The 124,175-nt window shown below is 37.0% G+C and overlaps 1 protein-coding gene and 1 pseudogene across 1 annotated transcript; both read left to right on the top strand.

The window, feature by feature from the left end:
* Positions 1 to 35,318: 35,318 nt before the first annotated feature.
* On the top strand, positions 35,319 to 85,607 carry LOC149074677 (xibalbin-1-like). The gene is made up of 4 exons (XM_089247141.1): positions 35,319 to 35,396; positions 55,398 to 55,504; positions 71,983 to 72,037; positions 82,243 to 85,607. The coding sequence occupies exons 2-4, from the start codon at positions 55,423 to 55,425 to the stop codon at positions 82,385 to 82,387; spliced, it is 282 nt and encodes a 93-aa protein (XP_089103267.1). The 5' UTR covers positions 35,319 to 35,396; positions 55,398 to 55,422; the 3' UTR covers positions 82,388 to 85,607.
* On the top strand, positions 78,378 to 78,496 carry LOC149074678 (5S ribosomal RNA; annotated as a pseudogene).
* Positions 85,608 to 124,175: the final 38,568 nt, after the last annotated feature.

Below are 124,175 nucleotides of genomic sequence, written 5' to 3'. Positions count from 1 at the left end.
TTTGGGAACCGTTGACGTATAGCAATTCGCATAAACGTAAAGTTATTTGAAATATTCAGGGGTGGGGTGGGGCAAACCTAATATCTCTATAGATGTTTAAAAAATGTGTTATGGGGATGGTGAAAAATATTGAGGGAGGGGAGCTTCTAACCCATGGACAATATAAAGGTTTTCGCCTATGGTAATTTGTAGTATTAGTACTATGAGTCCCATTGGCTCTATAAAACACTTGATAATATTTTGTCCCGTCTTAATCTTAGGAAAAAAATACTTTGTGTAATGCAATATTTTTCGATGAATCGACTAAGAAATTTCTATCGGAGGCAAAGGGCGCTAAACTAGTGTTTCGGAAGGTACCAAACACTGATAGTACAGTCAACTTAATCACATGTTATTACATGTACAAGAACATCAGTATTTTAGTAACGTGAGGGTGGGGGGAGACTACAGGTTCCTGTCTCTTGGCTACTGGATTTTTACTTATGCATATTTTAATATCGATACATGCTGAGAGAATGCACTTGACGTTAATGACGAAAGGAATAGTAAAAATGATTTATGAGCTAATTTTCGTTAGAGCTATACTTACAGTTGTATATAAATAAAACTTCTACGATATTTTCCCATTTAATAGCCTCAAAACCCTTTATGTTAGTTCTTTTAGGGCTCTATGAAGGCCATGGCCCTCGTTGTTATACAACGGGGGTGCGCAAACAGTCCGCGGGCCAGATAGGCGTCGATATGGTTTTCCGCTCTCACGCAAGAAACTGGTGTAGCTACCGTGTTGTGTGTATTGATAACTTTCTTCAGGATTGATAACCTTGGCGGGACACATTTGGCCTGCGGGCCTGAGGTTGAGCACACCCTGTCATATGGCAATCATTATGGATCGGAAAAGGATACAAATACGGGACAGAGAAGTAAAATTTAAGCGCAACTATATGCAGTGCCACTTTTTGTGTTTTGTTTGTTTATGATTTATTTACTGGCATGGGAGGGGTGGAATGGGGGCTAAAAAAAGTTATACTGAAATGAGAGGGGACGACAAAATTTGTATAGCCCACAGGCGGCAAAAACATAAATACGGCACTGGTGAAGGGCTAATATCACGGAAAGGACAGAGCCCGGGCCTTGTCTGGTCCGACAGTGGCAGATTGACTTTAGAAATATTTCCAGACATTTTTTAGAAATAAATATGTGACATCCATATTCGTTGTGGATATCTTTTCTCAGCTACCTCGTTGGGCATTTTGCCTGTTGTGGCCTTGTATTTGTATTTGGAGAAAGCGGAGATGGCCGAAAATTTTGGTGAATGATATAGGGAAGAATGAGGATAAGGAGAGATTGTGGCTCAGATAATATTCGATCAGAATAGGATGGAATACTAAACACGGGCGTTTAGTGTAAGGTTGCACTCATATAGTGAAACGAAGAGGTACGAATTACGACTAGGAAGAAAAAATGCATAGCGGTGGAGGAAGAGATGTCAGCACATAGTAAAAGAGGAGGATATGGCCGAGGGGTTCTGAAAGGGTGTGATGATGATGATTCCTCCTCAGAAGAGGGAAAGAAAAAGAAAGAAAAACGAACCAAAAATCAGCAAATAGCGAAAATCAACAAATCGAGGGGAAAACAAACATGTATGTTCAACTCCCGCACCTCGTTGAGTGGCCTCTTTCACTTTTTCACCTCGCTTCTCGCGTATGTGTGGTGTAGAACAAAACAATTATTTTCGTTGCTAGTCTCTATTACACTCCCGTTTCTCTTGGTCGCCGCACTATGTGCACGGCCTAAGACCGTGGCTCTTCAGACAGATGATGTGGAAACTGGAACTCTCTATATGGGGGTGGCAAAAGAATAAAGTAAGAGAGCACCTGAACCCGTTTCATTGCTACAATTTCCTCAAGTATGGACACCTGGCTGGACCAACTTTCGAAATAAAGTGACGTTCAGAAAATATGGTGGAGAGGGACATAAAGGAAATGACTGCCAAAGGAAATAGTGCTGTTCAAATTGCAGAAGAGTGGGACGGAGTCTCCGTCCCACTCTTCCGTCACGGAGAGAAACAGAGAACGGTGGGATGAACGGAAGATGTCCCATTTTTGAGAACGAATTGAAGAGAGCTCGTTCGCCAGCCGAAATAAATTCATGTTGGTACACATTTAAATAAAACATCATAACAGTAAAACAACTGTACTGAAGAAGAAAAAATATTGCACGTCTAAAGAAAATAAAAAAATAAAAGTTTATTATGACGACGTAAATAAAATAGCATTCAAAAAATTTTGAGGTTAAAAAATTTGTTGTATGGAAAACATTTTTTTTCGTTCTAGACCAGTGATTCCCAAACGATGTATCGTGACACTTTGGGTTTTTTGAAAGCCGCAAGACAATTTTGGTAATAAAAATATGTTCAAAGTATTAATTAAAACAGCGACACTTATGGTGTTTGGAGGCACAGAAGAGTGCCTCGAGAAACATTTCAAATTCTAATCTCATTCCAAAGGATTCCATCAATTTAAAAAGTTTAGGATTACTATAGTGAGAAACGGTTTTCAAGGGAAATCAGTACATGTACTTTAAAAAAAAATACCTAAAACACATTTTGCATACACATCATACATCAAAATTAATCAACATCAAATCTTTCTAGGTTACTGTTGGGCCACTAGGATACTTATAGGTCTACTAGGAAAGCATTTGAGTGATGAAAAGTTAAAATATATAACGACTCCTGGAGTACACATGCTACTTAGCGGCACGAAAGCACGCTACTTTCGAGGAAAGGCAACCAATAAGCTTATTCGGTAACATTCGAACAAGATGCTACGAATAAGCTTATTGGTTGCATTTGCTCGAAAGTAGCGTGCTTTCGTGTCACTAAGTAGCATGTGTGTATCTCGGGCCTAAATATTAGAGCAGTAATTTCGAGCAGCACTCGTATACACACCTTCGAGAGAAACATAATTTTCCATTTATTTTACTTGAAAAAACGGCGGTGTTTGACCCTAAAATGTGTAAGAACTTCACGAAATCATCGCACGCAACGTGGCATGTTATTTATGAAAATAGAGGTAATTTGTCGTCTTCATCGTCCGTCATTTCCAAATTTTTGAATAGTATTGTGCGTGTAACAAATGAATGAACACGTTTAGAAAACTTAAATGCTGTAGTTTTATTCTAAATTTATTTCGACATTGCATATATATCTCGTCCGTTTGATCATCCTCTCAATTCATTTTCTGGTTTCGCATGCGATGAGCATCTTTAGGTTTACTTTTCAAGAATATAAAACAATGTAGCAAAGAAAAATAAAATGTAAAAAATATTTCTTTAAAAATGCAACCGACTGAGTTAATTGGGTTCCCTCTTTGACATTTTAAGATAATAGCTTGCGTTATTTTTAACTGTGCAATTAAAATGTAACTTCAGCGTTCTTTCTATTCCATGTTGAATTGAACACAATCATTAGTGGTTCCAAATGCTTACAAAAGATCGAGAGATATCAGTATTTTTATCTTAAAATTAGATACTTTTTCCACGTTAGTAAGTTTGAAATAGTTGCGTCGGTACAATTCAGTAATTCAAAAGCTCAAGAAAAGGTCGTTTCTAGACGCAACATTGACGATGTTGATTCGTAGAATATTTTTGCTTGACATTCAGTACGACGAGTAACTTTGATCTTTTAATTTGTGGGGGGAAAACATTGAAAGCACGTCATATCATCTTTTTTCCTATGAGCAGAACAAAATTCTGAATTCTTATGTGAAACATTGTATGGATATTCTATTTTTCTTAAATGTATCATTTTTCTTTCATTTTCATGTCCAAAAGTGACCGTTATTTATTGTATATTGGATTGATTTTCTGTTTATTAATATCTTTTTCTTCTTTTCCCCCTTGAAAGTATTAGTTGTTTATCATAATATAAAGAGAATGAGAAGGGGGCAACACATTTATACAGGGTGCATAGGTAACAGGGCTTATGGCATTTTACTAGCGAATCGTTGATCCTAGAGGCGTGCTTTCAATTAGAAAAGTATCAAAATCACGTGTGTAGTACTCAGATATGTCATTCATGTTGCAAAGGATTATAAAGATTAACTTTTTATACGGACACCTTATGCTCAAAAACCTAAGTAAAAAGTTATTTCCCTGTCTCTCCTGATGCCAACAAAAAAATTTCCACGTTTCTAAGTGCAATATTTTTTGAGATATTCAAACAACTTTAAATGCAGATAAAACGGTTTATCCACATTAAAGTTGAAGCACCTTTTTTAGTAGGAAATGGGGATCACATGCATAAAATTAATTCGAAGGAAATTAATGTTGATCAAAATGATTTATTCATTAAGAGCACTCTAGCAACTCCCAATGTCATGTCTTTGAATGAATTCTCAAGAAAACTATATACAAATACAAAAGTTTCAACGAGGCAAAATGCCCAACGAGTTGGCGGAAAAAAGATGCCCGTAAAAAAATACATTCGAGCGAATGCAACCATTGGGGTTCTTTTTTCAAGTTTTGCAAAAGATCTTTAAGCAAACTTTTATAGTGTAATCCGGCCGTAGATTAAAATCTGTGTTCAATGAAAAAGTTAAAAACATATAATATTCAAGTGACTGAAACAGACATATTTTGAAAAAGATTTTATTTCGTGCATCAAGTTTTGTGGGGGCCTGAATATTGCTTATGATACTGACGTAATGCAAACATAATTTGAGTACAAATTATCTGAATAATTAATAAAAAAATAAATTAATAACAAAAATCATGTTTTTGAAAATTGACTACTGGTATTTTAGAATTAATGTCTGTTTTGGCACCAACCAAAATTTTCAGCCACGAGCCGCTACATAATAAAATATTGATTTGAAATCTGAATCCGTGATTTCAAAGAACGTTGTGAGTGTTCAAATAGATGTACAAACAGATTTCGAACCAAACAAAAGTTGAGTTTTTTACTTTTTATCAAGTTAATGGCTTGGGCTGATAAAGCTTGCGAAACGTCAAATGCTGTATCTGCACTTAAGGCCAGGATTACACTATAAAAGTTTTAGAAAAGTACATTTACAAAACTTAAAAAATTCAACTAATAAAAGCGCAAAGGTTACATTCGAGCGAATGCAACCAACAGGATTACTGGCTGTTTTGTAAAACATCTTTTATCAAATTTTTATAGTGTAATCCCACAGGGCCGCCCTTATCAGACACCAGCCGGTGCGAAAATAGCGATTTTGTGTCTTTGGGGGGGGGGGGGGGGAGGAATCGGCATCCAAAGATTCACGCATTACCACAGAATATACAGGAATGCTGAAAAATATGTATTTACTAGGGCTGGGAATTGATTAAAAAATTTTTAACTGGATAATCCAAAAATTTTAATCGATTAATCGATCGATTAACAAAATTTTAACCAAATATTTTTTGTGATCATAATAATATTACGATGGTATAAAAATATATTTTATTGATATCACTCACATATTCTGTACATGTAAACAAATATAGGAATAGTTTAAGAAGTCAAGGCTGTGTGCCCGCTTATAAAACAATTTAATATGTGAACATATAATTGCCAAAACCTGTAATCTCTTCACTTGGATCTTGTCGTTTTTTTAAAAGAAATCTGTTATTTTTCACCAATTTCGAAACTACTTTCGATTATACTGTTGCATGCTTGCCTAGAAACTTCTCTCGAATGGTACTTGTGAGGAGATGAGCTGATGCTTCCAAGAATACGGAAGTCTGTTCATAGTGGAAACAATAAATTTTGGTTTTGTCTTCTAAAATTCCCATCAAACTCAATTTGAAACTGAAATCATCAAGTTCCGTTGAATATAATTTCATGAAAATATTGATTCAATATTTTGAATATGCTCACTTATCCAAGATGTTCTGTATAAAACATGATTATGACATCTCTAATCATTTTCTTCAAAAAAATCAATTTAGTTCACAAACTTTTAATAAAAATTTTAATCGAATTGATCGAATCGATTAACTCAACTAAAAATTTTAACTGAGATTAACAATTGATCGATTAACCGACCCAATTAATCGGACCAGTCCTAATATTTACCAATGAAAATTAAGAAATACTGAGAAAAATATCCCAGAATTGATAAAGATTCAGAATTAATGAGAGAAAATCCCAGAAGATTGAACAAAATTCAGAATTGGTGAGAGAAAAATCCCATAATTGATCAAAACTCAGAATTAACAAGAGAGAAAAAATCCCAAAATTCAACAAAATTAAAAGTAAATGAGAGAAAAAAACCACACAAGTGAATAAAATTCAGAATTAATTAGAGAAAAATTCCCAGAATTAATGAAACCTCAAAATTGTATATTTTTGATATATGTATAATTTTTTCACTTCTATTAGGATAAGTGCGGGGCCCAGTGCGACAGCACCTGCCACACACACCTAAGGGCTAATCCCGGCTCTAATCCCGGACCAAGAAAGATCAAAGGTGTCATCTTTCATTTAATATAACTTTTGAACGCTCTTCGAAAAATTAACTTATTGGTTAATGTAAACGTAACGTAATAGGAACCGATAAGTTTGGCATTGATGTACGTAGTTAGAAAAAAGTGAGTACTGTAAATTAATGAGTGAAATATAGCCTATCCTAGCAGATGGAACGGTGTTTAAATATTAGTTGAGAGACAAACTTTGTTTATTATAAGAGATGAACTACCACTTCAGCTTTAAAGTTATGTATCTGATAACTGTTTCCCAGTAAGATTAGGGTAAATAAAGCTAAACTACTCGAATTTTTTAGAAAAGGGAACAGAATTAAATTTTTAAGAATAATTCACCAATTTTTGTAGTTAAATGTTTCAATTTAATCTTCTAAATTTAATTTTTTCGCGCTGTTTTGAAATTTTCGAAGAACGACATATTTGGCTCTCGCTTTAGAAGCGAAACGTGGCATTTACATTGGAAGTTCGGACTTGAGTTTTTCTTTCCGATAAGTCAAGTCGTTTGAGCAATAACGTGTCAGTCTATGTGACAGCCGCCGTCTTTAATAGAGACGAGTTCCGTTTTCCAGTTGAAAGTTATACACGGTTGGAAAGATTTTTGAAGCCTACAAACATTTAGCTGTTATGAAGTTTCTCGCGAAAAGCAATAAACGCATTCCGGGCAGTGGCGCTTCCTGTCTGTCGATGGTGGTGATTTCTCAAACTGCCAAATTGATGACTTTGGCCGCGAAACTTTCATTAGGAATGCACGTATTTTTCCCGTGATTCCTCCGGCACATTTCTCAAAATAAAGTACTAAAATTGTTTAAACTTCCGTCTGTTAAACAGATTTCCATTTCCCTGCTCCAACGAATGTGAGTCGAAATATACGACAAAAAAAAAATAAAATAAAATAACTGGCTAATGATACCGTGTTTCCCCGAAAATAAGACCTACCTCGAAAATAAGCCCTAGCATGATTTTTCAGGATGCTCCTAATTAATATAAGCCCTACCTCCGAAAATAAGCCCTAGCTAAAATCATCCATGAGACGCATTTAGTATGTCGTTGCAACACGTGACGGCTATATTGAACTATATAAAATGATAATGGTTTTATTATAGGATGGACCATGAACTTTTAGTACACCGCCAATCGACTGCTTTTACAAGGGGACACCAGTATCGATTGGTGAGGGACAATGCAAGGCTTTGGTGTCGCAGGGAATTTTTCTCTAATAGGGTTGTTAATATATGGAATAGCTTACCCCCGAAGGTAGTAAATTGTAACACAATTGACACGTTTAAAAAGAAATACGATAAACATGTTGAGGTAAATCGAGAAGCTATCCATTCTTAGAATTAGACAACCATAAGTATTCTTTATGGACATTGTTTATAATTTGTGTTAATTGCATTTTTAATTGGGTTGCTGTTTTTTTTTTTTTGAAATATATGACATCCATATTTTTATGGGCATCTTTTTCTCAGCCACCTCGTTGGGCATTTTGCCTGTTGTGGCGTTGTATTTGTATTTGTATTATTATTTATTATCTTATAAAAATATAAAAAATATATAAATAATGATATCTCATTGAAAAATTTTTACTTGAAATAAGTTATAAACAAAAATGAAATTTGAAAAAAAACACCACCACCCAACCAGGCCTCCTTGGACAAGAGGTGCACGCGTACGACCGGTATTACACTATAAAAGTTTTATTAAAGATCTCTTATAAAACTTGAAAAATGCAACGAATAAGCACATCGGTTACATTCGCTTGAATGCAACCAATTGGCTTATTGGTCGTTTATCTCCAGTTTTATCATAGAGTTTTTCCAAAACTTTTATAGTGGAATCCCGGCATGATGTCCCAAACATGAGTTTGCGACTTTGACTTTTATCTAAGAAAACGAAGAAAATTACTTCTCACAGCGTTTCTGATGATAAATAAAAAACATCATATGGCCGGTATTAACATTGTAAGAGTTTTGGAAAAGTTCTTTAAAAAAAGCAACCAATAAGCGTATTAATTACATTCGAGCAAATGTAACCGAATAGGCTTATTGGTTGTTTTCAAGTTTTATAAAAGAACTTTTCTAAAACTTTTATAGTGTAATCCCGGCCTATAACATATTCCGTCTACCGAATGAATGCCGTAGTCATAGGCGGGGATTACACTATGAAATACAAATACAAATACAAGGCCACAACAGGCAAAATGCCCAACGAGGTGGCTGAGAAAAAGATGCCCATAACAAGTATGGATGCCATATATTACTAAAATACAGCAACCCAATTAAAAATGCTATCACAAAAATTATAAACAATATATATATACATGATAAAATATTATACAATGCCTATAATGTATTTATGGTTGTCTTATTCTAAGTATGGATAGCTTCTCGATTTACCCCCAACATGTTTATCGTACTTCTTTTTAAACATATCAATTGTGTTCGAATTTACTACCCCCGGGGGTAAACTATTCCATTTATTAACAACCCTGTTAGAGAAAAATTCCCTGCGACACCATAACCTTGCATTGTCCCTTATCAATCGATACTGGTGTCCCCTTGTAAAAGCAGCCGATTGGCGGTGTACTAATAATTCATGGTCCATCCTATCCATCCCATTGAAAATTTTGAACACTTCGATCATATCTCCTGGACACCTGCGTTCATCCAATGTAAACATATTCAAAAAATGGTCTCTCTTCATAACTCAAGCCCCGTGTGCCAATGAGAACACGCGTAGCTCTTCTCTGCACCTCTCAATCAAGTCTATGTCCCTCTGTAGGTATGGTCTTTAAAACCAAAAGTTTTATGAAAACTCTTTGATAAAAGTTGAAAAATGCAACCAATTCGGTACCAAGAGAAGTAATCGGAGAAAGAAAAGTAATAATAAATGAGTACCGGTAAAGGCTCCTATGAGACTTCTAGACAGTGTCTCTGTTTAGGAGACCTTGGCAAGGTGTGGCCACAAAGAGATTCTAAAAAGACATCTATATCTTTTTCAAGAAACTAATGAGGAACCGTATGTCGGAAATTCAATTTGATTTTTTTCCAACCGACTTTCAAGAAGGGCCGAAAAAACCTCAATATTAATTCGATCAAAATGAAAATCTGGTGATCCTAGGGAAATTTTCGATTTTAATATTTTTTGTATTCGTTTTCTATAAGAGTTGTAAGAATTTTAATCATCTTAAAGAAAGTAATTTTGAAGGCAAGTCATTTCCTCGACGTTAATCTTGAATAAGAATGAAACAAAACCTATCGAATTTTGCTGCTTATAATCCTGCAAACTTCGGTAGTTTGAGGGAAAAAAAAAGCACCAAATAGCGGTATATAGCCCACATGAGAAAATTTCATTTATTAATATAAAATCGCTCTCAAGGAGGAGGTGGGAAGGGGGTGTTGTTTAACACGGTTTTGTAGAGAAAATGAGTGGATGCCGGTACAAAGATTCACAATCTATAAATATTTAAAAAATACATGTTTTTGTTAATACATTTTTAACGTAATAATAACTAATGAAACCTCTCTCGGAAAAAAAAATAAAGCCGTAGATAAGACGCAGCGGTTTATCCGCACTAAAGCCACTTCGAAGTTAAGACTCTTCTCATGCAACTTCGACTCACAATAAGAAATTCATTTCTGACGTTTTGTTTTTATTTCAACGTAATTTTTTTAAACGTACAATCTACGGACTATACGCAGCAGAATAGGTAGGTTAATTGGAACTTCCATGGAAATATGGAAATAAAGTAGTGTACCTTACATATTCAAAACAAGGAAGGGGGGGGGGCAGCGGCAAATCCATTTTGTATAAGAGAAATTTCGTATATGTATCTTCGTGTATTTCAAATGAGGTCTTTTGAAGCTGATGAAATATAGAATTAAATGTATGTTATGGTGTGTGTGTGTGTTGAATCAGTAAAGCATATCGGGGTAATACATAATCACATCACCAATCGTCTCGGTAAGTTTGATAAGTTTCGCAACATTACCGGCGCGATTATGCATAATTCCTTTTAGACCCTGTATGCACAAATGTGCGGGTTGCTTCTTTCCACTTTAGATTATTTTTTTTTTTTAACTTCAGGGATGTTCAGCCCAAACTTCAAAAATTGTGTGTTATCGTTGAAATTAAAGCCGAAATTACTGAGGTTAAAAAAAAAATCTACGAAGAGAAAAACAACCCCTTTTCCCAATGCCGTCTTAACGCATGGGCCTACCCGGGAGCTTCAAGAATAAAGGGGCCTCACGAAAATGAGATGTAGTTGAAATTTTCTAGAATTTACTAGGTAGGGCCTCAGATAAACTACTTGGCCCGGGAGGCCCATGATGCTCTTATGACGGCCCTGCCCCTTCCCCAGGGCCGTAGCGTGATTTCTCGGGGCAGTCTTTTCTTGGAGTGTCCTTGAAATGGTTATGCTCAGAAAAGGGAGAAGTTACAAGCGCCTCCGCCCCCCCCCCCATTCGGCTCGTTTCAGTTGCTCAAAATAGTTACGGACCTGCCCAAGTTGCAGGGCCCGGTGCTTTAGCTAGTGTTTGTCTGCCCTTTCCGTTTCTTAGCACTGGGTCCGAAAGGGATAATTTCAAATGAAGTTCATGAGTCTTATAAATATGAAATAAATAATACGGAAATATCACTTTAATCACTTTTATTATCAGTTTAGCCTGTACGTGATGCATGCACTACACCAATTTTACCATAAAACTCAATTAAAATATGTATGAAGAAGATAGATCCTTTGTGATGAATATTCTGCATTAAATGTGTGACGTTTTGCTTTTTTAAGATTTTTAAATCTCTTAATTAAATCAAACAAGTTGGTTTTTATGCCAAAAACCACGGCCCTGGGAAGGGGCAGGGCCGTCATAAGAGCATCATGGGCCTCCCGGGCCAAGTAGTTTATCTGAGGCCCTACCTAGTAAATTCTAGAAAATTTCAACTACATCTCATTTTCGTGAGGCCCCTTTATTCTTGAAGCTCCCGGGTAGGCCCATGCGTTAAGACGGCATTGGGAAAAGGGGTTGTTTTTCTCTTCGTAGATTTTTTTTTTTAACCTCAGTAATTTCGGCTTTAATTTCAACGATAACAAGTGAAATAGCACTAATCCCATTCTAGAAGAAGTTTTTCTGACTTCTTCGTCCCTTAATATCCAACCAAGTAGTGTGCGGGGGGATGAGGATGGGGACGATCCATAGACTAAAGATATAATAGACCGCGCACGCTATTCATAAAACTTGTCGAACGTGAAGAAAAGATGAACAATATTGTCGGGGAAGAACAGGTTCTGCGCTATTACATTTGGCTCGTTTTCGCAGAACATAGTGATTTCGTGTTAATGCTAGGATGTTGTTGTAACGAAATTTGACTCGATCGAGTTGATGAAAACTTTCCTTCATTTGTTCAATGAATTTCATTCATTCTTTTGTAAAATATTTAGGGAATGAGGGATTCGAAAAAAAAAATCAATTCTATATAATATAAACAAATATTGAAAAACGAAATTTTTTTATTTTCCAAAAGGGATAATTCCTAATAATTTAAAACTTTTGAGTTTTTAAATCTTATAACCTACCTCTTATATATACAGCCTATTTCATTTATATTTTTAAATATTCTCTTCTCATTCACTTTGTCACTTTTAATTTCGAAAATTTATTTTAACTAGGGGTTATTAAAACATAAAAATTATCTTCCAAGAACATTAAAGTTACTTTAATCATACATTTATTTTGAGTATGTAATTATAATGCATCATATTATGTTATGTAATGTAACACATTCACACTCATACCATAGTCAGTCATTAAATATTTAAACAATAAGTAAAAGTCATTCTTGAAAAACCTTTTATAACCTTATCACACAAAAATGTAAACACTTACATTCAGGAATAAAATGAATTTTTCAAGAAAATTGCGATACCTCATCGTCAGTACTTTTCTAAATAATAAGAAATGAAATTTCGTGTAGAGTATATATGTAATCATTTAGAGTACGTAAATGTATGTTACATGCCACATATGTGTAACCTCTTCGCTCCAGAAGTATACACATGTGAATCTTCATTTTTTTTTAGGCATTAAGTAGTTTTTAGAATGATTCTTTCATTCAGTTAACATCTGAGGTACACATAGTGACTTCAGATCTTAACTCATACGGTCCTAATAAAGATATTAAGTGAATATTAATTAATCAATTAATTAATTGATTTTTCTTGTTTGAGGGCAATTTCACACATACAACAAACACAAATTAATCAATAAAAAAATTTCTTTTCTGTAATAGTTTTATCTCAGGCGTGAAGAGAGGTAAAAATACTATTTTTAAAGGTAGTTATACATTTTTATGCAAAACTGCCATTGTCTAGAGGGTGAGTTTTCATTACATTCTATTTAAATAAAATATTTGCCATAAATTCCTCATTCTGAAAAGCATATTTTCTTCAAGTTGAGCGAAACTCGAATAAACTCACTAGCTCGCCAAATCTTGCGGAGACGTATATTTCAGTTAAAAGTTTATAAAACTCATTACTTCAATCATTTATTGCCAAAAATTCTATTAAAACATTTAATAATGGCTCATGACATTTGAATTTTACCAAAACTTGGAACTTTAATTGAGTTAAATCCAAAATGGAATCGTTAAAAACTGAGACTACGTCAGAAATCCATTGAATCGTCAATTTAATATTCCAATTTTTAATTTATAAGAAGGGGAATAAGCAAAAAAGTATTCCCTTGTGAAAGGATACTGGTTCCCCTTTCCTAAACCGTTCAGAACATCCGAAAGCTGCGCAAGTGTTGGCCATTCTAATCAAAAATAACACAGCGCGTGTAGATCGTTATACGAATAGCCATAAGGAAAGCATTGGAAGCGAGATTCCCTGACCAGCCTTTTGACCGGAGTCACGTGACTCCGGATCTTTGCTTCACATTGTAACCCCTCGCGCGCGCTCTATATTATTCTTACTCTGTGGGACGATCACCACATCAAGAGTCTGATAATATGGTAGAATGAATCTACCTCTAGTCATTACTGTCCCGTATTTTACGGGACAGTAATGACTAGCAAAAATTTACTGACACATCACTCTGGATTTTCGCCTGGGGGAAGGGGGACGCTGACTACTGTTTTTGCACAGGGAGCCACTAAGCCTAAGACCGGCCCTGCGTCCAGGGCATACAGAGGATTGACAACAGACCAATGATATAGATAATATTCAGTCCTCATTACATTCGTAAAGAGGAAAAAGAAAGTGCATAATTAAATATACATGTATGCGTGTGTGTGTGTGTATGAAACACTAGCTGTTACACGCGGTTTCGCTCGCGTGGATTTAGTAGTCTGAAAAATGCTCAGCGATGATTTTCCCCATATAACACTTGAGCCCCTCATGACCCTTCTTGGTGTTGAATTTTCAAAAATCTCGTTTTAGTGAGTCCCAATATTATAAAATATAATACTGACCAAATTTCATATTTATAGCTTCAGCGGTTTCAGTTCAGCAATGATTGTCCCATAGAATCTTTGAACCCCTCCACCCTTTATGACCCCTTTAGAGGTTGAATTTTGCAAAAATCCCTTCTTAGTGAGTCTCTACATTGCCGCTGTGGTGGTCGAGTGGTTATAGTGACGGACTCGCGATGCGAGGATCCGGGTTCGAACCCCACAGTGGTGGTCGGCTGAAGTTGGTTTTCTGTGGTTCCCAACTTCAAGGCGCAAATGCGAGCCGATCTCCCCGTTAAAAAGTCTCGCCACAGAGAGCAACAGTCCTACAACGATAAATCATTCAATCATAACACTTCACTCATAGTTAGAAAAACAACTGGTGGCAGATGGCAGCACTACACATAACAAACATTACACAGAAACAAACTTTACGTCAGGTTGCACTACACGTACACGCACATTCCCGCATGTACCGATTCGTTGGGGGGTTCCGTGGGGGGGGGGGTGCATTTGGGGTGTAGCAGTAGTAGGTAGGGTCTCCAAAAAATGGCTCGGGGTTCCATGATGCAGCCACCTCGTTGGGCAATTTGCCTGTTGTGGCGTTGTATTTGTATTTGTAAAATAAAATTACTGACTAAATTTCATATTTATAGCTTCAGTGATTTCGGCTCAGCCTATGATTGCCCCATATAACCTTTGAACTCCCCTCATGACCACTTTAGGGGTCGAATTTCGAAAAATTTCTCATCAGGTATTTTTTACACCATGTGGAATCATGCAATAAAACTGTTAATCAAATTCCATATTTATAGCTTCAAAGCCTTAGAGGTTGAAAACAACCCCCTTCTTAGTGAGATATTAAATCTAGAAAGAACTGATAAAATTTCATATTTATAGTGTTAATGGTTTTGGCTAGGCATGATAACCTTTGAACTCCCTTATGACCCCTTTCGACCTCTTAGGGGTCGAATTTTGAAAAAAAAAAACCCCTTGTTAGTGAGTCTTTACATCATTAAGTGAAACTACTGCTAAAATTTCATATTTATAGCTTCAGCGGTTTCGGCTCAGCGATGATGGATCAGTCAATCAGTCAGGACATGTTATTTTATATATACTGTACTAGCTGTTACCCGCGGCTTCGCTCGCGTGGATTTGGTAATCTGAAAATTGCTTGGCGATGATTCCTTCCAATAAAATTTGAATCCCTCATGACCCCTTGGGTATTGCAATTCCAGAAATCCCGTCTTGGCGAGTCTCTATATCATAAACTGAAGAGCCAAAAAAAACTGTTACACCTGCCTAATATCGTGTAGGGCCCCCGCGAGCACGCAGAAGTGCCGCAACACGACGTGACATGGACTCGACTAATGTCTGAAGTAGTGCTGGAGGTAATTGACACCATGAACCCTGCAGGGCTGTCCATAAATCCGTAGGAGTAAGAGGGGGTGGAGATCTCTTCTGAACAGCACGTTGCAAGGCATCCCAGATATGTTCAATAATATAGATGGCTTCTTTCTCAGCCAGAGATATCAAGGAAACAGTTATTTTCCGGACATTATGCTGAGGTGAGCTCGGAAAGAAAAGTCATCACGTCTCCGCCGGGACTCGAACCCAGGCCTCTTGCATACCGGGCAAGCATGCTACCATCTACACCACTGGAGACACATGAATCTGCCTTCCTAATTTCACGCACTGTGTCGTGAGGCGCTGAAGTAGAGGCATTAGTAGCCTCTCTTAACTTCAGGAAATGGCCCCCGGGTGGGACGGTTTAGAGAGATATAGATGGCTTCTTTCTCAGCCAGAGATATCAAGGAAACAGTTATTTTCCGGACATTATGCTGAGGTGAGCTCGGAAAGAAAAGTCATCACGTCTCCGCCGGGACTCGAACCCAGGCCTCTTGCATACCGGGCAAGCATGCTACCATCTACACCACTATTAGGAAGGCAGATTCATGTGTCTCCAGTGGTGTAGATGGTAGCATGCTTGCCCGGTATGCAAGAGGCCTGGGTTCGAGTCCCGGCGGAGACGTGATGACTTTTCTTTCCGAGCTCACCTCAGCATAATGTCCGGAAAATAACTGTTTCCTTGATGTTCAATAATGTTCATGTCTGGGGATTTTGGTGGGTGCAGGTGATCATACAGGATGCTTACGTACCTGCCAGAGTCACATCTAGACGTATCAGGGGTCCCATATCACGCCAACTGCACACGCCCCATACCATCACAGAGCCTCCACCAGCTTGAACAGTCCCCTGTTGACATGTAGGGTCCATGGATTCATGAGCTTGTCTCCATACACGTCCATCAGCTCGAAGCAATTGGAACCGAGACTCGTCAGACCAGGCAACGTGTTTCCAGTCCTCAACAGTCCAATGTCGGTGTTGTCGGGCCCAGGCGAGGCGTAAAACTTTGTGTCGTGCAGTCATCAAGGGTACACGAGTGGGCCTTCGGCCCCGAAAGCCCATATCGATGATGTTTCGTTGAATGGTTCGCACGCTGACACTTGTTGATGGCCCAGCATTGAAATTTGCGGAAGGGTTGCACGTCCGTCACGTTTAATGATTCTCGTCAGTCGTCGTTGGTCCCGTTCTTGCATGATCTTTTTCCGGTCGCAGCGATGTCGTAGATTTAATTTTCTACCGGATTCTCGATATTCACGGTACACTCGTGAAATGGTCGTACGTGAAAATCCAAATTTCATCGCTACCTCGGAGATGCTATGTTCCATCTCTCGTGCGCCGACTATAACACCACGTTCAAACTCACTTAAATCTCAATAATCTGCCATTGTAGCAGCAGTAACCGATCTAACAACTATGCCAGACAGTTGTTGTGTTATATAGCGCCGTTGCCGACCGCAGCGCCGTACTCTGATTGGTTCCATATCTCTTTATTTGCGTACGCATGCCTTTACCAGTTTTTTTGGCTCTTCAGTTTAAAATATAATACTGACCGAATTTCATATTTATAGCTCCGGCGATTTTGACTCAGCGATGATTGTCCCATATAACCTTTGAGCCCCCTCAAGGTCACTTCAGGGGCCGCATTTCGAAAAACCCCTCGCAGTGAGTTTTTACGTCATGAAATGAAACTACTGACAAAATTTCATAAATATAGAGAGCTCGAGCGGTTTCGCCTCGGCATGATTTCTCTGTATAACCTTTGAACCGCATGACCCCTGAATTTTGGAAAACCCCTGCTTAGTGAGTCTTTACGTCATGGAATAAAACTGACCAAATTTCATAAATATCGCTCCAGTGGTTTCGGCTTGGCGTGATTTCTCTATGCAACCTTTGAACCCCCATGACTTCCTCAGCGGTCGAATTTCGAAAAACCCTTTCTTAGTGGGTCTTTACTTTGTGAAATGAAACTACTGACCAAATTTCATATTCATAACTTCAGTGTTTTCGGCTCGGTGATGATGAATCAGTCAGTGAATCAGGACATGTCATTATATATATATATACAAATACAAATACAACGACACAACAGGCAAAATGCCCAACGAGGTGGCTGATAAAAAGATGCCCATAAAAATATGGATGTCATATGTTTCAAAAATACAGCAACCCAATTAAAAATGCAATTAACACAAATTATAAACAATATATACACATGATAAAATATTATACAATGCCCATAAAGAATACTTATGGTTGTCTTATTCTAAGAATGGATAGCTTCTCGATTTACCCCAACATGTTTATCGTATTTCTTTTTAAACGTGTCAATTGTGTTACAATTTACTACCTCCGGGGGTAAGCTATTCCATTTATTAACAACCCTATTAGAGAAAAATTCCCTGCGACACCATAACCTTGCATTGTCCCTCACCAATCGATACTGGTGTCCCCTTGTAAAAGCAGTTGATTGGCGGTGTACTAAAAGTTCATGGTCCATCCTATCCATCCCATTGAAAATTTTGAACACTTTGATCATATCTCCTCGACTCCTGCGTTCATCCAATGTAAACATATTCAAAAAATGAAGTCTCTCTTCATAACTCAAGGCCTGTGTGCCAATAAGGACACGCGTAGCTCTTCTCTGCACCCCTTCAATCAAGTCTATGTCCCTCTGTAGGTATGGTCTCCAAAATCTTACAGCATACTCCAGTCCAGGACGAACTAAGCCTCGAAAAAGCGGAAGAATGACTTTAGGAGAACGCGAAGAGACCTTTTTGAAAATAAGACCAAGCATTCTATTCGCTTTTTTGACAACCGCTGAACAATGTTCAGAAAACTTAAGTCGCTCGTCAATGAGAATTCCCAAATCGGTGACTCTAGTTGCATCCGGGATAGTGACACCATTCAACTCGTAAGAGAACCGTGGGTTGTTCGAACCAAAATGAGCGACCATGCACTTATCTACGCTAAACGTCATGCCCCATTCATTTGCCCATGCTGCAATCTTGTTTAAGTTGGTCTGGAGCAACTCCCTATCGCTTTCATTACCGATTACCCCCATTAGCTTCACATCATCTGCGAATTTGCTAGTAATTCCATCGATACCCTGATCGAGTTTGTCGATAAAAAGTGAAAAAAGTATGGGGCCAAGGACACTTCCCTGAGGAACTCCACTTGTGACGTCTGTCCAACCAGAGAATTCCCCGTTCACCATAACTCGTTGCGACCTATCTCTTAACCACGATTCTATCCAATTCAGCAAGTTGCCCCCTATTCCAATCTCGTGTAAACGCTTCAAGAGTTTGCCATGTTGGACCCGATCGAATGCCTTCTGGAAATCAAGGTAAACAACGTCGACATTTTTGCTCTTACCCAAAGCCTTAGTCACGTAATCATAGAAGCAAAGGAGGTTAGTTACACATGACTTCCCCTTCCTGAACCCATGCTGATTATCCGACAATACATTATTCTCGTCTATCCACTTCACAAACTGCCTTTTGATGATAATTTCCAAAATTTTCGAGAGGGAGCTCGTCAAACTCACTGGACGATAATTAGACACCACCTCTCTACTACCCTTCTTAAATATCGGAACAATGTTAGCCAGTTTCCAATCTCTCGGGACGATACCCTCAGCAACACTACTCCTGAATATCTGTGCGACTGGCCCCAACAATTCATTAGCACCTTCCCTGAGAACCCTGGGATAGATATCATCAGGTCCTGGTGCTTTGCTTGCACATACATTTCTTAGAAGATTTAGGACCTCCACGTCTTCTACTTGAATATCGTTGAGGGTTTTATTACCCCATGCAACACCCGTATATCGAATATCTTTATCTCCATTAAAAACCGACGCGAAAAAGTCATTGAAAGCACTACACATGCCTACATTGCTCTCTACCTTAGAGCCTCCTATCGAGAGGGGGCCAACTGTCCCCTTGCATCCATTATTGACGTATCGAAAAAATGATTTTGGGTCAGAGCCAATGTTATCTGCCAACCTAGATTCAACTTCCTTTTTACTATCCCTTATCGCTTTCTTCAACAGTCTTCTTTTATCAGTAAACAATGATAGGTCACCACGTCCACTTTTATACTCTCTGAATGCTCTTTTCTTTTCAAGATAAAGGTTCCGCACGCTATCCGTGAACCATAGAGGGTGTGATGTACAAACACGCTTTTTTCGAACAAAGGGTATGACGTCGTGCAAAACAGAGGACAGCTTCGTACTAAATTCTTCCCATTGACTTACCACCACTACTGATTCCAACCGGTCTTTGAAAACTTCCGCTAACCTTCTTCTCAAAACATCAAATTTAGTTCTCCGAAAACAAGGAACCAGTCTTTTGTTATCAACCTTACCCGAGGAAAAGTTACAGTGAAATCTGACGATACGATGATCACTGGAAGAAAACTCTTCCCCCACCGAAACATGTTCAACTAGATCCTCAGAACTAGTAAGAACTAAATCCAAAATAGCAGTACCCCTAGTGGCTTCTGATACATGCTGATACAAAAAATTTTCGAGCACCAACTTAAGAAAGTCTCTTTCATACTGATTTCCAGATGAAAGGTTCTCCCAATCAATACCCGGGTAATTGAAACCCCCTAGTATGAGAACCCTCTTTCGCTTACACATGTAGGAAATTTCATCATGCATTTTGGCAATGTAGTTTTGATCCCTATTCAGTGGATTGTAACAAACCCCAACAATAAGCTTATGACGTCTTTTGCTCTCAAGTTCAACCCATATGGTTTCAATATCACTTCTCTGCACGTTACACTCTCTAGCCTTCGAACATGATTTCACGTATATCAACACTCCACCCCCTTTCCTATCAGATCTATTTCTCAAAAAAGTATCGTATCCTGAGATGTGTAAGAAAGATTCATCCCCATCGTTAGCCCAAGATTCTGTAATGGCTATAAGATCCAAGCCCTCCACAACTATCATAGTTTCTAAAAAATCTTTCTTATTACCCAAGCTCCTGGCATTTATTAACACACATTTTAATTTGCCCGGTGATTTAGTGTCAATCGAGAAGCCATCCAAGTCAGAGGTGGGTAATTTTCCGTCAGTACTGTTGTGATTATCATTAACTAACCCGCATTCCCGACTACGTGGTCTGGGAGTAAAAAACCTGACCTAAGACTATCGTAAACCTCCCAGACCCCTCTCTTATTTAGATGGATCCCATCCGAACGAAGCCACCTATCGGTAAATGCGGGAAGCTCCAAGAACGTGACCCCAAGTGAGGAGCAAATGTCCTTCAGGCCTATATTGAATTGGTGGATCCTACTCCTATATCCCCTACTACCCCTTGGCAGCACTGGAATCACTGCCACATCTGAACCCCCCTCCCTAGCGGATAATAGTAAATCCCGGTATTCTGACAGAGACTCACTAATATTCGCTCCTACCTGATTTGTTCCCACCCACAGAATCACCCGCAAGGGCAACTTTCGGCGATATATATAGATTGAGATATATATATATATTCAATTGCGCGTAGGGATAAATTGAAATTTTAAGTAAAACATTCGAACACAGCAATTTTTGTTTAATTAAAATTCATATTCCTTTCATTTCAATAAAAACGACGCAAGTTTGTTTTAACAAAACAAAACTTCAAAAGAATGAGAAAATTTTAGTTTTTACCGGAGTGAGATACCGTTATCTAAAACAACGCCTTTGTTTATTTACACTTTCTGATGCTGCATATATAAAAATGTAGAGTGATAAAAATTTAATGAATTAACGGAATTCCAAGGATTAAAATAAACCGTTTCCTGTTTGTTTATTTGTGCAACGGTGCATTGTTTTTCTAACTGTAGGAGATTCTTTCCTTTAGGTTATACAGCGAATATTTTCGAACACAGCTTCATTGTAACCAACTAATCTCTCCATTCCCAGCAGCTATATTTGAGCTAATAAGTTTACAAAATCATATTCTTGTCATTTTTGTATATGATACGGAAAAATTTCTTAGTCTAGAAACTTCGTTATATGGCAGATTAACGAAAAATACGTGAAAAAAGTCGAAATAAAAGAATTTCAAAATATACAAGCACATTCCCTACTGCTTTGGGAATATGACCGTCCAATTCGCAATTTTGACTAAAAGTGAAATTAGCCGAAGCTATAGGGCGCATTAGTGTGATGTCACGACCGATAGCTTTGATTCCAAACTAACAGGAGCTACGTGATGATTAAAAAGGAAAACGAAATAGGGCTTAGATGAGTCTCTGTTTAAATTATTCTTCTAAAAAAATAGATCAAATAAGACTTGCGAGCTCTTATGAAAACTTCAAACTCTTATGAACATGCTATGTTAAAAATATAATAACAGTTCGTCTCTTATTAGCTATAAAAGCTTTTTATTTCTCGCATGCTATCTGTTTACTCGCATTTATATCAGTAGCCATGCGTTTGATTCCTGAATTGAATCCATGAATCACTTGAATCCACCAATCATTGATTTCAGGATTGAATCGAACAAACTATTTTCAGGTCTTTTTTCCCCTATAAAAAATTATGGTGAGTTTTGTGCCTGATTATAAACACTACAATGACAGAGATGTGATTGCAGTTTATACAAATCTCCAAATGATGCAACCGCGAAGAAGCAGTAATTAAAAGTATCGGGTTAAAAGTTAAGTTTTAGTTTACTTCTTTCATTCATGATACACATGTTTTAAAGACCATTAAAGTATAAATTTATTTGTTGATGCACATTGTGTATTATAGAACCTTACATTGGTACAGATGTTGCGCATAATTTATGTGCATCAACCCAGACTGCAGGACAGTGGATTTTTCTTCATACTTGTGTAACATTTGGGATTTTGAAGAGATTTTGGTAGGACTTTGGCCGAACTACTGATAGAAATCAGTATTGTTGAGAATAATTTTGGAATTGACAATTAGTAATTTCAGAATTGTTTAAACTAATAATTTATGAAAAAAATAAGAGTTTATGAAAGAAAATTTTGTAAGTGATGAAAATTTAAAATTAATGGGAAAAATAATTTCAGAATTACCGAGACAAAATTCAGATTTAATAAAAGAAGTAATTGATCAAAAAAAAGAGATAATTAATTAATAAAAGGAAGCTATTTGAAAATAAATAAAAATTCAAATTTAATGAAAGAAATATATTCAGAAGTGTTCAATAATTTAGAGAACCCGGTTTTATAACCGAGAATACCATGGTTTGACTTGGTGGCCCACAGGCTTCGTGGAAAGTTCAGTTTGGCCTGTAATGTCTGAAAGGTTGAAGATCCCTGATTAAGGGAGCGATTATAGTGCACGCGTGTTTCCGATTCTGGAAACACACGTGCACTATAATCGCACCCTTAGGCCAAACGCACGTGAACGGATACCATGCGAGAAATAAGAAGCTTTCATAGAGAGAGAGAGATAATTAGAGACGAACTATTAGTATATTTTTAACATTGCATATTCACAAGAGTTTGGAGTTTTCATTTCAAGAGCTCACAAGTCGTATTTGATCATATTTTTTTAGACAAATAATTTAAACGGAGACTCACCTACGTCCTATGGCGTTTCCCTTTATAATCTCGCGCAGGTCATGTTTGTTTCGAATCAGTGCTGCCGGTCGTGATGTCACCACTAATGCGCTCTATAAGTTCCGCGAATATGAATATAGGTTGAAACACACTACACTGACGTGAAGTGAAATCATGTCACGTCAGTGTAGTGTGCTTCGACTTTTAAGGTACGTCCACAGTACACCGCTTCCCGCTGTATCGCGGCGAGTGAGCGGGGGAAAAAGTAGTGAAACTTATATATTGCGGAGGTCATACTGCAACTGCTTTCCTGCTTTAATCGGCTCAAACCACTATTATCTTCTGACTGCGGACGTTGTTCTAATTACCATTGTTTTTATAAAAACCAAGCGAAGAGGGTAAAAGACATTTTATATAATCTCAAAAGTATTTATGAAAAGTCTCATTTGGAACAAAAGGTTGAAGAACTATGCCAACCGCAACGTTGTTGGCAATGCATGGAAAAAGTTTGCTGTTGAAGATGTTCTTCGGGAAGAATTTTATGTTGATGAAAATTAGGCTTTCTATAAAATTCAAGGCCCTACCAGGCAAGTTTACATGCTTACACTTGAAAATTTCAATCAGATCTCATTTTTGTGAGGCCCTCGGGCCACGTCCAGGTAGACCCACGCGTTAAGACGGCACAGGCGGTGAGCTTTGAGTTGAGTTAACAAAGTATGATATTCACTTACTTCAAGGCGAGTCCTGTTCCTTTCATGGACGTTCTTTCATGAATTTTATTAGAAATATTATCTGGTGTCAGCAAAACACGATAGATCCTCACGTGATAGCTCCATGATGCCAGCTGATCATGGAGACAGACGCTCCCGCGGCGGTGTTCTATAACCACCACCACCACCAGCTACAATCGCACGGGTTCACCTCATTCTTTGCAACTTCCGCGGTTTAAGCGATTGAGCGGAAAACAACATAAATAAGGGAAAAAGCGTTGCTTGTTAGTTTTTGCTGTTCTTTCCCAGTTTTTCCTCCTTTTTTTAAATTCAAATATCTCAGCGAATGGACTTCAACTTAGTAACGTGGAATTTTCTTTGTTGCCCTCTAGAAAGACAAGGCACATATGGTAAGTGAAATTCTAGGCACACGGAAACAACGTAAAAAGTTTTTATATTTTTTTATTTGAATTCAACATGAATGAGGTATCTGAGTTCTCCACGTTATTTGGATACTTTTTCTGATTGGAAGTATGGCTCTAAGATCAACGGTTCGCCAGTAAAATGCGGCCAAGGGGGAATTAAGTAATCACTCTGTTATATACATGTATGTGCATGCATATAAATGCCTTAAGTATGTTTTAATTTATTATAAGAATGTAAAATAGTTTTTGCAAAAAAAAAGTCCCAGGGGCACCAAATTGCTGCTCGTGAGACATTAATGTTACTTCCTGGGGTATGATGTAATTTTTTTTTTCTTTTGAGAAAATAAATGCTCTCTCCGAAGAACCCCCGAATGGGGAATCATATTCGACTTGCCAGGGTAAGTATCTCATAGTTATCAATCGGTTACTGCTATCAAAAACCACGAGTTCCGATGCCATCCAAAAAGTTATACTCGTATTACTTCGATAAAGATTCATATTGACTGATTGTCAAATATTTTTTTACGGCTTCAGTTGTTGAAACGATCGGCTACCGTTAACTTCAACGTTAAGTTTATTTCAATTATTAATCATGCTATAATAAGTTTTTGCACGTCTACGCAGGGCCACCCTTACCATCCACGAGGCGGGGCCCGGTGTGGAAATTATTGCGGGGCCAGTTGCGTTTTAACACACACACACACATTAACAAAAAACATCAGCTCTATATATATATATATACTAGCTATAATACCCGGCGCTGCCCGGGTTTTCTTTAATGAGGCTTTTTTGATCACGTGATATCTCCCTCTTTCTTTGAGGGACATGCAAACCGTGTCTAAGTTAACCAATATGGCGGCTTCATGAAATAAACAAATCTAGATTTAAAGAAACGTAGAAATGAATATATTTTTTCCCCTTTTTTAAGGGGGGGGGGCTAGGTGATTCAATCCCCTCCCCCTGAACTTCAAGTTGTCTATCTGCCTATTTCAGCTTTCAAAAATGCTTAATTAAAGCTGTGGAATTTTTTCGATGTACTTTATAGGCCCATATTTAATTAAAAATTATCCTAACCCACATGAATTTATGCAGTTGAATATCAAAAGACAATACGGAGACATTAATTTTCGTGCTTGAGAAGATATAAATAAAAAGTTGAAATCAATGTTATTGCATGGATCTCCAACTCAAAGTAGGTCCGGCTAATTTTTAAAATTATTGATGTGACAGAAAACCCCACCAAATTTCCGCATTTCTACAGTTAAAATCGGCAATTTTAACACTGATTTCTATGAGGATCACCCTTTTCCTGACCCTCAAAGCGGTGCTGATGATGTGATTATGACTTCTATTCAAAAAGCCCCATTACTGAGAGTATTGAAAATGTGGCAAACCATTATAAGGCATAAACTATTATACGTACACATATACTGGCAGCATTAGAAAAGTGACAAACCATTGTAAAGGCATATACACGTATGAAACGCATTGCTAGAGAACCACGGTAACCAAAGTAAACGTTCGGAAAATGATTGTTGAGGCTCAAAAACCATTGTTGCCCGACAGTTTTTTGCGCATTTGAGACATTTGCCCTACTCTGACGAAATTTTAAAGTAGCCTATCGTGCAAGTCGGGTCCCATTTGGTATATATGCAAAATTTGGTGACGATCGATTTAAAATTGTAGATTTGTATAGCGGACATACACAGACATACAGAAAATCAATTAAATATATATATAGATATATAAATAATTAATTAAATTTCATATATATATATATATATAATTTTCATATATATATATAAAATTTTCATATATATATATAAAATTTTCATATATATATATAAAATTTTCATATATATATATATATGAAAATTCAGTATTGATGCAATAAATGATTCCAGAATGATTCCAGGTGATTATAAAACTAATTTATTGCCTTTATTTTCAATACAAAAAAAGAGTTTTCAAAATTTTGAATCGGGTTCCGCCTCATTCTTGCACAATTTTTAGAAATCTTAATCTACTTCCTTTACGCCATAATGATCTTTTTCGTATTATTCTGTTCTTAAACCGTAATAAAGGCTTACGCAGTTTAAAAGATAATGTTTCCGAGCGAAGACCCCATATGATTTACCGTATTCCTACTTTTAGGAAAGGAATATTTCGTAAACATTTTTATTATTTAGCTCCAAAATTATATAATTCACTAGCACTAGAAATACAAAATATACCCACACACGCGGCATTTAAAAAATCATTATCCAAATTATTAATTTCAATAGACGATGTAGACTCTTATTTTGACCTTTAGGAGGAGCAATAAAATTTCTTTAATTTAGCTTTGCCACTTTAATTATATGTATTTTTTCAATTAAAAAAAATTGTTCTTGTTTGTGTTTGTCTATGTATGTGCGAGTTTCATTTTTTTCATATATTTTTTATCTATAATGTTTTGTTTTATTTTAAATTTCTCGCCATGCATTAAGAACTTTGTCCTTTTTGTGTTGCGTATGTTTTTTCGTTCTTGATTTTTTTTTATCTTTACTTATTTTTTTTATTTGGCAGTGATAATTCTGTCTCTTTTATGTTGTATATCTGTCTCTCTTTTTTTAATGTTTCTGTTCATGTCGTATGTTTCATATATTTTATTCATTAATTAATTCATTGCGGTGGTTCTGGACGAATACAGGCAGTCTATATAGAAATGAAAAAAGTGATTACCTTGAAATAAAAAAAGGAATACCTCAGGGAACAGTACTCTTGGCCCCACACTTTTTCTGATATATATAAATGAATTATGCCTTCTAAATTTGCATGGTAGAATAGTGTCTTTCGCGGATGACACCGTATTATATTTTGAAGGTAAAAATATTTCTCATTTGATAACTGAAGTTGAAGATGACCTTAGACAGACATGGCTAACAAAAAATAAATTACTTCCAAACGTAGAAAAAACAAAATTCATCTGTCTAAAAATTAGAGATATTAAACCAGAAACTCCAATATCACTAAGATTGCACGTTTGTAAATACCCCTCCCAAATCTGTTCTTGCGGTCACATAGAAAGAGTAAGAGAATATAGTTATAGTAGTTATACAAGACGATCTAAAATGGAATAGTCATTCTAACAATGTCTGTAATACGGTAAGAGAACAAATTGCAGCTTTATATAGATTAAGAAACACTGTAAGTCCGGAACTCCTTAAAACAATTTTCTATGCTTGGATCCAATCAAGAGTAACTTATGCTATTACAGTGTGGGAAGGTGCCTATCACGATAATATTAAGAACTTAAATAACATCTATAATCGCATAAAACGTAAGGTAATGTCATTTATTAATACAGATCTACTGAAATTAGAAATTTTAATACTTGATCTAAGGCAAATTTATGTGAATAAAATGATAATTTTTATGACTAAAAACCATAATTTATTTCTTAAAACTAATAACGATAGAACCTCAAATAGATACAACTTCTTGTATTTAACTCCAAAAACAAATAAATACCTTGTTCAAAAAAGTATAAATTACCTAGGACCAACTATTTGTTACAAATTCGGAAAAAAATTATCAGACCTTAGAATAAATAAACATCTCAAGAAAGAAATTTTCACATTTTCAAACTCTATAACGAATTTTGAAAGGTTTATTGAAAATATAAATAGGTAACCAAGGAAAAATTTGAAATATCTATAATTAAAAAAAATAAAAATAATAATAAATGAATAAAATGAAATAAATATAAATCGAACTTTCCGTTTATTATATATAGTATTTATTAAGCTCTAGGACGGACCAAATGGGTCCCTAAGAGCTGCATAGTGTATGTTTTGTCTTTTGTTCTGTTGGCTTTATTTTATTTTGTATATTTGTATTCATGTATTTATGTGTGCTGTTTTGAATTGAATAATAAAATAAATAAAAAAAATTATCATGTAAATTTTCATTCATCCGTACAGGCATCACAGCCTCTGGATGATAAATATGGTTTGTTTTCTTTTCAAACTAATCTAAATCTCTGTATGTTGTAAATGAATAAATTTGATTTGAAGAATTAATGAAAGCATTTAATAAGTTGCCCCCCCCCCCCCGTTCGATTCGGGGCTATGGGCCTTTGTCCTACAACGCGAAACAAGAATAATAATTGATCCTGAGCGACAGAGTCCCTTCCGCGAGAGAAACAAGTTTCCGTAATAATGTATGGTATAAAAATTTGTATATTTTCTTAGTTTAAAGCCTTGGCACCTTGTTTTACTTACTAAAAAAATTTAATCGATGTATATATACTTTTCACTTCTATTACTGTGAGTGCGGTGCCCCTCGAAAAGCGGGGCCCAGTGCGACCGCAACCTGTTGCACACCCACTAAGGGCGGCTCTGCATCTACGCTCATTCACGCGTGTAAGAATGGTCGAGGGCATCTTCGTCGAAAATGACATCTCGATCGATCATTTCTTCGATGAAATAGATTCGTCGTTCCAATGATTATTCGCATTAATATTCTCGTTTATCGTCGAGGTTACCACGAGATATGTCATCGATGTTGTTTGATCGATAGAACAATCTATCTTATACAGTGATACCTTGGCTATCGAAGATGATTCGTTTATACAAATACAAATACAAATACAACGCCACAACAGGCAAAATGCCCAACGAGGTGGCTGATAAAAAAGATGCCCATAAAAATATGGTTGTCATATGTTTCAAAAATACAGCAACCCAATTAAAAATGCAATTAACACAAATTACAAACAATATATACACATGATAAAATATTATACAATGCCCATAAAGAATACTTATGGTTGTCTTATTCTAAGAATGGATAGCTTCTCGATTTACCCCAACATGTTTATCGTATTTCTTTTTAAACGTGTCAATTGTGTTACAATTTACTACCTCCGGGGGTAAGCTATTCCATTTATTAACAACCCTATTGGAGAAAAATTCCCTGCGACACCATAACCTTGCATTGTCCCTCACCAATCGATACTGGTGTCCCCTTGTAAAAGCAGTCGATTGGCGGTGTACTAAAAGTTCATGGTCCATCCTATCCATCCCATTGAAAATTTTGAACACTTCGATCATATCTCCTCGACACCTGCGTTCATCCAATGTAAACATATTCAAAAAATGAAGTCTTTCTTCATAACTCAAGCCCTGTGTGCCAATAAGGACACGCGTAGCTCTTCTCTGCACCCCTTCAACCAAGTCTATGTCCCTCTGTAGGTATGGTCTCCAAAACCTTACAGCATACTCCAGTCCAGGACGAACTAAGCCTCGAAAAAGCGGAAGAATGACTTTAGGAGAACGCGAAGAGACCTTTTTGAAAATGAGACCAAGCATTCTATTCGATTTTTTGACAACCGCTGAACAATGTTCAGAAAACTTAAGTCGCTCGTCAATGAGAATTCCCAAATCGGTGACTCTAGTTGCATCCGGGATAGTGACACCATTCAACTCGTAAGAGAACCGTGGGTTGTTCGAACCAAAATGAGCGACCATGCACTTATCTACGCTAAACGTCATGCTCCATTCATTTGCCCATGCTGCAATCTTGTTTAAGTTGGTCTGGAGCAACTCCCTATCGCTTTGATTCCCGATTACCCCCATTAGCTTCACATCATCTGCGAATTTGCTAGTAATTCCATCGATACCCTGATCGAGTTTGTCGATAAAAAGTGAAAAAAGTATGGGGCCAAGGACACTTCCCTGAGGAACTCCACTTGTGACGTCTGTCCAACCAGAGAATTCCCCGTTCACCATAACTCGTTGCGACCTATCTCTTAACCACGATTCTATCCAATTCAGCAAGTTGCCCCCTATTCCAATCTCGTGTAAACGCTTCAAGAGTTTGCCATGTTGGACCCGATCGAATGCCTTCTGGAAATCAAGGTAAACAACGTCGACATTTTTGCTCTTACCCAAAGCCTTAGTCACGTAATCATAGAAGCAAAGGAGGTTAGTTACACATGACTTCCCCTTCCTGAACCCATGCTGATTATCCGACAATACATTATTCTCGTCTATCCACTTCACAAACTGCCTTTTGATGATAATTTCCAAAATTTTCGAGAGGGAGCTCGTCAAACTCACTGGACGATAATTAGACACCACTTCTCTACTACCCTTCTTAAATATCGGAACAACGTTAGCCAGTTTCCAATCTCTCGGGACGATACCCTCAGCAACACTACTCCTGTATATCTGTGCGACTGGCCCCAACAATTCATTAGCACCTTCCCTGAGAACCCTGGGATAGATATCATCTGGTCCTGGTGCTTTGCTTGCACATACATTTCTTAGAAGATTTAGGACCTCCACGTCTTCCACTTGAATATCGTTGAGCGTTTTATTACCCCATGCAACACCCGTATATCGAATATCATTATCTCCATTAAAAACCGACGCGAAAAAGTCATTGAAAGCACTACACATGCCTACATTGCTCTCTACTTTTGAGCCTCCTATCGAGAGGGGGCCAACTGTCCCCTTACATCCATTATTGACGTATCGAAAAAATGATTTTGGGTCAGAGCCAATGTTATCTGCCAACCTAGATTCAACTTGCTTTTTACTATCCCTTATCGCTTTCTTCAACAGTCTTCTTTTATCAGTAAACAATGATAGGTCACCTCGTCCACTTTAAGAAACACGTTAGCCGAAACGTGTTTTCCCATCACGTTTCGGCTAACGTGATTTTTAGAAAAAAGATTTCCCATCACGTTTTTCAGGTTTCTATGGAAAATTGTTTGATTCGTTTCAGGGGTTCTTCCCATTAAAGATAAGTTTTTTTAAACACCAAGGGGAAAGCTAAAAACAAAAAGCTGACCGAAGACTAAAATAAACTTGAAAATTGGATAAAGAAGAATCTACAAGATCATGAGAGGTACAACTAAAGATTTTATTTTATACCAATTTACACAACCTACACCAGCTGTAATCCACTAAAGCTGGTGTTGACATTGATGTTCGTAGGGTGTTTCCCGTCCGTTTGATTTCGTTAGCTCATTTCTGTGTCTGCGACATGCAGAAAAAGATAAGCTCCTAGAATGTGTACAGACTATTCAATTTGATGCTAAGTCTTGCACTGAAAGAAAGCGTGCTGTGATATAACATAGGCTCCTTTTTTTCAATTCATTTTCTAGTAGCTGAATTTTTCATTTTACATGAAATAGTTGAAAGAATGAATATATATTATGAATATTATTATTCATGAAGAGTTTAGAAATATATAGAAGTGGAGGTACATTTGGAAGATTTCGAATTGGACATGAGTTATTCGGGCTAGAATAACAGTAATTCTGAGAGAGACGGTTGACGCTCAAATTCAATTCACGACACGGCTGTTTTACGTTATTGCTTGCATCCATTTAAAAAATAAATGTTTGCAAGCCGAGGCGTTCGTTAGCCGAGGTATCACTGTACGTAAAAGACAGACTAAGATGTAATTTTTTTTTCAATTCGATTTGGGTTTCGTTCCATTTTGTTTTTCCGCCGTTTTCGAGAAGTGGCAAAATAGAATCATTGAAACGAGAGGAAGCATGAAATACAGTGATACCTGAATTTTACCACCTTCTGATTCTTAATGACCAATCATCCATACGTAAGAATCACGTTAAGAATCGAGCTCCGAATGCAACCACGGTGTGATTTTTAAAAGTTATTCTTAAGGTCACGTGACGATGGACACGCCGAAAAATTCCCCTTTTTGGGAATTTCATACGAAACAAGTGAGCTCAACCTTTACGACAGTGCGGGCCACTTCATTGGTTTGAAAATGTGCCGCAGGTCACTTGAGTGATCTGTAGATATGCCGTGGGTAACTCAAGTTACCTGTAAATGTACCGCGGGGCCACTTAAGTGATCTGGAAATGTACTGAACCAGAACCTCCTACAGATAGAAGGCCTCCGCACTCAGCTTGTGACGTCAGTAAGCAGTCCATTTTCCCTCAGAATATTCAGGTAAAAAAAAATTCTCTGCTCGTGCCAGTATCATTGTTGTGAGGAAAAGAAATGATCGGGTTCAGAATTGGCGATTTCTATGCCCCACATTCAATCAATATGTGGTATTTGTGAGCCAATCAGGAAGATTCTACGCCAAAATAAGAAGAAACGAAATGGGATGCTGTGTTTCAAAATGTGGCAAACTTGCTAGGTAGTCTGAATGACGTTTATGGCAAACAGTGCAGAGGCCTTCTATCTCTAGGAGGTGATGACTGAACACCCCATTTAGCCATGTGGAACTGCAACGCGAGTCGCTTAAGTGCAGGCGCGGATCTAGGGTGATGCGTTGGGAGAGGCGATTGCGATTTATTGTTTGTAGAATCGTCCCGTATTTTACGGGATTACTGGACATGAGCAACCGGACACGTCTCCACGTTAATGTTCCTAAGGGAATTACGGGAGAAATAAATTTTTCCTTCGTTTTTTGGCTCTAGGGAGGGGCAATCCCCCCCCCCCCCGAATCCTCACATGCTTAAATGATCTGGAAATGTGTCGCTGTCGCTTTAGTGATCTACAAATTTGCCATTTAGTTTATTTTTATAAAATTAGGCTTGAAGTCACGGGCCACATCAGATAATTCCAAGGGCCACAGTTTGAGCATATATGATATAAGCTTATTCTACGATACAATTCAAGAAATGCAAGTATGCGGGGAAAAAATGATAAAAATACGACAAAATTTTTTTATATCAAACGCATTAATGTAAAAAAAAACAATGTGGAAGCATATATCCAAAATTATTTGAAGGTAGAGGATCTCCCAAGATCATGAATTATGAAATTAACAATTCATGCAAAAAAATCAAAATCAGCATTCATAGTAAAAGCAAATGTTGACAATGACTCTATGTACAAATATCTCGATATCAAAAAAGTGGTACACATGCAATCGATACGCAGCAAATGCAAAATTATTAGTTGAAATATTTTGTATTTTTGCGTTGAATATGATATGACAATTATTTTTTCTTACTTTTTCTACCTCGGCTAACGAACATTTTCATTGATATGGATGCACTCGGTAACATGAAACAATGATGCCGTGAGCTGAATTTCAGTGACAATAATCATCAGAATTACTGTGGCACATCACATCCCACACTGGACCGATACTACAAGCGATGCAACCTGCAACTCGAGGAATATATATTTAGGAAAGAGAGGGCAGTTCTCTCTTTCTCTCTGGAGTCCGCAAGGACAGTTGAATTATGAAAATTAGAGCAAAATTGGTGGCACAAAGTTGTGATTATTGACAACAAGTGATACTACGGGTTTAAAAAAAAATAAATAAATAAAAAAATTAAAAAAAAACACACACACACACACACACACACACACATTTAGAAACACCCAATGCACCGATTTGTAGTGGATAACATATAAATATACACTTGCCAGATCTCTTTCAGAAAACCCTAAATGGTCTCTAACTAAAGGAGACTCAATTTTTGATACACACCAAAAACTTGCAAATCACCAATAATTTTCTAATAAACACGCGGGATATAACTGGGAAGGTCCATTCTTACACAATATTACCTCTACATACTTATACTTTCCTACCAGCATTTTTCCGAACTTCAACTTTCGCAACCATTCACCGCTAGAACGCGTTGACGTTTGGAAATCGTGTGTGGCACAATGTTGAAACCTTGGCACAAAGTTGTACCATATTGTGGTACCGTCTCACCATCCTCGGTTATCGGCCAAAGTGGTATTCCGGGACCCTATCAATGAGAAAATTGTTGCCCTGTATCTCCTGAGGCCAACAGAAAAATCTCATGTTTCTAAGAGCAATATTCGATAAGATATTTGAATTCAAAAATCTGAGAAAAGTTATGAAAGAACAGCAAAGACTATCGGACAACACTCCTTTCCCTCATTTATGATGTTCTTTCCAAATTTTTCTCCGATTTTTGAATTCAAATATCTCAGCGAATATTGCACTTAGAAATTTGGATTTTTTTTTTTAGTGAGAGTAGTGTGTAGAGGCTTTAGGAATTTGGCCCAGCCAAAAAATTCGTAAGCCGAGGCGTTCGTTAGCAGAGGTTTACCTAAAAGTTACAGCGATACCTCGGCTTACGAATTTTTCGGCTAACGAAGAGTTGTTCGTGATTTTTCTGCCTTGTCTAACGAATACGGATTCGACTAATGAACATTTTTTAGGCATGGATGCACGCGCTAACAGAAAACAGTCAGCTGTTTTCGTGAGCTGAATTTTAGCGTCAATCGTCACATCAGAATTACTGTCACTCGAGCCCGAATAACTCGTGTCCGACCCAGAATCTTCTTCCAGATGTACCTCCACTTCTTTTTCGGTAAGTTTTTGAACCATTTCATGTAAAATGAAAAATTCAGCCAATATAGAAAAAACATTGAAAAAAAATAGCCTATGTTCTCAGAGCCCGCTTTCTTTCAGTGCAAGACTCTTTTAGAATCAAACTGAACAGTCTGAATATTCTAGAATCTTATCGTTTCCATCTGCGTATATCATACACAGAAATGAGCTGACCGAATCACAAATGGATGGGGACACCTATGAACTTGGGTTGTGTCAACACCAGCTTTAGTCTACTAGTTTTGTAAAAAAACTAGTAGACTAAAACTAAACATCAATATATCTCACCTTCCTGTAAATTTCCATTTATCCAATTTTGAAGCTGTTCATTTTGGCCTTAAATTAGTTGTCTTTTTGCAGCGTGCCTTGGTGTTTTAAAAACTTACCTTTAAATTTTGGGGGGGGGGGATGAAAATCAAACTATTGTCCATAGAAATCTATGGGGAATCGCATTTCGAGTAATGAATGTGATTCCGAAGCGATTAATTTTCGTTAGCCGAGGTCTGTACTCCTTGGGAGAACAAATCTGTACCTCAGAACCATACTGTCGAGTGATTTTACAGTATGAAGAGAAAACAATAATACTATATTGTTTTCTCTTCCTACTGTAGAATTACTCAAATGGACATACGATAGATAGTATGGTTCCGAGGTACAGTTACTATGGCCCTAAACTATAGAATGGGAACTACAAGAATATAGTAATATCTCAAAATTGACGAAAATGGGCATGCGATAGTATCGTTCTGAGGTACAGAAATAACAATAATAAGAGGAGCTACATAAATATAAAAAAGGAGAAACGTGGGAGCACAAACCTTAGCGTGGGCCACATCATCATCATCAACAACAAAAGCCGGATTGATAAAAAAGCAACAGATCAATAAATTGTATGTAACGATGCACATGCGCCGAGCCAGCCAGCCACTGTATTTGAAGACTGCTCCAATCTCACGCTTGTCGCTTATTTGGTCGCCCTTTAGCAACAACCTCATCATTCTCGCTGCGTTTTGCTCCCGAATCTCACCATCTGGTAAGTCTTTTCTGCTGTATATTCTCAAACATATCTCCGTCCTAAACTTTCATTTTTTTTCCCATTCAGACTTCATTTCGGAGCGAATCGCCTTTCTTCGAGTGGTTACTCTATAAACGTGCAGCGTACGATATTTTGCGACTTGTTGCTTGATGATGGACATCGTTAGCTAAAAGCATTTTCGTTTTGTTTTTCACCATGAAACACGTGGTTTTTGTTTAATAACAATTAGCACTCGGTATTTAAAACTAAAATTATATATATTACTTAAGGGAACTTGATACCTTTAACACTATGCTCTAATAGAAATATCATTGAAAATGGCATTTAACCATTGGTTTACGGTAAAACCCCTCTTAACGGATACCTCCCTCAGATGCGGTCACCCCCCCCCCCTTTTTACGGCCAAATAATAATTTCTCCCTGTATAATAAAAGAATACATTTCAAACCCCTGATTAACGGTCAACCCTCTTTTACGGACGAATTTATTTGTTCCGCCAGTGTCCACAAAAGAGAGGTTTTACGGTATTTCAATTTCTTTACATATGTTCTTGATTGTATGTGCTATCTTATGACGGTAAAAAGTTTTACATATCTTAGCTACTTAATATTTTGTAAATTTTCAAAAAAAAGCATTAAAATCAACTTCGCGCTCAGGATAAAATACAACGAAACCCCTCTTAACAGACTACCCTCAGATGCGTCATCTCTCTTATACGGCCAAATTATAATTTACCCCATATAATGAAAGCATGCATTTCAAACCCCCGATTAACAGTCATTCCTCTTTTACGGATGAATTTTTATTGTCCCACCGGTGTCCGCAAAAGGGGTTTAACTGCACCATGACATCAATGCAATTGATTGATAAAAATCAATTCAAAATAATGGAAACTGTGTTCAGTTCATGAAACGAAGCTAAATTTTGAGACATCGTTGACTCGATCTTGATTAAAATTGAATTTTAAATCTAAAAATTTTAGAAATTTCAAATTTAAGTTTAAATATTCAATTTTAAATAAGATTGAGTCAACGAAACTTTTTCTTCATTTCATGAACTGAACAGTTTCTTTTATTTTGAATCAATTTTTATTCAATTAAATTGATGTCATGGTATTTTATCCTAATCTGTTTTTAATACTTTTGTTTAATAAAAAAATTAACTATTAGAGAATATTTAAAATTTTATACTGACATAGGATAGCGCATACAATCAAGAACATGTGTAAAAAATTTGAAATAAATCAATGGTTATAAATACTATTTTTATTAGAGCAAAGTGTTTCATCGTGTTAAAGGTATCCCTAAAACGAAAAGAAACGGTAACGACAGTTTTTAAAAACAAAGTTGTGTTTAAAAATTAGAAATTTCATTACTTTTTCCCGTGTTTCACCCTTAGGGATTTTCATTTCGGGGAATATGTTCAGGGCCGCCCTTACCAGACGCGGTGCGAAAATTATTTCGGGGCTCCTTAACCCCAATTTTGTATCTTTTGTGGATGGAAGGGAATCGGCCTCCAAAGATTCATGCATTACCACAGAATATACAGGAATGCTGAAAATTATCTATTTACCAATGAAAATTCAGAATTAGCGTGAGAAAAAAAATTCTATTATTGAGGAAAATTCAGAATTAATGGGAGAAAAATCCCAGATTGGATGAAATTCAGAATTTTTTAAAGAAAAATCCCAGAATGGAACAAAATTCAGAATGAATGACAGAAAAAATTTCCGGAATCGATGAAGCCTCACAATTAATGAGAGGAAAAATCACAGAATATTGAAAATATGTTTGATATACAGTATATCAATATTAGCTGGGCTGGAAGAGATTTCGGCAACGGGATAAGTCCAATGGCAAAGTTCTGGCGTTCATTCATTCAGCATATCAATATTTTTTCACTTGTATTACGATAAGTGCGGGGCCTTCAAGCCTCTGGGCCCGGTGAGACTGCACCTGTCGCACACCACTAAGGGCAGCTCTGGATATGTTACAGTAAATGTGATAAATCCTGTTATCACACATAACAATCGGTTGTTATGGATAATCACTGAGCATTTTAGTAAGTTTAATAAATTTCCCTAAATTTTTCACTTTTTCCTGCGATTATGTACAGTACCCAAGCGTCGGTGGTAAATTTAATAAGTACTAAAAAATTATCACTTTCACCGGTGATTATGCATAATACCCAAACGTCGCGTCGTTGGTAAACGTTATAAATCGTACAATATCCCAGAATATTGTTATACATCATAATTCATTCATGTCTTGTATCATCATATCGCGGTACGATCGTAAAATACGTTATCATCATATCGGGGTCCGGCTATGTTCATCCCACATACATGTACTAGACCTGCGTTTCTCAACCTATGTTCCGCGACGACGGCATTGGTGGTCCTCATGCAGACTCAATAATTTAATTATCACTGAATGACAAATTATTCAACCGTTTTAATGGATATCAGTAATATCCATATGGGTTCAAATAAAAATTTTCCTTTCATACTTCGGTTCATCATATCTCATCGAGGAAAATGCGGTAAATTGCTATGGGATATCACAAAATTCTACCAAAAAAAAACGCAATTTATTGCCTTAAAATGCAATTTTCTAATTAATTCGGAAATTGCTGATGAGGAAGGGGAAATAAAGGGCTATTGCAAATCGCAGTAAAGAAAAATATACAAAAATGACCACATTTCATTGACAAAAACACAGTGAACTGGGATCTGAAATAGGGTAAAATACGGGACATTACCAATTGTCACCAAAAATGTTGCCGTTGGTACAATCACCAATTTTTGTTAAAATTGCTGAAAAACTGGGAAAAAAACGTCGAACCTGACGTATATGTAGGATAATATTTTTTTTACCATACACTTATTATTATATGATTTATATACTGTTTATATGAAAACGCTGTGTGTATTGACGATTTAAGTAAATATTGAAAATTCAAATAAGCATCGTTGGCAAAACGGGACAAATGTATAAATAAAATCGGAATCCCGTAATACGTGACACAAGTGATCCGTAAAATTGTTTCAGACATTTTACTGGTACTTGGGTTCAGAAATAGAGAGAGAGGTTGAGAAACACTGTACTAGACCCATTTTTGTTCCTTATTTATCAAATTCATCAATTACACTCTAGGATATTATGCATAATCACAAATAAAGGCGATAAATTTCAAGTTTTTATCAAATTTACCAGTGGCACTTGCTTATTAAGCATAATCACCTGTAAAAATTATGATGTTTTCAGTATTTATCAAACTTACCAACGACGCTTGGGCATATATGCATATTCACCGGTAAAAGTGTAAATTTAGCAAACTTACCAGGACGTTTGGAAAGTATGCATAATAACCGATTTATCACATTTACAGTAACAGATATACCGTTCATGGGCCGCAAAAATTGTTATTTTGAATTTAGGAATCCCATTAGATCAAAATATTGATCCCTAACATCCATTTACCGTGTGTAACGGTCCTCGAGTAACTATTTAAACGTTTACCAGTTAGACCAGCGTTTCTCAACTTGTGGTCCGCGACGATGATATGAGTGGTCAGCAGGCAATCTCGATAATTCAATTCCCTCTGAATGAAAAATTATTCAACCATTGTAATATTGATATTAGTAATACCCATATGGGTTCAATTAAAAATATTCCTTCATATTGAGGTTCACTATACATCATCGAGGAAAATGCAGTAAATTGCGATCGAAATACGGGATATCACTAAATTTTTCAAAAAAATGCAATTTATTACCTTAATGCAATTTTATAATTACTTTTACAATCTCTGAAGGGTAAAGATGTAAATGACTGCTACACAAATCACAGAAAAACATAATGTATTAAACAGGGCCGCCTTTACCTGACACGTGGTCCGTTGCCGCGAAAATAATACGTGGCGATTTGCGTCTCAACAATTTCGAGGCGCCAAAAATTTTTAGGACCCCCTTTTCGTGGGGCCCCTTAAGAATGGGGCAGACAGGGCTCCAGTTATGGGGCCCGGTGAGTTTCTCATTATTTTATTTTTCAAGCTATAAATTCACTATAAAAAGGCCCGTGAAAAGTCTGGTCTGGGGGTAAACTAAAAGTCCCAGCCTAGGGGCCTACTGCAGAATGTGGGACCATGCTTTCTTTGCCCCGATTTTATAAAATTTTGTGGGGTGTAAGAGGTATGCCCTCCCATAAGGGCGTGGCTGACGGCTCCAGCACTGCGACAGTTAACAGCATTTTTTGTTTTTCATGCTATAAATTCGCTATAAAAGGGCCCGTGAATAGTCTGGCTTGGAGGCTTGCCAAAGATCCCAGCCTAGAGGCCCTGCTGCAGAATGTGTGGGGCCATGGGAAGAGGAATCAGCATCTAGCATTTCAAAATATACAGGAATGCTGAGAAATATCCCCCCCCCCCAATACAATTTAAACATCCACATTCGCAACTAAATGTAAATTACCATAAAAATTGATGAAAATTCAGCACTGAAGGTAATTTTGAATGAATGAAAGAACCATTTCCAGAAACTAATGAAAATTTTGAAATTGATGAATTAAAAATAATTGTGAGAAATAATTCTATCACCAATGAGAAAATTCAGAATTAATGAAAGATGTAGTTCCAGAATTGGATAAAAATTCAGAATAAACAGAAGAAATAATTTCATAATTAATGAAAATTCCGAATAAACAGAAGAAATAATTTCATAATTAATGAAAATTCCGAATAAACAGAAGAAATTATTCTAGAATTGATGAAAAATTTAGAATTAATGAAAGAAATAATTCCAGAATCGATGAAAATCTGAAATTAATAGAAGAAATAATTCTAAAATCAAGGAAAATTCAAAATTAATGAAAGAAATAATTCCAAATGAAAATTCAGAATAATGTGTTAAAAATAATTCCATAATTGATGAAAGGAATAGTTCCAGAATTGATGAAAATTCAGAATAATGTGTTAAAAATAATTCCATAATTGATGAAAATTCAGAATAATGTGTTAAAAATAATTCCATAATTGATGAAAATTCAGAATAATGTGTTAAAAATAATTCCATAATTGATGAAAGGAATAATTCCAGAATTGATGAAAATTCAGAATAATGTGTTAAAAATAATTCCATAATTGATGAAAGGAATAATTCCAGAATTGATGAAAATTAAGAATTAATGAAGTTATTAATTTCAGAAAGTATTGAATGCCTCCAATAATTTACCGTGAGCACCTGTCGCACACCCCTTAAGGGCGGCTCTGGTATTTAACCGAAAAAGATATTCAAATGATGAGATGACCATATGGATTGAGAAAAATACGGTAAACTAGGATCTTTTTAAATAGAGCAAATTACGGTACATAAACGATAGTCATAGAAAATGTTGCCGACTAATTTTTATTAAAATTGCTGGAAAAATGCGAAAAGAACGTTAAACCTGACAAATATGTGAAAGAAATATCTGTATTTTTACATAATTATCATAATATATTTTATATACGGTACTGTCATATGAAAATGCTGTGTATTCACGAATTTAGTCAATGTTGCAAATTCAAATAAAAGCATCGTTGAAAAAACGAGACAAATGTTAAAAAAATATAATTGAACAATCGAAATTACAGGTATGTCCCGTAATACGTGACACAACTGGTCCGTAAAATTGTTTCAGACATTTTACTGGTCCTTGGGTTTAGAGAAATTGAGAAACGCTGTATTAGATTATTCTTCACTGCAAAAATTTGACACAAACCTCAATATTGTAAGGCACTGGTTTTCAACCTTGCACCATATGGCCGTACTGCGATACTGGGATGTTCTAAGAAGGGCACGGGTGAAAATCTGATGAAAGGAGGAGCCACGACCATGGGCAGCTCAGGCTTAGCTGCCGCCCGGGTGCAAAGTCTCGTATGCTTTCCCATTAAAGATGATCCTGGCAGGTGGCTGGAAGGGCTTAGCCTAGGTGACCTTGGTTATACAAATACACAAACAGCAAAATGCCCAATGAGATGGCTGAGAAATAGATGCCCATAAGAAATATGGATGGTCATATATTTAAAAAATGCAGCAACCCAATTGTAAAAGCAATTATAAACACTAAACACAGTATATATACATGATGAAATATTATACAATGCCGATAATGATACTTATGGTTGTCTTATTTTAAGTATTATTCTCGATTCACCCCATGTTTATCATATTCCCTTTTAAACGTGTCAGTTGTGTTAAAATTAACTACCCCGGGGTAAGCTATTCCATTTATTAACATCCCTATTAGAGAAAAATTTCCTGCGACACCATAACCTAGAATTACCCTTTACCAATCGATATTGGTGTCCCCTTCTAAAAGCAGTTGATTGACGGCGTATTAATAATTCATGGTCCATCCTATCCAACCCGTTGAAAATTATTGAACACTTCGATCATCTCTCTTCGACATTTGCGTTCATCCAATGTAAACATTCAAAAAATGTCTCAAAAAAGTCTCTCTTCATAACTCAAGCACCATGTGCCCATAAGGACACTCGTAGCTCTTCTTCAACCAAGTCTATGTCCCTCTGTAGGTATGGTCTGCAAAACCTCACAGCATACTCCAGTCCAGGACGAACTAAGCCTCGGAAAAGCGGAAGAATGACTTTAGGAGAACGCGAAGAGACTTTTTTGAAAATGAAACCGAGCATTCTATTCGATTTTGTGACCACCGCGGAACAATATTCAGAAAACCTAAGCCGCTCGTCAATGAGAATTCCCAAATCGGTGACCCTAGTTGCATCCGGGATAGTGACACCATTCAACTCGTAAGAGAACCGTGGGTTGCTCGAACCAAAATGAGCGACCATGCACTTATCAACGCTAAACGTCATGCACTTATCAACGCTAAACGTCATGCTCCATTCATTTGCCCATGCCGCAATCCTGTTTAAGTTGGTCTGGAGCAACTCCCTATCGCTTTGATTCCCGATTACCCCCATTAGCTTCACATCATCTGCAAATTTGTTGTAATCCCATCGATACCCTGATCGAGTTTATCGATAAAAAGTGAAAAAAAGTATGGGGCCAAGGACACTTCCTTGAGGAACTCCACTTGTAACGCCTGTCCAACCAGAGAATTCCCCGTTCACCATAACTCGTTGCGACCTATCTCTTAACCACGATTCCATCCAATTCAGAAATTTACCCCCAACCCCGTGTAAACGCTTCAAGAGTTCACCAAGTTGAACCCCATCGAATGCGTTCTGGAAATCAAGGTAAACATCATCTACATTTTTGCTCTTACCCAAAGCCTTGGTCACGTGATCATAGAAACAAAGGAGGTTAGTAACACATGACATCCCCTTCCTGAACCCATGCTGATTATCCGACAATACATTATTCTCGTCTATCCACTTCACCAATTGCCTTTCGATAATAATTTCAAAAATTTTCGAGAGGGAGCTCGTCAAACTCACTGGACGATAATTGGACACAGCTTCTCTACTACCCTTCTTAAATATCGGAACAACATTAGCAAGTTTCCAATCCCTTGGGTCGGTACCCTCAGCAGCACTACTCCTGTACATCTGTGCGACTGGCCCCAACAATTAATTAGCACATTCCCCGAGGACCCTGGGATGGATATCATCTGATCCTGGTGCTTTGCTTGCACATGCATTTTTTTAGAAGATTTAGGACTTGGATTTAGAAGATTTATGAGGATTTTATTACCCATGCAACACCCGTACATTGAATATCATTTTCTTTATTAAACCCGACACATAAAAGTCATTGAAAGTACTGCACAAGCCTACATTACTTTCTACCCAAGACACTCCTATCGAGAGGAGAGCCAACTGTCTCCTTACATCCATTATTGCCGTATCTAAAAAATGATTTTTTGTCAGAGCCCTATTCGCTATCCCTTATCGCTTTCTTCAACGCCCTTTTTTTATTAGTGAACAATGACAGGTCACCTCGTCCACTCTTATACTCTCTGAAAGCTCTTTTCTTTTCAAGATACAGGTTACGCGTGCTATCAGTGAACCATAGGAGACACGATGTACAAACACGCTTTTTTCGAACAAAGGATATGACGTTGTGAAAAACAGACGACAGCTTCGTACTATATTCTTCTCATTGACTTACCACCTCGACTGATTTCAACCGGTCTTCAAAAGCTTCCGTTAACGTTCCTCTCGAAACATCAAAGTTAGTTCTCCGAAAACAAGGAACCAGTCTTTTGTAATCAACCCTACCCGAAGAAATCTTACAACATTATGATCACTGGAAGCAAACTCGTCCCCACCGAAACATGTTCAACAAGATCCTCGGAACTAGTGAGAACTAAATCCAAAATAGTAGTACCCCTAGTGGCTTCTGATACATGCTGATACAAAAAATTATCGAGCACCAACTTAAGAAAGTCTCTTTCATATTGATCTCTAGCTAAAAGGTTCTCCCAATCGATACCAGGGTAATTGAAATCCCCTAATATGACAACCCTCTTATGCTTATACATGTAAAAAATTTCATCATGAAGTTTTGTGATGTAGTTTGGATTATGTATTCGGTGTTATTATATATATATATAATTACACCGAAATATATATATATATTTCGCCACCCTTCTCCAATTCTACAAATTTGCTTGGCCAATCATTCCTCGAGTTCTCAAGTTTGCCGCCTTCTGAACTTGCAGCCCTGGGCTATAGTCCGCTAAGCCACCCCCCCCCCCCGTGAATATGCTACTGGCTCATTTATGGTTTTGACGCCTGCAGGCTACACGAATCTTGCCGCCCTTCTCACATTCTAGTCTAATTTTCTTGACTACTCTTTCCTCGAATTCGCCACCCTGTGCAATAACCCGCTTGTCCTGCCTCCACTCCTGCAAGTACACTCGTGTTTTCAAGTTACACTTTTGGTCACTCCCATGCTCACGCTCTTCAAGTCACTCATATAATCATTTACATGCTTGCCTACTGTTTTGGTCACTCGCATGCTTGCACATTGATTGCTCACTGACATGCTGGGCTACTCTTTTGACCATTTACACGTTTACACGTGCTCTTATGATCATTCACAAGCTTGCACACGCTCTAGATAACTGTTTTGGTGATTCACATGCTCTAAGTCTTTCTTTTCACATGCTCGCACACGCTCTAGATCACTATTTTGGTCATTCATATGCTTCTACGCTCTCTAGGTCCCTCTTTTAGTCATTAACATGCTTGCACGCCCTCCCGGTAACTCTTTTGCTCATTCACGTGTTTGCAACTCTCTAGGTCATATTTGGTCACTCACCGACCTAGCTTATAGTTGTATGGGCAGAGCCGGATTTATTGAGGGTAACACAAATTTTGTCGCCCTTCTCCTGTTCTACAAATTTTCTCCGCCAATCATTCCTTAAATTTGCCGCCCTGGGCTATAGCCCGCTAAGCTCTCCTGTAAATATGCCACTGTCCATATTCTCTTTACTTTTTCAGAACTGCTCGCTGCGCCTCGCGAAATTTCAAATAACTGATTACATAGCGTGGAGAACATAAATACTAAACAGCGGTGACGTGACTGGTTGCGAATTGGCGGTGTATAGACAGATCCGCACGGTGCATTTCCGCACATGGAGAATTTGGTGACATTTAAGCACACCCAAGCTCTTACTTAAACGTGGACCTTCCGCCCAGCATGGCGTGAGAGAGATGCAGGGAGACCGCGCAACGTAAGTACTCCTGAAATGGAAGAAACTGTGGTGCAACGGTTTGCCTATTTCCCGTCGACACGAGCGGTTGCAGCTGAACTCGATGTTCAGCACACGGCGGTCTGGAATGTTTTCGTAGTGAAAAGATGTACCCCTTCCACATCTAGAAGGTACAACTCCTAACCGAAGACGACTATTCCCGTCGAGAACAGTTCGTGCGCTGGATGCTTGACGTCATTACACTTTCTAATCCTCAATTACTTGCCACTGTTTTATTTACTGATGAGGTCAGCGTTACGCGATAAGGCATTGTCAACACACATAATGCACACATGTGGGCGATGGATAATCCCCATGCCAGTGTACCGTGGAAATTTCAACAGAGGTTTAGTGTCGACGTGTGGGCAGGAATTCTTGGTGATTTTCTCTTGGGGCCGTACTTGCTGTTCGAACGCCTGAATGGAGCTACGTACCTTGTTTTTCTGCAACACGTCCTCCCGGAATTGCTGTAAAGTGTGTCGGCCGCAGTGCTGCGAGGCATGTTGTTCATGCACGATGGTGTCCCTGTATATTTTTCCCGCGACGTGCGTAATCACCTCGATGTTATATACCCAAGGAGGTGGGTTGGACTCGCGGGAGCCGTTGCTTGGCCTCCACGTTCGCCGAATCTCAATCCGTGTGACTTTCCTATGGGATCACCTTAAATCACTCGTTTATGCGATGCCTGTCGATAAAAGCATATCTGGTATGTTCGAGCGCGTCCGGGAATCGTTTTTACGTCGTTATAGACTGTTCAATGGCGTCAGCAGCCACCACTTCCAACAACTCTTGTAATAATTAATCAAATACATCTTTTTGTTGTTATTATTGTACTTTTTGTAGTTCCAGCGTCATGTCGGAACGTGCATGCGTTTATCGCAATTTTCACCCTCTCAACGTGGTTTGCGACACCATGTTCCATTGCAAATTTTGTTCCTCTTGACGTCTACTAACAACCCTCTGAGTTTGTCGGTCCATTAACAGAACACACTATATATGATTTCTTATTCATACATTTTGAGCATAATTATCAAAGAAATCGATCAGTTATTTTTAATTTTATCAAAGTGTGTGCCTAAACTTTTGTGATGGACTGTATACATATAGAAGAAACATAAAAAAACAAGAAACATTCGATAACGATATCAAAACAAAGCGGAAGATCCATTGTTAAACTCTAGCGATATTTTTATGTCTTGATGATTTATGGCTTCTTTTCGGGAGGTTATTTCGTTTTTTTGTTTGTTTGTCGTAAAAGAGCGATGTTTACTTAGGCTTCGTCCTATGCATCTAGGGTTTCGCTATTAATGATGTCTCATATCCTCTTTATTAGGTGCTTTTGGAAGCGAGATAACTTATGATATGTAACACGATTGTTGTTTCCCGAAAACTGTAGATCTTTTTGTGTTGCCTTGTATTATTAAGATATCCCCCACGACTTCCTTTCTTGTCTCACTTTTCTCTAAAATGGTATTCGAGTGAACTTCAATAACATTTTTTGATAGAAAATGGCTGAAAATGGTAAAAACAATAATAAATTTTGGACTATCTATGTCATTTTCTGTGAAAAATTCATTTTTAAATTGAATTTTAAGCCAAAATTCATGTTATGTTAGAAACACGATTGCAAAAACTTCTATGATTGAAATGTTTTGCCGTTTTCACAGTACATTTAGCTAATGATGATGCAGGTTATGAACAAAAATTTAAAAGATTGTATAGCATGCTCACATAAATTACACCAAAGTTTTTTGATATGCGTGTGAATTTTTTGAAATTTCTATACAATACAATACAAATACAACGCCACAACAGGCAAATCGCCCAACGAGGTGGCTGACTTAAGAACATCATGGATCCCCGAGCCATTTTTTGGAGGCCCTACCTACTACTACTACACCCCACCCCCCGGAACCCCCCAACGAATCGGTACATGCGGGAATGTGCGTGTACGCGTAGTGAAACCTGACGTGAAATTTTTGTTGTTTCTCTGTAATGCTTGTTATGTGTAGTGCTGCCATCTGCCACTAGTTTTTCTAACTATGAGTGAAGTGTTATGATTGAATGATTTATCGTTGTAGGCCTGTTGCTCTCTGTGGCGAGACTTTTTAATAGGGAGAACGGCTCGCATTTGCGCCTTGAAGTTGGGAACCACAGAAAACCAACTTCAGCCGACCACCACTGTGGGGTTCGAACCCGGATCCTCGCATCGCGAGTCCGTCACTATAACCACTCGACCACCACAGCGGCCATTCTACATATCATTTCATTCTACATATCGTGTATAAAACATTGTAATTAGACAAATATATGCGTGATAGACCTTAAATTTTGGTTCATAGCCTCAACATGACAAAATATCGTATTAAAATTTCGTAATGATACAATTCATAGATTTTCAGAAATCATTTCTCAAACTCAAGTAAAAATTGAAAAATAGCATTCTTCAGAAAACACGTTCAAAGTTTTTATTCACAGATCACTTGTATGTAAAAATGCAATATTAAATTGGACGTAACTTTTGTCCTAAGGATCATATAAATAAATCCAAGCCTGTTTTAGAATGGCAAGATATAGGGCATTCATAAAAAATATTAAAAAGGCGTGATAATCTCACGTGATAGAAGTAAAACTCTTACGTTGTTAAATCTAACAACTAACTACTAAATTAATTGGTTTGTACTAGCTGAAATAAGATGTAAAAAATATATTTTGATTCGTGATATCGCGTTAATACAAGGGTTGGCAAGTTTTTGACACACATGGCAGTTTTTGACGCGGTTTAAACTCTCACGTCTAAAACCTCAAATATTGCTTTTCAATATAAAAAATTTCCATTGGAAACATACACGTTAATTGTGCATGTAATGTTTGAAGTGACCATGTTATACAAAGAATAAATACTTAATATGATTGTAAAATAATTTTCAACTCTTTATAGAATTATTTTGGACAATATATATGTTTTTTTTATTATAAAATATGCAATTTGAATGGAGCATGGTCAAAAAGCCGAAGGAAAAACTAAGGAACTATTTGATATTATTCAATTCAAAAGATTCTTCTTGACATTCAAATTTCTTCAACTGCTTATACAGGATGGTAACTATCGACCGCCCGATAATTGCATGTTATTCCTTGTGAAAAACTAATATCGGAAAACTGTTTCTATTTTTTTGGTTTGATCCGTAATTAATGAGTTATAACGCTTTAAAAATTGATGACGTCACTGAAAAATCCTGCCAAATTTACCAAACGTATAACCTGGTGTTTTTGGAACTGATAACAATGGTGCAACCCTAAGAAAAATTGAGGAAAGCAAATCAGTTTTTTTCCTCTCTTGTGTGTGTTTGTGTGTTGAACTTTTCAAATTTTTAAGTGGTTGTTATCGATTTTCTCAGATTGAAGTTTTTTCGCGTTCATCTTTTAAGATTAAGAAAAAAAACTACTGCCCAAAAAATTCTGAAATTTCGATGAAATGTTCACTTGCCACGTGCAAAACGAACCTCAGATTTAGAAATTAACTATACCAAGTAATTTTTTTTAAAAATGTTGAATTCAGATTTTTGAAATTTATACCTTTTTTTCGAAATTTAAAAATTCGTAAAAGCTTAACGAATGATCAGAGTTCGATGTTCATTTCATTAACACATGTATAAATATTCCTACAAAATTTCAAAAGTTTTGGTGGAGTAGTTTTTTTAATGTAAACGGATGAGCTCAAAAACTGAAAATGGAGAATATATAATATATATATAAACTGCAGAGCCAAAAAACTAGTAAAGGCATGCGTATGCAAATAAAGAGATATGGAACCAATCAGAGTACGGCGCTGCGGGCGGCAACGGCTATATAACACAACAAGTGTCTGGAATAGTTGTTAGATCGGTTACTGCTGCTACAATGGCAGGTTATCGAGATTTAAATGTGGTGTTATAGTCGGCGCGCGAGAGATGGGACATAGCATCTCCGAGGTAGCGATGAAACTTGGATTTTCACGTACGACCATTTCACGAGTGTACCGTGAATATCGGGAATCCGGTAAAAAAACTAAATCTACGACATCGCTGCGGCCGGAAAAAGATCATGCAAGAAAGGGACCAACGACGACTGACGAGAATCATTAAACGTGACAGACGTGCAACCCTTCCGCAAATTGCTGCAGATTTCAATGCTGGGCCATCAACAAGTGCGAACCATTCCACGAAACATCATCGATATGGGCTTTCGGAGCCGAAGGCCCACTCGTGTACCCTTGATGACTGCACGACACAAAGCTTTACGCCTCGCCTGGGCCCGACAACACCGACATTGGACTGTTGAGGACTGGAAACACTTTGCCTGGTCTGACGAGTCTCGGTTCCAATTGCTTCGAGTTGATGGACGTGTACGGAGACAACCTCATGAATCCATGGACTCTACATGTCAACAGGGGATTGTTCAAGAAGGTGGAGGCTCTATGATGGTATGGGGCGTGTGCAGTTGGCGTGATATGGGACCCCTGATCCATCTAGATACGACTCTGACAGGTGACAGGTACGTAAGCATCCTGTCTGATCACCTGCACCCATTCATGTCCATTGTGCATTCCGACGGACTTGGACAATTTCAGCAGGACAATGCGAAACCCCACACGTCCAGAATTGCTACAAAGTGGCTCCAGGAGCACTCTTCTAACTTTAGACACTTCCCCTGGCCACCAAAATCCCCAGATATGAACATTATTGAACATATGTGGGATGCCTTGCAACGTGCTGTTCAGAAGAGATCTCCACCCCCTGTTACTCCTACAGATTTATGGACAGCCCTGCAGGATTCACGGTGTCAATTACCTCCAGCACTACTTCAGACATTAGTCGAGCCCATGCCACGTCGTGTTGCGGCACTTCTGCGTGCTCGCGGGGGCCCTACACGATATTTGGCAGGTGGACCAGTTTTTTTGGCTCTTAAGTGTATATATATATATATATAGATTATATACACTGCTGGCCACCCAAATCGCAACACCAAGAAAGATAAGAGATATCGCAACAATATTTATTTTGTAGATAACATGTTGACCAAGCATCAAATGATTAAATTTATAGACTTCTGTGAAGTGTGGTTCCTGCCAAAATCAGTAGCCAGAGTAGCCGCCATTGTTGGAGATCACCGCTGCCACACGCCTCGGCATTGATTCAAAGAGACTTTGAATGTGTTCTTGGGGTACAGCAGACCAAGCAGCTTCCACGCGTTGCCAAAGTTGATCTGGTGTGGCAGCTGGGGATGTAATCTGGGTCAATCGTTGAGCAACCATGGACCACATGTTTTCTATCGGCGAAAGATCCGGAGAGCGAGCTGGCCAGGGAAGCAATTCAATCTGGCGATTGACGAAGAACCTTTGGACAATGCGTGCCACGTGTGGTCGCGCATTATCCTGTGAAAATATGGCTGTGGGCAAGCCCTGAAGGTAAGGAAGGACAACTGGCTCCAACACCTCGGAGATGTAGCGCTGGCTTTTTAAGGCTGCCGGCACACTACGGTTCGGCTGGCGCGGTTGATCTTATCAGCAACCGTGGAATTCCGCGTGAAACACACACTGCTGTTAGCAACCGGGGTTTTTTATTTTTTAATGTCACGTGACATCTCGGGATTGGCCAAATTATTTTCGCCAAGCTGAAGTTGGCTCCCGTTAGCATGCAAATTCGTGATCATAAGCTACATTGCAGTAAAACCCCCTCTTAACGGATACTTCCTCTTTTACGGACAAATAATAATTTAGTTGTATAATATATAAAAGTATGAATTTCAAACCTCTTTTTAACGGTCACCCATTTTACATGGATTTAATTTTTTTGTCCTGTCCGTGTTCACAAGAAGGAGGGGTTTTACTGTATATACTAATAAAAATATTCATGTAATGAAATTTAATTTTCTGTAACAATATTTGCCGTTTGAAATTAATTCAAATTTGAAGAAAGACAACCTACAAGTTGACCCATTTTTGATGCTTTTACGATTCGTGACCAAATCGCACAAATTTTTTTATATATCATGGCTGGAATCATCATAATTTATTTAAATAACATATTTTTGAAGTTTAAAAAAATTGGCCATGAATTTAGCACGTTTTTCTTCGTAATTAAAGTGAATTTCCAATTAATTAAATTTCTAATTAATGGAAATTAAGCATAATAATTGTAATTTTGGGAAACCCCATATGACCAAAAAAAAAAAAAAAAAAATCAAGGAAAAAATTATTTTCACCTATTTAAAAAAATATATATTTCTTTTGATGATCAGGAAAAAAAAATTCAGATAGGAATCGAAATAAAATTTCTGAAAATTTAATGTTTTAAAAACTGTAAAAAATCAAATTTTAAAAAACATTATGATACAACATTATGAATGGTCGTCTTAAGAGTATTATGGGCCCCCCCCCGGGCCAAGTGGTTTTTAGGAGGCCCTACATGGTAAATCCTTTAAAATTTCAATCGGATCTCATTTTTGGGAGGCCCCTCTTCTCTTGAGGCACCCGGCCCGTGCTCGGGTGGGCCCATGCGTTAAGACGGCACTGACAGATGCCCCCGAACTCCGAGCCAGACAGGAGCGCAAATGTTAACCCTTCATCTCTCCTTCAATATTAAAAGGGGGGCGCCAAAATGCGTGCTTGCCCCGGCTGACCACGCATGTCGTTGTGGCCCTGTTCATCAGTATGTATGTTGCAAGGTTTAAGGTACATACAGGGCCGCAGCTGGATACTTTTTTAACTGGAGCTAGCAAGCTTTTGGCGTCCCCGTATAAGGAAAGGTTAGAAGGAGTGGTGTTAAAGGGGCAATTCGGCGCCCCCTTTAGTTCAGCACTCGATACAGTGGACCCACTCTCCCCAGTTGCGACTTTGTGTGTGTATGTAAATTAAAAACTGCTTGAAAAGAACGGTAGGTGTGAAAATTGTTTTAGTGCACTCTTCGATATTACCCGCATACAACGTTTTGTCTAAATCAGCGGTTCTCAATCTTTTTTGACCCACGGAGCCCTTTCCAGTATATAATTTCTATGGCGGAGCACCGTAGGCCTGTTTTTTATTTATTCATCAAAGTTACTGATTTATTTTTATTCAAAAATATTAATAATTATTTTTTTCAAATTTACTGGTTCTTTTTTTATTTTCCTCGAGGGCCGCGGAGCCCTTGGGAGTTCACACGGAGCACCGGTTGAGAACCGCTGGACTAGATGGGGTTTTTTTCATTGCAAAAACAACAGATAGACAGCCACATTCATATACGATACAAAAATAAATACCAAAAGGACAGAATAATGAAAGCAAAACACACACAATGCAGCTCTTAGGGACATATTTCATCCCCGGTTCATACTTAGGCTTTTAATAAATGTTTCAAAAGTTTGATATGGAGAATTTGCAAATATAAAAATATATTCCTTCAGATGTCTGATTATTTTTACTTCTAATTTTTTATGAATTTATTATAAATGGTTGGGCCCCGTGGTAATTTGTACTCTTTTGGAAGAGGTAACTAATTGGTTTTTTGCTAAAACATTATAATCGGGATCCAATGCATTTCATTCAAGTGTTCTAAAATATACATCTCGGTTTTAGCGTAATCACGTTAGTTTATGAATGTCATTATAACCGAGTTTCAATGTATGCTCATGTAGGAAAGCAAAAAAATTTCACTAGTTAGAAAAATTTAATTTTTTCTTCATTGGTTTTTTTTATTGTTATCAGTGCAAAAGCGCCAAACAAAGAATTAGTTTCCGTCGCATGGAACTTCACCATACAGTTCCTCGAATTTGTCTTCTCCTCTCATTTTTTTATGGCAGCCTGAGAAGGAGAGCAATTCCTTTGTCCAGTACATCCAAATCACATCCCCCCTCCTTGTCAAACCACTTAATAGACAATGGAAGGGAGCAACCGCAGGTCCAGCCGAACCGTCATCAGGGAGCTCAAACCTTTGCAATACATGATGGTAGCTTTCCGGTTACCCCAACCGTCTCAAAAAATGTGGATTTTCTCGGTTGAAAAAACCGCGCTCAGCGGTTGCAGTTGTATCTGTGCGTTGACAGAATAAAACTATAGATGATGCCTTCCCCCCCAACCTCAACCGCGTGCAACCGCGCCGTAGTCAGGTCCCAGCCTAAAGTACCGGCAATGCGTACTAGAGGAATGCGAGAGTGATATCCAATACCACCCCATACCATAATACCCGGTGCAGGACCAGTGTGGCGGTGCATAACGCAGCTGTTCAGCATCCTCTCTCCACGGTGTCTCCAGACTCGAATCCGACCATCGTGGTGTTGCAGACAGAAGCGTGACTCGTCAGTAAAGACAATTTCATTCCATTGTGCCGTCCACATCCTTCTTTCATCGCACCATTGGCGACGGAGACGTCTGTGGTTCTGCGTCAAGGGTAGACGAAGCAATGGACGTCTTGCGGACAGACCACTCTGCTGTAAACGGCGTCGAATGGTACGCGCAGACACTGGATGATGCGGTACAGACTGAATGTGCTGTGCTATGGTTCGTGATGTGGCTGAGCGATCCGTCACTGCCATACGCACAATACGCCTGTCATCACGTGAAGTGGTGCACTGAGGTGGATGCGATCGAACACGTCGGTCCGTCGTACCCTCCTGCATCCAACGATCACAAATCCGCATTACAGTTGTTTGGTTTCGTCCAACAGGACTACCGATTTCCCTGAAAGATAATCCACAATCTCGGTAGGCCACTATCCTTCCTCTGTCGAACTCGGATACTTGATCAAAAGATGATCGCTGTTTTCTACGAGGCATAATTGATCGTTTTTTTGAAAAAACCACAAGAAAAACACAATTGCCGTACTTCAAATCGTCGAAATCTCCAAGCCTTAAATAGCGCTTTGAAGTGGCGCCACAGGCGCGCGTGATGTGCGTCTGCGCTGAAATTCTAATCATTTGCATATCTCACCTCCGCTAATGCATGTTGTAAATTTCATATTATTTGCATGCTTCCTTCAGGGTGTTGCATTTACGGTGGCCAGCAGTGTACCTCCCAACGCATATTGGGATCAAAGACGTAAGCGGGAAGGGACATAGGGGGCTAGTATCCCCCCCCCAGACGACCAAACGTTTATTTTTTTGATGCAAAAAAATATATTTACAAAAAAATTAAACTTTTGGAAGAAAATAACTTTATATGTTATTATAATCAATTTCTGTAAATTTAAATGTTATTTGATGGCTAAGAATTCAAAATTTCTTTTAAAGATATTCATTGTGGCCTATCCTCTAAGCCATACATGCTAAACCCATGATCCGCGGACCAGTTGTGGCCCTCGGGATTATCTGATGTGGCTCGCCACCTTTAACCTAATTTTCTAATAATGACTAAGCAGCAAATTTACAGATCGCTCAAGTGACCCGCGGCACAATTCCAAAATAGCTGAGCGGTCCGTGAAACATTCAGTGATCCCTTGAATGACATGTGACACACACAGGGATGACGTCACTCTCCGCTATCATACGAAAGTTTTAACAACTGGATTTTGCGAAGATATATTTTGGAAAGAGAGAAAATTCAACTGCTCCTGTGGGGAATCGAACCCACGTCCTTTCACTTTCCGGGTGAACGCCCTAGACCACTAGACTTCAGAGGCACAGAATCTCTCAATCTTTCCTTGGAGCCCGTGTACACTGAAAGGGACCGTACATGGACGGTCGGAATTTTCTCTCTTTCCAAAATATATCTTCGCAACATCCAGTTGTTAAAACCTTCACATGTGACACAGTTTTAGAGCACTTAAGCGGCCCCCAGTGCAGTTCTACATCACTCAAGGTACTCGCGGCACATTCGCGGATTACTTGATTGATCCACGGCATAATTATGGATTCAACACTTGAACAATGCACGGCATAGTTCAGAGCACCGAAGTGGCCCACGGCACATTTCCAGATCACCTGAAGGAACCGTGGAACATTTAGAGATTCCCTAAAGTGGCTTTGTAGAGGACTTATAAATAGGGAGAATGTTAGTTCAGGTGGCCACAAAGTAGCGAAAGGTTTTTCTCGTTTTTGGCATTCCCAGTAAAGATGCCATTTAGAATGTTTCATAATTTTTATAAAGGGTGGTTGATGAAGTAAGCATCATTCAACCTCCGCATCGATGCTGACGTAATACTTGAATGACCCCTAATAAAAAATATGTATAAAAAAATAAAAACCAAAATATATGGAATGCTGTACTTCTCAGAAGGCATTAATAAGTACACACATATACAGTATATATTTCATTTCATTACAGGAAAGAAGTTGAAAGAGAGAAAGCAATGAGCCCGAAAATCTGGTTGTTCGTAATTGGATCACTTTTGCTGTTGCATACAGTGTGCGGCGTTCCATACATAGTAGATGGTAAGCAACAAATTGTTACAATATGCTTCACAAATTATTTCTGAAACATTTTGCTCCGTCAACTAAAAATTTTTAAGCGTTAGTGATTCCGTATCGACGTTACAAAACAAATTTAAAAGTTAAATTTAAATATGGGATCCTTATACTTAAACCATGGCCACACTCGTGTCAAGGCTGGCCCAATAGTTATTCGCAAATATTTTCTTCCAATATTTGCCTTTCCCTGATTGAAAAGCAGCATATCATTGCTGCTTTTCGTCGATATGTCCGCTTGGTTACAGTTTCTGCAAGCAAAAAATAAAAGTAAAATTTACCAAAAACAAATTTTACATTGTACCATTGGTGTGTTGCAATTCCTTTATTACAAGTAGGATATTTTTGCTTCCAGTCAACAGTACGTGTCATATCCAATGTTTCCTCTAAACTGCACGCGTGCGTCGTCACGCCCGGTAAAAGTGATTCCGAGCTAAGATCCCAAAATTTGCTATTGGTGAATTTGTCAGATCGTCTTGCTGCTTATGAAAAATCAAGTTCGCGCAGGTAAAAACCTATCTGAAATAAAAGAGCAACGATTGTTTTGTGAAATGGTCTCTGGCAATGCTTGCTCCACCAAGTCAGCAGCCCCAAAGTTTACGGCAGATGTAGACGAATTGTAATTAACCTGTAGCACAGCTAACTAGCCCGGAATCTTCCAACCTGGAACGATGGTTTTCCTCTTGATGATCTTCGGTCAACATTAACCTTCCGATCGTTCTTCTGTATTGCGATGTCTTCTATTCCAAGTTTCTTTCGCAATTTTTATGACACGTCTTCGATGATCTCATCAACCTTTACCTCGTTGAGTTCAGTGCAGGCATTGCGAGCGCATTCGCTATATAGTTGATCTTTGATGCTAGTATCTCCATTTTTTAATTTTTTCACCCATATTTTAACACTGCTAGTACTCAAGTGACATACCATCGGTACACGATAGCTTCAGTTCTGCTAAAAAAATCAAAAAAAAAAGGTCCAAAATTAAAGAAACGACGCAGCTTCCATCGACTAGTAAAACTTTTATTCAAAGCAATTATGTCTTTTTTATAGGAAGAGGTAAAACTCAATACATAAAAATACAAATACAACGCCACAACAGGCAAAATGCCCAACGAGGTGGCTGAGAAAAAGATGCCCATAAAAGCCCATGCAGATACAGTGGTATTTTGGGCATTATCTTCCCCCTCCTCCCACGTAATCAACCATATTTCCCAAACCTGAACGTAGTGAGTCTGCGGAAAACCCAGATTATGGGGTCGAATGCGATTAAATAACTGAAAAAAAAAACGGCATATAAAAGTAGAACAGATGACCTGCCATCATTTGCTGGAAAGAGAAGCGCATTGAAGAAGGTGATTAAGGAAAGTAAAAAGGAAGTTGAATCTCTCACTCTCTAGGTTGGCAGAGCAGATAACATTGAAGCTGACCCAAAGTCATTTGCAAGTATATCAACAATGGGTGTAAAGGGACAGTTGCGCCCCCTCTCGATAGAAGGATCTAGAGTAAAGAGCAAAGTAGGCATGTGAGGCGATCTCAGTTACCTTTTCTCATCGGTTTTTAATAGGGATGGCGATATCCAAAGTACGGGTTGTCATGGGGTGATAAAGCTCTAAACGATATTCAGGTGGGAGATGTGGAAGTCCTAAAACTTCCGGAGGTAAGCTATTCCATTTATTCACAACCGTATTAGAGAAAAACTCTCTGCACCAACACACCCTAGAATTGTCCTTCACCAATCGATACTGGTGTCCCCTTGTCGAAGCAGTTGATTCTACTACGATGAACTAATAACTTGCCATTTTGTCCATCTCGTTGAAAATTTTAAATACTTCAATCATATCCCTCAAGACATGTGTTCTTCCAATGTGTAAACATTTTCGAAACATCAATTCTCTCTTCGTGGTGCCTTCAAGAGCACGCGTGGCTCTTCTTTGCGCCCCCTTGACCAAGTCAATGTCCCTCTGTAAGTATGGTCTTCAAAACAGAACGAAATACTCCAATCCAGAGTGAACTATGCCCCGAAAAAGTGGAAGGATCACTTCGGGAGAACGTGAAGAGACCTTTTAAAGAATGAGACCGAGCATTCTGTACGCTTTTTTAACCACTGCTGAGCAATGTTCAGAAAAAACTAAGCAGCAATGACTATTCCTAAATCGGTGATCCTAGTTCCATTCGGAATGACACCACCACTCAACTCGTAAGTGAAACGTGGGTTGTTCGAACTAAAATGACCGACCACGCAATAGTCAATGCTAAAGTTCATGCTCTAACCGTTAGCCCATCCTGAAATCATATTCAAGTTCGTCTGGAAACTCTCCCTTTCACTTTGATTTCCGATTAGCCTCATTAGCTTCACGTCATCTGCGAATCACGTCAATCCCATCGATACCCTGATCGAGTTTATCGATAAAACATGAAAAAAAAAATGGAACCAAGGACACTTCCTCGAGGGACTCCACTTTCGACACCTGTCCAATGAGAAAATTCGCCTTTCACTATAACCCGCTGTGACCTTTCTCGCAACCACGATTCTATCCAATTCAACAAGTTGTCCCCAATCCCAGTCTCAGGTAAAAACGCTTCAAGAGTTTACCATGTTGGACCCGATAGAATGCCTTCTAGAAATCAAGATATACAAAGCGCATCATATTAAACATTTTTATATGTAAGCATAATCAGTATTTATATGTGTGCTCCAGCGCCACTTATTGACGGATATTTGTACTATTTTTTTATTTAATAAATGACAAGCGCATCATTTGAATTATTTGTAGTACAAATTTTGTCTTATTTGGAGCAGTAGAACGCACTCCAGAGCTCTATGAAGTGGGAAACTTATTTCTTGCTAACCCTGTATATAGAACGCGATAATAGCGTGCCCCTTGAAATTCTACAGGAAACGTGAAACGCGTGGCTAGAGGCTAAAAAGAGTCAACCAGCAACATAAATAGCACATACAGTATTTTCGAAAGAATTTAATTTCGAAACATAAAGCTTAAATCGAAAATCGCTCGAATTGACTTTGCATCCCTCTAATTTACGTTCCTTTCAGAATTTGTAAATTAAGCGCCTGAAGTTGTTGCGCGGGAGTAAATTTTGGAGCGTTGTTGGTGGGTTTTACGAGATTAAACTTAGTCTCCATAATGTGCTTCACTTGATGAGATTTTCATACGAGCTAGCAAGATGCGTCCGAGTAGTTCCGAAGGCGCAAATAGCGCATTAGAGAAAAGTGTTTATCACAAACATCTAGTACGAAATCCGCTTGAAACTTCTAAAATGTTCCCAAATCCTATTTAAACAAAACATGTTTTGGATTCCTTTTTCCTTCGACCGAAACGTTGTTTTCAGTGGGAAAAAACCACTCCGAGGATTGCATTATTTTAAAATTAAATAAGATTTTTTTTCCTTTTTTGATTTTAAAAACTAACTAGTCTCAAAACTAACAACGATAGAACCTCAAATAGATACAACTTCTTGTCTTCAACTCCAAAAAAAAATAAATACCTTGTTCAAAAAAAGTATAAATTACTCAGGACCAACCATTTGCAACAAATTCGCAAAAAAATTATCAGACCTTAGAATAATCAAACTATTGCATAACAAAAAAGAAATAAAGAAATTAGAAATCTTAATCTAATAAGAATTAAATAAAGAATCTAATCTAAAGAATCCAAAGAAATCTAATAAAGAATTAGAAATCATAGAAAAAAACATCTCAAGAAAGAAATTTTCATATTTTCAAATTCTATAACGAATTTTGTAAAGTTTATTGAAAATATAAATAGGTAACCAAGGTAAAATTTGAAATATCTATGAGAAAAAAAATAAAGAAAAAGAAATAAATCTCAAGAGCGTGCCGTTTATTATATATAGAAATTTTTTTAAGCTCTAAGACGGACCGAATGGAACCTTCAGAGCTGCATAAAGCATGTTTTGTCTTTTGTTCTGTTGTCTTTATTTATTTATTTTGTATATTATTTGTATTCTGTATTCATATATTTGTGTGTGTTGTTTTGCAATTAAAAAACTAAGCTGATATTAATTAAACTTATTTTCACTGATCGATGTACAGTAAAACCTCGTTAAGTCGTCACCCTAACAAGTCGTCACTCCGGTTAAGTCGTCACCCTAACAAGTCGTCACTCCGGTTAAGTCGTCATTTTTCTTTAGACCCTTCCACCTCTCATACACAACAATGTCATTAAACCCTCGTTTACTCGTCGCTAATTTCGGTTAAGTCGTCACTATGAAAAAGTTTGAGAAAGAGGAACAGACTATTTTTATGGCTCCCATTAAAAAAAAAGAGCTTGTTAACAGCATTGCCATATGCTTAAAAGTCTCCATAAAATCCTATATACCCAAACGGAACAGTTTAAGTAACGAAAGTTACTCTGGGGAAGTTCATTTGCCGAATAAGGTTTTTGGAACGTTGGGGACTGTTCAAGCTAGATCTCATTTCTGCCCGGGCTCTGTCGCAAGAAGCAACGTAAGCATTTCGCCCCCTCCCCCCCACTGGGGGGAGGGACCAGGGCATCTCCGGCAAAACCAAAATTTATTGATACGTCAAAGATTACATATAGTGCAAGGAAATCAAAAATTATGTAACTCGAAGAATCAAATTAATCAAGTTAAAGTCAAAGTACAACGGGCACGGATAATAAATAATCATAGGAAACCCGGACACTCTACTAATTTAGGGCTTGAAATTTAAACAAAATGTCTTTGTTGAAAAAAATTAGACATTCTTTCCCATGTTGAGGTCTTCTGTTTACCTTTCCCTGCCCAGGGCCCCTCCACCAAGTCAAAAGTGTTTGAGATTACTTTGTAGTTGCATCATGAACTACTGATGAAGAATTCCAACACTAAAATTAAATTTGATGTATATGTAAAATTAATGTGCAATAGAGAGTTCTGTTATGAAGAAAAACTACTTATTCAAACAGTTGCTCTGTTAGTCTATAAATTAAAAATTACTAGTTTAAATCAAAGTGTACAGTACATTTCACCACAATAATTTAAGTAATAAGAGATAAAAAAAATAAAAAATTGCTCTTATTTTTTCTTTCGCAATCTATAAATTTTATTAATATTGTTATTTTGATTCATACTTTAATAAATGTCATATTACTTTAAATTTATACGATTTTCATAACATTGCACATTGAAACTGACGGAACTCCGCTTAAGCCGTCATAATTTTTCGATAACTTTAGGTGACGACTTATCGAGGTTTTACTGTAATTCACATCATGTAAATACTTATCGCACGATATTGCGCTTGAAACTGGTGGCAACGCAGAGTGCGGCTGCACGCGTTTTTGTCTCTCCGTATTGTTATCTTAGAGTTTAATTTTTTTTCCCTTGTATTATATTTTCGAGTTATTTTCTTATTCTGCTTTAAATTTTTACACAGTTTGGTGCTATATTTTGTTTTAACATGCCTAAATCAAAATTGTGCCGCTGTCCGAGATGTGATGAAAACATCATCTGTATTGATGATCAAATATCCTGCAATAAGTGCGAAGTGAAATTTCATTTTTTTTGTGCTGGCTATGCTGAACCCGCATTCAGAAAGTTGCGTAAACCAGTCAATAATTGGAAATGTTCAGACTGCCTCAGCTTCAACAAATGCTGTATTTACATGTCTCGATCCAATTGCTACTATGAGTGAAGACACAACTACGTCTAACATCTCTCCGTCTATTCTTAACAAGAATACGAATAGTTCATCTGCATGGGATCCGATTATTAGCAATCAAATTCCGGGTATAGATATGATTGACACTGCAAAAAATGTTATGGGTGATTTAACCCCTTAAGGTCACAATCTCCTCCTGGCAATCTCTGGTCTGATTGAGAATTTATTTTATTGACTTTATATTTATAGACAGGTATTCTCACTGATTAACTCATATAAAATAATATTATGGATTTAAACTGTCATAGTATCTGCACCCCACATGAACTTCAAAAGTTTTTAGGAAAATGTAATGTCACCAATCATCCTGTTAACTCGATTACTGAACTTAACATCATTCATTTTGATATTCGTAGCCTTAGAGCTAATTTTGATTTTTTGATTGCTTTGATTGATGATTTTGTTGATAACATTGATTTATTAATCTTGTCTGAGATATGGGTGAGTGAGGAGAGCTAAAACTTTTTGAAATCAATGGCTTCCAGAAATTTTCATGCTGCAGATCCTAAAATAACTCTGGTGGTGTGCGCATATTCTCGAATACCTGCCTTGGATTTGTCTTGACTGACCCAGTACAAATTAATACTGCTGAAATTGTTCAGCTACTCGAGCCTTCAATTAATTTATTAATAACCTGTATTTATAGGTCTCATGCCATCACTGTTTCAGATTTTCTCCAGGAGTTTGAAATTTTATTGGGTAATATAAAAAACCGTGATGTAATTATTATTGGTGATATTAACATAAACATATTGGATCAAATTAACACTAATCATTATGAATATCTCGATCTTCTGTCAAGCAATGGTTTTTTACCTATGATATCTCAAATCACCAGACCTTCCTCTAAGTCATGCATTGATCACATTTTTATAAGAAATTCTTCACGGTTTTTGTTTTCTGAATCTGTAGTCTGAGAAACGGATTTGACCGATCATTACCCGACTCTATGTAAATTATCATACTCTAATATTAATTCTGGTCCGGTACAAAAATTCAATGTTTATAGAAAAAAATTTATCAATTATTCCCAACTCAAGCTATATCTACAGAATTATACACTTTGCATAAATAATTCCCAAAGTGATGGTGCTTTTGATGAATTTATTGTTAAACTTGAAACCATACATCATATCGTGATATTAACCTTTCCAGACGGACTGATAAAACTTGGTTTACATCAGAGATAAAACATTTAATTAAAATAAAACAGAAACTATATTTTAAAACTAAAAAATATCCATATGATCAGGAGGTTAGTACTGCATATTATAATGTCGCACATTACCTAAAATACAAAATCAAAATTTCTAAACAATTTTGCTTCTCTCAACAGTTTTCAAAATGTGATTCTCCTTTCAAACGATGGAAGTTTATTGATAACATAATTGGTAAAAATCGTAGCAATCCCCTCCCCGATAACATTGAACCCCAAGTGCTTCCTGATAAGTTTAACGATCATTTTATAAACATTGTTTCATCACCCATTTCACCGTCGGATAACTACAAAAAATATGTCCCCTATTCTAACAGATCTTTTTTCATCTCCCCAACTTACCCAGAAGAAATGATTTCTATTATAAATCGGTTATCTCATTCGGTTTCTAGTGATGATATGATTAATTCATTGATTCTTAAATGTTTTCCTTACCATTTAATTATAATACTTACTGATTTGATAAATAACTGCATACTAAACTGTGTTTATCCTAACTCTTCGAAAACTGCCACTGTTTTCCCAATTTTCAAATCAGGAAATCGTAATGATTTAAGTAATTATAGGCCTATTTCCAAGATTTTTGAAACTGTTATAAAAAAAGAATACTATCATTTCTCTCTCATACTAATTTTTTTTCTCCTAATCAACATGGGTTTCTTGCTAATCATAACACTGAAATTGCTTTACTAGATTTTAGTACATGCGTAATACACAATCTTGACAAATCTAGAAAAACCATAGCTGTGTTCCTAGACATAAGAAAAGCCTTTGACAGTGTTAATCATGGAAACCCTTCAATATAAGCTTGAGGCATGTGGAATTAGAGACATCCCCCTAAATCTCTTAGTGTCATATCTGAGGAACAGATCTCAGAGAGTAAGATGTGGCTCTCATTCCAGTAAATTTTTAGGGGTTAACCGAGGAGTCCCCCAGGGATCTGTTCTTGGGCCCCTTCTCTTTGATATATTTATAAATGATTTATGTAATCTAAAAATTGATGGCAAGATAATCACGTTTGCGGATGATACAGTCATACTTTATTCTGCTGCTACCTATGAATCTCTCCAAATTACAGTAAATTCTGACGTGATAAAAATTAAAGACTGGTTTCATGCAAATGATCTAAAACTAAATATATTAACTTTTCTTTACGTAACATTCCTGCCTTGAATATTGACTTTGATTCATAAACCTGTATGTAACATTAACACTGATTGTAATTGTCACAAATTAGAACAAGTGAATACTATAAAATGTCTGGGTAATTTTATTGACTCTGACATAAAATGGAAATCCCATGTTCATAATCTACAAATAAAATTAAGATTTACAATCTATAAATTTTATTTTCTAAAATATTTTGTTAATCGCTCTTTTTTAATCACTCTCTACTACTCACTATTCCATTTACCTATTTGGGGTAGTGACTATTTGACTAACTTAAAACCTATTATATCACTACAGAAGAAAATTATAAGGCTAATTTTTAATGACTATTATAGTCCTTCCATCACTCTCTTAAAAATATAGAAATTCTACCACTTAGATACTTATATTTTTATAAATCCCTGTTACTTCTCTTTAAACGTCAATACTCCCTACCATTAATATCCCCTCGATCTTCTGCTAGGCGTAACGCTACATATTCTTTTCCAATTGTTCACAAAAACATAAAAAAAATTCATTTCTCTTACCTAATACCTAAGTTTTATAACTCTCTACCCATTGAAATTAGGAATGCTTCCTCTCTTTACACGTACAAGAAGTACCTCAAAAGATATTTATTGTCTATTGATGATATCTCCGTGCACTTTTAGTCTTTTGTTTTTTTAAAGAAATCGCCCCTCACACTAATTAAAGTAATTGATTTTCTCCCATTATATTTATCAACATTTTAAATATTTTGCCTTTCTGACAGTAGCTCAATTATTCAAATCATATTTATTATCTCTAAATTTGATATTTAAAATGCACCCGCCATGCGTTGCCACAATGATGTTACTTTTAATTTTTGTTTTTCTTCCTTCACCCATCTATTTGATATTCAACTATCAATTTCCCTCCCCATTTATATTTGCGTTTATGTAAAGGTATTTATATATAGGTATTTCCCCCCTCACACGTTGTACTTTTTTTTTTTAATAACCCATCATCCAGTATATGACAGTCATGTTCACCTTGGATGAAAAGTTGTCTCTATTTGTATATGTATGCTAGTACATTTCTTTGATAAAAAAAAAGAAGAAAAACAAAGAATATTATTCGTTTCATAAAGTGGAGGATATACATTAGTAAAAATGTAAGGGAAAAATAACACCAAGTAAAATTAATTTTTCTCTTCGTATTTCGTATTGAATGCTGTATTTTTCTTACCTAAGGACATTACGTTGATCTCTCACTTATTGGTCGGTGTAAGGGAACTAGGACAAAAGCCGAACAAGTGAGAGAGGCGTGCAAATGAATAGCATATTATACACGCCAGAACTTTGCCACTGGAATAGCATTATACAGGGTTATTACAAATAAACTGGCTCTACTCAGACGTATGTAGCGCCTATTCTGATGGAGGTATTTTGATGAAACTTGGCATATAGGATATATGGACTGTGGGAAAAAAGAAAAAGGCAATAAAATAATAGTTTGATTTTTGACCACCAGGTGAAAAAGTGACACTTTTTTTATCACAGTTATTTCTTTCCTATGGTCCAGATTACTTATGTACCAAGTTTCAATGAAATACGTCCCCCCCAACGGGCGCTACATAGATCAGAGTAGTGTCAGTATAATTAAGCTGTGAGTAGGATCAGTTTAATTATACTACCTAGAGGCATACTTCCAATCAGAAAAAGTATCCAAATAACGTGCAGAATTCAGATACGTCATTCATGTTGCAAAGGGTTAGTCGATACCATGAATAAATACACACTGTTTTAAAACTCATCATAACCTTTAATGAAAAGGGTGGTCCCGTGAAAAACATTTCATGTCAAAAATTAAGCAAAGTCCCGAGAAAGTATCACCCGTAAAAAGTTGCGATATCTGATGCCACGATCTGAGCCAAGTCAAATACTGTTATTAACTGTGACACTTTGATTCACAAATCACTTCATTCAATTGTTCTTCACGAAATTGACTTGCCACAAACGGAAAGCTTGGTTAACTCAATTAATATTAATAAGCCGGCAGGAAGTGATGGTCTGAGACCAAGAATGATTAAAATTATCTATCGTCACCACCCATCACTAATAACCCATCTGATTAATAAATCAGATACTGGAATAGTTTATAATGAACTAAAAACGTCGATTGTTACGCCTATATACAAGAAAGGTAATAAAGATGACATGAACAATTACAGACCAATTTCGATTTTACCTATTATGTCGAAATTATTAGAGAAATGGGTAAAACGACAACTTAATAGTTATTTACACGCCATTGCCTACTACTCACATCATCAATTTGGTTTCAGGGAAAAAATAAATACTGAAATAGCTATGATGAGATCAACGGACTATATACAAAATAAAATAAATAATAACAAAAAAGTACCAGCTGCATTTATAGATATCAGTAAAGCGTTTGATGCAGTTAACTGGGATATCTTACTGGAAAAACTAAAAAATATTGGAGTAAGAGGGCTCCCGCTCGATTGGTTCAGATCTTTTATAACAAATAAGAAACAGACCGTTAAAGTAGGCAATGCGACAAGTCAGATAAGGGCAATAGATACAGGCGTACCTCAGGGATCTGTCCTGGGCCCAATACTTTTTTCTATTTACATTAATGAAATTCCTAATATCAACATTTCCGGTCAACTTGTTTCATTCGCAGATGATACAGTTCTGGTTTCCTCCGCTGAAACAACTGAAGAACTGATAAAAAATTTGGAAAAAGACATCCATGCAATAAATAAAAGAATTCGAAACCTTCGACTTAGGCTAAATGGTAGCAAAACTAAATGGGTTCTTTTTAATTTAACTAACTCAAGCACACAGACAGATTTAATGAAATTTCATGAATGTAACGACTTTCTTTCAAATACTATATGTAACTGTTCATACATTGAAAGAGTACAGCATTATAAATATCTTGGAATCATTATTTCATCTAACCTAAAATGGAAAGATCATACTGATCAAGTTTTTAATAAATTACGAGCAGTTACAGCAATGACGTGTAAATTAAAGGCTATCATCTCACACCAAAGTTTGAAAGAAGTGTTTTTTGCATGGGTGTTCCCACATATTTTATATGGACTACAAGTTTGGGGGGGGGGACATATAAAAATTCAATCTATAGATAATCTTTATGCTGTTTGCGACGTGACATTATACAAACTAACAGTTCTTCACAAAATAAAATATCATTAATCCAATTTAATACACGGCAACTTTATCTGTATAAAGTTTTAGTATTCATCTATAAGAATCCTGATTGGTATCCCAGAGCGAATATACAAAGAAGCACTATGAGATCACAATATTTATATCAAATACCATTACCTAAAAAAACAATTTTCAAAAAATCAATATGTTTTCTTGCTCCAAGAATATGTAGAGAATTTGATGTTATTATTAGACAACAGCAATCATTTTATATATTTAAAAAGGCTATAAAAGATCGTATACTGGAAATAGCAGATATGGAGCGGTTCGTTTCGTTCGATAGTTAATGAAATTGCAAATGATATAAGGAGTAAAATTTGTTTATATCTTTGTTGTGTAAGAAAATATATCTGTATTTCGACACATTAGACTATAGTTTAACATTTTAAAGTAGTGACTTGCCTGCAGCAATTGTAGTGAAATATATCTATGTATGTTGCCAGAAATTCTTTATGTAATGTATCAATACGACCCATGGAAGGTTATTTATATCTCTTTGGGTCGAAAAGTGTTTGTTTAATTTTTTTTTTGTCTGTTTTGTCCATTGTGCTGTTTGTTCAATTAAAAAAAAAAAAAAAAGAACCAAAACTAGCCAAGGGGAAAAAAACATGCCCGCTGCAACCATTCTCAAATAAGAAGTAGCTCACTGTTGAAAGAATCTGTCAACAAGCCTACAGTGAAAGGAGGAAGGGGGAGATGGAGGAGGCTTCAAGTGGCTTCTGCTTGAATTGTTAGATAGGTATTTGACGTAGTAAGAGTGAACGTTGAACTTATCCTGTATATTGTACGAAGAGTTCCCGATTTTAATGGTAATTTTCGAAAGAGGGATTTCACAAAAGTGACTCCTTAAGCGGAGGGGAGTGACGTATTATTAGGAGTTTAATGACAGTAGAACCCTATAAAAGACAATTGGGATTTCAAAAAAGTGACCCGGTAAGCGGAGAGACGTATTACCCGTGTGACGCACTAATGAGGTTTGACTGTACCACTGCAGTAGCCAGCGGAACGTAGTTATTTGTCACTTGTGGAGGGGTTCTATTTATGAGGGTCGCCGTGCGACGGACTTCTCCTATATCTAAACGGGCAAACGGGAGGGAGTACGTTTGATGCTTGTTCTTCTTTTGTCTTCTAATGAGAGTCATTTCTTTTAACTCTATGAAGGAGGGTGAGATTTTTGTAACCACAGATGTTACAGCCCTTAGACATGCATTCAACTACTATATGGGAGTCATTCAGACAATTGAAATGCAGGTGTTTCTTTTTCACTATATTTTGCCTCTCATTAACGCTTAGCTTATGAAACGCTGAATAATTACAAATGGAATGTTCCATTTTGCATACAGGACATGATTTCCAGTAGTTAGAGGATTTTACAGCAAATGTCCTCGATTTATTTATAGGTAAATTGTGAGGTTCACGAACGGGCATGGTTCGCATGAATACCTTCCAAAGATTGGCATCTGCTTTCCAAAAACGAAATCACACTGTTCCAAAACAATGCTGCTTGTTTGAGAGCAACATCGCCAAACAAAAGATTAAATTCGATTTCATTTGATTGGGGGAGTTGTTTATCTCAGCCATCGGTCTAGTGACGTCGGAGTCGGAGGAGCAGCGGGTGCTCGAGCACTCACACTATTTTGTAGCACCAGAATGAGCATTCACAGAATTGAACGATGAAAGTGTTGAACATTTAAGTACCAAAAGTGAACATATTGGGAAATCGCAAAAAAAAACCTGTCATTTCAGCCCGTAGGAACGTTCGCATTTCTAACCTCTTAACACGTTCTTTTGAACCACTTTAGAGGACTACCAAACAGTCTTCACGTTGACAAAATTATAAAGCAGCGATTCCCAAACTTTTTGAAGCGCTTACCAAAAAATGTATCGGCAACCCCCTACATAAATCGATCATATGTCCCGGTTTTTTGCTAGTAAATGTGCTGCCTTGAAAGCACTTTTCAGAACGCATGTTTCGGTTTTAATTAAGCGATATTGACTTTTAATGACATTCGATACTTTTTTTCAATATTATATCGATATTTATTTTGTTTTTTACGTAGTGTTCCTTATGCAAGATGGAAATGCAGCGAGGTGTAGGGGAGAGTGGGGTAATGCCGAACACTTAAGGGAAATCTCTGATTACTCAATTATTTGCTATAGTTCATGAAAAAATTTACTATATGTAGGTAGATACCGTTTAAAAACCACAAAACATTTGACTTTATATTATAGTTGAAGTTTTCATAGAAAATTTTTTTTGTTAGAGCTTATGCCCCGTTAGTCGGAGCGATACCGAACGGGGTCAGTTAAGTAAGAAATAGCTAAGTAAGGAATGTAGCTTCCATTACGTAGCTTTTTAATGATATTAACTAATTTAATTACTTAAATGACAATTAACTCTAGAATCAATTGTTCCAGTGCAAATATACAGCTAAGGTGAACATAAAGCTAGTAATCATTTTTAATCGATATGAATACCTTTCATGTTCTAAAAATGTAAGTAAAATTTGCATCTATGTTCTTAAAAAATAGCAATCAATGGCAGAGTTGAAACTGGCTTAGAACCTAACGCTGCCTGCAAAAATCACAAATAAAAAATTTCTGCAGTTTCTATACCACTAAACAGCGTTCGTAATTGCCCCAAACGACACCTCGTGGCAATTTCTCAATTTAACTTCAAAACGTACATAGCACAACCAAACGTTCTTCCTACTTAATAAGTATCTAAAGAAACGTAGAATCTAAATGATGCCAAGCTCACTACTCTAAACGCGAACGTATTTTACTTATCTCTTATCCAAATTAGCACCAATTCACTAAAAAAAACACAGCTAGAAAGACATTCGCCCGCTCAATGAGTTTACGGTGGACGCCGTCGAGCTGCAACACTAATCAGACCCCTCTATATTGAAACAGTGACCGAGAAAAACGGTGTTCGGAATTCCCCGCTATTCGGTATAACCCCGCTCTCCCCTAAGTACCTTGATTCTCGTATACAGGATGATTAAGGGGTCATTCAAGTATTACGTCAGCATCGAGAGGGGCTTCTGATTTGCTGACTTTTGATGACAAGGGGGAGGGGGGTTTGAAGGTTGCTTACGTCAGTGGTTCTCAACCTGGGGCCATATGGCCCCCTTGCGGTCCTGGGATATTCTAGGGGGGCCACGGGAGAAAATCAGAAGAAAGGTGATCCACGACAGGTGGTGAAGGGAGTCAGAGAGCTGTGAAGAGAAAAGCTTTAAAAGTGAAACGGGGTTGAAAAATGTTACTACTTTTAGAATTCATCAGATCCGTCCATAGAACCAGGGGCATCGTAACCCTTGGGTCTATGTGGGCATGACCAGGGTCTTCATGTCTATAATGGAGGGAGAGGGACTGCACTATATGAGATCTGGTACTGTATGAGATTTTCATATGTAAGAACACATTACATGTGAAAATCATAGTATCAAATCTAGTACCAGCTTAGTATGGAGGGCCGAGCCAGGATTCTAGAGATTGGCCTGATTTATTAAAATTTCATGCATAATAAAAGAATAGAAAGAATTTCACTCTTGGATGAGGGTCGGGGGGGGGGCCCTGGATAGGACAGGGGGCCACGAGAAAAAAATGTGATCCATCAGGGGCCATGAGTTGAAAAAGGTTAAGAAACACTGGCTTACGTCATCAACCACCCTTTTTGAAGATATGAAATATTCTAAGCTGCTGACGAAATTGTGCTGGGAGGGGAGAGGGTCAGTGTTATGCTAACTTTTGCTGACAAGGGGGGAGGGGTTCAAAAATGGCAAAAAATCTGCCGACATAATACTTAAATGGCCCCTAAGAAGAAATCGTCTGATTTCAAAATGATTCGATACTTAAAATCGACCATTAACAAAAATTGATCATGAAAAAAGTAGACACATTTTCCTCTTTATATTTACATATATTACTTATCATTCTGTGTTTTTAATTTTTAAGAAACAGTATACAATTTTGAAATTTCTATTCTCTCTCAGTCACCCTGTGTAAGTATTATTTTGATATATTGATTATTGTACAAGATTTGATAAAATTACATTGCACGATACATAATAATTAGCTCAGCTGAGTAAAGGAGTTTTTAGTTTTGACATATTTTTAAAACAAAAATGAATTTCTTATTTTGGAGAATCTCTCTCGACCCCGCCCAGTTCACTGACGTGACCCCCACTTTGGGAACTACTGTTATTAAGCATTGCTCATTCGACACTTTAACGTGAAAAAGTATTTGAAAAAAAAAATTTTGGCACTTTGCACAGTGCGTGTTCATTCCATTTTTATCCTTCAATTAATTCAGATATCAAAATTCCCTATATATATATGAAGAATTGGCATACGCAAAGGGGGGTTTTGGGGTTCTAACCTCCCCTCCCTCAAGCCGGGATTATAGTTATTTTGCAGGAAAAAACGTAACCCCCCCCCCGAGAAAATTATGCGTACGCCTATGTATGAAGATCAAGTCGCGTATCCACAGGTCTAAAATACGTACTTGCGACGCCTCTGCTTCGGCCATGGAAGAAAATCGTGTTTAGGCAAACGAATGCGATTCCAGAGCGAATTATCTTCGTTAGATGAGGTATCACTGCATTAGTATTGTTGTATTATTCATTATGAAAATCTCGCCACAGAGAGCAACATTACTACAACGATAAATCATTCAATCTTAACACTTCACTCATGGTTAGAAAAACTGGCAGCAGATGGCAGCACTACACATAACAAGCATTACAGAGAAACAAAAAACTTCACGTCATGTTTCACTACACGTACACGCACATTCCCGCATGTACCGATTCGTTGGGGGTTCCGCGGGGGGGGGGTGTGTGGGCGGGGTGTAGCAGTAGTAGGTAGGGCCTCCAAAAAATGGCTCGGGGATCCATGATGTTCTTAAGTCAGCCACCTCGTTGGGCAATTTGCCTGTTGTGGCGTTGTATTTGTATTTGAAACATTTACTAGCATACATTTTAAACAGCTTTATTCTCATTTTTGTGTTTTATGTATTCAACTAATGCCATACTCGTGTTCATTTTCTTTTTTGGCATTCCATAAAATTGATGAGCGAAAGTATAATGAAAAATGCATTTAAAATGATTGAAATTGATTTAAATTTTAATTGCAGTTGATGATGTGAATGGATACGGAGAGAAGCTGGGAGATATTGAAGAATACGAAAAGTAAGTAAGCTCATAATATTATACAGACTACCCTTTAAAAACTGTCTTAGGCAGAAAATTTGCTGCTGGATGAGGCAGGGTGAATGCTAACGCGATACTTAATTTCTTTCAAACCGTGCACAACTCAGGTCTATCGCCATGGACAATTTGATACCTAGTGAGTTGTGCCGGAATGCGTGTACCTAACAGTCTGAGCGCGTATCACGTATTGTGCCTGATTTTTTATGTATGTCACAATAGTTTAGTTGGTAGAGTACTTGGTTGGCCAACACGATATTGCAAGAAGCGAAGCGGCCTGCAACTCCACACGGATTGGTTGAAATTCAGGTTTTTAACTACTCCAGGTCGAGTTGCATGCTACATCACTTGCAGTATGGCACCAGCGCAGCGTGCACCCTGCCTTATGGTGTTGGCATGAAAAAGATTGATAAACGTATTACATTTTATATATGTTACGGTGTGGTAAATCGGTTATTATGCATAATTAATCGATTATTATGCATAATCGTCAATCATCTCCGTAAGTTTGATAAAGTTATTACTTTTACCTTCGATTATGCATAATACCCAAACGTCGTTGGCAAAGATTTTGATAAATACCGAAAAAATTATCACTTTTACCGAAGATTATACATAAAGCCGGTATTACACTATAGCAGTTTGATAAAAGTTCTTTTATAAAACTTGAAAAATGCAACCAATAAGAGATTATCGGTTACATTCGATTAAATGCAAATGATAATACTATTGGTTCCTTTTGTCAAGTTTTATAAAACTTTATAGTGTAATCCCGGCCTAACACGCAAGCGTACCTGGTAAATTTGAGAAACACTTGAGATTTATCGCTTTTACCGGTGAATTTGGTAAATATGAAAAAAAAATTCCAAATGATTCTCAACAGTATGTTGGATGAATTTCTCAAAATCGTAAAATTTGTTTTGAGTTCTTTATATTGAGATTCTATTGTAAAATTCGTTAAATAGGGGTTCGTTGTATTGTGATATTATTTTATACGCACATAAACTTGTAAAAGCACATTAAATCAAAAAATTTGTTAAATGCGAGTTCGTTATATTGTCGTACGATCGTAAGATTTGTTAAATAGGAGTTCATTATAGTCGGGGTACGGTCGTAGAATTTGTTAAATGAGAGATCATTATATCAGAGTGCGATCGTCAAATTTGTTAAATGAGAGTTCGTTATATAGGGGTACGATAGGAGAATTACAGACTTCGTGAAATAGGAATTAATTATAAGAGTTATTTTGGGAATGTTCGGAAAAACTCCTAAAATCACAGAGTTTATTATGTTCATAATCTGGCACTCACAAGTATGATCTATGCTCTGTGTTAGCATTAAGAAAAGATAGATATTATAGTTCATTAAATGATCATAAATTATCAATTGCGATAGATCAAAGTAATATCCGTTCTTGGAACATAAATTTGCGTACATTATCTCAAATACTTCATTTTCACTTTCGACAAGAATAAGACTTACCTGTATTTTCGAATGATCTAACTGGAGGCATATTCAGCAGATGCTGCGATTTGCAGTCGGAGAGCTTCTTCCAAATGATTCTTCTCGAGTGTGTGGTAGAAGAAAAAAGTTTCAATTTTTAGTCTCGCACTCTTTTAACTCAGAGAAAACAAGAATCGTAATTGAAGACACATTGTGTCAAATCACTCTCAACAATCCATTCTTTTCAGCTTCATAACTTGCACGCCATGGCAATAATGAATGAATAAAATCTTCCATGTCAAAAGTGTGCTGCTCATAAAAGTATCTTCAAAAAGCCAGAAAGTAAAATATGTTGTTATATTTGAGCGCGGCAAGACATTTGGAAAGATTTTTTTTTGAAGAAAAGGTTTCTTAGTGAAGCAAACAAATAATCGGTCTCAGTTGTTTCAAACAAAGCTCGACCGCAATTTTGCGTATTTTTTATTCCTGTATCTCAGGGAGCCCCATATCAACACGGGCTAGAGCTTTAGCTGGTGTTGCCCATATCTATTTACCTAATTTTACAGCAACAACAAACCGCGTACAGTCAACCCTCGGTTTGCGTAAAATTCGGTTTACGACTTGTTTCAGTTTACGAACGTGCAAGCCGAAAAAAAAAAAAATAGACTTAATCCTAAGTAACAATAGAGAAATTGAGAAGTCCGTGGCCAAAAAAAGAAAAAAAAAATTGCGGTTTTTTTTCCTAGTTCGTTTTTTTCAAATACGACTCCTCTTATCCAACTCATGTACCGACATGTCATTTCAGACATTGAGAAGGTTTATGTCCGAGAAATTTTTCAGAGATGTTTTGCAATAATTTCTGACACAGAATCAACAGTGACAGACCTCTAGAAACGTCATTTTAATGTCCTACATTGCTCATAGTGCTTACTGATAATGCTTTTGGCAGAAAGTGATTCACAGAAGCATGAATTTGGTTTGAGAGGAATCGTGGCCAGGTTGTTTTGCAGGCAAATAATTCGAGAGCTTTGATACTAAGCTCAGAGTTGAAATTAGTAAGACTAGAAATGAACACGGCTCCGCCCTGGTAGGGGATATAAGCCATTTCCCTCGTAAGGTTTGGGTTGTTTCCATTATCAGAATGGATTTCAATTGGTTTTATTTATGCATTTGAGCATAAAGCAGTGTGTAAAAATTCACAATAGAAATTTTCGAGGTCCCAGGAGCGAATTAATCCATTCTGTATTGATTTCTATGGGAAAAACTATTTCGATTTACGAACGCACTTCAGGAACGAATTAAGTTCGTAAACCGAGGGTTGACTGTTTTTTAGCATTGAGGGTCAACGGTAGGTACTAAAGCATTTTTTTAATTCTTTCTATAGAAATTTAGGCGTTGATAAAAAACATGAAAATGATTAATTTGATGTAAGACGGGTTCTCAAACTGTGCGCCGCGGCACCTCCAACCTTTGTTAGGGGCACCGCGAAGCGGTGACTTTGACAAAGGATTTTCGAAGGGATACTTTGTTAAACAGCTCGGGGTAGCCGGCAGAGCTCGCAGATAAGAATTGATTAGGGAAAGAGGGCGCCACGGGTGGAAAAAGTTTGAGAACCCCTGATGCAAGATGTTAATAAATACAAATTTTACGTTCCTTTAGGCTTTAAAGTATAGATTTATGGCTTCATTCATAACAAAGTTACAACAATCTATTAAATACACGGTACTTTTCAGATTATTGTGTTGGTTTCATTAATTTTCAACCACAGTTCAAAAGCCGTTCTCTGTTCATTTTGTTCTACACTATGTTATCATTTTATAAATAATGATAATAAATTTTTAATACGAATTTCCAAACAACACAGAAAAATTAATTGTCGAGGGTGGGATCCAATTGTGTTGTAAAAGTTCATCGTCATATGCAGGGCCAGAACTAGCGGGGCTAAAATCTTTAAGGAGCGGCAAATTTTAGGGGAAACAGAAGAAACTTTTTAAATTGTCCACTTTTCGAACTTGAGGGCACGGCAAAATCATGTTTTTCCCTTTTGACAAAAATCCTAGTTTTACAACCCTGGTTATATGCTAATGCAAGGACATTCGTTAAAGCAGTGGAGCCGTACAGTTTCGCATACACTGAGGATTTTATTAACATCATCGCCGTTCCGGACGGGTGAAAGGGTGCATCCGTAACGGGCCGCAAAATGGAAATTAAAATACTTTGTGATTACATTGAGTTACATTTTGACTCCTTATCAAAGCAGTAGATTAAAATTCTGTCCAAGACTGGGTACCCACAGGGCGAGGGTTTTAACAGACACCCCCTCTTCAATCCAGGGTCTTTCCTCATAAGTTCGGGCCCTGGGCAAATATGAACTTTTGAAGCTCCTTATATATAGCATTTTATACGAAAAATTTAATTTAATTTCAATCCGCTATACACGTTTGATGTTTTCACGAAAATAACTGCGACGGCAGTGTCCGACACACTGCCCATTCTTTTTTTTTTTGTTTCCACGTTATTCTCACGTCACTCATCATTTATATAGAAAAAATCGATTATCGACATTGTAATTACAAAACTCTCAAAAAGAGGGTCTCAACAAAATAGTCTGACACTTTTTATGTCCGAAATCAATTCGTTTCGCATATAGCAAGTAGAAGGACGGAGAAAAAGATCATTTGTCAAGTGTTAGTAGAAAGTGCCGTCATAATCATTTTCGAACAAGTTTCAACTGGCTGCACTTTTGATAAATAGCAGAGTAGTCAGAATAAAAACCCTGAACAACAGATAAAATTACTTACTTAATAAATGGTTACGTTTGATACTCGTTCTTCTCTTTTTCTGCGATGACAAGCAAAAAAATTTAGAGGGAAAAACGAATTTTTCGCTCAACGAATTTTTTCAAAAAGAAAAAAAACTGTCGTATGTCCTTAGATTTGATTGTCACAAGTGGGCTAATATGAGCGACTTGATTGAGATGTCCGAAGAATCGGTTTGTGAAAGAGACAAGCTGTGTCTATCACTCAACCTCGCACAAAGACAGCCCATTCACAGACGAAACATTATTTTCTTTGCTTTTCATTTTCGGTATTTTTTCTCTGTCTGTATTGTCTTTCATCCGAAAAGAAATGTTTGTCGTATGGGACGAATTTCATCGTTGGGAAAAAGAAATCTTTTGTACTGTCCGAAAATAACATCGATGTTACTCATACCCTAATGTGTTACGGTAAAAGCGATTAATATACGGTGATTGAAGGACGAGTGCTTACCTCAAACAAAAACCCTCGGAATTTCATAAGACTAACCGGAAAAAATTTATTTTGAATTTCTTTGCTGAGCTTGAGGAACAGCACTAAAGCCAATAGGCTGAGACGATCGCCAAACGGCAATCGATATTAGTCCATAAACGATGCACTCCACTGTAGAAGTAAATTTGTGCTCTGGATAGGCCATTATAAGCTAAAAATTTCCGCAGCTTTGCAATTTCCGGATTCACCAATCCAATAATATCGTCAGAGTCGTTACGCAAACATTGATAGACATCAATCCATAGACGATGTACTCCACTGTAGAAGTAGATTTGTGCGCTAGATAGGCCATTATAAACTAAAAATTTCCGCAGCTTTGAATATTCCTGATGTACCCATCCCCACATGATCGTGAGAGTTGATGCCCAAACATTGATTGTCAGAGTCGACACCCAAAATGCAACCAATAAGCGTATCGGTTAGATTCGAGCGAATGTAACCAATGGGTTTTGGTTATTTTCAAGTTTTATAAGAGAGCTTCAATAAAACTTTTATAGTGTAATGCCGGCCTTATTCGGTTTGTAATTTTTAAGGAAAAATACGTGTAGTATAAGCATAATATACGGGAAAACAAATTCTTCCATATTTTATCAAACTTATGAATTTATTTGGGAATTAAAGCCCCGATCTTTCACAAAACTTGAAAAAACAACAATCGATTATTGGTTATTGCTCGAATGTAACCAATACGCCTATTGGTTGAATTTTTCAAGTTTTATAAAAGAGCTTTCTAAAACTTTTGTGGTTTAATGCTGGCTTATAATATCGTCCTAATTCATATAATCACTCGTTAAAGTGATAAATGTAGTAAAATTTATCAAACTTACTATTACGATTGACAATTATGCATAATCAACTGTTTATCTCACTTTTATCGCAACCTACACCTGTTCAATACTTTTACAGCTTTTCGTTTGAGTCGGTTATCTCTATGTATTCTATTATCTATTACTGTTCTTCAAAGTATTCTACTTGTAAAAAAACAACCAATAAGCGCATTGGATACAGTCGCTCGAATGTAACCGATGCTCTTATTGCTTGCATTTTTCAAGTTTTGAATAAATGAACTTTTACCATTTTTTATAGTGTAATCCTTGCCTAAATGAAATCCCTCGACTGATTATGCTATAATATGGCGGCGCGGATCTTAAAACTTTCCAATAATCGGGGGATTAAACTAAAAGTTTTATAAAAGGACTTTTATAGTGTAATCCCGGCCAAAGAGTCATTATCAGGGTTGGGATTTTTATTACCTAAAAACCGACAAAATATGTTCCATAAAAAATGCATTTATACCCTAAAAAAACTCAAAATATGTCGTAAAAACCCAAAAAAATATGCCTGTATAAATAGGCTGTCCATATTTTTCGAGGACATTATGGAAATCGCCAATCACTTTGTCTGAAATGATGGCAAAGGCACACAAATGAAATTGCCGATTGTCGCTAATATCACTGAAAAATTGTCAATAATTACCATGAAAGATGCCAAAGGTAGATGAAATTGTCAATTAATGCTAATATCGTCGAAAAATTGCTAATTGTGGGGCATGAAGATGGTAAAGAGTGAGTGCCAACGGCGATACCATGCTGGAAACACCGGTTCTCGTCCGATCACCGAAGTTAAGCAACATCGGTCGCGGCTAGTACTTGGGAGGGTGACCACCTGGGACCACCGCGTGCCGTTGGCATCACTTTTAACTCCGCGCTGAGACAAGACAGCCGGAGAAGCTAATGAAACACGGGTAAAGAGTGAGCTTTGGGGGGAAAATCCCTCTTCATTGTTCTGCTAAAATACGCAAAATAGTGCTCTAAAACAACCTGAGGTCCACGAATCCCCGTGAGTACGTACTTTGTAAGAGGTCCGCGGAATCATTTCCATTTACTTCCAGTACGATGAATGGAATTTGTGCTGTAAAATTCAGCAAATTATAAAAAAACACATGCATTTTACGGGAAGGTGGCTTCGAAATTGAACTGATTCTACAGGGGTTCCGCAAAGCATTGATGTTTTTGTTAGTGGGTGGTGCATTGACCTTCACTACAGAGGGTTCCCGATATGAAAAGGTTGGGAAATACTGCTCTAAAATATGAGAATATGCCTTAAATTAATTAAAACATGAAAAATGCCTTAAAACTACTGAAAAGCACGGAAAAATGCTCTATGCGCGTAGGAGAAAAAAAAGAATTATAAGAAACAATTTAATCGGGGTATATATATATATGTGTAGGGTGGGCAAAAAGTCAGTAGAAACTTTAAAAATGAATAAAAACCGGAAAAATAACCGAAATAGAAAAACGGTTTGCAGGGTTAGCATCGCTAGCGGCCATATTCACTAACACAGTTTAAACTGTAATCGCAAGTGAAAGGATTGAAGATCGAAACGGATTGGTTAAATTGAGGAGTATAGGTCACGTTAATTTTTTTAAAACAGGAAAAAAAAAACCTCAAAAACAGCCGATAGGTGGTGCTGGAACGAGTTACTTCCGGAGAAATGTGCAAATGAGACGGTTATTTGAATTTTTGCGCTCCTAACCCTCCACAACCAGTTCACCGTTGTAAACCGTGTATGTGGACCTGCTGCACTATGCCGTTGCTGGATTTGTGACTCACCTGCAATGTGTTATCCCCTGAGGTGGTCATGCTGCTGTAATAAACGATTTGTGGGCATTCTGATCGTTATTTGCGTATCTTTTCTTTGACTTGTGTACGTCAGTGCCACCTATCGGCTGTTTTTTTTAGTTATTTTTTTCCTGTCTTGGAAAAATTCCCGTGACCTAGCGATGTTAACCCTGCAAACCGTTTTTAATTTCGGTTATTTTTCCGGTTTTTATTCATTTTTAGTTTCTACGGAGCTTTTTCCCACCCTGTATTAAAAAAAATACGAGTGTGTGTAAGTGAATATTTAATTAAATCTATAAATACATGTCGATTCTGGTATTTTATAGTTCCTTAATTTTTTTGATGAATTTGGGTTAATCAAAATATTAATCGAAAATTAATTTTTTTCTAGAGAAAAAGAAAAAATTTCTCCACCAGAAAATTTAGTTAATCACCAGTAAATGCAAATTTGTTTTTCGGTGAAATGCAATTACCGACATAGTCGATGGAGCATATACTACTTCTACCTCCACTTAAATCGACCAATGCTGAATATGCATTTTAATTTATGAAAATAAAATGGGAAAAAATGTAATTTAGAAACATTTTTAGTCAATTTAAGGCAATTTTTATTTTGTTCGTTACTTTGAACGAAAGTAATATTCTAGCCTCAACAAATCTAAACTTTATCTTAAACTTTTAAGGGGTCTCATACCTTTTAACATGGTGAAAACTATACTCTAATAGAAATATAATATTCTAATAGAAATACCATTAAAAATACTACTAGTATATAAGTAGTATTTAAAATTTTTTTACACGTTTTTGTTTGTATGTGCTATTCTATGCCTGTATAAAGTTTTACATATCTCTGATAATTCATTTTTTGTAAATTTTCAAAAAAAAATGCATTAAAAACTTCTTGCGCGCATGATAAAATACCATGACATCAATGTGACTGAATAAAAATTGATTAAAAAAAGAAACTGTTCAGTTCATGAAATGAAGCAAAAGTTTGAAATTTCATTGACTCAATCTTATTTTAAATCAAATTTTAAAATTATAAAAATTTGAAATTTAAATTTTAAATCTTAAAATTCAATTTTAAACAAGATTGAATCAATGAAACCTCAATCTCTTGCTTCATTTCATGAACTGAACAGCTTCCTTTATATATATTTTGAATCAATTTTTGTATTTGATTCCAAATATATATATAAATGTCATGGTATTTTATTATGCGCGCAAGCTGTTTTTAATGCGTTTTTTTGAAAATTTACAAAAAATTAAGTATCAGAGATATGTAAAATTTTATACTAGCATAAGATAGCACATGCAATGAAGAACATGTTTAAAAAATTTGAAATAAATCAATTGTTTAATTGTATTTTTAATGGTGTTTCTATTAAAGCATAGTTTTTCACATGTTAAAAGGTATGACACCCCCGATACAAAGTGATTCAGAAAAGATGGGAAAAATTTTAAGAGGTGATACACCAATACAAACAATTGTCATCGAAGAATTCATGGTCCAACATGCAACGCAAACGCGCTAGCGTGTTTCGAAACGGCCGCTCCGCAAACGTTATAACGGCATTCCTGTTGAAATTTATGGGGAGGAAAAGAACACCATGCATGCAAATGTAACCTGAGGAAAAAGAAAAAACCGTATGCAAATCTGCGTCACAGTGAACAAAAGGCGCCGACGTCAGTCCTGTGAAGTTATTCTAGCGTGCAACCGCGTTCTAACAGTTGTAACGTACGGGATAATGGCACATTTTAGTAATACTGAAAAAAGCAGACATGCATTTCATTTACGGAGCTGCAAACTGAAGTACCACAGAAGCAGCACGAATGTATGGTGAGCGTTTTCCCCACAGGCAGTTTCACTTCATTTGACATTCGTTTATTAAACCATTATTATGGTGCTTTTGTAATCTAAAATTTCACTTTTCTTTGTGTGTAACATTCTTTTGTAGACGTTTATTATCATATAAAAATTACAGTCTCGATAAAAAGCCTTCCCCTCCCCTTCCGGTTTAGAACCAACCCCGATTATCGCCAGAAATTTTTAGTGAACAAATCTGCCACACATGGGATTTGTAGCGGGTTCAATTATTATTCCATATGACGCCAAACTCGTTAGAATTCTACTGGGCGGATGGTGTCTTGTGGGAAAGGGATCAAGGGGATCAAGTGGGTCAAGTGTGAAAGTGAGGAGGGATAGTTTTTTTAAGAAAGATAAAGGGTCAACAAGAGATGAATCTTATTTAAAATTAAATTTAAAATTTCTAAGTTCAGTTTTAAATAATTAAAATTTAATTTAATTAAAGTGAATCTAGTCTGGTCAAACGTAGAAGTTTCACTTCTATCGCGTGGGATTCTCACTCAGATTTTTTTTTCTACGTTAACTGGTATGGTTGGTTATTTTGAAATGATTTCTCGCCGCTTTAGCTTTTTGATTGTTCTTAGGGTTATAGCATTGCTATCGGCTTAAAATTGCAAAGTTATACGTTTGGTGCACGTTCGGTAAATTTGGCAGGATTTGAAAATGACGTCATTAATTTTTAATGCGTTATACCTCCATAACTATTGGTCAAATCAAAAAACTGAAAACACTTTTTAATATTAGTTTTTCACGAAGAATCACGTGTGTAATTATTGTATGATTCAGTATGTATAATTCAGTATGGGTCTGTGAGACCCAACCCGTGCATTAGAGGGTTAAATGATAAAAAGGCTTGTTTATGTACTAAAACATTTGAGATTAAAAATGCTATTAGTGAACTTATCGTGCGTGCAAGCATAATTGTTCATTTGTTGTTATAATTAAAGGCGAGGTGGCTGCATACGTCGAAGCGGAAGTTGCGATCACCGACCCAATGACTGCTGCTTCAGTTCAGCTTGCCGTTGCAATTTGTGGGGCACCAATTGCCGTTGTCAGAGAGCTGGTCTCTTTCAACGCTGGGGCAAAAAATAGAAGACGACGGATGGAAAAGTTGGATGGATGCAAACATCGTATTCCTCGACGAAAACCGGATAGGAATCAACTTCTCTTGCCAATGTTATCCACCACACCCTTTGTTGTAAATCATGTTGTCCCCGAGTTCTGAAATGTATTTTATAACGTTTTACAAGTGGACTTTGCATGTCTTCGTGTAGATAGCGCGAGAGAAAGATAACAGCGCCTCGTCTAGTTGTTATGGCATCGAATTATTTTAAAAATCCGATCGAAAACGTTACAATCCACTTTTCTGTAATTCGTATTCCAAATCTTTATTTGAATCCGCCGTTGACAAGATGTTGTTGAGCTTTTGCATGTTTCCCCTTACCCATCACGTTTTTTGTATTGCAACTATTATAATCAATGAGATTATATTATCGTTTCGTCGCTTAGTAGCCTGAATGCTTCGCATGAACGACGTACCATGTATTTTTATTCAAACAGATATCCCCTGTATTCCCCTGCATAGTATGTACAGTATTCGAGATAATCTTGTTTATGAAAATGGATATATGCGTATCAAAATACGAAGCGGCAGATGAGAAAAACGAATTTCTGCTGGGTTTATTTATTAAAATTTGAGAACGGAGGCATAAAATATACGTAAACAATTGACACGAGAATTGAATATATTACAATTAAATCGAGAAACATATTGATTTTCTCTCTCTCTTAGCACATTTATGACTTTTCTAGAAACAACATAAGTTAATATCGAAGTTTTACCTTTTAACATGGTGAAAACTATGCAATAATAAAAATACCATTAAAAATACTATTTAACCATTGATTTATTGCAAATTTTTTTACACATGTTTTTGATATCCTATGCTAGCATAAAATTTTACACATCTTTGATACTTAATTTTTTGCATATTTTCAAAAAAATGCATTAAAAACGGTTTGCACGCATGATAAAATACCATGACATCAATGTAATTGAATAAAAATTGATTCAAAATATATAAAAGAAACTGTTCAGTTCATGAAATGAAACAAAAGTTTGAGCTTTTATTGATCCAATCTGATTTAAAATTAAATTTTTGAAACTTTAAAAAAAGAAACTTTGAAACTCCTGGACGGATCATGTTGATCCCTTGGGAATACGTGAGGATCACGTTATTAATATTAAAATTTAATTTTATAGAAGATTGAGTCAATGAAATCTCAACCTTTTGCTTCATTTCATGAACTGAGCAGTGTTTCCTTTTTACTTTGAATCATTTTTATTCAACTACATTGATGTCATGGTATTTTATCATGCGCGCAAGCAGTTTTTAATGAACTTTTCGAAAATTTACAAAAAAAGTAAGTATCAAAGATATGTAAAATTATATAGTAGAATAGGATATCACACACAATCAAAAACGTGTGTAAAAAATTTGAAATAAATCAATGGTTATATATATATTATTTTTAATAATATTTCTATTACAGCATATTTTTTCACCATGTTAAAAAGTATATATGAGACCCTTTAATCAATTTAACACTACAGTGTATAATGTTGCCGATTGGCAACAACATCTACTTTTAACATGTTTGTTTCCCATTGCCAAATGACAACTTCATGTTTGAAACATTCATTATCCGCATTTTTTTTTTCATTTTCGTTCGAAAACCGTTCACAGATGGCAGTAAAACTCCTCAATTAAAAAAAAGAGATGCAAATCTTCCGCAACATGTCGAAAAGAAAATCGTGCTCCTTTGTAGGGTTGAAATGTGTTTTGTTTGCATTTATTTTTTTTTTACAACTGAAATTCTTAACTCGAATTTTTTTTCTTTCGATAGTTTGAATCAGAAAGACGGTAGTTGTATATATTTGGAAAGTAAAATATCACTTCAATACATTTATTTTACATTTGATTTTACGTCGTCTTCGAGACCCAGTATAAGCAGTACAATTAGAAATAGATTTTTTTAAATATTTTCCCCGGTTTTCTATACACTTCATTTACTATGGAAAAAATTATGCATTATAGCAGCGTTCCTCAACCTATGGTCCGGACGATTGTACAGGTGGTCCGCAGGCAGACTTGATTATTTTAATTCCAACTAAATGAAAAATGTTTGCATTGATATTAGTAACATTGTTATGGGTTCAAATGAAGATTAGACCTTCATACTTAGAGTAATCATGATATCTAATTAAAGAGAATATTGGAAATCGCACATATTAAATATGAAGTAAATTGTAACCAAAAAATGCAATTTATGACAAATTTGCTAAAATTGCCGAAGAGTCGGGAAATAAAAGACTGCGGTAAATCCCAGTAGACTATATATAATATATTTCATGAAAACAAAAACATTCATCATTACTCGGGACCACTTCATTCCGGGAAACTGTGATCTGAAATACGGCAAAATACGGGACAGTGCTAGTTATCATCAAACCCGTTGTCAAAAATCACCAATTATGGCTGAAATCGCTCGAAATTATGAATCGGGAGAAAAGTGGGACTCGCAATAAATTGAAATATAGTTCACTGAAAAACGTTGAATATGACAAAATATGTATGATCTAAGATGAGTATTTATATTTTTAGTCATAGTATAATTTATATAATATGACAGTCAACTTTATTCACCATTTTAAGTAAAGATTACAAATTCGAATAAGCTTCGTTAAAAAACGGAAAAATTGTATAAAATCCCTCGGATTCAGAAAGATTGAGAAACGCTGCAAAAGAGTTCAATGTTAGTTATTTTACTAAGAGCCACGTTTCTCGATTTCGATCGAAATTAATAGAAAAAATTCCTTTTATAAAACATACATAACATTTATCATCATTTAAAGTAATTAACGTTTAAATTGTGATGGTTTTTTTCCAATTGCAAAAACTGTAGTTCTTTTTTTTATAAAACGGAATTTCCATAAGATAAGAGAGATTCTAATTTCTAAGCAAAGCAAAAAAATAATTATCATCGCCAGAAAATTATTTTCAATTCGTAAATCATAAAAATATCAAAAAACTCAGTATCACCAATAAATTTTCAAATGCAGATAGATTTCTTCATATTTTATGTGTACATAAAATAAAAAAATATGTAATACGTTTGACGCTTTCCATGCACCTGACAATTGACATGTATGGGAAACCATTAAAAATGAAGAAATTGACCCAATTTTTTGCAGCTGGTTGAGAAATTTTGTTTAGTTTTTTATTCGATTCATTACGAAAGAGTAGTCGAAATATTTCTCAAAATCAACAAATTAACTTTGATGAAAGTTATATACACGTACATTGATTGTGAATAAAATTACTCGCCTACGTTTTCAGTAATATGTGTCTCTCTACCACTAAAAATCATTAATTTTGAAATACTTATTAAAATATGATAAATTTTTCGATCTTGGTTTTGATCAAAAGTAAACAAATAATCCGATTCTAGTCACTGTATTCATTGCTTTTATACATTCAATAGAATTTTTTTTCGAAAAAAGTTAAAAGTTGTAATATAATAAGAATGTCTTGCAAAACATCGTTGATATTATATTTTCGAGAGAGAGAATCTTCCGTATCTATTTATTTTTCGAAAAATGTACTCTTTGATGGCGAGTTTTTTTAGAAATGAAGGTACAAATTCTCAAATTAATCTAGCAATAGATGATAGTTTATCGCTTGAGCTTCTCGTGCCTGCAAACATTTGTGCTCGATGTTGTGATTTGAATGTTGTAATTTGTGAACAATAAAATTTGATGTTGTACAAAAATGCGTTATTATTTTTTCATATATATATACACACTATACTTCCAAAAGTCTGTATCCTCTTGGACTTCGCACATTTTTTCTGAATTTTTAGAAAAATACTGGGCGAATCATTCTGAAATTTCGGTCATGTAAGCTAGTACTCACAATTTCCAGTGAACATTTAGTCAGAGTGCATTTAGGGGACCGACAAAAAATTAAATAAGAAAAAAATATTTTTGATCCACCACGGAGATAAAAAACTGAAAATGATTTGTAACTTTCACAAAATATTGTACAAACATTGTGCAATACTTGCGTGCATTTTCGTGAGAATAGCACGTATATTCACGAAGATATAAATGTTTTCTATAAAAATTTCAATTTTCATCGCATGTTTTTTGGCTTATACATGCGGAGTTCTCAACCAATTTTTATGAAATTCGCACAAGATCTGACAATATACATAAGATGTCATGTGTAGAAATTTTTAATTTGATAATTCTCTATTCAATGAGATATGAGTATTTTCAGTAAATAATTTTTGATATTCCTTATTTCACGCCGCATTGCGTGAAATAAGGAAGGCAGGGTCATGTCTCCAGTGGTGTAGATGGTAGCATGCTTACCCGGTATGCAAGACGGCCTGGGTTCGAATCCCGGCGGAGACAAGATGACTTTTCTTTCCGAGTTCACCTCAGCATAATATCCAGGAAATAAAATGTTTCCTTAATTTTTAATTGCTTATGAGCAGGAAACATCTATTTTACTTTTTAATAATTTGGTTTCCAGATATATAATGCACAACTTATATAAAAATACTAGTTGAATGTGTGTCGTGAAAACACGATATCATGAACTATAATTCAAGTTACTGGATGATAAGGGATTTTTCACAAATTAGGGGTATTTCGATAATTTTCTGTCATTTGATTATTGCGTTCAGTTTCTTTATTTTGATATAAACGTGTTATGTTCAAGCATTATTTCATACAGCATCAGACATGTCTTCACTCATTCGCATAAAGTCGTGGGATTATTTTTGAAATAATCAAATAACATAAAATAATCGAGTTACAAATTTGTGGAAAATCCCTTATGATTCAGGTACCTCAGCCAGTAAATTAAATTACAGCTCACGAAACCACGTATATCTTTCTGAATTTTCCCGACATTCAAAACTCATCACCCACCGAAACATGTTGAACAAGATCCGCAAGCCCGTTTCGGAACGCTTGTTTAGATTTCGATTAGGCGATATTGACTTCAGGCGATTTTGATTAGTTACTCTATGGAAAATAACTTTCATAGAGCAACTATTCAAACGTCATTTTCCACGTTCCTTTTTTTGCATGGACATTGCACATTCATGATTCTGACATGACAGAGCCGATATATTGATCATTTTGAAGTAGAATTTGATAAAATTCCATTATATGATAAAAGGTAATTAGTTCAGCTGAATATAAAGGCACTCTTTCGTTTTGACATATTTTCAAATAAAAATGAATTTCTTATTTGGAAATTTTTATTTTGGAGAATCTCTCGCAATCCCCCCCCCCCCCCGTAGAGTCCGACCCACGGTTTGCGCACCACTGAACTAGACGATAAGTACCCTTCGACAACGCTGTTTGTGAACGAACATCTTACAAAAAACTTAAAGAATCTGTTTACAGACAATTTAAAAAAGCCAACTCATATAGTTACGCTTGGATTAGGAATGGTAAAATACTATTCCAAAAAGATCACCGTGATAGAATACATCACATTACAGATAAAGATCTGGACAGAATAAACATTAAAAGCAACGAATCATCAAGTGAATGAACACAAGGTAGGTCCGACATCACCTTACCTTGACTCGACATTATAAGAGAATTTTCAAATGAAAGTAAAATTAATATTGTACATGTAAATATCAGAAATATGCATGAAAATTTTAATAAGTTGATGATATACACTGCTCAAAACAAGTAGGGGAGCAAGCAAAAAAGTGAAGAAAACCGTGCGAGACAGCCACGTATTGGCATACAATGGATAGTACACGCGTATCAATGCGCAATACAGAAAAAAATACGTAAAAAAATTTGGAATTAAGCTTTAATTCTTTGAAAATATGGAAAAAACATGAAAAGATGATTTAGGGCAACAATTTGGTTACATGTAAACGATAAAAAAAAGTACTGTTTAGACATGATGCATGAGTTTTAATAGGGCGTGTGGTCTCCTCGAACAGCTAAGACTGCTGCACACCTGTTTGCCATGGATGCGATGAGGTTATCGATCAGACTTTGGGGAATACTGTTCCACTCCTCAAGAAGTGCAATCTGCAAGTCTCGGACAGTAACAGGCGGCCTTGGTCGCGCAGCAATGCGTCGTCCGAGCATGTCCCAAACATTATTAAGTGAAATATGGATAAAAAAATGATGAAATAGATTTAGATCAAATACCTAGCTGTAATGTAATTTGTGAGAGAAGAACTAGGAATAAATCCGGAGGAGTAATAGCATACATAAAAATACTCACGTTGTAAAAAAACTCGATTTGCATATGACTACAGCAGAAATAACTGTTCATATGATCCCAATCTCGATCTGTGTATAATACGGATTTATAATACCGAACACATGATTTTCAACCAATGCAATTCGTAACCGAATTTGAATCAATTATTAAGAATATAAAATATCAAAATGTCATTTGTATGGGTGATTTCAATATCGATATCTTAAAGGTAAATTATGAAACGGAGGAATTAACAGGCATGATGGCGAAAAATGGATTTTTGTCTTATAATGATGCACCTGCCCAATCAACATCGTGCATTGATCATATAAGAAATGCAAAATCAAACTGGCAGTATGAAACCGCAATAGCCAAACTTTAAATAACTGATCACTGGCCATTTTAATTTTAAATGGTTATAATGCTGAAAAATAGAAAATACAAAATCTGACACTGTTGAACAGAACAACATAGTTGGTTACATTAAGTTTGAGACCTGCATTATCGAGTGAATGAAAATGTTTTGAGAAAAATGTAAATATATTGGTCGAAATATTTATTGATATCATCTACAAACACCTTTGTTTCTGGATGGAAAGTATTAAAAATAAAATAAAAAATGGAAATAAAAATGAATGGGTAACGGTTGAACTAAAAAAAATGATTGATATTAAAGAGAAATTATATAAAAAATGCAAACGAAACACACATAATGAGGAGGAAAAGCTGGAGTATACAAAAGTTATGAAAAGATTAGGTGTACTAAAGAGGAATATTTTTACAATAAATTTAATGGTTGTGGAAATAATCCAAAAAAGCAATGGCAAATCATCAATAACCTAATAAATAAAAATGAAAAACAATAAAGACACCCACTGAAGAAAATCTCAGTATTGTGATAGAAAACATTAACGGCAATTTTATTAATGTAGTCAAAAGTGAATAAAATGAGACAAATATTGATAATAATCATTGCCCAATACAAGTGCCACGTGACCAAATCAAGTCTATGGTTATTACTCCAATAGAAGAAAAATATGTAAAATATATAATTTTGAAATTAAATAATGACAAAGCGATTGGATACGATGAGATTAATGCTAGAATGTTGAAAATTGTTTGTAAACACTATCTGCGATTTATATCACACATAATTAATACTTCAATTACTGAAGGTACTTTCATTGAAAAACTTAAATATGCCATTGTTAGACCTATCCAATAAAACTGAAAATACTAATAGTTATAATAATTATCGCCCAATATCGATACTTCCAATTATGTCCAAAGTTATAGAACAACTTATGAAAATGGAAATTATAAATTTCCTAAACTCCAACTCTTATTTTGCACAAAACCAATTTGGATTTCTTGAAAAAAAACCACAGAAATGGCAGTTCTAAAACTCACCGAATATCACAATAACAATAAAAAACCCTTGCTATTTTTTTCTTTTTTTGAATTTACGTAAATCATTTGACAGCGTTGACCGTGAAATACTTCTGGACAAAATTTATAAGGCTGGTACTTGTATAAGACGAAAAATACACGACTGGTTTAGAAGCTACTTAAACAGAAAACAAGCAATTAAAATTAAAAATGAAACAGGATCTTTTAAGCAAATAGTAAGCGGTGTTCCACAGGGATCGGAGCGATACTCTTTTTGATTTATGTAAATGATATACAAGGCGTCCATAATTAAAAGACCCTATTTTAAAGTAGCCTACAGGCGAAACCAGTCATCAGAAAAGTGCGAAATTTTGTGGAGGACTTCATGAAGTGATGGGAATTTGTTTCAGGGGGAAAAAATTAGCTGCACATGTCGCCACCAGAGGGCGTTTCGTTTTGAATACTCGTAGTAAACATGTAAATTTAAGTGATGGCGCCCAGCAGCTGTTACAAAATCTAGAAACATTCGCGGAGATCTTGTTTCTCAATGTTTTTGCTGCTCACAATGACGATAACTTTACGAGATCGCGCTTTCTTGGTCAAATGGTTTTACGAAAACAGCAGTTCCGCAGTAACTGCTCTACGCAAATATCAGACTTGGAAGAGGATTCGAAAAGGTCCAATGAATGGTAAAAAACTTCGGAGTATGATAACGAAATTTGAAACCACAGGATCGTTGGCTGTTCGTCCTGGAAGAGGAAGAAAACCCGTTTCTATAGACGCAGTACAGGAGGTTTTGCTTCAGATGGAAGAGGACAGAGCGTGGTAGCACAAGTGTCAGGCGTGTAGGATAGGCCACTTTCAACTGTCCATAAGATCATGCGGAATATCCTCCGATATTATCCGTACAAACTTTCACTTGTTCAGCAGTTGCTTCCACATGATTATGACCCTCGACTCCGGCACTTCCCTAATCTATGACCTCCCCGATCCCCGGACTTAATTCATGCGATTTTTGGCTTTGGGGGCATTTGAAACGTCTGGTAAGTCGTGTTAGTCCAAGAACTTTACCTGTCTTTAAAGGCAGCAGCATTTCACGCCACGTGCTGAACATTTCCCCGCATACACTTCTGCCAGTTATGGAACATGCCATCTGAAAATGATGGTCATCATGAGGAACATGTTTTGCTGCAGTAACAATTATAAGTGTTTAACAATTGTTAAAATTGTAAACGTTTGCTAAATGTGTCATTTCTTAATAAAACGCCCTCTGATGGCGACATGTGTAACTAATTTTTTCCCCCGAAACAAATTCCCATCACTTCATGAAGTAATCCACAAATTTCACAATTTTCTGATGTCTAGTTTCGCCTGTAGGCTACTTTAAAATAGGGTATTTTAATTATGGACGCCCTGTACAACACTTACAAATGAATGGAAATATAAGTTACGCAGATGACAGTGCTCTTTATTTCGAATAATGATAACCCAAACCTCAAATATAAAGCTGACAATGATATGACGATAATTTCACAATGGCTAAAATACAATAAATTGACTCTTAATCTAAATAAAACTAAATTTATGCATTTCCAATTATATAATAACGGAAACATAGAACCAATAACAATATTATGTAGGACATTGCTCACGTAATAATTGTCGCAAATCATAATACAAAAACAACTCATATACATAGCACCTAATAAATAATATAATAAATTGAATGACGAAATGAAATCACAAAATCACTGCACAAATTTAAAAAACTACTAATAAACAAAATCAACGCAATTGAATAATGATTTATTTATGAATTTTTTTTTCTCTTTACGAATGTAATGAGGACTGAATACTATATCTTGAATATAGTATATATCATCATTGTTCTGTTGTCAACCCCCAATATATATAGTATCAATATGCCCTGGACGGATTATGTAATCCCCTATATATGTTTTTGTATATTATGTTTGTAATGTATATGTTTTTTGTTTTTGTGTGTATTATTTATGTTATGCTGTATATGTTGGGTGTGTGATAAATTTCAAATTTCTTGTCAATTAATCACGTGTGTAATTATTGGGCGATTGATAGTTACCCCCCTGTATATATAAAGAATACAACACAACCATAAAAATATTAAGATGGCTAATACTAGTAAGTATAAATTGTATTTTTTTATCTTTTTTACTAACACTAAAACAATTAGGCCCAAAGCAAAATAAAAATTACTGAGAATATTTGTGAAAAAAAGTCTAGACTGTTTGATATTACTAAACACCCACGAAAAGTATTTCAAAGAATCAGGAAGAACGGGATAATCCGTCCTATACGAGCACGTGGGCAAAAAGAAATTGATTATCAATAAAGAAACGATGGAAAAAACTGGTGAAAGTACAATGAAAATAACAGCGGAAGAAAAAAAATTTAAATTGATCGAAAATACGCAAAGAAAATTAAAAAGTAGAGAGTTATAAAAAACACTTATCTTGCGAATTCAAAGATGGCGGCCCTTCTATTAAAGCCTTTAATGCGCCCAATACATGCTGCTGACCAACAGCCGGCCTCTAGCCGAGACTTCTACCGAGAGATTGTCTGTGGAGTCGTTGTGCTATTTTGTGATTTCTTCATTGTGTTTATTTTATTATTTTTGGTCAAACACTCTTCGGTGTTGTGTTTATTATCTTTAGTTTGATTTCATCTCCGGATTTAGAAGGGCCACCATCTTTGAATTCGCAAGATAAGTGTTTTTTATTCATCTCTACTTTTTAATTTTCATTGCGTATTAATTTAAAGGTATTAAAATTAAGTAAAAGTATGCATTTCAAACCCCTCATTAACGGTCACCCCTCTTTTACAGACAAATTTTTTTGTCCCACTGGTGCCCACAAAAGAGAGGTTTCACTGTATGATGACAACAAGCTGCACCGAAGTACTCGGGTTGAAAAATAAAAAGTTTATGCCCCTGTTTGTGGCATTAATGGCTTGTTACATACCGTGAGAAACAAAACTACTGGGGTAGTTGCAAACGAAGTGGCGGGTTCAATAGAGAATTGGATTCTTTAATTGTATCCAAAATAACAGATTCCCCCCCCCCCATAATCTTCGCCTTATCTACACTGCTCAAAACAATTAGGGGAGCATATGGTTTTAACAAAATTACGCAAAGATGTATACTGATAAGTAACATAAAATGAATCATCCATAATTTAAAGCCTAGCAGGAAACGGAAGATGAAAACTTCATATGCAAATCAAAGTTCATGACGTCAAAAACCAGAAATCGGAATGTTGCAGAAACGTCTGTTTTACTGCCGTAACTGTGAAATTCGATTGCGCAGTATTTTTTTTTTGACACAAGGTGACTTGAGGATGTCTCAACAACGTGATTTACCGGAATCCGTGGTATGGCGTGTTATAGGCAGACTGGAATCCGGGCAAACACAACGTAGTGTCGCGGACGCTGTTGGAGTCGCCAGAAGTGTTGTTGCAAGGCTGTGGAATCGATTCCAAGAAACAGGAAATGTTAGATGTCGACCAGGGCAAGGTCGGCCACGCGCCACTACAGCAACTGATGACCGGTATGTACGGTTAACAGCCCGTCGAAACAGAACAGACAATGCTACGCAGCTGCAAAGACGGTTGCTCTTGGCAACAGGACAAAGGGTGTCCAGCCAAACAGTACGTTATCGGCTTCATGATTGAGGGCTCTATGCACGTAGGCCAATGGTCTGCATTCCGTTGACCCCACGCCACCGTGCGGCCCGAAGAAGAGGGGCTGCTGAACATCGAGATTGGGAGCAACATGATTGGAGCCAAGTGCTGTTTACAGACGAGTCCCGATTCAGTCTGGAGTGTGACACCCGACGTGTTCTGGTATGGAGGGACAGGGGCACTCGAAATAACCCCGCATTCGTTCGTGAAAGGTCACAATACAGACGAGCTGGTTGGATGGTATGGGGTGGAATCAGCATAGGCGGACGTACGGACCTGCTTATCATTCGGAATGGCACTTTGACGGCCCGAAGGTATGCAGACGAGATACTGCGACCTCATGTCATCCCTTACGCTGGAGCCATTGGAGATTCCTTTGTTTTCCAGGATGATAATGCTCGACCGCATAGAGCTCGTCTGGTGGAGAACATGTTTGAAGCTGAAACAATACAGCGTATGGAATGGCCAGCGTGCTCTCCTGACCTGAACCCAGGGACATGCTCGGACGACGCATTGCTGCGCGACCAAGGCCGCCTGTTACTGTCCGAGACTTGCAGATTGCACTTCTTGAGGAGTGGAACAGTATTCCCCAAAGTCTGATCGATAACCTCATCGCATCCATGGCAAACAGGTGTGCAGCAGTCTTAGCTGTTCGAGGAGACCACACGCCCTATTAAAACTCATGCATCATGTCTAAACAGTACTTTTTTTTATCGTTTACATGTAACCAAATTGTTGCCCTAAATCATCTTTTCATGTTTTTTCCATATTTTCAAAGAATTAAAGCTTAATTCCAAATTTTTTTACGTATTTTTTCTGTATTGCGCATTGATACGCGTGTACTATCCATTGTATGCCAATACGTGGCTGTCTCGCACGGTTTTCTTCACTTTTTTGCTTGCTCCCCTAATTGTTTTGAGCAGTGTACATTGTACAGGCAGATCTGGGTCAATCCTGATCTTTGCAACTTACAATGCATCTTGTGGAAAGAAAGTCCTTTGGGATGAACCCAAGCTGTACAAGTTACTAACGTTACTACGTATGGAACAAAATGTGCACCATTTTTAGCCACTAGGGCAGTGGTTCTCAAACTTTTTCCACCCGAGGTGCCCTTTCCCCCCATTCAATGCCTACACGAGACCTTCGCCGGCTCCCTAGAACTTTTAACAATCTTTTCGAAAAACCTTTGTCAGGGTCACTGCTCCGCGGTGCCCCTGACAAATGTTGGAGGCGCACCGGGGCACCGCTGCAAGCAGTTTGATAACTCCTGCACTAGGGTGTTAATGCAGTTAGCTGATGACGAACAAAAGAAGTATCCTCTGGCCGCAACTGATTTTTATATTGATGATATTCTTTCCGCTGCTGATGATATATCAAGTGCCATTGAATTGAAGCAACAGCTGATTTCTGTGTTTGTGGAGGCGTGGATATGCACTAGTGCTGTCCCAACAAAAATATATTGGCGAACAATGGTGGTGTTCATGAACGAGAATATTGTTTTCAGGAACTTGAAAATGACACGGTGAAAACTTCGGGTTTAGGATGGAATCGTAAGGAAAACTCTTTTGGTTTTACAGTTGCTCCATACCTACCGAGCTTGCTATATTGGCAGATATCGCCAAATTATTTGATTCATTAGACTTGTTTGTTCTTGTTCTAGTGCAAGCAAAAAAGATTTTCAGAACCTTTGGCTTTTAAAGATCGACTGGGACGGTGGATTGCCGTCTCAACAAGCTAAAAACTGGAAAAAATTCCAAGAAGCCCTAACAAAATCCAGATGGATAGTCTCGTTTAATCAGACTTAGCTGAAAAATTAGAAATTCATGCATTTTCAGATGCGTCAAAGTACACTGAAGAGCCAAAAAATCTGGTACACCTGCCTAATATCGTGTAGGGCCCCCGCGAGCACGCAGAAGTGCCGCAACACGACGTGGCATGGACTCGACTAATGTCTGAAGTAGTGCTGGAGGTAATTGACACCATGAATCCTGCAGGGCTGTCCATAAATCCGTAGGAGTAAGAGGGGGTGGAGATCTCTTCTGAACAGCACGTTGCAAGGCATCCCAGATATGTTCAATAATGTTCATGTCTGGGGATTTTGGTGGCCAGCGGAAGTGTCTAAAGTCAGAAGAGTGTTCCTGGAGCCACTTTGTAGCAATTCTGGACGTGTGAGGTGTCGCATTGTCCTGCTGAAATTGTCCAAGTCCGTCGGAATGCACAATGGACGTGAATGGATGCAGGTGATCAGACAGGATGCTTACGTACCTGTCACCTGTCAGAGTCGTATCTAGACGGATCAGGGGTCCCATATCACGCCAACAGCACACGCCGCCCCATACCATCACAGAGCCTCCACCAGCTTGAACAGTCCCCTGTTGACATGTAGGGTCCATGGATTCATGAGGTTGTCTCCATACCCGTACACGTCCATCAGCTCGAAGCAATTGGAACCGAGACTCGTCAGACTTGGCAAAGTGTTTCCAGTCCTCAACAGTCCAATGTCGGTGTTGTCGGGCCCAGGCGAGGCGTAAAGCTTTGTGTCGTGCAGTCATCAAGGGTACGCGAGTGGGCCTTCGGCTCCGAAAGCCCATATCGATGATGTTTCGTTGAATGGTTCGCACGCTGGCACTTGTTGATGGCCCAGCATTGAAATCTGCAGCAATTTGCGGAAGGGTTGCAAGTCTGTCACGTTTAATGATTCTCGTCAGTCGTCGTTGGTCCTGTTCTTGTATGATCTTTTTCCGGCCGCAGCGATGTCGTAGATTTAATTTTTTACCGGATTCCCGATATTCACGGTACACTCGTGAAATGGTCGTACGTGAAAATCCAAATTTCATCGCTACCTCGGAGATGCTATGTCCCATCTCTCGTGCGCCGACTATAACACCACGTTCAAACTCACTTAAATCTCGATAACCTGCCATTGTAGCAGCAGTAACCGATCTAACAACTATGATAGACACTTGTTGCGTTATATAGGCGTTGCCGATCGCAGCGCCGTACTCTGATTGGTTCCATATCTCTTTATTTGCATACGCATGCCTGTACCAGTTTTTTTGGCTCTTCAGTTTATACGGAGCTGTTGTATGTTTGTGTTCGATTAATGTCGCGGTTGACATGAAAGTGGTGCTCCTTCGCAGCAAATCCAGAGTTGTGTGCATGCGTGCTCACGCCATACCAAGTCTGGAGCTTTGTGTTGCAGAAATGCTGCTTCCAAAGCTTGTTGAAAAGGTGCTATCTTCTCTGCGTGTGGAAGTGGACAACGTGTGTCTATATACCAATTCAACAATAGTTTTAGGTTGGAACAATTCTTCTCATCAATTGAAGGTACTGTATTCATTGCCAGCAGGATCTCCAGCATCAAAGACATAGCCAAGAACTTCCGTTGGCAACATGTATAATCCCTAGGTAATCCTGCACCAGGGCCGGCCGCACGCAGAAGATGGGCTCACCCTAGCTAAATAGCCAAAGACCGACAACAAGAGAAGAGAAGTGGCCCAGCACCAGCCACGTAAAAAAGACAGGCTCACTCGAGCTAAATAGCCAAAGACTGACATCAAGAGAAAAGAGGTGGCCCAGCATCAAGGCTGGCCACGTGAAGAAGACGGGCCTCAATCGAGCTAAATAACCAACGACTGACACAGAGAAGGAGACTGGTGGCCCATTACCGGGGCTAGCCACGTACAAAAACAGGCTCACTCGAGCTAAATAGCCAAAGACTGACATCAAGAGAAAAGAGGTGGCCCAGCATCAAGGCTGGCCACAGACAAGCGACGGACTCACTCGAGCTACCTCAGCCAAAATAGTGACTGAAAAGAAATGACTAAGAAGAATTGTGGCCCAGGAACTTGTTTATGGAAAATAATCGAATCTCAAACAAAAATGTTCAAAAATGCGCTGTCGCCCATATTTAATTATTTTTTTGTCTCAAATAAAACAACCTGGGAACTTCTGAGACTGGGTTGCGGGGGTATGGTTGAGGGCCCCTTCGGCCGTCGATCGGATTCGTGGGCCCACCCTGGGCTTGTCTGGGATCGGGGAAGCTGCTGCTACTGAGGAGTTGCAACCTAAAAGACCAGGCTTCGCGCTTGCAGCTAGGTCTTGGACAGAGAGTCGGGGGTGTCGGGAAGGGGCGCTTGCTGGTGGTTCACCAGCGGGTGTCCCGGCCCTCCTCAGCACGATCCAACCAACACGGGTAAAAGACTTACATCCCAGAAGGGACAGAGCCCGGGTTATGTCTGGTTTGACGGACGGTAATTCTGCAGACTTGATTTCAAGAGGAGTCAGAACTGATCAAATCATCGATCAAACTTCATAGTGGAATGGACCAGGATTTCTTCATGAGGGGAGTATTGACTTCACAGATGAACCTTATCCTACTACATCCGATGCAGATTATCTCCGGGAGTTAAAGAAATACATTGATGTGTCTTTGACTCTAAGTGTGAATGTAGCCTTTATGGTTTCTATATTTTGCATTACAAATAATTACTCTAAATTAATTCGAATTCTTAGTTTTGTTTTTAGGTTCACCCACAACTCGAGAAATCCACTTAAGGAAAAAGGTCCATTGTCACATCAGGAACTTCAAGGTAGTATGCAATATCTAGTAACATTGCGTACAAGCAAGTGAGTTCAAAGGTGACGTATTCCTTAGGAAAGGCAAATCGGTGACAGACAAAATAAAAAATTTACTCCCATGTGTAGACAAAACGGATAGTCTGAGAGTAGATGATCGTTTATGGCACAGCTAAGTGAGTGACATCCAACTACACACATTCATATTACCATCAAACCATAAGCTCACTAAAATGTGGTAATTGAACATCATAAAAAATCCAGAGAAAAGGGTCTACCACTGGGCGACCCCCCCCCCCCCCGTATATTTGCATTTCTGTGTGCATGATCACTAAGGCCACTCATTTGGAAATAGCGTCTGACATGACATCCGAAGCATGTATAGCTTGCTTGAAAAGATTTGTTGCCAGGATATATAAAACTTAATTTTTCAGTTATAATGTAAAAACTTCGTCAGTTTTATAATAAAATAATATTTAAAACAATAACACCTTGAAAAATTGGTATGTTGATATTGTGCAGAGCAATAATAATCTCGATTAAATAATCGACGTTTGTGTTTACCCAAAATTCCGAAACGAACACGGCTATACGCGTTTCAGACCTATATGAAGTTCCTTCATCAGTAGCAGAAACAAAGAAGAAAAAGAAAATATTGAAAAAACTCCTTATAGCGGGAGTTACTCGCTGTTGTAGACAAGAGTCAAATTCAAAATGAACCGGCAACAAAAGAGCAAGAGAACGGAAAAAAGAAGAAAAATGGCGGAGCCAATCACAACCGAGAACGTGATAGTGATGCTGATGGAGAAGAATAATTATTGTACGAACTGTTGCCAGATTTTTGAGAAGGGTGGTGTGCTAGATAGGTCAGAAAATCTGGCTCTTCAGAATTTGACTCTTGTCTACAACAGCGAGTAACTCCCGCTATAAGGAGATTTTTCAATATTTTCTTTTTCTTCTTTGTTTCTGCTACTGATGAAGGAACTTCATATAGTACTGAAACGCGTATAGCCGTGTTCGTTTCGGAATTTTGGGTAAACACAAACGTCGATTATTTAATCGTATTATCAAACCCAAAAGGTAATAAATTTCTAATAACAATCTCGCCAATAATTTATCAGCAGAGGGTATTCAGTGGCAGTTTATATCTCCAAGAGCTCTCAATTTTGGTGGTTTGTGGTAGCAGGGTCGCGCGAAACTAGATGGAGATTTAGCGACCGTCCTGAGCGGCGTTGTTGTTCTGAGCGGCAAAATTTAGGGGGGGGGGGCAGTTTTAGGTGGGAACAAAGAACACCGTGTTGTAAAGTTATCGAATTTTAAAGTTGGGGGGCGGCGCAGCAAAATGATGCTTGCCCCAGGTGGCAAAAATCCTAGTTTCGACCCTGTATGGGGGCCAGGGTGAAATCATTTAAGCACCATTTGTAACGTGTAGTTGAGAATTCAAAATTAACATACGAAGAACTGTGGCCAACTAGGTAGCGGGAATTTTAAATTCACGTCTGCTCACACCACTATCTGGTGATACAGATGATTTGGATATTCTTACCCCTGGCCATTTTCTCATCGGTCGCCCAGTCACTGCCATTATAGAACCATCACTGACTGATATTAGAAAAAACAGATTGAATTTATGGCAACGTACATCTACGATAGTACAAACAAAATCTGGAAGCGTTGGAAAAACAACTATTTGAGCACCTTGCAGCAACGAAATAAATGGCAAGGTTCTCTCTCCAAGCCAAACATCAATGTTGGAGATATGTTTGTGATGAAAGAACCTCCAAAGTGTTGTAAATGGATTTGGTGAAGAGTACTTGAGGTATTTTCTGTAGGGGGGTGGGGGGAGGGGGTTATAAAGTAATAATTGTAAATGTTAAAACTACTGAATCGAATCTTCAAAAGATCAATGTCTAGAATCGTGTTGTTGCCATCAGAAAGGTCTCAATAGAAAAAAAAATTTGTTTCCTCCTTGAAATAAATTATAATTGCAGAATATTTGCATGTACATATAGGTGCATTTGTTAGGGGTGGCTTAAGCGAGGGTGCAAGGGGTGTGGTGCACTCGGGCGGCAGGTTGTAAGGGGTGGCAGCCTATGTCTTTCATTTAGATACATGAATTTTTAAAATTTTCGAATAAAAAAAAATTACAAATTACTAGAGCTGTTACTCTTTTGAGTCATACCTCGACAACGAAATTGTTGAGAAAACTCGAAATACAGACAGCGCTTGTGGCTGTAATACCAGAAATAAGAATGGTTTCTATCACATGGGGCAAATGTGCATTTTGGTGTCCCCACCCAATAATTTTCCGGGAGCGGTCAATTGAGGGCAAAAAAATAATTCGGGATCTCACTTGTCCAGGGCCTGGAGTACCAGAACCGTATCGCAGTCCCCAAGTTTCTACCCTCGCCTTCGAGTAGGTATTTTGGCGTTCAAGGTTCGGCTATATGTGGCTGGAGATTCGAGATTAATTAAAAAATTCAACCCGAAAGGAAGGAAAATATGATGGCTCATCCGTGAGAGCTGTTAATGTAGAAAAACCTATCTGGAATAATTAAAAACGGGGAAAATAATTTTGAACCAAAAACCCGGAATAATTTCTGTGAAAGCGGAAGAATTGTTGGGTAAACGATGGTGTACGACTTTGGACGGATAAAAAACCAGGTTTATTCTCCAAGTCTCCCAGGCTAAAGCCCTTCAAGGATTCCACCAGGGTCGTCTATTGTGGCGGCACATGAGGCATTTGTATTATATAGTTAATTTTTTTTTTTAATTTCTAATATGATATCTATATACTGAATTAAATTTTGTTGATCATGTGAATTTTGATTATGTATTCAAGTTTATACATTTTATAATTGCATTTATTGAAATTACTATTTCAATCGCGGCCAGTATTGTTAGGCTCGATACATGGAATAATGTTATTTAGCAGTTATTTTGTGGAAAACTGTAGCAAGCGTCTTTCTAAGACTATTGAGGAAAAAAACGAAAAAAAGCATCAACAGGAAAGAAGACGAGCAGTATAAGCTCTCCCTTCAAATAAATTATTTAGCACTAAAGAAGAATGTGTGTGAGTTCAATTTGTATGTTTCTCATTAGTGTACACTACTTAAGATTAATTTAGTAAACTTAAGGTTTATTTTAATTAGTTACTGTATACTAGGTTGGGTCAAAAAAATGTTTTCATTTACAAATCGCTATAGACCGGAAAAGTTGTCTCCATTAATAAAAAGAAAAACGACGTAAAAATTTTTGAAATTCGTTGATATCTTACGGTGCGCATCGTACTTAAAGTTTATAAAAAAAAATAATTTTTTTATTCAATTCAAAACAGCATACATGAATACAAAATACAAATATACAAAATAAAATAAAGACAACAGAACAAAAGACAAAACATACACTATGCAGCTCTTAGGGACCCATTTCCGTCCTAGAGCTTAATAAATACTACTTAAAAATTGATAAAATTGAACATTTTTCTTAAATTTTTTAATATTACTTTAAATTTCATGATCGACATGCTATAGCTTGTTATGATTATTTTATGATTCAATAAAGCAAAATAAATTAAAACATCATTAATATTTCAATCTTCACTGGTCACGCATTGTGTTCGTAAAACAGGAATTGACCGAATTTTCGCAAGTTTCATGCTTATTATTCGTTCATGCACCAAGTTCATCGCCACAAAAACTCTATTGGCAGGTGGAAGTTAAACTGAGAGCAACATCATCAAACTTTGTGATCGATTTGGAGTATCCAATCGCGCAACTGCTTCCATAGTTTCAAGTGTCCTGCAAGACATTGAACATTGAAGGACCGGACACACCCCGCTTCCCATCTCAGAGAGATATCGAACCTTTCCCGGGGGATGGGTGTATCAGGAAATTGATTTATTTATGTGAAAATAACAAACAACGATATACATATATACAATAAAGAATCTGGAGTAAAAATTGTGATCATAGCATCATCCACAGATAATCAGTCCGTAATCGTAATGGTCCTTATATAAATAATCAATGAGTAATTTTTGTCTTGTATGTGATAGAATCTGGAACTGAGTTAATCCAATCTAGAATATACCAATCTCATCAATCAAGCTGTAATAAGATATAAATTGACGTCTATATTTCCGGCATCTCCATTTCATTCACACCCGCCGGAAAAGGATGAAACAGTTGACACTTGTCTTCTTGGGCGTAAATTATATCGATCATTAGGTGTCGGTGAAACAACCGATGCTTTTCTTCTTGACCGTAAATTATACTCTTTGACAGGTAACCGTGTTACCTCTCTTGTTGGCTCGTAAGACGGCTCGTTGTCCTGCAAGACAACGCAATGATAACCGACGCAGATTTTTCCCGTGTGGTTGACAAATATAAAATCAGAAGAGAAAAGATAGAGTTTTGTCAGGACGGATTTGAAGTTTACAAGTACACCTAATGAGAAGAAATTTCTATCTTTTACTTTGGTGGCAGAAAAGATGATACTGTACTTTGTCGAAAATGTAAACGCCAAACATTTCCGCAAGAACAGAGAAAAAAAAATAGCTATTTTTACGAAGGGTAGGAATTTGAAGAGGCTTGGGGAACGCATGCAAGGTTCGCGTGGCATGCGATTGTTAGAATAGAAGAACGAGATTCTAAAGGGACTCGGACAGTAGAACTCGAAGAGAGAAGGCGTATGTTTGGAAGGCTGCTCTAGTTGAAGAGTAGGACTTCTAGTTTCTATAAATGAAGACGTTTCCTTGCTCTCAAATCCTTGTTCCTGTGAGTTTTTGGCCATCTTCAAGTCTTCGGCGAAGAACCCCGGGAGAGATCCGCGCGATGGGACGAATCTGGTGACAGAGGTTCGTCGAGAGACTCGCCGGCGACGCGACGTAATATTATTCTTCTCCGATTCAGGAACATGAATTGACTTGCATTGACCATGTGTTTCTCCTTCCTCTAGTTCTTCAACTGACATAGTTCGAAGCATTATCTCCTCATCTGTCTGAACTAGAAATATCGTCAGTAAAGCTACAAATGTGCGGGTGTGACGGCACTGTTACTAACACCAGCTGGTGGAATGACATCATCCTTCAGCTAGAACTGCATGTGGGATGACCACTACAGTGGAGCGTGTCTACTGCACTTCAATGAACTCCCTTCCCGTCATAATTTCGAGAATATAAATGGGTGAAGTTGGTTTTCTGTGGTTCCCAACTTCAAGGCGCTAATGCGGGCCGATCTCCCCGTTAAAAAGTCTCGCGACAGAGAGCAGCAGGCCTACAATGGTACAAATATTCAATCATTACACTTCATTGACAATTTGAAATTATTTAAATGGCAGGCAGCAGTGAAAAATCAGACCCAACACTGGAGATACGCAGTCAGAGTTAGGTACACACACTTACATTTCCATCACAACTCACTCAGTAGCAAATAGTCTGTGGTGATAGACCAGAATTGTGCTCGGTTTGAAGGATAGAAAACATAAATATGGGGCTAGCCAAAAACTTTTTGAGACCATACTGTGGAGTATGAATCTATAGATTGTTTGATTCCAGAAGTAGACGGAAAGTTGCTGAGGAAAGACCAGCTGTATTTATTAGACATACCCGAAGCAATTAAGTAGGAACATTTTCAGAGATTTGTTAATTCGATATCCTGGTCCTCTGCCCCTTTCTAGATGGCTAACTGCGACCAATAGAGTGCTTAGGTTGTACAAATGTTTGCCTAATCCCTCTAAGAACTTGAAACAAATAGTTATATTCGTCTTGAAATCATGCATGACTGTGTGGTTCAACGTAGAAAAAGATCAAATACTTTAATGACAGCCCAAAACACGTTTTTATAGCAATGCAAACAAATATTGCGGTATTTATGTGACGAATTACTTCAAGTTGTTAATCCAGTAATTGAAAGCACGTTCTTTGCACGCCCTGAAAATTTTTTTTACTGTTGATGGCAGAGGACAAATTCGAAAGAGATTCGATATAAAAGGATTTTAAAAGTGAGACAATCCGTCTAAAAAGGAAAAACTATTAGACACTTTGTGTAACCTAAGATAAACTTTGAAGCTACCAATTACACTGAAAGTATTTACTGGAGCGCTTGCCTGTTGTAGCCTCTCCCAGTGCTAGGGGATGATGATAGCCCCATCAGATACATAAAAACGTTTCCTTGTCACACACAGACAGTCGAGAGATGTGTCAAACTTGTTACCGAGGCCTCAACTAAAGTATGTAGACATGAAGCTAGAGATAGATAGCTACATCAGATCTACGCTGTTATCAAGATCAGCTATGCCCGATTTCTTCCAAAAGTCAGACTTTAAACTTGTACACTTAGAAAAAAAAACCAGTAGAAGTAATAGTGAATCGCTGAATCATAGTCAATTTTGGTATCTGTGGTATAAGATATACCAAAATTTATCTTACACCAAATTGTTTAAGATATGATGTAAATTACATACGCAACACAACCTTAATTTCAGATGGTTGGCTGTGTAGCGCAGGGCAGAACGAATGCCTGGCGCCGGTCACCATGGCGACTAAAAAATTGGTATTGCCGCCTAAACTTTTCTTCGGGTAGTTAATAAATTTGAAGCCGAGAGCAGCACAAAATGTCAACAAAAAATGGCGACTTGACCGCAACAAAAAATTGCTACCGCCGGGAGTCCCCCATCGAGGGGCTAGCGCATCAACCTCTCGACGAGTATAAAAAAAACAAGAATGCCGTTCGGAATCGGCAATACATTGTAGGTCCCGCTCTAATTAGCCCTCGTGTGCAGAAAATGACCATGGTGTGACGAAAATGATCAATGATCAAAATGTCTAGAATTTATAGTAGCATATCTGCCAACATCAAAGAGGGTTATCATGCCCTGAAAAATTCAAAAGTATTATTTTGGACTTTTTTTCTTCGGGTAAATTTTTTTTTTTTTGCGCCTAAATTTTTTCACCACTTGTCCAGCCCTGCTGTAGGGTGTGGGAGGAACTCAACGTGAGCTCCTCGTGGTGAATTCAGAGTCGTTTTGTTCTGACAGAACGGGTTGAGCTGTACAATGAAACTCGTAAAAATTTGGTGAATTCCCGTTTTTCGAACATATTGGGGCGTGACCATTAAAGATTGAAATATTAACGATGCTTTAATTTATTTAACTTTATTGAACAATAAAATAATCGTAGCAGACTATAGCGGGCTGATCGTGGAACTTTAAGTAATATTGAGAAACAAGAAAAATGCTCAATTTTATCAATTTTTATGAACTTTAAACACGATGTGCGACTGGAAAATATCAACCGATTTTAAAAATTTTTACGTCGTTTTTCGTCTTATTGAAGGAGGCAACTTTTCCGTGCTATATCGATTTGAAAATATAAACTTCATTTTTTTTTTCGAATCTCCACCCTACTCTACATTCCTCTAGTTTTAATGCCTCTTCGGGTCTGGATACCAGGCACGCGACCCTTATTCGTAACGAAATTGTTTTACGCTATATCTCGTGAAGTTAGCAACGCAAATGGACAACATCCGTAACGTCTGTTAGCTTTTCTAAGAACAGTTCCCATGATACCAACTTCATTATATGTCAGTACCTACTATGCAAAGGTAGACCCAAACAACGGATTTATGTCAAAACTGGCGGTCGTGTCTATGACACAGCCTAATACAATTTTTTTTTTTTTTTGATAAAATAAGTCAAATGTCAAAGTTCTCGGAGAACGTGGACGAGCTTTCGAGTCACGACCACAGAGACGCGTGCTCAAACGATGGCTAATTATACCGACGTAACAATTTATGGGCGAATCAGTTATGCACGACGCATTTTGAAAATTCGAACGGTACGATGTCCCGCGAATAGAAAAAACGACGCACTAAATCTCGGTTATTTGAGCAGCTGAATATCACTCCGACAGAAAAGCACATACTCACGTTCTCTCCTTGTTTACATCAAATCGACGTTGAACACTTCGCTTACAAGGACACGCAGCTGATACCATTCACTCAAATACTTGGAAAACAGGTGAAAATTCTCTCACCTTTTACAACAAAAACATCACTCCAAATAATTAAAGCTCAAAAAAGAGTAATGCACATTCAGTTGACCAACTAGAAACACGCCGGCTAAAATAAATTCACTCGAAAAATTAAAATACTTGAAGAGCAAGCTCGATATATCCTATATACCAAGTTTCATCAAAATATCTCAAACCAAATGAGCGCTAAATACGTCTGATTGGTATATAATAAGCTTATCGGTTTCACTCTCTCGAATGTTACCGATGAGCTTATTGGTTGCATTAATCAAGTTTTATAAAAGAACTTTTATACTGTAATCTCGGCCTTATAAAAAATACAGGGTGGTTATAAAAAATATATTGATACTAATCAGACGTATGTAGCACTCATTTCGATGGAGATATTTTGATGAAACTTAGTACAGGATATATAGACCATGAAGATTGATTGATTGATGACTGCTCACACTCAGAGCTGTTGTGCAAAACTCTTCACCTCCTGGGAGGCTGGGTCGTGTCGGAGAGCAAATGGACCATGAAGAAAAGAAAGAATCGATAAAAATAAATAAAACTAGTTCATTTTTTGACCACCAGGCGGAAAAGTGGCGCTTTTTAACGCAGTTATCTTTTCCCCCATATTCCACAAAACGTTATATACCATGCTTCCATAAAATACGTCAACCACAGCTAGAGCTACATAGGTCTGAGTAGTATCAGTTTAATTTAAACCGTTATGTAATTATTATTGGTGATATTAACATAAACATGTTGGATCAAATTAATACTAATCATTATGAATATCTCGATCTTCTGTCAAGCAATGGTTTTTTACCTATGATATCTCAAATCACCAGACCTTCCTCTAAGTCATGCATTAATCACATTTTTATAAGAAATTCTTCACGGCTTTTGTTTTCTGAATCTGTAGTCTGGGAAACGGATTTGACCGATCATTACCCGATTCTATGTAAATTATCATACTCTAATATTAATTCTGGTCCGGTACAAAAATTCAATGTTTATAGAAAAAAAATTATCAATTATTCCCAACTCAAGCTGTATCTACAGAATTATACACTTTGCATAAATAATTCCCAAAGTGATGGTGCTTTTGATGAATTTATTGTTAAACTTGAAACCATACATCATATCGTGATATTAACCTTTCCAGACGGACTGATAAAACTTGGTTTACATCAGAGATAAAACATTTAATTAAAATAAAACAGAAACATATCCATATGATCAGGAGGTTAGTACTGCATATTATAATGTCACACATTACCTAAAATACAAAATCAAAATTTCTAAACAATTTTGCTTCTCTCAACAGTTTTCAAAATGTGATACTCTTTTCAAACGATGGAAGTTTATTGATAACATAATTGGTAAAAATCGTAGCAATTCCCTCCCCGATAACATTGAACCCCAAGTGCTTCCTGATAAGTTTAACGATCATTTTATAAACATTGTTTCATCACCCATTTCACCGTCCGATAACTACAAAAAATATGTCCCCTATTCTAACAGATCTTTTTTCATCTCCCCAACTTACCCAGAAGAAATGATTTCTATTATAAATCGGTTATCTCATTCGGTTTCTAGTGATGATATGATTAATTCATTGTGATTCTTAAATGTTTTCCTTACCATTTAATTATAATACTTACTGATTTGATAAATAACTGCATACTAAACTGTGTTTATCCTAACTCTTCAAAAACTGCCACTGTTTTCCCAATTTTCAAATCAGGAAATCGTAATGGTTTAAGTAATTATAGGCCTATTTCCAAGATTTTTGAAACTGTTATGAAAAAAGAATACTCTTATTTCTCTCTCATACTAATTTTTTTTCTCCTAATCAACATGCGTTTTTTGCTAATCATAACACTGAAATTGCTTTACTAGATTTTAGTACATACGTAATACACAATCTTGACAAATCTAGAAAAACCATAGCTGTGTTCCTAGACATGAGAAAAGCCTTTGACAGTGTTAATCATGAAATCCTTCAATATAAGCTTGAGGCATGTGGAATTAGAGACATCCCCCTAAATCTCTTAGTGTCATATCTGACGAACAGATCTCAGAGAGTAAGATGTGGCTCTCATTCCAGTAAATTTTTAGGGGTTAACCGAGGAGTCCCCCAGGGATCTGTTCTTGGGCCCCTTCTCTTTGATATATTTATAAATGATTTATGTAATCTAAAAATTGATGGCAAGATAATCACGTTTGCGGATGATACAGTCATACTTTATTCTGCTGCTACCTATGAATCTCTCCAAATTACAGTAAATTCTGACATGATAAAAATTAAAGACTGGTTTCATGCAAATGATCTTCAACTTAATATCTCGAAAACTAAATATATTAACTTTTCTTTGCGTAACATTCCTGCCTTGAATATTGACTTTATGATTCATAAACCTGTATGTAACATTAACACTGATTGTAATTGTCACAAATTAGAACAAGTGAATACTATAAAATGTCTGGGTATTTTTATTGACTCTGACATGAAATGGAAATCCCATGTTCATAATCCACAAATAAAATTAAGATTTACAATCTATAAATTTTATTTTCTAAAATATTTTGTTAATCGCTCTTTTTTATTCACTCTCTACTACTCACTATTCCATTCTTACTTATTATACGGTTTACCTATTTGGGGTAGTGACTATTTGACTAACTTAAAACCTATTATATCACTACAGAAGAAAATTATAAGGCTAATTTTTAATGACTATTATAGTCCTACCATCACTCTCTTCAAAAATATAGAAATTCTACCTCTTAGATACTTATATTTTTATAAATCCCTGTTACTTCTCTTTAAACGTCAATACTCCCTACCATTAATATCCACTCCATCTTCTGCTAGGCGTAACGCTACATATTCTTTGCCAATTGTTCACAAAAACATAAAAAAAATTCATTTCTCTTACCTAATGCCTAAGTTTTATAACTCTCTACCCATTGAAATTAGGAATGCTTCCTCTCTTTACACGTACAAGAAGTACCTCAAAAGATATTTATTGTCTATTGGCGATATCTCCGTGCACTTTTAGTCTTTTGTTTTTTTAAAGAAATCGCCCCTCACACTAATTAAAGTAATTGATTTTCTCCCATTATATTTATCAACATTTTAAATATTTTGCCTTTCTGACAGTAGCTCAATTATTCAAATCATATTTATTATCTCTAAATTTGATATTTAAAATGCACCCGCCATGCGTTGCCACAATGATGTTTCTTTTAATTTTTTGTTTTTCCCCCTTCACCCATCTATTTGATATTCAACTATCAATTTCCCTCCCCATTTATATTTGCGTTTATGTAAAAGTGTTTATATATAGGTATTTCCCCCCCCCCCACACATTGTACTTTTTTTTTTTAATAACCCATCATCCAGTATATGATAGTCATGTTCACCTTGGATGAAAAGTTATCTCTATTTGTATATGTATGCTTGTACATTTCTTTGATAAAAAAAAAATTATACTGGCACTACTCTCGCTTAGGTAGCGTCCGTTGTGATGGTCGTATTTCATTGAAATTTAGTATATACGTTATTTGGAACACGGGAAAAAATGATTGCGATAAAAAGTGCCACTTTTTCACCTGGTAGTCAAAAATTGAACTTTTTTGAATCTTTCTATTCCCATGGTCCATTTATCCTATATACCAAGTTTCATCAAAATACGCCATCAGAATGGGCGCTAGCTACATACGATTGAGTAATGTCAGTTTATTTATACCCCCTGTATTTTGCCCGATATATGCACCAGAGATCGTCAATCAATGAAATCTGTAAATTTCGCAGCGACGGAATTCATCGGTCTAGTGATGAGTTTCAACGAACACACACAAATTAATTATTACGATAGAACCCCGTTTAAATGACGTGACGTTCAAAAATGTACATCAAAATGTTGTATAAACTGAAAATCAGTTTTAAAACCCTTTAAGCGTCTTTTTTTTCAATTCCCATTGCAACTTGCGGTTGTTTTTTTAAGATTTTATGCAGGTGATAATGCACCCGGCTACCAACTCCCAGAATAATAAAGAGACAACCGAGAGGAGGAGAAATACTCTTTTTTTCCATTGTTAGTGCTGTACGCATATTCTTAGACTGCACGAAAGGAAGAAAAAAAAGCCGTCTCTCTCCATCAGTTATCAAACTTCCCAAGATCTCGTGTTCGCGAGAAAAGCCTGTCTTACAGAGATCTATGGACTCGTCATTGCCCGAATTCGAGGATTTTAAGGGCACGAGATATCTCGTAATTGCCGAAATACATGGCATAAAGTTAGGAAAGCTATCTCGTCACTGCCACTCAGAGGGTCGAGCGAGCACCCTCCACCCCTCGTTTAAAAATATTAATGGCTCAATTCAGTTTTCAGATTCTGTTGAAGAAATTAAATCAAATTTTTAAAAAATCTTATTATATTACAAGTGGACTTTCTTTATAACGATTACGGAAAATAGACGTTATATTGGGAGGTCATTATATCGAACGTTTGAAAAAAAAAATTAGCTTCTTCAAGGAATTCATAGTTATAGATGGAATTGAAAATTATATTATTCATTTGGTGCAATATGCCGTAAAGTTTTGGAGGCCACGCCTAAAGAGGGACATAAACTTGGTTAAGGGGATGTGTGCAATAAGTGATTTGTGTCACTATTTGTGCGATAGATTGAAAGGAGATAATTTGTGAGTCCATTGTGATCGTTGACACCCAGGTTCAAGTAGGGCTGAAAAGGAAAGCTGCAACATAGAAAAAATTAAGGGACTCAAACACACTATGAATGGCCGCTAGACAGGCAGATTAAAATTTAAAAATTGAAAGTTTAATATCCATTATTAACTTAAGTTGCTGTTGACAAGCAAATTATCATTTCTAGACATTTTGTTTTTGTTTTTTCTTTTACAGGAGTAGCATATTTTTTTTAACAATTAGAACAAAATTTTACATGAAACATTCGGTGCACTTTTAGATAATATTTAGAAAAAAAACACGATTTAAATTTTTACATTTTTTTTTTTTTACTCGTTTACTGTTGGGGCCCCCAGCCGCTGTGGTGGTCGAGTGGTCACAGTGACGGACTCGCATCGCGAGGATCCGGATTCGAACCCCACCGGCGCCTTAGTGGTGGTCGACTGAAGTTAGTTTTCTGTGGTTTCCAACTTCAAGGCGGGAATGCGAGTCGATCTCCACGTTAAAAAGTCTCGGTACAGCAACAGGCCTACAACGTAACAAATATTCAATCATTACACTTCACTCACAATTTGAAGTATAGATGGCAGCACTGAAATATCAAGCACAACGCAAGCTACACGCTCAGACTGTTAGGTGCACTCACTTTGTTCCAGACTCTGCCACGAAACTGGGCTAGAAGAGATCTCGGCAACGGGATAATTCAGGTGGCAGATCCCCTGGCGTTCATTCATGTTGGGGCCCCCAACCAGAAAAAAAAAGCAATCAAAAACTTTTGAACTTATCTAGCTGCCGCTGAATTCATGAGGCTGGCGTTGACTCCGAAGTGGCCTAGGTGTTCTGGCCATGAAAAATGCACTTTTAGTCCATTTTGCAGAGGGGAGGAGGTGTGGAGTTGATCTATTTATCTTGCTGAGGAGCATGGGCGGAGATACGGGGGGGGGCATGGGGGACATTGCCCCCCCCCTCCTAGCGTCAAAGGTGGAGTCGACTGATCTAATGTATATATGAGCTGACATCATCATCATCATCGTGCCCCCCCCAGCAATAATGACCTTGCCCCCCCCCCCAGACTTCCAAGTCAATTTCCGCCTATGCTGAGGAGAGGAAGTCAGGTTACCACAAACTTGGGGTGGGATGATGAAAACGAGGCGAAGTGACATTGGAACACACACGTACAACACAACGGGAGGTACCCATGTCGTTCATTTTTTTTTTTGGATGAAGTGAAGTTTCGATCTTGCCTTTTAGGTGAGAATTCGACTGATGATGATAGCCTCGCTTAAGGCGTACGTAGGAGAATCAATTTCATCGCATGTTGGGCCGCCATGAACTTCTCCGCACCCTTCCGGAGCAAACACCGAAAATTTTGTTACATCTTTTCAGGTTGAAATCACATCTCTAACTGCTGCCAAAACTCAGTATCTTTCAGTATTCTATCTTGCTAGCACGTGGCTCGGGACCTGTGATTGGCCGAAAGTAGCGGATCACGTGCTCTCTCCCCCAGTATCTGCTGTACATTATCACGCATGGAGGAAAGAATAACAGGAGGTAACGCGACCAGCGCCTCCGTTGAGAAAGCATGGGGAATCCTGGTTGCCAGATGAAGCCAGTGATCGCTCTATTAAAGGGACCAAAAGCCCAAACAAACCGTGGCTTCCCATGCTTTCCTATGAGAAACATCCCCGTTTTTCAAAATCATTTAAAAATTGACTATTCACTTTAGGAACTCGATTTTTTTCCCTCAAATTCTTTGGATATATTTATACAATTGAACGAGAGCTTTTACAATTTTAGTCGTTATTTGTTTTCGAATATTAACTTCAACAACATGGAACCTTTTACAAAAATAACCAAAATTTACCCATATCTTTTGCCACAAAATTTCTTCTCGGCATTTTAATTTAAAAAAAATTATGCCAAAGTATGTAACACCTCAGTGCTGAGAGAAAGACAATGTTTAAAGACACTTAAACAAGCGGTGTTTGAAAAAATCTGACTTTTTTCGCGAAAAACATTATATATGCAAAACATTAGCGTATATAATGCCTTTCAGCTGTTTATATTAAAATATTGTAGAAATATTTTCATTCCAGGCAATAACTCGAACACAGACACAATTTTAGATTTCAAATTCACTTCGAAACTTTTTTGTCAAATTTTCGTACACATACCACTTTAAAAGCAAAGTAATTGATACAAAATGAAGAGATTGGCCATCTTTTTCCCTTTTTTCGGTCATTTTCTCAAATTTCGGGGGGGGGGGGGGGACCAGACCCCCAAGTCCCCCCCCCCTCGCTACGCCGTTGCTATAGGCAGCAAAACCATAAATACACAGTGGCGGACGACGTTCGAGTACTTCCAGTACTTTGAGGCACGGGGGCGGCAAAATGCTGTTTGCCCCGGACGGCTGAATCATGTTTGCCCCGGGTGGCAAAAATCCTAGCTTCGGCCCTGTCAGAAGGTGCTCGAGCACCTCAGAACTGATTCAGAAATCAAAATTCCTCATGTAAAGCTCAAGACGAGCGCTCACGGGCCTGAAACATTTTCGAAATGTCCCGGATCTATGATAATGATGAACGAAACAAAAAGGCAAGATAACCAGTTAAAAGAAAAAAAATTATGAAATTGCATTTTATTGTAGCTTCATATTATTTTAATTAATCATATTCCCATAGACATTAATGTGATGCATCAAATTTTTAAAATAAATTGAAGCAATGTCGTCATAAGCAAACTTATGACGAGTCGAGAGTGAAAAGTGATCTTCCCCCTTTTCAAAAATAAATTAAAAATATAACAACCACTTATATAAGGATAAACTTTTATCTTTCCCCTTTATGGGATCATGTAGATTACCTGAACACGCGTTAAACAATCATGGTGCTTAAATTTATTTAGTTATTAATATTTTGAAAGAATTCGATCCGGCAAAACACATGTTAAGTATAGGGAAAAGAGCGGTTTGTTTGGGCTTACTCGTCAGCCCATAGGGCTGCCACAACGGCTTCAATTTTCGTTCCTGATGTCACCTCCTGTTATTCTTTCCTCAATGATTATCACGTGTCCGGTTTCGAAGCGTCAGCTTGATGATGATGGTGACACATTCTTCCAACGTTCGACGCAATTTCATGATCCTGCACGTCGAGAATTCTGCACATACCGGGTGCTCTATGGCATGTGTGGTACTAATCAGTACCATTTACTTTTCCTATTTCGATTTTTTTTTTCACCAAATATTATCGACATTTTAACTCTTTAACAAAAATATTACAATTTTAATTTAGCACACATTATAAATCTTCAAACATATTCATATACCAACTTTGAGAAATCTTCACATTAACAATTTTTAATATTTTTAACTGCTTAACTTTTTTGACCTGTTGTGAGCCGCCCCACGGTACTGCACAGGTGCAGTGCTGGTAAGAAAGACTTGATTTCTTGAATATATGCTTACATTGGAGGAACGCGCGGATGTCGAGGGGATCGACGTGTTTAAAGTTTTCAGTGGAATGGATGGGATGGACCATGAGTTATTAATACACCGACAATCAATTGCTTTGACAAGGGGACACCAGTATCGTTTAGTAAGGGATAATTCCAGGTTGCGGTGTCGCACAGGGAGGTTTGCTTTGAAGGGTTGTAAATAAATGCAATAGCTTACCTCCGGGGCAGTGAATTATAGCACAACTGACACGTTTAAAATTGATAAGATAAAACATAAGGGGATAAATCGAGAAGCTGTTCATATTTAGATAAGACCATAATCTTTTTCGTGTGCAGTGTATTATATAGTATTAATTATTAGTTTTTCTTTCATGGTATATGCTTTCACATTGGGTATTTTGGTTGCATTTGACATCCATATTTTTTATGGGCATCTGTTTCAGCCACCTCGTTGGGCAATTTGCCTGTTGTGGCTTTTTGTGTTTGCCTTTGTATATTAGCATTTTGAAGGGCTTATATGTACACTTTTGAGACTGACTACTGCTATGTACTACTAATATACACATGCACTTCGTCCATATTCCTCTGCGGAGCTTCTAACAAATTGGAACATGTTGGAATTTGCGTGCACGTATTGTGAACCTAACTTGAAGTTTGTTTCTGCGGAATTCTTGTTACGTGTAGCGCTGCCATCAATTTTTCTAACTGTGAGAGAAGCGTAATGGTTGAATAATTGTACCGTTGTAGGCCCGTTGCTCTCTGTGGAGAGACTTTTTAACTGGGAGATCGGCGCGCATTCGCGCCTTGAAGTTTGTAAAACCAACTTCAGCCGACCACCAATCTAACAACGGTGGGGTTTTTGTGACTGACTGCATGTTGCTTAAAATAGGTAAATATTGTCACCATCCAAATATCTGTTATAAAATCTTGCACCGTAACGTGCTGCAAAAGACTCACAAACGTATCGATGGCGAAACATTGCTTTTCTTTCCTTTTTCAACTTCATGTAATTAAATGTTTAAACAAAAAAATTAGTTTTAGGAGAAGAAAAATAACTCGTGATTACATATATATACATATATATTTGTTCGCTTCGAGCCCAAATGAATTAATGCGAACATGGAAATTGTTTTACGCGTTTTCCCCTTCTAAAAGCTACATTTTTCTTTGCATTCAAATGAGCAAACATTGAAACAACTTTTTAGTTTCACTGAACGAATGAAACATTTCGAGAAAAGTGCTTATTTAAGAAATGATTAAATTCTTTCTCGTTTGACACAACATACACGGTTGGTCATAAAATAACTTTGCTGATATACGTTCCCCTAGCGTCAGCAAATATCAACTAATGCGTATGAAATTCGAGATATAGGTAGGGTAACCATACGTCCCGTATTTCCCGAGATAGTACCGGTTTTTCTGTTTTCTGGCCATTCCGACGTTTTTTTCCAAGTGTTCCGACTTTTAAACGCATTCCACTTGAATATTTGAATTTAGTATTTTATCATAAATGTCGCTACTGGTAATTTTCATCGCTCAATAACTATGAGTTGACATTATTTGTATTGATTATATTCAGGGACGATCTTAGGGCGGTGCAATTGCACACGGCGCTAAATGATAAGAGGCGCCGAAACACGTTAGTTATACATTACTAGAAAAAAATCTTTATATAAGGTACGTATTATTTTTTTTTCAATAACTTCAGATGCCACTGGACTCTAATTTACCTGGGTCCCGGGACCCAGGTTATTTGAAAAATCTGGGTCCTTTTTGAGTGAAAGTGGGCCCCTCTCAAAAAAAATTTATCTTGAAAAAAATTATGCCCCCCCACCCCCCATAATTCACTGGTATCTCTATGAATTTTCTTCCAGTATGCCCCAGGTTTTTGATCACCTGCTTATATTTCTTTGTTGAGACTGAGCGGTGGGTCATGTTCCGGGTAAGAGAAAAAGGTATCTGTGAATCAAGTATAAAATTCATTTCTAAAAACATGTTCTATCCAAAGGTTCATTTACTTTCATTGTCTACTAGTAGGAAAAACTTGCAAAAAGAAGCTCATTAGCACTGACAATTTAATGCATGGAATTCCGCGCATGTAATAAATCTAAAACAAATATACAGTTGACCCCGCTTACAACGTTTCTCCCATTTAGAATGTATGAACTTATTTTCGTGGTCCTAACAATAAGTAATTCTCATTGAGATTTCCCGTTTAAAGTGTTTTCCTATTTATAACGGTTTTTGAAAAACGTTATAAGCAGGATCCACTTTAATTAACAGTTGAAGGCACACATTTTTATATTCACTACTAATCAATGTATAAATCCCCTCTGATTGATTTTACATTTCATTAAAAATATCTTAGCATTTTCAATATCTTCAGATCAAATTTAAAGCAAATTAGATTCTCTCTCAGACACTATCTTCTGATTCCCTATTCATACTTTGGTTTTCCTGGTGAAATTATTTTATTTTCCTTCCCTGATGGTCCACCATTCTGATCTGTCGCCATTTAACTGTCTATCTAGCGCCGCAACTAGATACTTTCACAAACGGGGTAAGTGCACATTTTGGTACACCCATGTAATGTAGAAGAAGCAGTTATAAAAAGTGAATTTGGTATCCCCTATAGTCCAAAGCACAGGACACTAGTCCCGCCTGCCCCTCCCAGTTGCGGCCCTGCATCTATTCTCCAAACTAGTAATGCGTGCATTCGAAGTTCAATGTATGCATATTTGGATTTTAGGTCTGTGTGATCGCCGTGACAACCAGAAGTTTTTTTCAAAGAAATAGCCAACTCAAAATTTGAAATCTTTAGAAAATCACATTTTTAGCCCATTACCATTGCACAATCGCAAGTTCTAAAGACGGATTTTCACCAAAAGCAAAATTTGGGGGAGGTTATAAGGGGCCTCTTCCTCCCCCCCCCCCCGAGATCAAGAATTAAAAATATTTTTGTAGAGAATTAAAATGTTGGAATAAAATAATTTATTTTATACTATCTGTGAAGAATTTGATTCTGGTGCCCCTCCAAAAGCCGATTCTGCGTACACACCCATGACTTTTGCGATGCGAAACGGTTACTACCGCATAGCAGCTAGATGACAAAACTGGATATTCAAGGTCGAGTTTTTACAGATTCGGTTTTTTCCACGATATCGGGAAGGTTTTACAATTTGAACGGGCATTCCAATCCTTTACGATAAAAAAAAAATAATGCGCATTCGCAATATTGTAGGAACAAGACGAATTTATGCCGTAGAGACGTGGTCTTTGAATGCCGGCCGGTAGCCGCGAAAGTACCGTAATTTCTCGTATATAACCGGAAGGGAGAAAATCTGCAGGGTAATAAAAATCCGAAATTTGAAACTTCTGTACACGGCCCCTCATTCAGGGAAGCAACTAGATATCCCTCATCACTTTCCACTGAGACTTCGTCGAGATAAGACGCACGTTTTTCTTCTCCATTCTTTTGCACCAATCGAAGAAATGGCACCCTCCTGCGCCGAACTTGATAATCGGATTTCCGCTATGGAGAATGAGCTGTCTGCTGTCGACCGAATTGAGGCTAAGCTGACTGCGTTGGATACCATCAGTGGAAAACTAGAATGCTTGAATTCACTAAGCGATCTACCAGAAAGTGTCAAATTCATGAGCGAGAAATTTGAGGAGCTGAAGCTAACCATCAGCAAATTACAAGACGAGAATAGGAAACTATGGGAGGAGAACGAAATGATGTGGTGCCAAAACCAAATGCTGGAAGATAGGCTTAAACACATGGATGCCTATGCACGAAGAAATAACCTCATCATCCGAAATGTTCCTGGATGAGATTGTTTTGAAACTTGCGGAGAAGATGGAAGTGACAGTGGACACAAAAGCAACATCTCAAAGCAAGTCACCGTCTCGGAAGCAAAAAAGACAAAAGCAAAAGTCTACCAATTATAGTCCGTTTTGTCAACCATCGGCACAAGGAGCTGATACTAACGAAGGCGAAAAAGAAGCAGTCTACAACCAAGGATCTTGGATTTCGAGGAGAAGCAACAAGGATATATTTCGGTGAACACCTGACACCAAGGATGCAAGAGATCTACACCCTGTCCCTGGCAGCAAAGAAGACTCACGATTGGCGCTTCCTATAGACGAAGAATAGAGCTATCTACACCCGAAAGGACGAGGAGAGCAGAGTGTTCCAGATATGCTCCAAATACGATATAAAGGAGGTCTACGAAAGACAAGGTTTTTAAAAGATAAGCATTATTCCTAATTTTTTTCTGTTAAATTTAAAACGTAATTAAAAAATGAATATTACAAACTCTTCGCGGTTAATTGATTGTAGAAATTTTAGCACTGAGGAAATTTATCCATTATACAACATCAAACGCTGCGAATTATCATTGTTTCATGCAAATATACGAAACCTTAAAAAGAACTTCGACTCGTTATCTGAAATTCTGACGTGCTGTAAAACACCTTTTAAAATTATCACGTTAAGTGAAATCAGGGTCACTAATAAATTAGAATGTAATTACTTGGGTATTAAAGATTTTGAACTATTAATTTCACCTAGAAAATATAGCTCACATGGTGGCTCTGGAATGTATGTGCATAATAAGTTGAATTACAAATGCAAATTTGCCGCTGTGGTGGTCGAGTGGTTATAGTGCCGGACTCGTGATGCGAGGATCCGGGTTCGAACCCCACAGTGGTGGTCGGCTGAAGTTGGTTTTCTGTGGTTCCCAACTTCAAGGCGCAAATGCGAGCCGATCTTCCCGTTAAAAAGTCTCGCCACAGAGAGCAACAGTCCTACAACGGTAAATCATTCAACCATAACACTTCACTCATAGTTTGTAAAAACTGGGGGCAGATGACAGCACTACACATAACAAGCATTACACAGAAACAAAAAAAAAACTTTACGTCAGGTAGCACTACACGTACACGCACATTCCCGCATGTACCGATTCGTTGGGGGGTTCCGCGGGGGGGGGTGCATGTGTGGGCAGCAGCAGTAGTAGGTAGGGGCTCGGGATCCATGATGTTCTTAACTCAGCCACCTCGTTGGGCAATTTGCCTGTTGTGGCGTTGTATTTGTATTTGTAAATAGTTATCGATGAATGTGAATCAATATGGATTGAAGTAAATTATAATAATTCAAAGGACATCTTAATAATTTTATCAATTTATCGACCTCCTAGCTCTAATGTGAACAGATTTTTAGAGTCACTTGATTCTGTCTTAAACTCGCTGTCCACAAAGTCTACCGAAATATTAGTTTGTGGTGATATCAACATAAATTTATTAGCTAATAACAGAGTTTGTTCAGATTAAAATAATATTTTATTGTGTTACGGACTAGAACATGTTATAACCATTGCCACTAGAAAATCATCAGCTTTGGACCATATTTTTATTAGAACAAAGAAGCAAATATCTACAGTGGGCACTATTAACTCTGATATAACAGATCATCATCCGATCTTTATTTATCTTGATAATTTTAAAAATAATATTGACAGCCGTAAAGATATCCACACTCGTTATGATCATAGCAAACTAAATTTATTACTATCTGATCCACCTTGGGTCTCCGATATATTGTCATGCAATGATCCTAACACTGCTTATCAAATCTTTTCTAAACATTTTGAGAATATATTGAAAGAAGCAGAAATAAAAAAGTTAGAATTAAAAAGTACAGCATCCCCAAACAACCCTGGGTCTCTAGCTCACTTCTCAAGTCTATTAAACGCAAAGACAGGCTTTATAGTAGATTAAAATCCAATCCTTTCAACATTCAATTAAGAGAAAAATATAAAACCTATCGAAATATACTGACATCTACTTTACGAAATGCCAAAAGAAAGTATTTTGAAGATCAATTTTTAAAATCTAATGGAAATATTACGATGATCATTTATGCAGAATATTTAAATTTTTTGAATGATTGAAAAAAAAATACTGAAATAATATTGTTTTGAATCGATCTTTATACGTTTAAGAATTTTAAATTAGGTCACCATTATACGTAAAAAAAAAAGATTTTTCTCATTGAGATTGGCGAGAATCAGGTATACCTTACCATGATCGCGCATCGATACATTGGTTGAAAGGCTTTCGTTGTCATAGCAACGTGTGATGCGGTTCCCTCGTAGCTTCCCTTTCACTGCAAAGTTAACTTGAAACGAACTATAGAAACTGTATCCCGACTCCTACGGCGAGAACTAATTTCAAGAAAAATACGGGTTTCTTCCGGGGTATTCACATTTGGAATTCTCTGCCATTGAGTGTTCGAAATAAATCCTTAGCATTGTTCAAAATGACGGTATTTTATCATCTTCTGGTTGAAAATCCCTTGGAATGAACAGTGCGCTCGTGCTCGTCTGTACAAAAGCACTTGTTGTTATCACTGATAAGAGGTTTTCTTTTCCTTCAGCCCCCTCCTCTCTCCAAAAACTATTTTCTTTAAATCCTATCTTTGTAAATGTTTCTCCCTTTATATATACATTCTGGTTTTTTTTCCCTCCAATACCTGTTCAATTACCGGATTTTCTAATCGGCATGAGGCATCACCTCCTAGAGATAGAAGGCCTCCGCACTCTGCCTGTCACGTCAGTAAGTAGTCTATTTTCCCTCAGAATATTCAGGGAAAAAAATTCCCTGCTTGTGCCAGTATCAATGTTGTGAGGAAAAGAAATGATCGAGCTCAGAATTGGCGATTTCTATGCCCCACATCCAATCACTATGCGGCTTTTGTGAGATAATCAGGAAGATTCGACATACGATGCTGTGTGGCAAACTTGCTAGGTAGTCAGAAGGCCTCTGCAGTGTTTGCCATGAACGTCATTCAATCTCTAGGAGGTGATGCATGAGGTCTTCCATTCGTGTTCTTATCAGTACCCCTACTTTATCCATGCATTATTTTCTTCCCCCACATCAACGAGCCTTGTGAAGTGACTTGCTTGGTCTTTCTTAAAAAAATGATTCTTTTCACTGATTTGTTCTTCTGAACTAATTATACAACCAACTATGAAGTTTCCACAGAAACTCAGATAAACTCCTTTGTTGGCAAAAGCAACTTTCCTTCTGTTTCATTAACTGTGGTTAGTAAAGTACTGCAATAGCAATATCACATTAACAAATTAATGAATGGGAAGACAATAAATGAGATTTAAACAAATATTATGCAATAAATAATTAATTTAACCCGATATCAAATTTTCTATATCAAATAATAAATAATTCGATAGGTAAATTGAAGTGTTAACAATAATGCGATTTGGTTATGTGGATAGTTAACATCTCAAGTGTATATTCTATTTATTTTAAATTTTATTTTTATCTAGCTTTTTCCTCTCTCCCTTCTATACTATTAAAAATTTGCCATTGAATTAAAGTGAAAAAAACCGTAGCATGAAATTCTCTGATATCAGCTTTTGGTTGCCATAATTCACTCTCTAATTTAATTAATAAATATATTTACACCTATTGGGCCGATATATACTTCGTTCTTTTTATCTTCCTTCCAGGTCAAAAGAAATAACAAGAGCAAAGATGTCATAGGGTCGAGAGCATTTTACTAGCTTTTAGCTACTGCTGCTCTCTTCCCTGTCCCAGCTTTCTTCATCACATTATGAATTAACTGTTCGACCGTGTTCATTCAAACTTTTTTTTTTCTCTGCATTTTTTTTTCTTCAAATATTGTAATATATGTAATTTAATTGTAAATTCTAATTTGTATAGTATTATCGTAATTGACTGGGGACAAATGAATTATGTTATGCCGGGTTTTCCTAGGAATAAGTTTTTTGCACAACGTGAACCGAATTAGACCATTTCGCGCGAGCAGAAACGTGTTACATAATTACGCTACGCGTTTGTGTATTCCTAGCGTGGCGCATCAGATCAGGGCGGCTATATTATAGTACATGGTCGTGGCATCAGCTACTCTGTCGTCTGCATGCTCCGGTTGTAACGATGAACGTTACTTCCCGGATTCTATTTTTATCTTTCCAAAATAATTTCGTCAGACAGATGACAATAATGATACGACCACCTTTTCGTTTTCTTAAGAGTTTTAATTCGGCGTTAATCTTTATATTTTACAACATTTTAAGTCTGCCAAAACATGCATCAGTAAATTTTCTTTAGAGTTTTAGCTTTAATATATCACAGATTTCGAACGTTCTCACCCGATCGGTCCATCGATTACAGTCTTCTGGATGTCACTGTCACAAGAACGCGAACAGTTCACTTCTTGATTTATCCGTGCGGTCTATATGGAATATTGAGGCCATTTTCTAATTAAAACATTTCATACAAAGTTTAACAATTTTAATTAACTTGTGATTTAGTAATCCATGTTACAGTGCATAACTTCATACTATGATCAAATGATGTGTGTGTTTCATTTAAATTAATTTCATTGAACTCAGAACTCCACTCACATATAAGTATAAAAATTTGCCATTGTCTGTTATTGTAAAAAAGAAAAACCAAGTTGTGAAATAAAAAAAAATCATTTATTTCATCAGCTAGAAACTTATGTATTACAAAAATGAGTTACAAATGTGACTTAATATAAAACAACCACAACTAACATGCCAATAACAACACTTGTGCTTCAAACTGATAAAAATCTCTTAATGACATAAATAAATAGTTCTAAACTGAAGGTATAATAAATTATTTTTGGAGTGCAAAATGAAAAAAAAACAAAAAGTTGACTGATTACTCAGGAAAATCAAAATGAGAAAAATTGAATTTTTTAATTCTCAAAAAATTATGAATCATACTGTCATTTAGACATCTCATATTTTAGCTGTCACTTGCAAAAATGTTGAATGTGAAATTCATGTTGCAAACATTGCTTTTATGGTTGGTTTCACATTTTTATTTAGGAAAAAAAAAAGTCATTAATATCCAAAACATTAAATGGTTTATTTACATCCACACATCAATCGTCCAAAACTTAAAAGTGCCAAACAAACAGTTTCAAAGATTTGTTGTTGTGGCTCAAATTAATAAAATTAAAAAGTTATATAAAATAAACCAGTAATTAAAAGAAAAAAAAGCATAACATACATCTTACCATATTCTCTTACAAGGGAAAAAAATCTAAGGAATGCTGTCACTGTCAGCACTTATTGTGGACCAAGTCAGTACTTATTGTGGTTTTAATGGCACTTCCTCACACACACAAAAACCAGGGCAAACAATCGTTCTTGCTTGCCTTTCCCGGGAAATATAATTTCAATGCAACACATACATATGGAAGGGTACCATATGTCCTGCTTGACATTGCAATGATGCTTGGGAATTTGGAATAGTGTTATGAACCAAACGATCTTTCTGGCTGATGTTCATGAAACACCATTCCTAGCAATGATGGTTTCAAACATTGACAAAATCATAGTCAACTTTGCCGCAAGAACCCCAATTGATATTGGATTTTTAGACACATCTTCCCGTGCTTGACGTCTGAAATTGATAACAAAATTACGAGAAACAATATGTGCAACAATGAATGTTTTTTGCTATACATGAAGCTGGGCATGACAAATCCCTAGAAAATTGAGGTGGCGGGAAGACTTTTAGGAGCCAAACATTTTTTGAGAAAAACAGGTTCAAAAATATATTTTCTTTCAACTTTTCCAGGTCAAAGCAATTGCCAAAACGAACTTGATTCTGCAGCCAAA

The sequence above is a fragment of the Pholcus phalangioides genome, unplaced genomic scaffold, assembly GCF_987345545.1.
Source record: "Pholcus phalangioides strain wild (caught in Gottingen) unplaced genomic scaffold, Ppha-v1.0 ptg000017l_1, whole genome shotgun sequence".
NCBI lineage: Eukaryota > Metazoa > Arthropoda > Arachnida > Araneae > Pholcidae > Pholcus > Pholcus phalangioides.
Note: the sequence above shows the minus strand (reverse complement) of the source record. Positions and strands in the feature narration are given on the sequence as shown.

Excerpts from the sequence above, each read along its gene's own strand:
- LOC149074677 (XM_089247141.1), top strand. The coding sequence starts at position 55,423 with ATGAGCCCGAAAATCTGGTTGTTCGTAATTGGATCACTTTTGCTGTTG. Across the intron at positions 55,505-71,982 it reads CGTTCCATACATAGTAGATG|TTGATGATGTGAATGGATAC; the intron begins GTAAGCAACAAA and ends TTTTAATTGCAG. Across the intron at positions 72,038-82,242 it reads GATATTGAAGAATACGAAAA|GCGAGGTGGCTGCATACGTC; the intron begins GTAAGTAAGCTC and ends TTATAATTAAAG.